The sequence below is a fragment of the Saccostrea echinata genome, unplaced genomic scaffold, assembly GCF_033153115.1.
Source record: "Saccostrea echinata isolate AGI-Se365-2 ecotype Australia unplaced genomic scaffold, CSIRO_AGI_Sech_v1 ptg000012l, whole genome shotgun sequence".
NCBI classification, from domain to species: Eukaryota; Metazoa; Mollusca; class Bivalvia; order Ostreida; family Ostreidae; genus Saccostrea; species Saccostrea echinata.
Genome location: NW_026889761.1, coordinates 10,160,023 through 10,285,167, shown reverse-complemented (window position 1 = coordinate 10,285,167; position 125,145 = coordinate 10,160,023). Strand labels below are relative to the sequence as shown.

Sequence of the window (125,145 nt, the reverse complement as noted above, 5' to 3'; positions counted from 1 at the left end):
ACAATCATACATATACCTTACAATCCTTTATAACTTTTAAACAATTCTTCACATCTTACAATCCTATACTACTTACAACCCTACTTAATTTACAATCCTACATACCGGATAATTAACAATCCTACACAACTTACAACCCTAGAGAACTTAATCCCTAAGCAACTTACAATCCTACAGAGCGACACATCCGTGCGCAACTTATAATCCTACACAACTTACGAGGGTTGACCGGTAAAATCGTGGACATCGCGTTTTTATCGAAAAATAATGCACGCACTGAGCTGAAATTTTCCTCAAGTGTTTATTTATTATATTTAAGTAGATATTTTTTTTTTAATTATAGGCAAACATAAGGATTTTATTACTATGTATACGCGAGTGTACACAGGGTATGGTCCTACGGCGCACGACCAAAAATCAGGGTTTTATCGGGGAATGTGCGAGTATTATTTCGAAATAAAAGTATTAAATAGGTAAGGTTTGGGTAAAAATTGTCATATTTTTAATTCACTATCTATTATGTCATCATTTGGAAAATTTCAAGGAATTTTTTCAACTTTTGGCAGTTTTCCGAGACTTTGTAATTGAAATGGGAAAGTAGTAAATGCAACACACGAAAAATGGTGATATTTGATGACGAAAAGCACCGAAAAGCAGTTCAGTTATTTGTTGATTTAGTAATGACGCCTTAAGAGACTTTAAATGATAACAAAATATAAAAATTTCACTTATACATTAGAATACAGTGGAATGGGCATTTTTAAGCGGAAGCTTTTTGATCGAGTTCCCCGGTAAATCAAAACATACAGAAATTCAATTACTGTAGATTCCTTATTTTACGCGAGTACTTATTATCGCGAAATGACCCAAGGGCGTCAAATTGCGAGAATAATAATTCGCGAATGGGTGATTTATCTAGAGATTTACATACATTAAAGCACCATAAAAATAAAAGCGAGTAATTTTATTTCGCGAGCGGTTCTTCTCGCGTAATTACGCGGTAATTTATACCTCGCGTATATTTAGGAATCTACAGTATATGCAATAACGAAAGACGCTATCATGGCAGACCGTCGAAAAAAAGACTGCCTATTTAGTTCAGTGAAAAGTGAGTGTACCTTCCATAACTTACTACTACAAGTTTTATAAGGTCCCATATGTGTGCGAAATTGGTTCTTGTTTAATGTGTATTGAGGAATAAAGGGAAACCTGAGTGTGTGCGACGAATTCCCGGAATTATTAAGCAAACATGAAACGTGACGTTGCTTTAGACATTTTGACGTTATCATCCGTGCCCGTAAGGACATACAACACATAACATAAAATTCCATATTTTGTTTATTTGAACATATAACTCTTTGAAATTTGTTATGTATATTGATGAAAAGTGTATTAAAAAGTAGGGAAAATTTTAGAAAGCAGTGTAGATTACTTTTTGCTCTAGACTACTTGTCCACAATTTTACCGGACAACCTTCGTACAATTCATTTTCAAGCCTACCCAACTTACAAACCTATGTTACAGTAAAACCCTACACAATTAATCTACAATCCAACACAATTTACAACCTCGAGCAACTTACAACATTACACAACTTACAATCCTATACAACATTATAATACTACACAACTTACAACCATTTCAAATAATCCTACATTATTTATAATCTATACTGAAAGGAAGAAGAAACGCAGGGTAAACTTTTAGGTGAAATAAGGTTATATATTTCAGACGTATTTTCCAGTTATCCTACCTTACATTTAAAATCATCTTTAATAAAAATGTTACCAAAATCTCATTTGATTTTCCCCAATAATTCATGAGTTATTGAAACTCATATGACGGTAGCCGCCAAAAGTGAAAAATGAAAATTCTCATTATCTCACATGTCTCCCTCGCACATCTATCACAGCCTTGATTCTCCTATGAATGGAGTTCATCTGTGTGTTTATCCTTCTAATAGGGATATTTTTCAACCCTTCCGAGAAGGCAGCCCTTAGTTAATTGAGACCAGCTTGGAAAATTTAGTCCCTTTCGTCCACGTAGTCCCACAGACGTTTGATGCGAAAACGATTGACTTGACAGAGACCAGTGAAGTGGATAGATGTGATTGTTTGCGAGAAAATGTTGACAAATCCTGGCAGCATTGGTATGGGGGTTAACATGCCCCCCAAAAATAGGCAAACGAAGCAAGCATGCGCAAGTTAGAGGAACACGTACGTAAAGTTGACGAGCTCACAAACCAAAATCGCCATCGATTTCCTTCAGTTTTGGGGTGAATATAACGATCATGATAGCCTGCTGTATTAAAAGCAGTTTCAGGGTAGTGTGATGGTGATTATACAGGTTGCAGGATGAATAACCCGATCTTGACGTGGTGCTGTTACACGTCAACGTCATCGTCACGGTTGGTTGGAAACCTTTCTACGCCCTCTCTGAGGACGGGTAAGATGTTCTATTGTGGAAAACTTCACAACAAACTGCACATAAACCTGTATGCCTTTGTCTTTACTTAGGCTATGCGATAGCCAGACCCCATGGTACTTCCGTCAACCGTATCTTGATTTCAAGGAATGCAAATCGAATGTTAATATCGAAAAACGATGTGTATAACTTAAGTGCAGCAAATGGTACTACGAGATGTGTTGAAAAACATGTCGTCATCGATATGCACGTGCTTTCGACTTTTTACTATTTTCCTTATTTGACGTCAAACATTTCACGGTTGAGTAGTTCTGAACACTGATTTTAATGCACAGTAACCAAGATATCCCTCTGACCAATTTTCATAATTTTCGGTTATACAGTAAAAAAAAATTCGCATATTATGTTACCCTGCGTTTCTTTTTCCTTTCAGTATATTTACAATCCTACATAACAATAAAACCCTACTGTACTCAACTTACAATCAAACACAATTTACAACCTTGCACAACCTATACGCAATCTACAAACCTGTAAAATTTACAATCCTAAATTCAACAATCCAAATAACTTATAAGCCAGCACACCGTATAATTCTTACACAGTCTACAACCTTACGACCAAACACAACTTACAATTCCTACACAATTTAGAATATTAATCTTGCAAAACTTTTGACCAAAAATGATGCAAATGATTCGATGACTTGATGCGAATTTTGATAAATTATTAATTAATAGCATTTTTCTATTCGATGAGATGCTTTGCTCCAGAATATTCAGTGGTTCACATTCTCCGGAGCGATTGCCTAGTATAATAATGCTTATTTTTAATTAGTCTTGCTATTTGATAATGATACTTTTATTTGATCTTTAGAAGAGACCAATTAGGTCTGCAAAAAGTCATGAATGAATCCATGAATTTGTTTGTTTGTATATTGGAAACATATTGTAAATACTTGGGTTTAGATATGTTCGGACAATATCATTCCACTAAATGTAATCTATTGTAATGTGTTGTTTGATAGGACGGTCGGTCTAAGAGTATAAAAAGTAGGAAAAAGTTATATCTGTTTAAAAATAGAATAATTAGACTAAAAATCTTTGTTCTCGATACAGTAACTTTTCCTTATTTTAACATTTTTTTTCTCATTATACTCCACACTCTCCAGTTAGAATTTAAAATAAAATGTGTAGAGATTGCAATCTCGGAAATACACACTGTGGTTAGGCGTTTAGATACTATTATGTATAGACCAAAAAATATGCATAAAACTAACACCTCTTATGTATAAACTTATCTCATAATCAAGTCTAACACCGACTCCTAAACATTTAAAGGTCCAGGGTGATATTCCCAAAGACAATTTAGCAAATCTCATTAAACCTGGGGTAAACAAAAGATATACCCAAGTCGTTTGCTTAAGGGGCATCAAACTCTTTCGGAAAAATAATATGCCAAATCATGGGCGATTGAAACATATAAATTGTTTCATTATCGTCATCTCGCTACAAGTGACACATCAATGAAAAAAATAGCTAGTAGTTCGGGTCAAAGATTATTTGATAAATTGTCAATGTGTAAAAGAATATTAAATCGCATTAAACAAATCTGCAAGAAAAATTTACACGCATTTTTATAACTTTTTCCTTTTTTCAATTTATTTATTTGTTCATGCTTTTCTGCTGAGTCAGAACAATTCATTACATTCGAGGGTTACGATATTTTATGTCATTATGAAGCCTACATTATAGTGTTTCATTGTATACAAGTATTTCTTTCCATTTTAATTTTTTTCACTGAAAAAATCTTTTAATCTTTCATTCTAGTTAAGAGGAAACAGTAAAGTATGTGCACAGCAGCATGAACGATGCAATATCCGAATTAAGAAAACGCGGAAAGAAGAAAAGTAAAATAGAGCAACTTCTCTTGGTGGACCATAGTAATATCTATTTTGAAAATGAACGACTTGCAGAACGTCTCGCTAAGTTCTTGGATGAACTTCATAAAGACAAGCATAGACAGGAGATGGTACGAAACATTGAGATCCAAGAGCTCAAACGGGAAATTGACAACCTGCAGGCTATGAAAGATGCCTCATCTGCACAGACCAAGAAGTTCCTACAAACTCTAGAGAATTATTATACATCAAGTGCAATACCAAAACCCGAGAAGAAAACCAGACCTCACACGACCGGAAGTTACTTCAAGAAGTCACGCGCCAAATCAGAAGAGCGGGAACCGACAGAGAAACCAAAAAGCAAAACAAGAGCACACAGTGCGAGTAAACACGAGGAATTTGTGAGTGAAAAAGAATTCGAACGAGCAAAGAAGCGCGAAAAACGTGCGCCTGCAGAAGACACAAAAACTGAAGATCAATCCGAAGGTGGAAAAAAGAACCGTGCTTTAAAATACCCCGAAGACTGGTACACAACAGTGCTACCTGCCTCGGACAATTGCTTAAAGAAAATTCGCCAGCAATACAGGAGGGAACAGACTGCTCCAACAATAACATTATCAAAAAGATCAAAAAAATCTGACAAATCTACAGATAGTGCAAAACCTCAAACTAGTACCGCTTCTGGGCAAAGAAGTCTAAATCGAGAAAAGACTGAAGACATGAAACAAAGATCGGGTGTGAATACTGCACAGAATCGGAAGAATTCTTCGGCAACGGAAGGAAGCAAGTCAGATATTGAGGAAGAAATAGAGTCAAAATCCCGAATCAAAATGGTTTGCCAGCAAAAGTCAAAACCGGTGATGATGTCTTTGAGACAAATGAGAGAGTTAACAGGAATGGATGGAAACAATGACAACATGCCAAACAAACGTCAAGAAAGACTAGATAAACAAATACAGGAAACGAAAGTCAAATTTCTAACGTTAACTCAGAGGGTTAAGACATTTGTTAAAGAACTAGATGAAAAAATTGCTCAAGACTTAGAAGACTCTAAACCTAAGGATAATGAATCTCGTGACGATATGTATTCTGGAATATTGCCACCAGACCATGTAGCTGTGCCAACTTAGAAATTCATCGTATGTAGACCATGTAGCTGTGCCATCTTAGAAATTCATCGTATGTAGACCATGTAGCTGTGCCAACTTAGAATTATATCGTATGTAGACCATGTAGCTGTGCCAACTTAGAATTTCATCGCATTTAGAATCTAAAACGTCCTCCAAAAATATTCGTATCTTTAAAACGCCAATTTTATGTGATACTGATAATATTATGTAATCAATCAGTGGAACCTCTGATTGTTACGTAATCGATATATTAAGATTTCCAGTGGAACATTCTGCATTCAGTATGGTGCAAATATGCTAACATTGGTACCGTGATGTTCTTTAGGTCGATAAGCTTTCAGTTCGCATTTACATATGTAGCTCTTATCCGTGATATACGTATACCATCTACATGTGTGGGTTTTTTCCCTTGTGGTTCATGTACGTCGTTGGATGAATGGTGATGGATATGTTACATTCAAATGTAAAATTTATCAATTCAAACTTGTAAGAACGTGTCAAAATCTTTAATTTTTTAAAACATACTTTTGATGTAACATATGTATTTTGTGTTCAATAAATACCATATTGTTAAATCATTTCCGATTTGAAGAGTTGCTAAAAATGTGCACACGTCATACAAATCTGTTGGTCAAGATAATTCGATATTGATAAATCCAAAATTAAGGTGGATTTTGATGTGATGTTTTACAATGATGGATTAATTATTTATAATCATCGGATATTATTTCTAACCCGTATCTCACTCATTTTAAAATAATTTAAAAAGTAACCAAATTTGAAAGAAATAGATTTTATACCCTTTTATACCCCCCGCCCCCTTCCAAAAAAAAAAAATACACTATTGTTGCAGACTAAGAGGTGTATTTTAGTTAGCTGCAAAACTGTAGCGTTATGGTTTTATGTTTTAGTCTTTGACAGTTGATAAAAGACCAAATCATAAAACCATAAGGCTACATTTTTGAAGCTAAATTTTAGTGTGCAGAATGCTGTAAGATGATGACTTGCAATATTTTTGTTAACTTTTTCTCAACCCGTTTGACTTGCTTTAAACAGAATTAATGCTTGAATTAGAAGTATATTTCAACCAACAGAATGCAGACTAGACATTTGTGTCATACCAACAAATCTAGTATTAAAACCAGTAGTAGTAAATACATGAATGAATTCGAACAGAGAGAATAAAAAGAAGACAAGTGGATCCATTCAAATGGTGTTAAAAACTTGGCATCTTTAGCCAGGGGATTTAAATTTTATATGATGAAAACCAATGGTTTTGGAAACAGTATACTTACATGCACAATATATAGAAAGGCTGAGTATCAAAAAGAGAAGAAACAAAATGTGTTTGTGAAATATTGATGCCCCTGTATAGCAAATCATGGTAAGGGTTAAACTTTCTCAAACGCAGGTAAAACTCCAAGTTCAATTTAACAGTTAAAAAATATTGATATATCCGAAGAATGGGCTCATCACAAGAGATACACATGGTGAAATGTGAAAGCCCTTGCAGCAACCATCAGAAATTATGGTCAAGGTAAAGTTTTTCAAAAGTAGGACAAACTCCAAGCTCAGGTTCATGAGGTCAACAATATTGGTACATGTACTTAAGGAAAGATCTTGTCACAAGAATATGAAAGCCCTAGCACCAAGTGTTCAAAAGTTATATCCAGGTTGCAAGGTTAAAAGGTTAAATGTGTTTGTTTGCACCCAAGGGAAAGTCTTGTCATAAGGAATACAGATGTGAAAGTCCTAGGACCTATCATTCAAAAGTTATGGCTAAGGTTAAAGTTTGGTAAAACTTTGCAAAAGTGGGTCAAACTCCAAGGTCAAGGATAAGAGGTCAAATATGTTGGTACCCCAAAAAAGGTCTTTCACAAGGAAAATACATGTGAAATATGAAAGCCCTAAATTTAACAGTTCAAAAGTTATTGGAAGATTCAAGTTTTTGTGGACAGACAGGAAAAACTATATGCCCCGAAATTTTCCATTCCGGGGGCATAAAAAATAATGAGAGAAAGTGGAAATGTATTTATCTAATTTCAAGAGATAACACTTTTTCTTCATCAAGTTTTATTGCTTACCGGTAAGTCTATTTTAAAAAAAATAAAATAAAAAAAATGATTCAATAAACATTAGAATAGATATGAATATTTTCATATTTTCAATAAAAAAAAATCAAATAATGATTAAGTATTCAACTGATTGTCAAATTTTTATTTCATGGTGATGGAAAACAAGCAATTAAAACATTAATGAATATGCAACTTATTTGAAAAAAAAAGCTAAAATTGATTATAATTCGTTTTAATGTTGGTTTAGGGAAGAGTTTAAAATTCAGAGATCATTAAATGAAATTATAGCGTGCTTTATTGCTGAAAAATGAAATTTGATGGACATAAATTGGTGAAGATTATTGAATACTGTACATATCACAAATTCTTCGTCAATTACTATATAAAATATATTAATGATTGACAAATGTTCATGCATATATTATTCTAAAAAGGAAATTCAAAAATGATAAATAAATGTGTTATTGATACATGTATATAATGTTCAAAATTCATAGTTTTGCTAGTAGTCATAGAAATTATTGAGAAATATCAAAAAACCAAGTTAAGTAAATGTGTTAAGTGAAATAATAGATATCTTAAAGTCATATTTAATCCCCAAGAAGAAAAAGTCATGGAATTCTAGTAAGATACAAGGAACCATGTACTTACAAGTTTGATAAACCCAGTGGATTTCTAATTACATGATGTATTATTATAGTGTCCAAAAAAAAGAGTAAAAAAATATTTTTATTTCAAAGAATCTTGCAAGAAATTTATCATTGTCTCATGGGGCAAAAGTATCTTTTAAAAAGTCTGAACATTCATATAAAAATTTAGTGTCTAAATTAACATCATTTGGTCTACAAAATCATTTCTACCATATGATAGCTGAAATGGTGAATGAAATTTGTTATATATGTATAGAAATGTTAAAAATATGTAGTTTAATAACTTTAATAATTAACACTATGAAAAAATCATGAGCAAAGTAAATTATATAAAACAAATCATTCTATTTCAATCCAATATATCAACAGAATGTACATTTTTTTGTCTTTATAAGTATATAATGTACAAAATGAGGCAATGCTTCTATTGAGATGAAAAAAAAATAAATAAAAAAGAATTTCAGTTTTGACATGCAGTGTACCTTCCTGGATTAGGGAGTCCTTATTTTGTAGGAGACGAGGAATGGTTCTGATGGCTGTTGTGTCCCAACAACATGCTTCAGGCTCTGTAAAAAAAAGGCAACTGTAACTTGAACAAAAAAAACCCTGGAGGAAAAAATGCAAATAAAATTACAAATACATAAAAAGCAAAAACAAATTCCTGGTACTACATTTTTACAAAGCAGATCCCTCAAAAGTTTTACACTTCATTACATCTATTTTATTTTTTTTTTACAAGAAAACTAAGTCAATTTTTTAGGATTTTATAATTTTTATTGAATCTAAATATTTTGCAATGCTCACAGGTTTAGGAATATGCTCTGATAAAACCTCGACATCAAACTTGTACAAAAACAGTGCAACAAACATTTGTAGCTCCATCTGGGCATACCACCTACAAAAATATCAAGCTTTATACTGTACGAAGTGAACTGTTGCTTTAATTTAAAATATTGTGTGATATGTCTGACTTAGTTTTGGCACTTTTTATCTATAAATTGTGATATGGACAGACAACAGAAAGACAAACCTCCCAGGACACTGGTAACGCCCACCCCCAAAGGCAATAAAACCGTCCAGGAACAAATTCTTCTCAAGCTCTGAAGTCTGCCAGCGGTCCTTAAATTAATAAATACATGACATTTAATATTTCTAGCACTTACTGATTTTTTTTCTTTTGCTTTAAGCTTATTACCTTAGAGCAATAATGATATCATAAACATAGCTGTAGCAATGTGTGATCTTACTGGATTGATTAATGTACATGTATGTGAATTCAGATATGTCAAATTAATTATATAGCTATAACACTTCATGATCATATTGAATTGAATGTATGGAGGTCTAAAATTGTTTATAAACTGATAAATATAACTACTGCACAGTTTTGAGACAATACAAATGTATGACCTAAGAAGATTGAATGTATATCAAATTGGATGTGATTGATTACAAGTAGCTTTAGCACTTTAAGACATGAGTTTACAGGATTGGATGTATGAGTGTTTGCTCTATAGTAAATCACTTTGGTTTGTAAAGTGGTCTTACTGAAGATAGTATGTTCTTAGAGTGTTTCATTCTCTATATCACTATTGCACTTGAGAAATGATCTCAATGGTTGAATGTATGAGGGTCTTAATGTGACATTCCATTACATGTATAACTATAGAACGATTAAAGTATTCTGTAAGTTGGTTTGAGTGTGACATTCTTTTATAACTATAGAACTTTGTGAAGTATTCTGTAAATTGGTTTGAGTGTGACATTCTATTATAACTATAGAACTTTGTGATGTATTCTGTAAGTTGGTCTGAGTGTGACATTCTATTATAACTGTAGAACTTTGTGAAGTATTCTGTAAGTTGGTTTGAGTGTGATATTCTATTATAACTGTAGAACTTTGTGATGTATTCTGTAAGTTGGTTTGAGTGTGACATTCTATTATAAGTATAAAACTTTGTGAAGTATTCTGTAAGTTGGTTTGAGTGTGACATTCTATTATAACTATAGAACTATTCAGTCATTCTACAAAAACATGACCAATTAAGAATTTTTCATGTCGCTTACAAATTTACCGTTGCAATATCTTAATCATAAATTTAAAGGTCGATTTCAACTCTAAGACTTAACATACACACATGGTTTTGTAAATATTCACCAATATATATGCAGTTAAAGTTTTGATATGAACACAATGTTATGTTGAAAAACGTATTCCACTGCAAATCTTAATGTCGCTTAATTTATTTACAAATTTCAAGATGAAATTTTCTGCCGTAAAATCGTTCCGAAGAGATTGCAATGAATGTTGAAAAATGTCTTTTATCCTATATAAAAAGAAATCAAATCACTTCTCGCAAAGAAATGCATAGATATCCTTTCATGCGAATTCATAAGCATGTCGCTTAAAATCTATTAACTTCCGTAACGATTTTGTTTTAAATTTCACGCATAGAATGCAGATTTCAAAAAGAGCTGAAACTTATCTGAAAGTGACCACGGAACCTTATATTATCGATTCTAGTTGCGAGTCAGCTATTTTAGACGATTACATTTTCGACATAACAAAATAAATTAGACAAAAACAGTTGTCTCTTTTAAAAATTTAACTTCCGTAACGGTAATTCAGGAAAGTTTTTGCATTAAAGGTATAAAAAATTTTATCATTTTGGGAGCGAAATGCTTCATACTTTTGTTTAATACCCTAAAATAAACTTTGATTTTAACTATTGAAGAGAATTTTAACTTTTATTGCTGGGAATTAACTTCCGTAACGATTAACTTCCGTAACGATATTTTTCCCGAAAATTTAATTTAAATTCGGATTCATGCGAGACTTCATGAATCATACTTTAGCGTTCTTTACTGAACACCAGAAACGAAAAATTGGTCAAATTCATCTTTATTTAAAAAATAATAAGGCTTGATCAAGCATTAACTTCCGTAACATTACCTTAAAATAATTGGTATCTTGAAATTGTTGTAAAAAGTTAACGATACCAGATTTGTGGACAATTCTTTGTTTTCAAGTTCACTGATATATCCTTTAGAGAATTATAATGTACATTTTGCTATTTGAAACAATTATTTTTTTCATGTTTTTTACTTTGAATTGGTCCATTTATCGTAGAATGACTGTATTAAAGTATTCTGTAAATTGGTTTGAGTGTGACATTCTATTATAGCTATAGAACTTTGTGAAGTATTCTGTAAGTTGGTCTAAGCGTGATATTCTATTATAACTATAGAACTTTGTGAAGTATTCTGTAAGTTGGTCTAAGTGTGATTTTCTATTATAACTATAGAACTTTGTGAAGTTTTCTGTAAGTTGGTCCAAGTGTGACATTCTATCAAAGCTATGGAACTCTATGAAGTATTCTGTAAATTGGTTTGAGTGTGACATTCTATTATAACTGTAGAAATTTGTGAAGTATTCTGTAAGTTGGTTTGAGTGTGATATTCTATTATAACTGCATGTAGAACTTTGTGAAGTATTCTGTAAGTTGGTTTGAGTGTGACATTCTATTATAACTGTAGAACTTTGTGAAGTATTCTGTAAATTGGTTTGAGTGTGACATTCTATTATAACTGTAGAACTTTGTGAAGTATTCTGTAAGTTGGTCTAAGCGTGATATTCTATTATAACTATAGAACTTTGTGAAGTATTCTGTAAGTTGGTTTGAGTCTGACATTCTATTATAACTGTTTAACTTTGTGAAGTATTCTGTAAATTGGTTTGAGTGTGACATTCTATTATAACTGTAGAAATTTGTGAAGTATTCTGTAAATTGGTTTGAGTGTGACATTCTATTATAACTATAGAACTTTGTGAAGTATTCTGTAAGTTGGTCTAAGCGTGATATTCTATTATAACTATAGAACTTTGTGAAGTATTCTGTAAGTTGGTCTAAGCGTGATATTCTATTATAACTGTAGAACTTTGTGAAGTATTCTGAAGGTTGATCTGAGTGTGACATTCTATTATAGCTATAGATGTTTGTGAAGTATTCTGTAAATTGGTTTGACTGTGACATTCTATCACAGCTGTAGATCTTACTGGATTGTATGTATGTGGATGAGGGAAATACTTTGGATTTCTGTGACTCCAGTACGGAGACACCATCAGCATGTCTCCTTTAGGTATTGTGTAATCCTGCAAAACAGAAATGACGGCACATGTATATATAGTATAGATATTGTACAATATTTGGTCATTTATGATACTGAAATAGATATGTGATTCATCATCTGTAAATAATATAAATAATATTTAAAAAAATTAAGTTTATGAAAAAAGTTTATTTAATAAATTGATAAGAAAAATAAAACAAAATTTTTTATACCATTGATTTCTCATACAGCATCTTTAGTGATAAAAGATGACTGCATCTTAAAATGTAAAGTTAAATATTATAAAAAATGCCCTTACCCTGACAGTAAATGATGTCATCACTCTTCGAGTTATAACTCCTACAGGATGTAAACGTATCGCCTCCAATATACAGTTCCTCAAATACGGCATCTTCTTAAGAAACTCCTCACTAAAGTCCCACTGCTCCTCTGTCAAGATTATTTATTTTAAATATAATACAGTCAAACCTCATTTTCTTGAACTTGAGGGGACCAAGATTTAACTTCGAGATATCTAACGATTTAAGAAAATGAGGGGAAAAAAACATAGAGAAAAGGTGATTGAGACTGTCAACTTATCTTTGGTATTCGAGATATCAGTGTTCAACATAATGAAATTCAACTGTAATAATTGAAAATTTTAGAGATGATTGCATGCAGGAATTTGGAGTGGAGGGATCACATGATGAACTTAAAATACTAAAGGTTATCCTCAACAGAGATCAGAGAAGGGGTGGAGAGAGAGGGAGAGAGAAGTAAGCAGAGCATCCTATGCTGCAAATTATTTGTTGTAAGGTACATGTACTTTTTTATGGGGGATGAATTGGAAAGAATTGCATGTATCAGCACATAACTTTTATGTACCTAAGTTACATGAATGTTTCTTTAAGTTGTTTATTAATTTCTTCATTTTTGCCTATTGGAAATATGCTACATTACATACATGTATAAAGTATTGCAAATAAAAATCTGACTTACAGAACTCTCATATAAAAGGCTGAATTATCGTATAAAAAACATGAATGATAACATCTCAGAAGCAAGTGGTTGATGATTCAGTATGCTCCTCTGGATGGTGAATAACTGATTCAGAATCTTAATGGCTGTTTACTGGCAAATAATTTGTTTATCTAAATTTGATTACACTTGTCTCTGCCAAGAAAACATGTTTTTCTTGTGTTTTAAAGTCTTTGCAACAAAATCAAATAACACAGAATTAGATAAAAATCTTGTTAGCTTCAGAGCCTAGCTTTGCATTACATACGTAGAATCTAACATCTGTTTAATCAATAATGAATTAAAACATTTTTTAAAAATATATTATTGATTTTCATTTTTTGGTGCCAGTAATGAAATTCACATGACCTGGACTTTATTTTTATCAGTTTAATTTAGATACTCTTCTCTTAATTTTTCTTAAGCATCATTTGATGCATGAAATTAAATGCGTCAATTGATAAGAATTTTTTAAAAAAATTCCTAGAAATCTGAGATAACTTGAAAAAGAAAATCTGAAATCATCCAAAACAACCTTCACCTTACTTATTCTTTTTATATAGCAGCATTTCATTCATCACTGTCTAACATGGCTTAAATTCATGCTCAGAAAAAAAACCCTTTTACATATATTTTTGTCCTTTTCCCTCGTCTGAAAATAAACAAAACTGATAGAGATACATAGACTGTATCATTATCTATTTTGATCTTGATTATCTCTAAATCATCCTCAGAAAACATTTTTTTCTGAGCCTGGGAAAGGTTTTCTTATCTTGGCTGTCATTTCAGAAGTTTTGTAAACATTTTTAAAGCTTTTTCATATCATTTAGAATTGTGTTAAAGATCATCTGACTTTAGGTAACCTAGTGCTTACACCTTTACAAGTTATGTGTCTTTACAGATAAGTAGTATGCTAGTGTGGTGGGAAATAATTCCTATTGATAAAGGACTCGTGTGTATATATATCTTGGAAGTGACATTTTAAAATCATTCCACAGTAGATTATACAGAAAAATTATGAACCAACAGTTTAAGCCACACTTTTAAAAAGTTATGTCCCTTGGTTGCCATCTTTGGGGGAAAAAACTCATAGAATTCTCACACTAGCCTTTGTAACTTTCAGGTTTGTAACCTAAAATTGTCCTTTGACGTCAAAATGGGTTGGGTCTTGTATTTTGATTGCCCTTGGATGGGGCTACCCATACATCGAAGGAAAAAAAATTTGAACACAATGAATTTAACGCAGAATGCCCAAAGATTTGGTAGTGTAAAGAAGATCAAGAAACATTGCTTTTTTCCCTATTGACCTTTTAGTTGACCCTGCAAAGGGAAACAACTTTTGCAAATGTGGATTGGACTATACATTAAGTGAACACTCTAGATAGACAAAACTAGACTGATTTAGTTGTTAAAAAATATCTAAATTTATTTAAGGAATAAATTTCATAGCTATACAACTTAAACTGTATAAGCTGGGTGGAGGCAGTTTATGCTTTTTAAATCACAAAGCGAAAACAAAAATTACTTCCAGTTGTACTACATTTAAATGTAAAGTCAAGTGAATTGATGTTTTTGATGTATTAATTAAGTCATATTGTGACCCAGGCAATACAGGTTATATGATATAAACTACTTTTTCTATCCAATCAAATGACATGTTAAAACCAGATTTAAATTATAACACGTTAAAAAACATCTACAATATTTTTGACCTGAATTCAATATCCAGTATCTACAATTTTTTTAATTGTGTTCTTGTCTTCAAAATACAATACAGAAGTCTGTGTAAAACAATTGTACTAGTACCTGGAATATTTCCCAGTGTGTCGTCGATCTGTGACTGAAGTTTCTGTAGAACTGTCTTGTTACTGAGAATCAGGCACAGTGCCCAAAATGTCAGCTTTAAAAAACAAGCTAAAAAATAATCATCTTAATAAAAGAACACTTACCCTCACATGATAAAATTTTTTTTTACAGAAATGAAAATAAAGATTGACTCACAGGGACAGCATTAGCCAGTGAGGCCCAGAGCAGCAGAAGTGCGTAATTTGGAGCATGAGGTCTGTCAGTTATGCTGATCAATGTCTGTAAAACTGTCTGAAAAATAAATCCTACACTCAATATACATATAACTGCAAATTTGGTGCACCAGCATAAGTATTCTATGGTATAACACAAACGTTTTCACCTTTGATAATTAAGACTCGATCTCCGAAGCTTTTTAAAAAAAATGCATTCAAAACACCACCATTTCAAGCTAAGTTTTGATTTAAATTTGTAAACTACAACCTTACATAGCATGGATATGTCAAAGTGATTTGAAAGTCCTCAAAGATTTGAAAGATATCTCAAAGTCCCATTTAGTTTGAGATAATAAGGTTTGACTGTAAGTGTATAAGTACAGCCAGTTTGTGAAGAGAGTTTTATCAGGTAAATGTACAGTGTAATATATATGGAATTTTTTTACCTCACATGATTTTGTTGTTCTTGCATGGAAATTGCAAGGGCACGAGTGATTAACACAATTATTGAGTATGTTTTGTTACATTTATCAATTAAATGAATTCAAAAAGTACTGGGGGAAAGTTTGCATTTTACTTACATGTATATAAAATATTTCATGAGAACTTCAACTTACCCCCACAAGATTGTGAGGGTATTTTCTACTCTACATTGCAATTTAAACAAAATAGGCTAGGTAAAAAACAAAACATTCAGTTAGAGAAGATACTCTTTTAATAGATTCACACAAAATATCTTCAATATTTTATTCTAATTTTAAAATCACTTGCATCAGTCTATTATGCCTACATGACATAAACTCGATTATTTACAGATGCGTAATGGGGAGCAATTCATTTTCAAATTTTTGTTATTGTTTGAACTTGATGCATATCCGACAAGAGGAAAGAATCGGGATATTTTTGCAAATGTGCGGTGCCATCATAACAGCACATTTAGGATAAGTTTAAGACAACAGTCCAAACATCTGAATTAAACATTAACATGAAAGCTTTTTACATGCAACATTATTTAAAAAGCTCTTTTCAGTGTTGTGACATCATATGCTATTATGATGTCACATGCTATTATGATGTCACATCTAAGTAGTCCCAGATGTAGCCTGGTTCCCTGTCCCTGTTATGCTTCGTATACTCTGCGACACTAGGGCCAGGTGGACTACAATGTGAATCTGCCCTGAATCTGAGCCCATTGTGATGTCATATTTAGCTGCGCTTCCGGTGTAGAAGTTCATTGTGACATGTATTTTTCTACGCCATCGATGCAATGTATCATTGTGATGTCAATATTTATTTCTGTGGTTAACGGTAATGGCTCAAAAATCTATGATTTAGCGCAAATTGTTCTGACCAATCAAGGGACAGCATCCATTTTAATCCACCTGGCTCTCCTGCCTCGTCAAGGATGAGCCAGGGAACCAGGCTATCCCAGATGGTGCACTGAGATATTTTATGGGTACTCTGCGTTGCCTTATCCTTGTCGCATTATTTACTAGCAGTTTTGGGGATTCCATTTTATGTAGAGTCCTTTCAGTTTTTATCTTATTTTATTTTTCACAAAAGTAAGAATTATTTTTTGAGAGCCATATGTACCTCAATATCTTTCTAAAATAGTTGAGGATGTTTAAGCTTATTAACTTGGAGAAAGATTTTAAAGAGGATACAGTGTACGTGCAGCAACTGTTCATTTATATAAATATACAGCTGGAGATTTGAAAGACCACCTTCCTAATTTACTACAGAATTACAACAACAAAAAATCACTTAAATGGTCTTTTCCCATCAGTTACTCTCTATTTCAATATTTTAAGGGTTTTTTTTCTATTTCTGTTGTATAAAAACTTTTCATGGTATGTACAATTTAATTTTTTGTAGGGCACCAAATGAAGTTAACCCAGTTAGATAAAGCAAGAGTACAGAGTGAAATCTTTTTTCTGCACGACATAACCACATCCATGTATTTACTTATTTCCTCCACAGACAATATTTATTTAATGCTTAAATACTTGATATTGATAATTCTCTTTTCCAACAACAAAACAGAAATACATGTATTTTACTTTCATTAATCTCAGCTGGAATATAAAACAAATTTCTAGCATCAGCTGATTTTATTATGCATGTACCTGATTGTTGGTTTTTCCCTGACTCTCTAACTTGGTAACTACGGCTCTGAACTTTGACAGAAGATACTGTTTAGCTGTAGACCAATCTATGTCAGCTGATTTTATTATGTATGTACCTGATTGTTGTTTTTTCCCTGACTCTCTAACTTGGTAACTACGGCTCTGAACTTTGACAGAAGATACTGTTTAGCTGTAGACCAGTCTCTGTAACAAATCAAGGAAAAAGCATCATTTTATAGCAGACACTTCTTGATTCAGATAGTCTCAATATACGATGCATAAATGTATGTGTTTCAGAAAATACAAGTTAAGATTTGTTGTAAAGTTCTAATTGTTCAACAAAATTAATCATATACTGTAAACCAACTTTGATTCACCTGTGAGAAATATGTGCGAGTTTCACAACCTTCTTTTACTCATGAAATTTCTCGCCATGAGCCATTATGCTAAATGTTTCCTGAGTAGCAAAAATTAGTAGTCGCAGATGTATTTCACGCTTATGAATCATGGATAAAGATGTTTCGATGAATTGGTTTACAGTAAATTTATGAAATAGTAAATAATTTAATTCTTGTTGTAATGCGCCATTTCATTGGAAAGATAAATAAGTTTATATCATATAACCTCTGTTGTCTATGTCACAATATGACAAAAACATATGTCAATCCACTTGACATCACATTTAAATATAGCATACTTGAAGCATTTTTGAAGCGAAATTGTCTAATTTTTTTCACAAAAGACAGCAAGTTAAATTTTAAGAAATATATTTAATACCTTCCCATGGACAACAGTACTGTTCTTCAACAGGTGTCCAATTACCTTGGACAAGTCCATTTATGACATGATTTTATGAAATGTTATTTGCATGATTGTGACAGGGCAAGTTAGAAAAATCTTTTTACTAACTAGGAACAATTTAATATTGAATTTCATAACCAATTTTTATGCACCAACTACAAATGAATTATCATGTCAAAGCTTAAACTGGCCCCCATTCCCCCCAGTACAAATTTTAATTCTGGATGAATAAAAATGTCTAAGACTTAGAAATCATTATTCTGTCACAAGGGAGGTAAATTTGTTATACATTTGCATTACAAATTGGGTTCAAAATCTATGTTTCATAAAGGTGGAAAGGATTAAAGTCTGTATCCATTAGCACAGAATTTAAATAGTCTCATCTTTAAAGAGGAAATACCAAAGGATAAACATTTGAACCCTAATGTAGTATATGGTAATAATTCTTTCCACTAGCTAGTGGGTGCATTAATTTTCTTTTTTGGGTATATAAAGCAGCCTCAATGAAAGAGAGTTTTTACCTGATAAACACTGGAGGTAACCTTGCTCCATACTCAAACTGTTCATCAAATATAACAAAATGTTTACAGAGCCTTTCAAATTCCTGAAGCAAAAAAATAAATTAATACATTAGCAAGAATTGTACAGATCTGTACTTCAAATGATTATTAATTGACTGTAGTGTGGTGTTTTAGAGTTAATACCTCTGCTTCCTCTGTTGGGAGTGTATTGTCACCAAACAAGTTGTTTATAACACCAGCATACATAGTTTTCCTGACTAAGTTGAACAGATCACTCTCCCCTGAAATTGTTTGGAAAATACTGTAAATGTATTCTGATGCATTACTTAATTTTTTTAAAAAAAATATACACAATCCCATTAAAAACAAAAAATTTCCTGAACAATAACTACCTTCTGGACCAAATACAGTGAGTATCCTCTCCTTAAACTGCTGAAGCAAATGAGGTGTGACTTCACTCAGGCGTGAAGATGCTAGCCGTCCCTTCAACATATCATGAATCTTGGTGTGGTTTTGCATGAAAGATTCCTCACTGACAGAAGCTAGAATTACATATCTTTTGTTCTGAATTTTTTAAAAATAAATTTCATTTATATAATGTGTTGATAGTCTCAGTTACTGTGTTAAATGCATGCTGTAGCTATACTAGCTGAGGTAAACAAATTCTAAGCTGAAGCTTTACATATCTGGTCTGAGATTTCTGATATATTTTCTTGTTGTGAGGTGAAAGGACATACCATATTACAGTAAAAACTTGTCTAATCTGGACACCACTGCTTCCATAGAAATTGGCCAGATTAGACAACATTCTGGACTAGATAACATTCAAACAATTAATTTTAAAATTTAATGAAAGTGACTAAAACTTTACACTGTGACAGGCAAGATTTCGGATTACATAATATCCAGATTTGACAACTTTTACTATATATTATAAATGTAAACAATGTTCTTCTTGTCAGCTCAGAATACTGAAAAAAAAGAAAATGCAATAACAAAAAAAGTGGGAAGTATTAGACCTTTACAGCCTGGAATTCACTACTGATGCACATACCCACATTTTGGACAGAGTCCTGGACCGCTCTCTGGAAGTCAACATTAGAAGACTGAAAGAAATGATAGAAGTCCTCATTCTCTGTCAGAAATGTCAGCCTCTCGCCAGCCACTCCAAGTGTGAATATAGGACCAAGCTGTGGAGATAAAATAACGCTTAGCTTTAATCAAATTGGTTCACAAACCTTTTAAAGAAAATGTGTTATAGGCAAACTAAAGAAAATTGGTTTTCAAGTCATACTTTTGTGAAAAACTTATGAATTAGATTCACGGGACAGGGGTACAAACAAAATCCATGAAACTTGAACCTCCACAAAATATATTGAATTTATAGAATTTTCTCTCTTTAGTATTTTAATGCTTCTCTCATAGGTCTGAATTAACAGCATGGATGACATATAAATGAATTCAGTACAAGTGAGAAAATAATTTCTTTCCTTAAAAATGGATATTTCTCATACAGTAAGACTTTGACCATGTTGACATTTCTGAGTGACAAACGAGTTATCTCCCTTAAAACGCAATATTTCGCAAATAGGTGTTTACACCCCCCAAATTAAGTTAATGCGCCAGTGTCATCGAGTTGGACTGCTTTGGAGATAACTATGAGTTTTTTCAAAGATTTTTTTTAAATTAAATAACATTGTCTGTACTGGAAAGTTTATAGTACAAACCTCCCTCCTCTTTTTCTCTATAAAACCTAGTGGTGCTACCCCGAACTCAAAAGCACATCCTAACCACGGAATCCAACCTTCATATGATGGGGGATATTTGTTATTTTGCAGTCTTTTCCTGTACGAAAAGAAGTAAAAAATCGAGAGAGCGAGAATTAATGCAGTTAAAAGTGCAACAGGTTCAAGGGAAAGTGAAAGCACATCCATGTTCGTTGAACTGTTTGCCCGAGGTGTTCCAAAGGGCACCTGACAATGACCTTCACCTTCTAACAACGTGAAGCTCTTCGACGAGATCCGACAGATCGATTTAGAAAGAAATCAAAATGTCGTACAAAACTTTACCGCTACTGTTTATTAACCTAGGCGGTGAAATGATTTATATTTTGGACCAAAGACTAAGAGCTCAAAATATTCCAAATGAAAAATCAAGGAAAGGTAAGTGCAGTATTATTAATCCATTCTACCAGCCAGGGGGTGCTTACATGCCTGTAGGCTGTACTGCATTAAGATAGTAGGCCTATCTTTTTACGAAAATCGGTTACACTGCATGCAAAAAAAATATTTTATTAACCTTTCACACGGATCAAGATTTTTGAGAAATTGTTTGTTTGTCTCAAAGATAAGTACATGTATACTCATTTTTCTGTATGTCACATTTTAAAATATATGTATAGAACTGCAACCGTGCCTTTTTTCATATTAAAGCCTTATATTATAGAAAAAATCGACCGCATCCAACTTACAACAATTCCTTTGAACGTTATACTCTTTAGAGAAGTGGACAGGCATGGCATACATCCAAAGGCTATGCCTGTCCACTTCTTCCAGGGTTTGACACTAAGGCACGCCCGACCGACCCAGTCTAGTAAATGAGTGGTCCGGTCATGTAAAATGTTCTTGATCTAGACTGACTGGTCATGTGGATGAAATAAAGTTTAACCCTCATTTCAGTCAAGTAAATATTCTAAAACATTTTAATCGGGCTGTAATAGATTAGTCATTGAAACTAGCTTCATTCAGTATCAATTGGAATGAATAGTTATTGAATAATATATTCTTTAATTTATTTATATTTATGGTAATTATTTTATTAAAGTTTGTTGAATGTTCTTTAAGGCATATAATATTCGCATGTCCCGCTTATCCTGGCTCACTGGCCTGCGACTTATAGAACAATCTGTAAAAATATATCTTAACAGGTGGGAGAGAATATATCTTTATTAAAAGTATGGTTTCCAACCTTTTTCCCATAATAATTAGCAAGTTATAAAAAGTAAAATTTTCAAGTTTGGTCAGGGCTAGTGATTTTTATATGGTCAGGGCTAGTAAAAATTATGGGAAGTAGCCCGACTAGTCTAGTACTCATAAAAGTTAATGTCAAACCCTGTCTTCAAAGAGAATATACTAGGTAAATTAAGCCTTGAACAAACTCATATAACAGAAACAATCAAATAGATCTGAAATCTTATCTGTCACAAAAATTTTCTTTGGCCAAGGTGTATTATATATTTGTGCCATCTTAAATCTTGTACCAACCTGTTGGATATAATGGGCAAAGGTGTACACATAGTTTATACTTGTAGTTTATTTACTGTGTCATATTTAGTGCCAAATTTAATTTGTTTGTATAAACATATTTTCTTCATTTTACAGTTCTACATGATATCATATCTACAATGTTCCACAAAAGATTCATGGAGGAGTTATTTAAGCCCCAGCCTCTGTATTCCAAAAAAGCCATGAGGACAGTGTTTGACAGATTAGCTCATGCCTCAATCATGAGGCTGAATGCCCCAAGCATGGACAAAGTAAGATTTGTTTGTATTTGTTGCATCATGGAAAAAAAAACAGTGTTTTCCTTCCAGCTGCTTTAGATCTGATAGAATATATGATAGAACACAAAAGAATCCTGGAAGAATCTGATAGAATGTTTTAAAAAAGTTCTAAGTTACAAGTAGATGTAGAGCTTTCCTTGGCAAGAAAAGTTAAACATATTTATAAAGTCATAATCATGTTCTATTTTGCAGAAACTAACTAAGGAAGCATTTTCAAAAATATATATACTACGAGGGTTGTTCGAAAAGTTCGTGGACTTCTTTCATATCTTTTTTATTTAACGTCATATGTCATCCAAATTTGGTAGAAATATTTTAACAATAAATTTAAATGATTAGTATGAAATTTTTCAAAAATAGCATGATTTATTTAAAACTTATCCAGAATTTAAAACTGCAAAAATCGGATCGCGGCGCAGGTCAAAATTTAGTTATTTACAAACAGTACACTAAATAATGTCTGTAGTCATCTTCTCTGTAAAATGGAGCAAAAACGAAAAAATCCTAGACGGTTAAATTAAGAACTGTTACATCGATTCGTATTCCAAATTATGGCTTAATATTTTGCTTCGGTAAAAAGAAATCAATTTGAGAAGATAGATAGTCCTCATTGAAAACGACAAAAACGATGACGTTGCAGAACGTCACGGAGCAGCAGATAACGATGCAGTTTTGTGTTATACTCGTGGAAAATCCTGAATTAACGCTAAAATGTTGGAGGAATCAGAAAAAATGCCACAAGCGAGTAGTGCATGTGTGCGTAAATGGTAGAGGCGGTATTTGAGTGACAGAGACTCTGTATCGGACCAGGACAATCTGTGAAGAAACGGTTTAACTGTAAAAATCTGAACGAAAACTTTTAAAAGTTGGGACGTCATGGAAAGACGTAGGCGCTTCAGAGTTGTTGATCTTGTGAAAGCACAGTTAAGCGGTAAAAGAAATTAAACATTAACCAAGGAAATTATAAAACGAGAACAATTGTTAGAAAAATAAATGTCAAGTGATTGAAAAAGGTTTTTAATACGTGGGTATTGTACTAAACTGTGTGAATGTATAGGGATAGTATTTTTAAGAAATTCTTGACGCTATGTTTTTGACGTTACATTGATTTTAAGTGTGCTCCGTGGTTACAAAACATGTTGATTTTAAAATGAAGTAAATTAATTTCTATCAAATCGAATGAAATGAAATTTCACAGATCAACAAAACAAATATTTTTACACATAATATTGTGCTTATTTTAAATTTCTTGGAAGTAGTATAACAAAGATTGACATCGTCCACGAACTTTTCGAACAATTTGCAAATTTTTCTTGTTGACATTTACTAGTCCTCAAGCAAGTTTGCACTAGCTGTTAACCTTTTTTCCATCAGAAAAGTTCTTATTAGTGCTTAATCTTTAAGTACATGAGCTAGTACTGCATAAATGTTGACATAAACTACTTAGATCTGCTGAACATTGAATATACCAATTTTGCAAGAAACTTATCAATATTCCTCAGTTAGTTTCAGGAAATGTTCATGATCAAATTGCTGGCCATAAACATTGCAATGTATTCAATATGTCTTAAAAGGAAAAATTTAACCAGGCAATAGAAAATTTGATAATAATGTTGAGGAAGCTAAAGAATCTTAAAGATGTAAAAATGAATGTAGAGACTCCATGAAACTTCTTTTATTTCTAGCTATATGACCTGATGACAATGGCCTTCAAGTACCAAGTGTCACTGTGTCTAAGGCCAAAGGAGATCATACTGATCACATTAAATCACATGGATGCCATCCGTGCCTTTGTTGAAGGTCAGCCAAACATCAAGCAACAAGTGGATCATGTCTACAGACTACTTATAGAGGTAAAGCTTATATACAGTAACACACAGATATAAAGAACCATCATGTCTACAGGCTACTGATAGAGGTAAAGCTTATATACAGTAACACTCAGATATAAAGAACGATCATGTCTACAGACTACTGATAGAGGTAAAGCTTATATACAGTAACACTCAGATATAAAGAACGATCATGTCTACAGATTACTGATAGAGGTAAAGCTTATATACAGTAACACTCAGATATAAAGAACCATCATGTCTACAGGCTACTGATAGAGGTAAAGCTTATATACAGTAACACTCAGATATAAAGAACGATCATGTCTACAGACTACTGATAGAGGTAAAGCTTATATACAGTAACACTCAGATATATAGAACGATCATGTCTACAGGCTACTGATAGAGGTAAAGCTTAGATACAGTAACACTCAGATATAAAGAACAATCATGTCTACAGGCTACTGATAGAGGTAAAGCTTATATACAGTAACACTCAGATATAAAGAACCATCATGTCTACAGGCTACTGATAGAGGTAAAGCTTATATACAGTAACACTCAGATATAAAGAACGATCATGTCTACAGGCTACTGATAGAGGTAAAGCTTATATACAGTAACACTCAGATATAAAGAACGATCATGTCTACAGACTACTGATAGAGGTAAAGCTTATATACAGTAACACTCAGATATAAAGAACGATCATGTCTACAGACTACTGATTGAGGTAAAGCTTATATACAGTAACACTCAGATATAAAGAACGATCATGTCTACAGACTACTGATTGAGGTAAAGCTTATATACAGTAACACTCAGATATATAGAACGATCATGTCTACAGGCTACTGATAGAGGTAAAGCTTATATACAGTAACACTCAGATATAAAGAACGATCATGTCTACAGGCTACTGATAGAGGTAAAGCTTAGATACAGTCAAACTCAGATATAAAGAACGATCATGTCTACAGACTACTGATAGAGGTAAAGCTTAGATACAGTCAAACTCAGATATAAAGAACGATCATGTCTACAGACTACTGATTGAGGTAAAGCTTATATACAGTAACACTCAGATATATAGAACGATCATGTCTACAGGCTACTGATAGAGGTAAAGCTTATATACAGTAACACTCAGATATAAAGAACGATCATGTCTACAGACTACTTATAGAGGTGAAGCTTATATACAGTAACACTCAGATATAAAGAACCATCATGTCTACAGGCTACTGATAGAGGTAAAGCTTATATACAGTAACACTCAGATATAAAGAACGATCATGTCTACAGGCTACTGATAGAGGTAAAGCTTAGATACAGTCACACTCAGATATATAGAACGATCATGTCTACAGACTACTGATAGAGGTAAAGCTTATATACAGTAACACTCAGATATAAAGAACGATCATGTCTACAGACTACTGATAGAGGTAAAGCTTATATACAGTAACACTCAGATATAAAGAACCATCATGTCTACAGGCTACTGATAGAGGTAAAGCTTATATACAGTAACACTCAGATATATAGAACGATCATGTCTACAGGCTACTGATAGAGGTAAAGCTTATATACAGTAACACACAGATATAAAGAACGATCATGTCTACAGACTACTGATAGAGGTGAAGCTTAGATACAGTCAAACTCAGATATAAAGAACGATCATGTCTACAGGCTACTGATAGAGGTAAAGCTTATATACAGTAACACTCAGATATAAAGAACCATCATGTCTACAGGCTACTGATAGAGGTAAAGCTTATATACAGTAACACTCAGATATATAGAACGATCATGTCTACAGGCTACTGATAGAGGTAAAGCTTATATACAGTAACACTCAGATATAAAGAACGATCATGTCTACAGACTACTTATAGAGGTGAAGCTTATATACAGTAACACTCAGATATAAAGAACGATCATGTCTACAGGCTACTCATAGAGGTGAAGCTTATATACAGTAACACTCAGATATAAAGAACCATCATGTCTACAGGCTACTGATAGAGGTGAAGCTTATATACAGTAACACTCAGATATATAGAACCATCATGTCTACAGGCTACTGATAGAGGTAAAGCTTATATACAGTAACACTCAGATATAAAGAACGATCATGTCTACAGGCTACTGATAGAGGTGAAGCTTATATACAGTAACACTCAGATATAAAGAACGATCATGTCTACAGGCTACTGATAGAGGTAAAGCTTATATACAGTAACACACAGATATAAAGAATGATCATGTCTACAGACTACTGATAGAGGTAAAGCTTATAAAATACAGTCAAACTCAGATACAAAGAACTCACTTATAAGGAAACTTTTATAAATCCCACAGAAAACTCTTCACTTTGTTTCTTATATGGATATAAAGCAGCTTAATGGTTATAAGAAAGCAGAATAAGAGTTTCCAGGGACTTCCCTGTAAATGAGTTTTCCTATTACTTTTTATTTGTGATGTACATGTTTTTACTTAGGCCTCTGCAAGCCAAATTTTCAATCTTAACATACATTTCTATTAATAAAGATTTAATATGTATACATGTACAACAACAGTCTGAATGCATGGAAAATTTTGTCTTTCTTATAAATATTAAATAACAATTTCACAACATTAGGTGTCACAAAAATATAGTGGTCTGCAATATTGCAAAGAATGACGACAAAAATGTTGATTGATACAGTCAATTCATAGAGGATAACTATGTCCATGTAGTCAAATGTTTCAGTTAAAAAAGTGTCCTTATATATATTTTGTTTCTTTTTAGACTTTTGGATCTCTTTCTATGGGAGAATTTCAGCTTATAAGACAGACACTACTAAATTTTTTCCAAGATATGCATATAAGGGTAAGTATAGGTTTCATTCTTTGTAAAATGCACCCTCAGATGAATGTATTGTAATATCTGTTTTATGACAAAATTTACTAAAAAGAAATTTTACACTCAGAAAAGATCTGCTGAAAATTTACCAGTATGGACCATTGTGTGCTTTTAATACATGTAATGAATTATCGAGAAATTTAAGTTTACGGGAGAGATGGGACTTAATTGAGTCCTTTAATCTTAGATTAATTGATCAAACCAGTGAGCTGTAATACATACAATGTCCTTTGATGCAATTTCAAATCAATTCATTGATTCATAGATGAGTGGTCTCATTTTGATACTTGGGTCTGTTGAGGTAAAAGTTGGAGAGAAAAAATGTTAATGTTGTTGGTTTTATATGACATTTTGATCTTTTAACCTAAAACACAATCTGCATGAATTCAGTGTCATTTTTAGCTATTTGCAGTTTTAGTAAAACCTTTATAAATGATTTTTTTTTTAGTTCTCCTGCGTTTCAATTTTTTAAAAATTTTATTTTTTTATATTTTTTTTTTTTTTTTTTTTTGAAAATCAAACCTTTGCAATTTATTAATAATGTTTATTTTAGGTATCAATGAATTTGAAAGGAAATGGGTGAACATAGCATGCAGAAAGCCTATAGCTTCAGATATATAAAAATCACGTTCAGTTTGTGAATTTTGCATTTAGAGTTACGTCCTTATTATTGAAGTTTATGAAATTATGATAAACAAAACTTTTCTGAGAAAAGTTTTCTCGGCAATTTATTCTTTTATTAAAAAATAATGTGGTACTCGTGGGGTTTGAACCCTAACAATAAAAATCCTAAGTATCATTTTCTTTCGAGACAAGCATACTATAACCACTAGACTACACAAGACCTGATGAATAGTGGCATTTAAATCATGTTTGTGATATGACCCTTGACTTAATGGACTTCAAGTGTTTCTCGAAAATAATGCAAATGTTATGTCATAAAAGTATATTTTTAAGGTATAGTGGGTCATTGTTCCATGTTTTGGGTAACCAAAAGATGTATATTTTTATGCAAACTTTGAGGATTAACTTTCAAAAAAATGGAGCGAAGACCCACTCATATCGAAAAATAGTGTTTTAGTAAAAGAAAATGACTCTTTTTGCCCTCTGTAGTGTGTGTATAATATTTCATAGGCAAATAATTTCAATCTTTGTGAGATTTTTGCAAATTGTAGAGATTTTTCATAAAGTGTATTTTAATGTTAGATGAAATATCAAGGAAAATTTTGTTATAATTGAGAATTGATGATTTTTCACCTTCATGTTTGTCATACTATAGGCTTTTCACTCGTCATGTTCACCCATCTTCTTAAAATAAAATGGTGTTTTTTTTTTTTAAACTTTTTGTTGTTGATATTTTTAATTATAATTTAAACATTTTTAAAGATTACCATTTATTTTAGGTTTCAATATTCCTCAAGGACAAAGTACAAAATAGCAATGGCCGCTTTGTTTTACCAACAGGTGGAGCTGTGCCTTATGGAGCAGAGATTCCAGGAACTATTAAGTAAGTGAAATCATAAAATAATCATCAAAAGATGCTTTAGAAGTGGGAAGAATGTACAATGAGGCTATTCTAAAAATAAAAGTAAAAATAATGTACAAGAACTGCATGACTGGTTCTAAGGAGCTGTTTGTTTTGTCATCATAGATATATGTACAAAATCAAAAACTATCTGCCCTGAGCACTTAAATTTACATGAAGGCATAACATACCAAAAAATTCTTAATCATTTTAATCTTGTTACACATTCTTACTCTGAAGTCGTAAAGTCTTCACAATAATTTTAGTCTACGCTTATTTTGAAATTTGATGGAATTCATCTGAATATGTTTAATGCATTTTAAATGCCAAGACAAAATATTCAGCAAATATTTGTTGCATTTGATTCCATGACACATTGCTTCCCAAGGGAAATATTGATGGACAGGAAATCTCTTGTCAAACATTCAGATTTGCTGAATATGATTTATGGTTAGTTAAGTCTGCATGCAGACAATTCACCCATTGTAGATTTCTATTAATTTATTCATGCTGCAAATATACCAAATAATATGTAATATTGTTCGTTATAATGGCAATATTTGCCTCTGTGTCATATTCCTTCCTGACTTTCAATCAATATTTGCCTAGCCTCTGAAATTAACCTGTCTATTATTGATATAATTGGTCTCTTGGCTTTGAAGCCTTGAGAGATTTCCTGACAAGTGTTTCATCTTTAGACATGTCATGCTACATTAAGTAAACCATTAATTGGCTTTAAGAGCTCAAAAAAGCCTGATTGATTGAATCTCTGTTGTTATATTACAGTGTTGTGGAGAACACCTTAATTTAGTATCGATCAATACATTGTATTGGGAGAGAACAAAGATATGCAGTGCCTTGGTTTGTTTCCATGTTAATATGCATTTTCCGTCTAAAGAATTTTTGCAATATAAATCAATACAGTTTGCAGGTGGGATAGATAAAAAAGAAGATATTAATAATAAACAGTGATAAATATAGACCCCTGCATAGATTTAAATATAGTCTAAGAGGATAATCTTGTACTTAGATATATGGAATTTATTTCGGAAGTGGGACAGGATTTTTCTTGAGTGTGGAGCAAGGATAAAAATATATTAAAACCCTGTCTGATGTGTGAAATAAATTCCATATCCACTACAATTCATTGACATTCTGTTTATTACATTATATCTTTGGTTTTCCAAATTTGTGCCTCCATGTGGTACTGTGCAGTGTGCATATGACCTCTACATGTTCACGATGTGACAATTTTATTTATGGATAAATGACAGTATTTCTCTGATGAAAATTTAATAAATACCTGTATGTTTTCCTTTTTCTGCACAGGTTATTCAATGCCAGTGGTGCTGAGGTTAAAACCTCTTCATTTCCGCCAGGGGGAAGCTATCAGCCGTCTCAGGGAGATGGGTCCTTGGATATCATGGGGAACAGAATCACTACCCTAGGAACCAATATGTAAGACATGAGAAATTGGGGGGGGGGGGGGGGGGGGTTAGAAAACTCTATTAGGAATGTTACAAATCTACCATTCAAGGCAGTCAGTTGAATGGAATCTGTAATTTATAAGATACAAGCAAAAAAATTAAAAAAATAAATAAATAAATAAAAACATCTACATGCATGGTTAAAATTAGAATCACAGACTGCTTAGTATAAGAATTAGATAAGGCTAAAAAGCCACATGTCAGGCCTCTAAGTGACCTCTAAAATTTAGGCGCCAGCTGGCTCCTAATCAAAAAAATTTAGTTGCCAACAAAATTTTTTAGTCGCCAGGCAAATTTTTCTCAGGCGCCAACTTTAAAAGCTGATAAACAAGGTGACAAAGAAAACACAAGCTATGCTCATTGCTAACTTTTAAACTTCTTTTCACCTCTTTAGAAAAAAAGTGTTAAAAATGTTTATATTTTGGAATTTGATGATCGCCAAGGCAATACAAAATGGTCGCCAATTTGTTGACTTATAGAGAAATTTTAGTCGCCAATCAAAATTTTTAGGCACCATGGCGACTAAATTAGTCGCCAATTAGAGCCCTGCACATGTTTCATGCTTACCGTAATACACATGTACAGGAACACTGATTCCATAGTTGGTTACTATACACATTGCATTTAACATGATTTGATCATCTACTAATTAAAAAAGCAGTCAACTTTTTTTCCCCAGTTTAGGTTTTTTTTTGAGAGACATATTATGGTGAAGTTTTGAAATTGTACATAATTAAAATTTAGTGCAAGCATCCTCTTCAATTGATTAATGCAATCATAAATTAGCGCCACAGAGTTGTATTAGTTTAAATCACATGTTAGCATGTACATAAATTTAGTGGACAAGAAGCAGCATGAAAGGTGCTAAAATATATAATTATTCAGGGTTGTCCCTAAGACCCTGGGGCCAGGGAATTTCCCCCCACTATCCTGGTATTCCTCCTCATCCCTCTGTCAAGGAAGGAACCATAGACCCCTTCCTACTTTTTTAATGTCCCCTGCTATTATAATTCTTATGGACAACCCTGTTATTCCTGCTAAAATAATTATGTCTATACAGAATCATTTATTTCAAATGGTGAGGATTGAAAAAATATATTCATTAAAATGCATATATTGGTACCTGTGCATGTAACATAGGACAATGATATAACCAAGACAGAGTCATTATTTTTTTTTTTTTTTTGTGCAAGTGATAATTTTACACAGTGTTCTTAAAGTTAAAATGTTAAATGACTTTCAAATAAATAAAGACTACAGTTTTTAAAAGTTCACACTAATTTTATAGGTACATACATGCCTATGGCCAACAGTGAGTTTTTGTTTGTGTTTTATTTGGATGAGCTACTGCTAAAGCTTTATATTAATGGTAGAATTTCTAAATTAATTCTCAAATTATATTTTAAAAAATCTGTTTTCTGTGTTGCTTTAGTGGGTAACTGATATGAAAATGACAAATGCACATTTAAATGATTGTATTAAAACCATGCATCTGGGTCATAAGGGATTTACAAATAGGTATTAATTGGTATAAAATCGAATTGTATTTCTGTTGCATATATTGCATCTTTATCTCATATTCAATATATATACTGAAACGCAAAAGAAACGCAACATCCTATTTTAGGGGGAAATATTATATATAGGATATAATTTTGTATCTAAAATGTAAGGACATCTTCAACTATGTAAATATCGATAATTTAACGGTTGAATGCTTTTCATACCATCACCGGAAGTTAAGTTTGAGTCCACTTAACAGAAATCAAAAATTGCAAGTTAACAAAATATTTGGCAATAATATGGGGTTTTAAGAATTTGTATCTTTTCATCATAAGTAATGAAGCAATGTTACGAAAAATAAATTCTCCTTTCTTTTCCATATGCAATGCCAAGGCTTCCTAAAAATGACTTAAGTACGTATTTCCATTGCTCTAGCTGGAAAATCTCAAAATAAAGGTGATGGAGAGTTGCAGATGCAAATATGCAACACCTCACGCCTCAACAGGCTCTTACGTATCATTAGCATGAATGACAGTCCTTGGACCGGAAGTCCAAGGGTTACTACATGGTGCTTGGCTAGAGAAAATTCGACCTCATCATCTGAAAAACAGGCATTTAAAAATGGCAAAGAATATTTCTTTCGCTCAGATCTTGAGATTGATGAACCTACTGCATCGTAGAAATCAAGCTGCAACTGTTGTACGCAGCAGTCTTGCAAGCTGTAATTGGATGACCGGGGTGGGGAGTGTTTTAACATTCATGTGTTACTTTCTAAAGTTAAAAGATTATAATTTAACATTTTTATAAAATCTCTGATGTTTATAAATTGAGTTTTACCTTACTGTATTCATTTTTGAAAATCATTAGATAAAAAATTCAAATATTTGTAGATTACTGCTTGTTGCGTTTCTTTTGGGTTTCAGTATATTTACATTTGTATATACATGTAATATATATTAGCATGTATTAATTTTAGATGTTCATTTTCTATTAAAATCTTATTTTGCCTCTTTTGCTGGACTTCTCAGTGTTTTGACTTACATAGAATATATCTATACAAACTAAAGCTATCTGTCAGTGTAATTTTGAGATGATTTAGCTATCTGAAGCCAGAGGCACAATTGGGCTTTTATAATCAAAGTGTTTTGTGGCATCTGTGTGTCTTTTCAGAAAATAATTTCAAATTACATGTATTACTTCTCCATTCCAGAAACACAAGTGGGATTATTTTTAATTAAACATTGACATTTGACAGGTATTCTGTGTCAAGGCCAGTAGAAATTAGTGGATCCAATCGCACATCTAAATCAACACCTACTGTATCTGATATTGTAAGTATTGTACAATAATGTCCTACCTGATACTAAATATCTCTAAATTATCTAACATTATCAATACAGTTGAACTTCGGTATCTCGAACATGGATATCTCGATTACCATGGATATGTCGAAGTGATATTTAAGTCCCAACTAGTTATTAGAGAGGTTAAGCATTTGACCGTGTGCGTCTACGTGTACGTGTAAACCTAGAAGTGATTTTACAAGTACACGTAACTAACATCGTGTTCTTTTTAACAAACTGTACATGTAGCGGTACGTGTAAAACGTCATTTCAACAAGTCACTTTACAATCCATTTGTATCAAATAATTCTATGACTTTGATTAAAAAAGATTCATAGATGTACGTAATAAACTCTCAACATCACAACAAAGACCGCCTGAAAAATATATATTCTATAATTTGGGTTTAAGAAGCTACACGTTCTTTCATACGTGTACATATGAATCTACACGTTGTGTACAACTTGTAGAATTACGCGCTATGCAAAACTGATGACGTAAATCGCAGTAAATTAGGGGATTTCCCTAGCTACACGTACACGTAGACGTACACGGTCATCTGCTTAACCTCTCTATTCTCTAAGTATTTTACCCTGATATCTCGAATCCTCGGATATCTCGAAGTTTTTTCTTGGTCCTATCGAGTTCGAGATAACGAGGTTTGACTGTATTTTATCAGTAGCTTAAATGTATAAGGAATCGTTCTTTTATATATGGGATGGGGAAGGGAAGCAATAAGTTATAGTTTTTTTTCTTGATTTTGTTGGCCTACTATGAACTATGTTTTGTTTCCTCTTGTTAGGAATCAGCGACCCCAGATCCAATGGCCAAAGCTCAGTTAGATCTTCTCTGTCAGCTAATTGGAAGCTCTGCTGCCAAATCAGAAATCCGACTCAATCTGTTCAAAACAGATGAAGAGGAAGAGTAAGTACTGATGTACTTAGTATATAAGGGAAGTAACTCTACAGTCCACAAAACTCACAAATTATTCAAAGGTGAAAAAAAAATAATAAAGTTAATGCCTGTGTACATGTATATTTATTTGTTTACATGAACCTGCAGTTTTCTTTTTTAATTTGTCTACAGGTATTCTTGAAATGTACATTTATATATTCATTTCAGGCAAGCTTCTGTAGCAAGCATTCAACCAGTTGACCATGCTCAGTCAAAAGTTGTCAACATTGATCTCAAGGTACATGTAAATATACTGTAAATAGTGTTAACTTGTACTGTAACACACTTATATTTGATTTTAAGACTTTAATTTAAATTATCTCTGCATAATCTAAAAATATGGTTAGATTATATGTGTTATAAAGAAAAGGTGCTCAAATATTTTCAGATATTTTGTGTTTAAAGTTCATTGATAGGTACTAAATTCTGTACACTTCTGTACACTTAAGCATGTTAAGTACCCATGTATTTTTGTGTTCGACAATGCATTGTGGACATACATGTAATTGGATCATTTTTGCCACCCAAGGATTAGTCATGACTTGACCTAGGGTCATTGTGGTAAGGGCAAGGTCATTAATGGAAAAAGTATATGATTCATGTAAGGTCTGTAACTTTCTTATGGAAAATAATTGGAAGTTTATACAAGAAATATATACTGCTAATGTTCTGTGGATGTATCATATGGCCTTGACACAAGGTCATTTTGTTCGAGTTCATGGACTTTGACAAAAAAAAAAGTGTAAAATTTGTATCTGATCCATAACTTTGTAAAAGAGAATTCGAAAGGGATGCAACAATTTAAAAGAATTTTCAGTGGAGAGTTTTGTTTTGTGAGCTCACTCACAGTACATTTGGTAAATCCTATTTAGCTAAAAAAAAAAAAAAAAGAAGACATATAACATGCTCACAGGCAGAATGAAACAGCTAAATTTATGTAGTTTATTTCTAATTAAGGAACAGAAAGTACATTAATTATGTCTATGCATCTGTTAGGCTGACCAGGGCCATGTAAGTTATATATTTGTGTTTTTATTTTATTCTCCCTTCACTGAATGAATATACTTAATTGGTCAGCACAGATGGAATTTAATAGGGACATTAAAAGTCAAATCAAATTAAATGTATTATGTGTGTTTTTTTTTCTTCTCCTCTCTGTCTCTAGCCAGTAAGTGCTTCAAGAGAAGATATTTCACAGTGCATGTACCTCACAAAAGCAAACTTAAAATGTGCTTGTTTTTATAGAAGTCACTCTTTTTATGAGTATGACTCATAATGAATGAATACTTTTTCTTCAAAAATCTGTTCACATTTGTCAGAATATTTCAATTGAAATCATGCACAATTCAATTCTTTTTTTTCAGTCAATCTTTTCTCAATGATTATTGATAATACATAGTGTGTTTATACATATAAATACCAGTAAATAATAAATTTATACAGTGGAACTTCGGTATCTCGAACAAGGATATCTTGAATACCATGGATATGTCGAAGTGACTTGGAAGCCTTTACCACTTCTTAAGTATTTTACCTTTGTTATCTCGAAGCCTCGGATATTTTGAAGTTTTTTCTCGGTCCCATCGAGTTCGAGATAACGGGGTTTGACTGTATGTACATGCATGGTACATTTATCTGACTCAATACATATATATTTTATTGGTTATATGGCAAAGAACCTTTAATGGTATGTTTGTCAGTCCTCATCTGACCTCTAAATTTCTGTTTCTGTTCTTCATTGTATTTTATACAAGGATGAAATCTGAATTATTCAAAAATGACAAAAATTTTCCCAACAGAAAAATAAGAATGATGAGCTGAGCAGGATAGCAGGTGAACTGTCAATTCAGGGCAACCAGAATGAGGATGAAGATGACCTTTTGAACCTGATGGACAGTGCATGATGAGTAGAAATAGTGCATTATGGGAAAGTAGCCTGCTGGACCAGACTTCTTTGAAATCTGTGACGGAAGCTGCAATATTTTTGTCTCAGTTACATTTATGTTTGTTGCAATTAAGAGTTATAATTTTTTGAAAGAAATTTCTGCTTTTTGCCCACTTGATGATGATTTTTGATTTGTTTGAAATCACTCACATACCCCACAAGGTTATTTTTTTTTTTATTTTTGGATACAGTTTCTTTGAACATTTCTTTTACTGTTCAAATTGAAAAGCATTTAGAATTATGTTTAATGTTTTAAACTAAACATGACATCACTGTAACATTTGATTTCTCTGCATCATAGTTAATTTCTTACCTAGAGGAATATGGCATATATCAGTCTGTCCTTATCTGACCTTGGTATAAGGTAGATCTGAGAAGACTTCAATTTTAGTGACAGTGTAAGAGAACAAGGTCATACAATAAGATTAAAAGCCAAAATAGGAATAAGCCAACATAATCATATTAATTAATCAGCTCTTAGGGATACTCTGTCTGTCAACATGATTTTGTTCTCTGCAAAACTACCAGTACATGTATTAATTTACATGCAACACACTTAACATTCCTCTGTTATTCTGGATGTTTTATAAGAGATTCATGTTATTAAATCAAAAGATTTTTTACTATTTTGGTAATTATCTATTTATGAAGGTTCATTCATAATTTATGCCAAGCTTAATTAAAAAGATAAGTATACACTTTAAACTAGGTAACAGAAATGTGATTTGTTATTTAATATGGAAGAGTGAAAGTTAAACCAGTTGTTTGTTACTTGACTGTTGGTGAGGAGTGTCTCAAAGTGAATTGGAGGGTTTTAAATGTCTTAGTAACCAGAAAATTACTGCTTGAAAAGTTGGACATTGCTATGTATATAACTGTGATACTAGTATTGTATGGAATCCTTAAGGAGGTGTGCCCTTTGCAAAGAAAGATAACTCTAAAACTGATGTTACTATTCCCTTAAAAAAAATTTCATCTTGACTTCAACAAGGAGTTATCTCAGAATAGTAGATTTGTATGGATTTCATTTTTAAGGTCCACTGTTCTTCTGAAAAGAGAGAAATAACTCTCAGTGGGATAAATGTCCATTACTCCTTTATAAAATTGTCAATTTGAATGACCAATCTCTTTCAAATTTTGCACTACCAGATATGCTGAATATGTTTGCATTTAAATCATAAATAAGCTTTTGAAAAATTGTTAGCATTAAAGCAAAATTTTATGAGTGAACAGTTAACAATTAACATAAACTCAATCCACTGTTATAAATTAAAATTGTAATGATTTACAGAAAAACTCAGTTCAGTGAACTTAAGGTTAGGACAATGTAGCAAAATCTTATATTACAAGTAGATATTACAAAATATTTTACAAATATATTGCACAATTTACTAATTTAGTTTGGAATTAACATCTTTTAGGAAACTTACTAGTGTATTACCAGGTAATCAGGAATGACTTTTTATCACCTCTGTTTTTTTGTTTGTTTGTCTTATTTTTCTTCCTTTCTACAACAGAGTATATGTAAATATACAAGTAAGATTTATTAAACTAGCATGTTGTAGCATAAAGTACAATGAAAAATTTGTGAGTATAATACTTGCAGATTATGTAAAATTTTATGTGAATTATACAAATGATGAAGCCGTCCATTGTTTACATGTTTTTATTTGTGTTGAAATATTTGAAGAGTTATCGTTCCTCTCTGTTATGCTACGAATCTCCATATTAAGGTGATTGTGACAGAGTTGTGTCAAAAGCATTTTGTGCAATTATGAGAGTATTTGATAATGTCACTTTCACATGTTTATTGTCAATAAAGGTGTATTTTATTGTAACAGTGTTGTTGTAAGATAAAATAGCTAGTAACTAGAACATACTAGGTATACACATGTAGTTACAATGTACATGTAGAAAATGAAGCAGATTGATTTTTAACTCATCTCCACAAGTCAAGATAAGCTTATGTTATATACCCCCAGCATTGGCGTTAGTATTAGTGTCGGCATCCCTGTTAAAGTTTTTGGAGCAAGTCCATTCCCAAGTAAATATAATCCCTACATGGACCAAACTTGCATGGATGATACATCTTGACCAGGTTGAAGATTTTGGAGCAGGTCCATTCCCAAGTAACTATATAAGCCCTACCTGAACCAAATTTGCATGGATGATGCATCTAATGGACACTACCACACTTGCTTTGGATGCTGGATCTGACTTTTTCCATATGAGTGACCAGATTAAAGATTTTTGAGCAGGTACCTAACTATAAGCCCTACCTAAACCAAACTTGCATGGATGGTGCATCTAAGGATGGACACTACCACATTTATTTCTGGATCTGACCTATATTTTCTGGATGAGTGACCAGATTTAAGTTTCCAAGTAACTATAATAATTAAGCCCTATATTGACTAAATTTGCATTTTGTGCAATTATGAGAGTATTTGATAATGTCACTTTCACATGTTTATTGTCAATAAAGGTGTATTTTATTGTAACAGTGTTGTTATAAGATAAAATAGTAATAAAACATACTAGGTATATACACATGTAGTTACATGTGGAATATGAAGAGATTGATTTTTAGCTCACCTCAACGAAGTTGAGATGAGCTTATGCTATACCCCCAGCGTTGGCATTAGTATTAGCATTGGCATCGACGTTAGCGTTGGCTTCACGGTTGAAATTTTTGGAGCAAGTCCATTCCCAAGTAACTATAAGCCCTATATGGACCAAACTTGCATGGATGATACATCTAGGGATGGACACTACCACACTTGCTTCGGATGCTGGATCTGACCTAGATTTTCCAGATGAGTGACCAGATTAATGATTTTTGGAGTAGGTCCATTCCCAGGTAACTATAAGCCCTACCTTGACCAAACTTGCATGGATGATGCATCTAAGGATGGACACTACCAGACTTGCTTTGGATGCTGGATCTGACCTATATTTTCCAGATGAGTGGCCAGGTTAAAGTTTTTGGAGCAGGTCCATTCTCAGGTTACTATAAGCCTTACCTCGACCAAACTTGCATGGATGATGCATCTAGGGATGGATGCTTTGGATTCTGTATCTGACCTACATTTTCCAGATGAGTGACCAAGTTTAAGTTTCTTGAACAGATTTCATTTCCAAGTAACTATAAAGCCATATATTGACCAAATTTGCATGGATGTTACATCTAAGGATGCACACTACTGGACTTGCGTAAGGATACACCAAAGGCTTTTTTCAAGATTTTCAACAATTTTAAGATTTTTGGCTAGGAAAAAGAAGTTAATCACTGCTTTATAATGCATGCAGAATTCTGGGTAATTATGAAATGGTTTTCTAATTATTTAACAATAATGAAACATAAACACTACCACATGTAAATGTTCCGTTATTGAAGCTTCTGATTTGATTTGTGACTGCCTGCTCATGAAAGATGCAATAAATCACTGTGGCCACTTGGGAAATTCTTCACTAGCCATCAGTAATTAAACTACAGGGACTCTAGATTTAGAGAAGGAGATCTAACAGATCACTGATGACCATAAAATAGGAGGTGGAGCTTAGCTCTTGCTATTTGCCGGGAAATCTTTCTGATTCAGAATTGAACGTATTTTACTTAATTAAAAGTATCTAAATACAGAAAAGAACCTCCCATTCTTGTGAATATGCATGGGAAATATGGCTAAGTGACAGGTATCCAAAGCTGAATCTCCAAGGTGTCATATATTCCTAGCTTTGGCAGATTTTGTTGTGTAATGGGTTTTTGCCCTCTACTGTAAAGTAAGATCAGACAGTTTGTGGTATTATTTCAAAGGATTCAGCTCCCTTATTTATGGACCAATTTCTCTGAAAATTGGATCCGTTGCTCCTCAAATGTGTGTTCACAAAAATGTATCTCAGATTTTTGATATCTAGCTTAGTTTTGGAATTATTGAGGGAAATGTTAAATTAGGCTAATAAATTGGTAATATTGAAGGGCAAATGGCTGTAACTTTTGAATTAGAAGATTTATCAAAAATCTGAGATATAGTTCTTAAGTTCAATCTTTAATCTACCTTGAGGCAAAATGACCACTTTGAGGGGTTAAATACAAAAAAGTTGATTTATAAAATATTTATGCACTAAAATTTACAAAAATATTCAAATAATTTTTAAATAAGTTATTAATTCAAGTTTAAATTAGGATAATTAAATAGTAAATTTAACAAGCTTTCAAATGATATATACTTTTATCATGTTATCTTTGATAAGGAAAGAATTACATGCAAATCCTGGCATTTGAAAACCTTTGGTGTATCCTTAAGATGCTTGATCAGACCTACATTTTCTGGAGGAGTGACCAGGTTGAAGTTTTTGGAGCAGGTCCATTACCAAGAAACTATAAGGCTTATCTGAACCAAACTTGCATGGATGATGCATTAAGGGACGGACACTCTTAAACTTGCTTCAGATGCTGGATTTGACTTACATTTTCTGTATTTGATGTTATGATTACAAAATGAACAAGCACCTTGCTCATAAATCTAGCATATATATGTAGCAAGTACAAAGACTTGAAGGTCATTGACAAATAGATACTCTATATATTTGGTCCATTATAAGCCTCATTAAATTCTGTCATCAATTTTAAAACACTAGAATTGTAAAGAAGTTTGTCAAGCTCTGGATTTACCTTAAACTAATCAATTTACTTCACTTAAACTGATCAATGTGCTTTACTTAAATTGATCAATTTGCTTTACTTAACTTTTCAATTTACTTTACTTAAACTGATCAATTTGCTTTACTTAAACTGGTCAATTTGCTTTAAAGCGTAAAGATGTTTTGGTAAGACAATGGACCTACTCCTAGAATGGGGGCATTGTTACCAAGAAAATCAAATAATCATGCGTCTTTTAATCCCCTAAACACAGGTGCTTTGATTACAATAATATAAGGCCTCCTTAACTGAAAGTACAGTATCACTATCTATAGTAGTGTAAAATTAATATGCTAATATTTGCAGAGTTTATAACACTATCAACGTTACCAGTAATTTGACATTGATTTTTATTTGACAACTGATTTTTTAATTTTGACTTTTTCTACATGTAATAAGCAACATCAAGTCATCTATCGGAGTAATTTTTATTCCAGTATATTCCTAAATTAAAGTGCTTTAATACTTGACACATGAGATGTTTTACTAATATATACCCATTTACTATTTTTTTAACAAAATAATATCAGGAGGAAGAATCATCCATGAGGAAAATTTTCTTGCTTCCTTTATAGCCCTCCAGGGAGGATTTGACTGCTAGCTTGAAATCAGACAGAGAAAATGTTTCTGAGGATGGTGGCAAAAGCTTGCGTTCTCTGACTAAGTCAAACAGATCATCAAACATCCTCACAAGTTCTGGGTTTTCCTTGTTCTCTTGCACCCATTTAGCATTCCAGTAGCCAGTTAGCCTCACCCTCTTAAAAATAAGGGCTCCTGTAGATACCACCACTGGTTTTTTGGACATTCCTCCATATGTCACCATTACACCTTTGCTGTCCAAATGTTTGAGAAGATTTGTTGCACTATCACCACCTACTGTGTTGAATGCTAATTTTGGGGGACATGGCATTGATTTGATCAAGTCTCTCATTTGATGAGATCGAGAAAACTCCTCTGTAACCACATGGGTGGCTCCTAAACCTTTAAGGTACTCTGCAAGTTGATCAAAGTCTGGTCTGTTTCTTACAACATTGATAGTTTTGTATCCCCACTCCTTTGCTATCTGAATAACTGATTGACCAACAGCACTATTTGCACCGTTCTGAATCACAATGTCACCTTCATGTAAACAGACAAAGTCCTTTAGCATTCGGTAAGCTGTACAAGGATTGACCATAATTGTGGCAGCACTGATTGCAGGTACATCATTTGGAACCTTTCTTAGCATATCTTGAGTGGACACTGCGAAAGTCCTCCAGGTTCCAAAACCAGTACCTGCAGGGATTACCCAGTCTCCAGGACAGAAGCTAGACACACCTTTCCCTACCTCCAAAACCTCACCGACCCCCTCGTTCCCGCAGACAGCTGGAAGTTCTGGTAGCATATGGTAGGTCCCTTCGATCATGTTAATATCAGAAGGATTGATTGGTGCCATTTTCATTTTCACCAGCACTTCATTGTCTTTCAGGGCTGGCAATATCTGACTGTTTTCCAGATATAGCACCGAGTTAGGATCACCTTGTTTAGAGTACATTATTGCCTGCGATGACAGACTCGATGCAGAACGTGTAAACACATGTGCTGTCCGCCGAATCCCTCCATTTTTGAGGGGGTTTAATATAGGCACAAGTATTCTAAGTAACATTTTAATCTTGAAGTTTACGGTTACCGATAATTTTCTTTTTTGGCTACTTTCATTTTACGGACATCGGAACACCTCGGGATTTGCATCTACTAAATAACGCCGGAAAAGCTAGACAACTTCTTCGAATAATGTCTTCAAAATTCAAATAAGATTTGAATTCAGTGTTCCATTTATGTACATGTATATCTCTGTAAACTATATAGTAAAATACAACAAGAATAAAAATAGGGTGATATAATTTTATTATAAAAGCTCCTTTTTTTCAAGGGAAATATTTCCATAGCGCATTCTGTTCAAGAAACGTGAATAAGTATTATAAAACAAAAGTTAAAAATTGATGTCTTTTTATCTTTGAGTTATATTATTATTATCAAATGTTTCGGCATTTCAACACTTTTTAGTCAAACCTTATAACCGGAAACAATATTTACGCGCATGCTTACTTCTCGTAGCAACCTTCTAAACATAAATATGGCGGCAGAATCGTAGAGGGAATGTAAAAGTGCGATTTCCTCTTGTTTTTTAATAATTAAGAAGAATGTCGAAAGCAGGGAAGAGAGTAAAAAGTGGATCGGGACAAGGAGGTGCGAAATGGGAACAACCACTTCTTGCCGCCACTTTTGACGAGGTACGATTGTTTCATAAATAAACATTGCCCTAATGTGCAGTTTGATATATGAATGTAACGAACCTACTTAATTTTGTTTATTTTAACTTCTTGTGCAGGAGAGTTGGAAAGCTAATGTGGCATTTCTTGTTGGAGACAAACCCGATGATTACACATGGATAGACATACTTGGGGCTGCTATTGCTGCAGGGTCTAGAAGACTCTTCAGTGTTATATCCAAGGAGCAATTGGAGGCTGAGGTAACAAATCAAATGGCTGTACCATTAACCCCCCCCCTTTTTTTAGGCTATGACAATATTTTAAATGTGATGTTTTGCTCTGCATTCATTTGAATAAGGTCACCATATTATTGTTCCTAATCAAAATAATTCATAATGTTTCTTCTTCCAATTGGGTTCTTCACCACTGATAGTGTATTTTCATACCACGTCGTGCAAGGACATCTTCAGTGGTTGAAATGAATATTTACAGTGGCTGTTTAAAAGTTTCAAATCCAAGTTCTTTTTGAACTCATAATATTGATTAAAAATAAAATGCATGACTGGTGTCACTGGTTTGAAAATGTGGTAGTGTAAGATACATATCATCCTACTAGCTTGGGCTAGTGGGTTAACCTTTTAGCTCAATTGGCATGCCAGAGGTCCCAGGTTCAAATCAATTCAGAAGCATAAACCTGTTTTTGTTACAAAATTGAAGCTAAAACTAACCACAACTTGTTAGTAAAAATACTTGAATGAATTTGTTTTTGTTAATGTATGCTGGTGTACAGTTCATACATAAAGAAAGCAAAAGGAAGATTGCTTATTACCAAATGTGATAATTGATTATTGTCCATAATTTTTTTTATATAGATTCTTGCATAAAATTTCCAAGAAAATATTTTTAAAATAAAGTTGATGAAAAGTCTCACTTGTAAAGTTTATTTATAGGTCAGAGAATTAGGAAACCCAAAAGGAAAGAAACCAAAAGAAGTTCCCCAGCATTTTGAAGTGTGTGAACCTTGTAAGACACATCTAGATAATGGAGAGGAAATTCCTTTGCCCCTCTTGGCCAGGCTTATAAAGTTCAAACTGCTGTCAATTAAGGCAAATGATCTAAGGCGTAGAGAAACTGAGAAGAAGGTGAGCTTCATAGTGATTCACAAGTCTCAATGTAACCGTAATCTAAATGTGATGGCACAGACCTAATCATGCAGATTAATGAAAAATTCTAATATAATTTATGCACATGTAACAAGGACAACTTCAACTGGGAAAAAGAGAAAAAAAAGTACATATAAATATCTCCATGTTTTGTAGCAATTAGATCTAAGGTGTTATATTAATGATAAAGATTAATTTCCAAAAATAATTTTGTTTTTGTTGCCTCATGCTAGAGGGATAACCCTGACCAGGTAAGCTAATAGAAGGAGGTGGTGAAAATGTTTGATGGTGTAAATATGTACAATAGTTCTGTATCATCAATACATTGTATGTTCATAACATGAAGTTTGGTCGTCCTCCTTGGAAACAAGAAAGCCGTAAATTTGTTGTCATTTGTGCAGTTAGTTTGACTAATAGAATGCAGTGAGCTGTGATGCATTTTGTGTAGTGCATGTCACTTATTTGAGCTGGTAACACTTAAAATGTGAATCAATTGCATGTAATAATCTCTCTAGAAATGTATGTCAAATGTATGTATGTAAATTTTTGAAAATAAATGTTGTCATGTTTAGTTGAACGTTAACACCTTTACTGTAACATGGCTATAATATATATATATTATAAACAGCAAGGTCAAGGTGGTAAGAAAAAAAAGGTGAAGTATAATTTCTGTTCAGAAACCTTTATTATCATGATTATTATGATTTCTTCTCTGCACCAGTAATGATTTTAAGTAGATGATTGGAATTGTGTTCTTTTTTTTTTTTAAAGATTTATTTAGATTAAAAAGTTTAAAACATAAAAAGTAAATTTAGAGGAAATGATTCCAGTAAAGTTTGTTGCACAAATACTTTATTTAACACATTTAAATTATATCTGCCTACAAATGTAGCTGGAGCAATACTTGCACAAATAACTGCATGCTTTATAATGATACAATCACCACAGGTATAGCTAATCACCAATGTAATGTTTTATCTTGTATGACAGGATTTGCATTTTCATATGGTTAGTGGTCATTTTGGCCAAAATGTATGTACTAACTATCCAAAAGTATCCCCCTTTGTACTATAAATACCCTTCCATATCACATGTAGCTTTTCAAACCAAAGTGTACATGTCTATTCTTTAAAAATATAATCAAAGAAAAAAGAATGCATACACATTTTATATATAATTGATATATCATTTATCAGACATCAGGGAACAGAGTAAATTGACAAGATTTTTCTATTAAAGATTGTACAGGGTGAGAAAAAACAAATATCGATCCACTTGTCCTGGAAAAATCAGTGAAGAACGAGTGAATATCATGATCTGCTTGTCCCTGGTGACAAGTAATTTTTTCAGCCATAATTAAAAAGAAAACTTCTGAGATCCAATTATGTTATATTGTGTTTCTGAATCACGAACATTAGAATGTTTGTCATTCCTAGTTGTCATAAGCAGATCGTTTGGTTGAAGGAGATTCCATAAAGAGTAAAAAGAAAACCAAATTTCTAGAATGAATCAGCCCGTCTTTTGATAAATATTATACTTTCAATTCAACTGAAAGTATTTTTCATTTAAATTACTAAATATTTATTGTTTCATACTGTACATTAACAAATTAATTCAAACATGGCTGATTATCCAGTTGAAAAACATAGAGATACTGTAGTTGTTGCAGAATTTTTTTTTTTTTTTTTTTTTTTTGTGCTTCTCTATATCTGGTGATAATTTTGCTAAATCAGACATACATATAGTTAAAAGTTTAAAAGATAAAGAAGTCTGAAACATGCCATGATTATGACATTTTATTCTTTTTTATACTTGGTGAATTTAAGCAAGTCTTATATGGGACAAGCAAAATCATCATGGAAACAAGTGGTTATGATTTCATACTCATCCTAGGGGACTAGTGGTCACTGATATTTTTTTCTCACCTCGTAATATAAATGATAGGATGAATGCTTTCTGAAAGTGATACCTTTGTGCATGATTAAAATTGATCTTGTTATTCTTTTTCATGTGTCTGATTACTTTGAAAATTTTTATCTTTAAATTGTTGTATGGTCTGATTAAAGTTTTCAGGGACACAAATATGCAACAGAACAATTAAAGAAATGAATTAATGTACATTGTAATTTTATTTTCCTGGAATTTTTCTATTTATGCAAGACATGTGTAGTTATATAAGTATAAATATATGCACAGTTTTGATATGGAAGTTTAAGTAATGTATTTCTATATACTATAAAAATTTTCAGTTTGAAATAAAAAAATATTAATTAAAACTCACCCTGAATCTAAAATCTGTGATTCTAACAGGCTAGTGATGGAAAGGACAAGGGAAAAGGAGGTGGAAAAGACAAACCAAAATCTGCTGGGAAGGGCAAAGGGGGAGGGAAGAAAACCCCCGAACCCCCCTCTGCCAAGGAAGGGTCAAAACTAAGGAAACGAGGAGAAGAAGATGATGAGGGAAAATATATAGGTATTGTATTGATGAATGCAAAGAGAAAGTTTCAGGAGTATATCTTTCAAGTTATGAAATTATTAAAAAAAGATAAAGTTCAAGGAGTTGCTCATGCTATTTGCTTAATAAGGGTAAGCTTTCTATGGCATTTGATCCTGTTTATAATAGAAATATTTTACAGTGCATGGTAAATAAAATACAATTTCTTTTAAAGATATTGGTTAAGTGTGAAGTTTCCAAAATTTGATTTATGTAATGAACCTACTCCACATTTCTGTCCTGTTTATAGATGATGAACCAGATGATGGAGCTCAACACTACATCATTGTGTATGGCTACAATAATCCCCATCTGATTGCCTACCTGTCTGAGCTTGGAATCACTGTGGATTCCATAATTAAGATCAGCTCTCAGGATTATTCCAGGTTCCAGAAGCCAGAGATTCCAGATGTGGAGAAAGATGAAAAGACTCTGGGTAAGTATATGGGTATTGTAGTCCATTTCCTTGAAATACATGTACGTGAAACTGAAAATCACTCTGTGAAGGTTTTCTGTATGACAGTACATGTAATTGCTAAAAACATTTCAAGTTGAAGCTAAAAAATTTTATTCAGTCAAGTATAATTCAACATTATATTCTCAAGTTTCTAAAGTAGATGTGTATTTCATATATGTCCATTATATCATGGTCACTGTCTGACAATGTGTTAAGGAAAAACAAAAACAAAACTCAAATGGTGGTTATCAAGAAGTGACATATATTGACACTTTCAAATTAAGTATCTCTGATATGTACACCTTTTTTCTGACCTACACTACAGTGGAGGACTATGCTACATTGAGTATCTGGTTTATGTTATAGCTCTGGATGAAGCAGAAAGAGCCAAGAAGCAGAAACTAAAGAAGGAGTTGAAGCAGTTTTGGAAGGACATCCTTCTGTTGTTACAGAAGCCACCAGATGGCAGCAACCTTCATAATGTTGCCAGAAAAGACTACGAAGTCAAGAACCTCATTGTACCAGAAAATCTGGAGGATCCAGAACAGAAGGTGGGTTTCCTCTTGTCTGTGGTAATTACAATGTTATTTAACAGTACTAGTTTCTCTACAGACAGCCATTTTTGAGGACATTGCCTGTATGATTTATGACTTGGTTTGTGATTTCAGAATAATTTAGGGACAACCCTTTTTGAGGACATTACCTGTGTGATGTATGACTTGGTTTGTGTTTTCAGAATAATTTAGGGACAGCCCTGTTTGAGGACATTGCCTGTATGATTTATGACTTGATTGATGCCAGGCGACAATACCAGACCTATTTAGAGAACCTGAAGCTGATACATGTTCCTGTCCCTGGGGAAACAGCTCAGACCCAAGGTAAATAGGAACATTACAAAATGTGTCAAAATGATTGCTTTATCAAAATGTTTAGAACTTTAGATTGACTGGAAGCCATAACACAAAAGTTAGGAATGTTAAAGTGTTCAAAGCAAATATTGATAGGTTTAGGAGTACTGCTTTATCCAAGAGATAGGAAAAGATTAAGTAGTTTTCATTCTCATATTTACTTAATAAATTCATATTTTGTTATTTGACTAAACTTCACTTGAAATAAAATGTATCTTTAGAATAAATAATTTATCAATTTTCCTAACACAATAGAGGAGAAGCCTGCAGTTTCTGCTGCCCCCACCCCCCAGCAAACCACTGCTCCGGCAAGTCTCCCCTCTATTCACCCGGACCAAATGGAGGTTAAGGCAGAGGTAGATATGAGGTATTATAATGACCTGATGAATTGTATACCCCAGGAAAGTGCCAGCATTCCTCTTATGATGCACTGCATGCTGGAACAGGTTAGTCTACTAATTGTACTCAGATAAAATAGAAAATAATGGAAGTGTAACCATAAAATAAGCTTTTGCATAAAAAAAGGACATATGGACATAAGAAAATTTAATAAATATTTTTATTTAGGTTCAAGAAATACACATACATGTATTGATAAAGAGTAGAACTTAGACAAAGATTAATCAGAGTTTTCTCCCTTAGATGACTAACAGAGTTTTCTCTCATGGGTAATCTTTTAATTAGCATTGACTTTAATTAATTAATGTTTTGACTGTCCTATGTAGGTAGTTGCTACAGATGAAGGATCTGATCCACCCAGTGAACAGCTCCCACCTAAAAGAGCTGATGGACTAAACTCAAACTTGGTGTCTCACATCAGCAGCATGGCCTTCAAACTGGCCTTGTCTGAGGAAGAACACAATGTATGAGGTTCAACATAATCAAGTGTCTCACATTTTATCAGATAAATTTGAATATTTGTAATAACAAAAAGTGTTATATTTTGTTTTCTTTTGTAGATGCTTTCAGACATCTTTGATTTACCAGAGAGACCCCCTGATACTCCAAATCAGCCACTTCTCATGAATATTCATGATGACATTTGTATTCGTACCAACCACTTGAAGACTATTTATGGATTCAATCCACAGGAAGTGGAGAAAGAAATGTTGAAGAAGCTTCCCTTCCAAACTCTGATAAATCTTCCACGTCCAACTAGTGCCGAGGCTAAAGAGCGGGCAGCTCGTCTACAGGAGCTGATACATTTCTGTGCCACTGACGGTCTTTCTCAATCTGGTAAATATTTTACTTAAAACTTCGTGAAATTATATTGTTTTTCATTGGATTATTTGAAAAAATTAATAAAGTCATTCCAATGACCAAAAAGAGATGCATCCTCTAGATTTTAGTTATGGAGACATTATTGAATGGGCAATTCAACTGAATCATTATATTAAATGACAACAACTGGCAAAAATTTTTCAGTTTTTTTTTTTATCTTGCTGCTTGTTTATTAATATGTTTAATGATTAAATTAATTGTTATTTTCTTCCACCACATTATCTGACTACATGATGTGTGTTTCGATTTCAGAGATAGACAGAGCCTTTAAGCAGTTTGTGTTTGAGTGTATGGACATTGCCAGCACTGATCCCAATGGTTTTATCATCACTCGGGATAGTGAGGGATTGCATCACTCAGCAATCCCATGGGATGACCCTTATCCCTTCTTTAAGGGAATGATCCCTAAGCATGAAAAACCTTCCTCAGAGGAGTTAATGCTGACTCCATCAGAGGAGAGATCGGGTAAGGATTAGCCAATCAAATTTGATTTTCAAAGGTGAAGGGTCACAAGAGGAAGATATGTTTCAAATGTGAAGACCCAATAAACTTGTATTAGAAATGGGGAAAGTAGACATGATATAAAATCTATTACTAGTAGATGTTATAATAATGTAAACATGTCTGTTTAGGACTTGGATCATGTTTGGAACCATTTAGTGTATTAATTAATGATGAATAAATATGTTATTATCTAGAAAACAGTTTAGATGGTAGGACTAGATTAATTGATTGGGGATGTATAGAGATATAATCAATACATGAGTGTGCATGTAATATGTTGAAGATAATATAAAGCTGAAATAGGAAATTAGAATTAATCTTTAAAAAAGTATTCACATACTCTTTAAAAAAGTATTTACATGTATATACTGCAAATATGGATATTGGTAACACATTCATGTACTTATTTCAAAACATTGATTGTGTGTTGAATTTCATTATTTCTATAATCAGATCATTGCACATGAGTGACTGCATTCCATGCACAAAAGTCATATGGGTGCACTACAGTTACTGGATTGTTGTTTTGTGTATTAATCTTGTACACTGATGGCCAATAATAATATCTTGATTTAGGGAAATGGGATTAAATTTGCATTTGCAAAATTTGGTGATATACTAAATGCAAGACTATTTATGTATGGGAGAACCTGTTTTATATAAATTGTCATGATATAGAAGAAGGAAGTTGACTTTGGTATTCATTGTGGGATATCAGTATGTGATGATGAAGGATGTATTAGTGGGATTTGATATTACTCTAGGGAAATTGGGGGGGTTAATTTTACTAAGTGAGATTTCATTTAAATCTTCAATTAAAGGCTGTATTTGGTGGGATTAGATGTAACTTTGGGAAATATGCACGCTGCATAAATTAAGAGGGATCATTTAATATAACTCAGGAATTCAGTGGGATTGCATGTATGACTGCAAATTAATTTTATAGACTGTATTTAGTGGGATTTGGTTTTACACTGGGATTTGAAGGCTGTATTTCATGGGATTGGGTGTTGTAACACTGTGATTTGAAGGCTTTGTATCAAGTAGGATTTTCTTTCACTTGATGTAGAATGCAATATGAAGGTTTTAATGAATGGGACTGGATATACATGTATTGTAAATCACTTTTATTTTATGACTCTATTACATGTATATAAAAAAGAAGTGTCATGTTTTTTTTTTAAAATGCAATTAAAAAATACAAGAACTTTATTTTCACATGAAAACATTCTCAATGTTTAAGTGTAAATAAAGTTCTTTTAAACCATTGTGATTTATAGTAACAGTGTAGGTTATAGAGGGTGAATGTACATGTCTGGGATTGGATGTAACATTGTATTTGTTTTTCATGCTGTCAGGTGCCCAAACTGTCACAATAAATGTTGTCAAGTGTAAGTCTTTGTCAAATTAACACATTCTTATTATTCTTATAGCTTCACCCACACTGCTTCTTGGGCACACAAAGCCTACATACTCAGAAACACTCCGAGCAGTAGAAATTATCATAGCTTCTTATTCCTAAAAAAATCTATCTCTAGTAGCAGAAACTGGATAATTGAACAATTCTCTAAGATACTTGGATAACTGAAGAATTATCTGAGATACTTGGATAATTAAACAATTATCTTAGATACCTTGGTGATGAAGACCTGTGTATCATAAACATATCATTTCTGTGCACACTAATGCTTTTATATGAGCAGTATATAATGTATATATGTTCCTAACATTGTAGCACTAACATTTACATGTATATATATCAATTGCTTTTCTTTTTATTTTCAGGTCAGTTTAGTAATTTGTTATGTTTGTTTTTAAATTAATAATCAATATATTTAAAACTAACAACAAGTCACAAAATCTTTTTTATTTTTCAACAATCACTATTAGTTTTTTTGTTCCTAGATCTCAATTTCTTTATGACCACTACACTTGAAGCTTTTTGTAGGGAATAGTATTTTTTTTCTCTTTTGGAAAATATAACATTTTCAAATATCAAATATTTTCAAACATTTTGCAAAATTAAATTTAATAATATAAAGAAATATATTATGCAAATTTAATATACAATGCTTCTTTCACAAAAAAGTTTTTTTTTTTATATTATTCAAATTACTTATAAAGTATCTCAAAGTTTTATCATGAACTTTAATTAAACAACCATGAAAGCAGAAAGGTTATAAAAGTTGTAATATGTAATTTTTGTGTATAGTAAAGTTTATTTTTAACTTACATTAATGAGACATGGCAGTTCTGTAACTTGGTAGTTATATTGCCAGACATACCATTGGAATACAATGTATTACAAGGCATGTGTAGTATAGACAGACATTGTCAGATTTTGTTAGAAGTTAACAATGATACCTCTTCACAGGGAGTGACATGGAACTGATAGACTATGAAGTTTCTGATACCCCTTCGTCAGGCCCCGATACAAGGGAAGTAACTCCCAATGTAACACCAGAGCCACCTTCATCACCTAATTCTGACCAGACTCCCCGAAAGTCTCGGTCTAAGAAGAAATCGTCCAAAAGTAAAAAATGCATAGAGTTCATAGCTTGTTTTATACTATTATATTTATCCTTGTATTTTTTACCCATGCCTTCTATGTCCGTTAAACTTTTCTTCCAAATGAAGAAATTTTTGATATTTGTTAATTAATGCATGATTTGTTCTGTATAAAAACTATTTGTTGCAGTTTTTGTTTGCAGTTGTAGTTCGCTAGATACTGACAGTTTTAAGAAGTATTTTCTCCAAAAACTTGTTCCTTATCAGAACATTTTAAAAAAGCATTAATTTTTCCAATTTTTCCCATGACCATTTTCCATTAGATCATTTGCTGATCTATTCCCCTTTATCTCAATGTTCCCTTTGTGCCAGGCCATTCTAGACTACTAGATAGAGTTTTTTTTCCTAAAATTCTAGGCTTAGTAAACTTTAGAGTTTTTAAATTCAGATTTGTCTATGCATGCCAAAGTAAACAAAATTTGTAGAAAGTATACAGTGTATTCTGAAACCACTATTTCTTTCCGTACAGATTATCTTCTTTGTATATTTCAGTTTGTATATTTCAGTTTTTCAGTTTAATTCCATTTAATAACTAATGGTGAAAGTTAATATGATTTTAATTATCATTGTTTTTTAAGTCATTTTATAACAAACTAATTAAAGTGAAATTAGATTGTGAAGTCATATAAGAACTCGTTAGTATAAAGCAGTATCATGCCATATCTGATAACTATGTACATGTTCAAGCTTTCACTGTAGTGTGGCAGTAAAAATTGCACAGTGTGCCTCACTGCAGTTTGATATAATTTCACATTACCATTTGTGTGCATCACAAATTCATTTCCATGTAGCAATAACACTAATGTTACATAGATATTGATATAATGGTTATACTTGACTGATTGTTATGGTCTTCTGTATGTAGGTGCTGCCTCCCCCACCCCAATCCCTCCTCGTGAACTCAAAGAAATGGAAAAGAGTCCCAGTGGCAGTGATCGATCAAGACCGTCCACAGCGGACAGCAAAAAGGGAATTCTGCGACCCAGGTCAAGGTCTAGTTCTGCAGGAAAACGATCACGCAGCAACTCTGGTAAGCTCTAACTCTTACAAAAACTAAGCTTAAGGGAACAACACATTAATCAAATACCCAGTTAATAGATTTATTATATTTTGCATGTACTTGATTTGGCAAATTAACTGTGTCAATACAAGAGATAAAATTTTCTGAAAACTTTCATTTCTCAAATGCTGAATTTTTTCATTAAAATAAAATATAAACAAATTATTGTAAGTAGATGTCAGATGGAAATCTAGATCAGACAAGAGTTATTTTCTCTGAAAAATTTGATGTAGAGAAATTTCCAGTTTCTCAAAAAGTGTAGTAATTTTTTGTTACATCAACAATTTACGGAGTAATTTTTGTAGTCCACTTTGAGACGGATGAGGCTGGACATCCAATTAGACACGTAGAACTAGAGGACAAGGAGGTGACGGAGGAAGAACCAGTTAAATCAGCGGAGGAGAGCATGCATGAAATCGTGGACGCTCAGAAACGTGTGCTAGATCAGTGGTGCTTTGCTGAACACTATGAGCCTCACATACTTCTACAGGTACAGTAAAACACGCTTATAGTGAAGATGCTTATAATGGATCGAAGCTTATAGTGAAGTTATTTTCATTTTCTGTGAGTTTTAAACATGTTGTGAATCTAACGGATATAATGAATTACGTTTAAAATGAAGCAAAATGGCCCGTCACTGGCACTTCATTATAAGCGTGTTTTACTGTATAAAGATATGTTATGTTGTATCTTTAGAAAAGTCACAGTTAGATTTTATTGAAGAAATGCTTTAGAAAAGTCACAGTGAAATTTTATTGAAGAAATGCTTTTTTGATTATTAGTAATTTATGGTTGATATGCATAAATAACATAAGGGTTTTCTAATAAAACAACATAATTTAAAAGAATAAATGATTTCGACAGGTTCTGAAGGAGGCCAGCTATACACTTCCATTTATTGATCATTACTTCAATAAGAGGGATAATTCAATGATGGTGATTCTACATAACCCCTATAACACAGAATTCCAGAACCATGTAGACTGGCACACAGAACTCCACTGTAATCTGGGATTCAGGTAAAAACGAAAGTTTGTAGAGTAGAAATTTCATGAAATAGTCAGTTCACATGATTATAAAATAATTTTGCATGTGACACAGAGTTAAGGACAAAGATGGTACATAAAGAACACCCTTAAAATAGTGGTTATATGTAAAAGTATGGAAACAGTTGAGTTTTGAAAAGGAAAGAAAGTATGGATAAACTGATATGGATCCAAAAACATTAACTCGAAAAGAAAGTTAAACTGAAGAGTAACTATAAGTAAGACACTAATTTATAGAAAACTAAAAATCAGAGCAATTATAAGTGACGAAGTACATGTAAATATGTTAACCAACATCTAAACATCTGTTGAATGAATGAGACTGTCTTATAGGAATTATTTGGAGTATGTGGCTGAGTCGATTTCTGACTGGGTCCAGGAAGAAGAGGCCAAGTACAGTGCCCATTTACTGAGTAGGGAACTGGACAAAATGAGGCAGGATGAGGATGCAGCAGCTAAGGCTGCTGAAAAGGCTGCAACAAAGGGCAAAAAGTCCCCTAGAAAATCACCAAGTGAGTATTTCATGTATCTGTGTACAACAGAAAGTCCTTGAGAAAATCACTTAGTGTTTAATGCATGTATCTATACAAAAAGCCAAAAGTGGTAAAATTTTCTCGAATTAACATTTCTACAGCATGGAACTCAGTGAACATAGTTCATTATACATGTATGTATACTGATATGGTAGAGAAAATACAATCTTTTTAACATGAAAAACAATGTCATTTTAGATTTCTTAGGTAACAAGCCAGAATTAAAACTTTTGACATTGATAAATTACCTTGCAGCAATAAAAAATTTCCTCTTAAATTTCACTTTTCTTTTACTCCACAATTTTGAATGCTTATTTTTATAAACTCTTTAAAGGTCGATCAAAGAGTCCTAAATCCAGAGGCAGTAGTCAGGAGAGGTCGTCCTCTGCCAACAGTAACATGTTTATCCGGGCAAACTCCTTAAAGGCCTACAAGGAGGAACAGGATCGTCTCAAGGCTGAGGAGGAGGAAAAGGAGAGGGCACAGAGTGCAAAGAGGGCAAGATCAGCTCAGAAAAGGGTAAACAAAAATTCATATTGCCTTTCTACATCAACAATGCTAGGTTTTGAAATGTATGAAAGAATTTTTTTTCTGGTTATATAATCAAATTGCATTATTTGAATTTAAGAGAAGTTTTAAATATCTGAGCAAAATGTCCAAACCCTTATAACTTAGGATTAAATTATCCTAATTTTATTTTGTTTTTGCACAGGCTGAGAAGGAGGCAGAGAAGGAAAAGAAAAGACCTGGGTCCAGAGGAAGTGCAAAGTCTAAATCCTCCAAGGAAAGAGAAGCCGAGCCTCAGGAGGCCCCACCCGAACAGGAATCTCCCCCAGAAAGATACTGGCCGGTATGTTCTACCTCAGCTCTCTTTCTACCATTACCTCCAACCTGCATTGGTCCTCTTCATTAATTGACACACGTCACAAATTTGCATAGTATGAATAAAATTGATGGTAAAGGCATCACAAAATATAAAATTATTTGGGATGCAATTTTTACCTTGTTGTTTATCTGTGTATTGACTTTTCCTTTGCAGTTCACAGGCTATGATGTAGGAAATAAATTGATACATGTTTCTGGGATTACCACATCTATGTTTCCATCTGATGGTGGACAAATTAGAACTGAGAGAACAGAATTTGTTCAAGGTCAGTACAAGCATTACTTTTAAAAAAAAAACTGTATCCATATGCTTCAAAGCTTTGCAGAAAAAAAGTTATTTAATTAATTATGTTGAGGTAATCAATTTCATTTTTTTTTTTCAGGAACAACTAGCATTAAGTCAACAGTTCTGAAAGATGGTCACAACTTTACTGTACACATTTTGGATCCCAAGGAATCAACTGAAGAATCTGATCAGGAAGAAGACTTACTTCCTCCGACAGAGGAGAAGGCTGACTTTGAAAAGTCAGAGAAAGATGGTAATATATCCACAGTGTTCTATACAAAGTTCTTTTTTACATAATTTGTGACACATGTATTTATTTAAAGTAATGCAAGTCTTCGATTTTGGACAAAAATATTTTTTTCAAATTACACTAAATTTTCTTTGCTAAGAAATTGAAATATTTCCTGTAGATGCCAAAACTGTAGAAGGAGAGAGGGGTAGTAGTGCCCAGAAGACAGGAAAAATGGACGGAGAGAAAAGCTCAGTCAGTGCGTTTGGTTCTATCACAGCTCAGCTTATGGATGGCATGACTCTGTCCCTCAGCCAGTACGGGGCGTCAGGGGAGTCCAAAGATGGTAAGCAATGCTTAGAGTCAAATTCAAGTGAAAAAATACATAATTTTATATAATCCAGTAGAAGTTGAAGATATCTGTCATTATAGTAATATATGTTATTATATGTACATTTGTAGTTTATTATAATGAAACAAATTATAATAAGAGTACTTCAGATCCAAATTCAATTTTTGGTAATGAGTTATGATTTCAACAAAAGTGAATAGCATTCAGGCTTTTAATTTGAATTATTCAATTATTGATGTATTCTTAATAATCACTAGGTAAGAAATATGAACCCCTGCCTTACACACCCCCTCCATCTACCCCAGTGCCTGGACCACCCCCATCCCCCACCAAGAGCAAAAAAGGAGACAAAAAGGGAGCCCCAACTCCAGAACCCCCACCACCAACAACAGTAAGTTTCTGCATTTTATCTGAAATAAAATTCAATTCTATTCTATATAAGAATTCATGTGCATTTCTTTCTCACAAAAACAGTAATACTTTTCTGCTCCTTGAGAGGCAGTTATTGATGTGTATTTTTTTCCTTCCATAACACAGCCCCTTGAAGATGAAGAAAAGAAAGATCAGGAAGAGAAGAAAGATGAAGAGAAGCCAATTCAGCAGCCATTCCAGCAGCTGTATGTCTCCTGTCCTGATGGACTTAATGTCAAGTATCTCCTGGAGAGCTCACTAGGTAGGTACTAGAGCTCTACAGTATAGGACTTTATTAAGGGGGAACTTGAAACATTTTTGAGGTAACTTGAGTCACACAGGTAACCTATTGTTATCCATTCTCTTCCATCATTCATCTCGCATCATCTTTAAGATTTTGAACATTAAAGTTCCTCTTTTGCGAGAGCTTTCAATTCTCTGAAATTCATCAAATCCCATAATTACTATGTCAATTAACTTTTAAACAGTCATGAAAATGCATCTTTCCTTATTTTAAGTAAAATCAAAATTGTTGTTGACAGGGATGAAGCCTATAGCAGAGGATGACAGACGCTTGCTTGTCAAACAGAGTTATCCATACAAAACCAAGGGAGAGCAGGAATGTGAGGCGATACGTAAGAAGTATGCCCTTAAGGAAACCTCTAGAATCATGACCTCAGAGGGAACTGTCATCAAAATAATGGAGGATGGAAATATTGAAGTAAGTTACACATTTCCAATTGTGCTGGCAATATAAGAATGGACTTTCAAGTTCTTCAGAGATATTCTGTCCTGTTTCATAAAATATAAAAGAAAACAAAGTCAACAGGCATTTTTATTAATTTTAGATGCCACCAATTTTCATAAGAGCAATGGAATTTCTCAGTATTACTCCTTCAGTATTTGAATGGCTTTTAAATCTGTGTACTGAAAGGTAAAAATAAGAATGAAATACAATTGAACTAAAAATTTTTCTACAGGTCTTGTATGCCGATGGTACTCTTAGTGTACACACAGGACACTGGGAGCTTCCAAAGGGAAGAGGAACCTCTCCCCAAAGGTCTGAGAGTGTCAAAGAGGAGAGGGGGACATGGACAACCACATATCCCACAGGGGAGAAAATCATGTATAAGGGAAATGGAGACATGGAGGAATTGAAGGCTGTTATGATCAGTGTGGCCTCTGACCCAGAGACCAATCAGGTAAGCTGTTATAGAATAGTAATAAAATGACCAATCAAATATAGAATAGTAGTGGAATTACCAATCAGGTCAGCTGCTACAGCATTACTGTGGGAACTATTTAAAGTTTGATGTAAACAGTTACACTCAGAATACAGAATATAGAACAAAGTAGAAGATATACATTCATGTATTATCTTAGATTTTGAAAATTGAAAAATTTCTTGAATCTTTTAGTAGAAGATATACATTTATGTATTATCGTAGATTTTGAAAATTGATGAAAAATTTCTTGAATCTTTTATGCATAGTTTGCCGGTTAAGTAGTCTGAGTCAGCCTACACTAAATAATTTTTTAATATGACACTAACTGAAAAGAGATTTATTTAATAATACTATTAATTAAAAAATCTTTCTTTCACTAATTGAATTAATCCCAAGAATTTGGAACTTTGTTGCCCATTATCCAAGTCTTAAAAGACTTCATATTTTGACAGACAATGGCAACAAGAGATGACCATGTGATCACAGTTAGCTACCCTGATGGGACTACCATTGTGGAGCATGCTGATGGAACTCGTATCACCACGTACTACAGGGAGAACACAATGAACCAGGAGGAGGGCCAGGACATAGGTATAATGTCAATCTTCTGGACTTATCAAGCAAATGTGACTTGATCATCTTTAAAGGAACTATGTTTATGATAAACATTTGGAATTAATACAATAGGGCTAAAGGATATAACTTTATTAGACAATTAAAGCAATACTATATTAAGCATAGCATATTAGTAATGAAAACCATTTCTAATGTAATGTAAATTTTTCATATAATTTTTGTAGAAATGGAAAAAGAGTTTGATACCCAGACAGTGAAGTTTGTGAAGGTGGAATGTCCAGCATATGCGACTGTGGAGTTTAACTGTGCTACCAGTGAAAACCTCACAATTTTTGGGAATGGTTCCACCATCAATGTTTTTCCAGATGGCTATTATATGCTCCACCACTGGGACGGTGGTCGATGTGAGGTGGACACAGAGGGGACAGTCACATATTACCCCCGCCCTGACAAAATCACAGAACAGCTTCTACCAGAGAGGGAGCTACAGTATGTCTTAAGACATAACGCTGATGTTGTGGTGGAAACTGTGGATATGGAAGGAAATGTGTTTAACGTGAAATCTAATGGAGACTTCCAGGTGATCCCAGTGAATGGGGACGAGATGTCCGATGTAAGTAACGAAGATCTCCTCAAACCAGAAAAGAAATTGACCACCTTCAAGGAGCATGCTCCTAGATTCCTTATCATCCACTCCGATGGGAGTGGGACAGAGTTGATGAGGTACCAAGATATAGCTGAGTATTTGACAATGGCAGAACAGAGCCCTGCCACAGCTGTTCTGAAGGATGAGCTTGCTAACTTCCCAGGAGTTACTGGAATCACTATCCTGAAGCCATATATTGGGGGACCATCTGATAGGTGGCTTAAGAAATACGACCAAGAATCCATTATTCCACATGGTATCAGATGTCGAGATCTTACCACACTACCTCCAAAGGAGTTCAAGATGCCTGGTGGTAGATTTGGCACAAACCTAGGTCAAGGTCTTGCTGTGGGTGGGGCTGTCAAACAGCAAGTCAGAATTCCCATCCTGAAGTGTCCCAGTACGCTGGAGCTTCGACAGATGATTCAGTATAAACCTGTGTCTCCTGCACTCAGAGAAAAGTAAGTTAGATGTTTATCTACTGGAGAAAAAAAAGACATCTTCATTATAGATGTTACATGCTTGGTACATGTACAATCTCCTGAGTTACATGTACTTGTAAGAAGAAGTTTTAAGATACATGTAACTTAAAAGTTTTCAGTCTTTTATCTGAAGAGATAAGAAATAAATTCCATTGTATTTTGTAGTGGTAAAACCTGATGGAGGTAAAAATAAATAATACCTATATTTGATACACAAAACTGACTAATTTAACTTTTTCTTTGGTCCAGGTTACAGAATGGTCTTAGGGAGTATGCAGAATATGTCATAGAGAGGAACAAGGTGGCTGATTATATGAAAGTGGTGGATCCAAGAACTGAAGAGGAGAAGATTAATGCTTCAGATCTCCAGGAAATAGGGCTGCAGCAGGCTAAAGACAAGAACTATGCTTCTGGTGAATATCATTGTCTAAAGTTTTTTTTTTACAATAATTGTGTTGTGCATGTACAATACTTCAGTCTACATGGACATTACAAGTGAAAGAATTTATAGAAACTACAAGAAACATTCTTAATGGTTTTAACTTTTAGATATACCGGTATATTTTTTTCAATCTTTTTTATTTATAATTACATGTACATGTATAACAAAAAATAAAAAGGTTCACAATGATGTTAACGAATCTTCAGTAAACAATATATTTATACATCAACTCACCAGTTCATGCACATATGTATCACTAAATGTGATTTTAATATTATTTAGCAAATGTAAAGGAACTGTATGAGAAAGCTACAGCTCCACCTGTGCCAAGTCCCCCTCCCACACCCCAGCCTAAGAGGACCCAGGCTGACTGGGACCGAGACCAAAGGGAGATAGCAGAGGAATTAACAGGAAGAGAGGCCCTGAGAAAGAAAAAGATCCCCAGTTACTTTGACAGTGAGTTTGGAAAAGCTTTCTTATTGACTCAGGCAAAGGATGTGGATGAGATATTACGGGAGCTATCTGAGGACCCCAGGAAGGACGGGACTGAGGCAGTTCGTGGTCAGCTGTCTGGGCAGAGTGGACAACAGATGAGTCCTGTTACTAGTGCTTATCCCACTAGCGCCTATCCGGCCAGATGTATGTATAGTCTCAGAGTGCTCAGCTAATTGTGTAAAATATTTTTCACTCTGTGTATATTAAGCTTGTGGTTAAGGATGTATTTATGCTATGGATGAATTAAAAAAAAATGAATATGTGTGCAAGCATGCTTCAAAATGATTTCAATTGGAATGATTTTCACAAGATATTGAGGCACTTGCATGAGTAACAATGAGTTGTTTACAGTGAATGGTACAAGAAAATGGTTCAAGAAAATGTATTTAGACAATATGCTTTAAAGTACACATGCTTTGCTTTCATTTATGCACAAATATATGGGGCTTTATGGTCATCTTTTTATAGCACTGGCAGCGGTGACTTCAGTCCAGAGTGATAGGTCAAGCACATCCCCAGGGGACACTCTACCCCCCAAAAATGTACCAGACACACCTCTGTCTTATGCAGGTAAACAGCTTGATGATATCACTGCTTTATCTGTGAACATATCACACAATGTGTGCTGGAGTGACAAACAGCTTTTGATTTCATGATATTGATGTAAAATAAGGATATGTATTAATCCAGACATTTTCAGTAGCATTGGATATGATTAAACTTTAGATGTGGCATTTTGAACTGATTTGATTAAATTTTATTATTTTTGCAATACAGATAATGAATTAAGAGGAGGTTTGTATAAGAAAAAGAAACATTTTTATTTACTTTGTTTATTTTCCTTATGTATCTTAAGTTCCCTTCTCTGCCATTTCTGTCATATTTTAGTTCAACTTTTAGTCTAAAATTTTTTTTTTACCCTGTTACCAGTATTTTGAAATATCCATATCCTAAATATCAACTAACAACTTCATATAATTTTTTTCACTTTATACAATCCCCACTTGGCACACAATAACTGCATGTGTACAAGAGACAATCCTTCTAGATTATTATTCTGAGTTATTCCTCATCTTGAGATTACGTATGTTACATCTTATTTTGCATCTATATAGGTTTTCATTTTTTGCTTGTATCATTATTTTAAATGATGCATGCAAAGTTATTCTTGAATCTATTTTTATTTTGGTGCTAAATGACTAATGAGATCTTATTCCAAAGTTTTCAGATTTATTACTTGATTTAATTCAAACCTAGAACAATATAAGTATTTTTAAAACAGACTATATATTCCTACATAAAAAACTCAACAATTCACATAAACATACGCAACAATGTAACATAATTTTTACTATGAATTAATATTTTCTTAAATATCAAATGACATGATTCTGGCCATGAAATAGTCAAATTTTGAAAATCCCTCAATTTCTAAAATGGAAGAAAAGTAGAAAAATTGTTTATTGTTGATGCTAGAATTCAAACAGCACAAGCTTTCCTAGTTTCTGCTTTCACATATTTTATTAAATTATATTTTTACACATTGTATTGAATTATGGAGACTGGGCTGAGCTCTTTTTTTCCAAACAAGAATTAACAAAACATGGAACATTTTCTCTCAAAATCATAATACTCAGAATTTTATTATGTTCTTGTATCTTTGTACACATACATCATAACTGTACATCATAACTGATGCAAATTTTTAAATGATACATTATATAGACTCGACATACCTGGTTGTAAATGGTGAGATAATAGCTACTGTTTAACTTATTTCAATCACATCATAAAGAATAACTTTCTTACTAGATTGAATGTATTGAAGTGTTTTGTTATATTTTGTAGTGTACACCGAGACGGTACCTTCTCGTGGAGGGATACGCCCTGGTAACCCTACCCCAGCACACGCAGAGGGTCAAGGGTCACCAGCTCCTATCCGACCTCAAAATCCTACCCCAGTGCATGCTGGCAAGGAAAAGACAGGAAGACCAAGTAAGAATATAACTAAAAAATGGATATTTGTCTGTACATAATTTGTGAACAAAATGACATCACATAATCACTATAATAATTATACCCCCTGCAAACGAAGTTTAGGGGGGGGTATATTGGAATCAGCTTATCCGTCTGTCTGTCTGTCCGTCTGTCTGTAGACGAGATTTTGTCCGGACCATTTCTTGGAAACTGTTGCAAGGATTTGTCTGAAAATTTGTACACTTATTCTTTGCTATATGAAGGTGTGCACCTGATATTTTCATCATGATTGGATAATTTTTTTGCCTTTTACAGGTGTTTTTTTCAATTTTATTATGTGGTTTTGTCCGGATCTGTTCTCAGAGACTATTGCATAGATTTGTATGAAAATTTGTGCACTTATTATTTACCATATGAAGATGTGCACCTGGTATTTTCAACATTATTTGATAATTTTTCTGCATTTTAAAGGTGTTTTTTTTTTTTTCATTTTTATTGACTTAGTCATTTCGGGTTCATGTCTAAGGTTTGAGACATAGAATCTAGAACATCTGTACAACAAGAGGCCCATGGGCCACAACGCTCACCTGAGTCAATATGGCCCTGCTGTTCTTCGTCAGCAGATTTCTTCTATATTTCTCCTATATATTCATAAAGCTTTAATCGCCTGTTCTAGGCATACCCTACCCCAAGGTGCCATGTTCTGAATGAAATTGAATATAAACCTTCTGAGGATGCTTCTATCTTCATATAACTAATCATGATTTTGCTATTCTTTAAAACAGAATTTTAGATATGTCTAACACCCTACCCTGCTTGGGGGGGGGTTCATGATTGCATGATTTGAACAAACTTGAATGTACACTACCTGAGGATGCTTCCATATCAGTATGACTGATCATGGCTTTGTTATTCTTGAGAATGAAGAAGAGTTTTAAAGATATTTCCTGTATATGATCTTTTGTTAAACTATGATCCCCCATTATGGCCCCACCCTACTGCTGGAGGATGCCTTGAACAAGCTTGAATCTACAATATTTGGGGATGATTCCATATCAATATGACTAATTGTGGCTTTGTTGTTCTTGAGAAGAAGATTTTTAAAGAATTTCCCTATATATTCCTATGTAAAAATTTGATCCCCCCATTGTAGCCCCACCCTACCCCCAGGGGTCATGATTTGAACAAACTTGAATCTACACAACCTGAGAATGATTCCATATCAATATGACTAATTGTGACTCTGTGGTTCTTGAGAAGAAGATTTTTTTTCTATATATTCCTATATAAAACTCTGATCCCTCATTGTGGCCCCAACCTACCCCTGGGGGTCATGATCTGAACAAACTTGAATCTACGCTACCTGAGGATGATTCCATATCAATATGACTAATTGTGGCTTTGTTGTTCTTGAGAAGAAGATTTTTAAAGATTTTCCCTATATATTCCTATGTAAAACTTTGATCCCCCATTGTAGCCCCACCCTACCCCCGGGGGTCATGATTTGAACAAATTTGAATCTACACTACCTGAGGATGATTCCATATCAATATGACTAATTGTGGCTTTGTTGTTCTTGAGAAGAAGATTTTTAAAGATTTTCTCTATATATTCCTATGTAAAACTCTGATCCCCCATTGTGGCCCCAACCTACCCCTGGGGGTCATGATCTGAACAAACTTGAATCTACACTACCTGAGGATGATTCCATATCAATATGACTAATTGTGGCTTTTGTGTTCTTGAGAAGAAGATTTTTAAAGATTTTCCCTATATATTCCTATGTAAAACTTTGATCCCCCATTGTAGCCCCACCCTACCCCCGGGGGTCATGATTTGAACAAATTTGAATCTACACTTCCTGAGGATGATTCCATATCAATATGACTAATTGTGGCTTTGTTGTTCTTGAGAAGAAGATTTTTAAAGATTTTCTCTATATATTCCTATGTAAAACTTTGATCCCCCATTGTGGCCCCAACCTACCCCTGGGGGTCATGATCTGAACAAACTTGAATCTACGCTACCTGAGGATGATTCCATATCAATATGACTAATTGTGGCTTTGTTGTTCTTGAGAAGAAGATTTTTAAAGATTTTCCCTATATATTCCTATGTAAAACTTTGATCCTCCATTGTGGCCCCAACCTACCCCTGGGGGTCATGATCTGAACAAACTTGAATCTACACTACCTGAGGATGATTCCATATCAATATGACTAATTGTGGCTTTGTTGTTCTTGAGAAGAAGATTTTTAAAGATTTTCCCTATATATTCCTATGTAAAACTTTGATCCCCCATTGTAGCCCCACCCTACCCCCGGGGGTCATGATTTGAACAAACTTGAATCTACACTATGTAATGAAGGTTTCACATAAGTATAAACTTTTCTGGCTCAATGGTTCTTGAGAAGAAGATTTTTAAAAGATGACACCAAATTTTCACCAATTCTTAATTATCTCCCCTTGGAAGAGGGCGTGGCCCTTCATTTGAACAAACTTGAACCCCCTTCACCCAAGGATGCTTTGTGGCAAGTTTGGTTGAAATTGGCCCAGTGGTTCTGGAGAAGAAGTCGAAAATGTGAAAAGTTTACAGACGGACGGACAGACAGACAGACAGACAGACGGACTACAGACAAAATGTGATCAGAAAAGCTCACTTGAGCTTTCAGCTCAGGTGAGCTAAAAATGTGAAATACAGCTTAAAACTACTCATTAGAACTAAAAAAAAATCACAAAGTATTAAAACAGTTTTTACATTACACAGCAGATAGTGTAAATTATCCATTTGTCCCTTGGGAGTAATGAGTGGACATGCATCCAGTTAAAGATTAATTAATGAGTTCAGTGTGGGAAGCTGTTAGGGCATCTCTGATCAAGCAGGTCATACCTATATCTCCTGGGAATTGGGCAGAAAGAAATACAGATCTCTGTTGTCTAAGTCTCTTAATTGTAATTTATGTCTGTCAAAATACGTAGTTACTGGAACCAGCCTTTTATTTTTAAAATGAGTTTGATATAAAGGTATTAAGGTCAATTTGATTTTGTATAATTAATTATGATTTTTTTTTTTCAACAATCAATTTGCAGAGTGTCATATCTCACAAAGATGACAGATAGTTGCAAACTATTTTTTTTTCAATGTAATAAAAAACACTGTAATTACTAGTATTGATGTTTTATTAGGCTGCACCTTAGTTTCATTCATTAAAAAAAAATATAATGAGTAATTAAATTTTCACTCTAAATGTTTTAGCAAATTGTGAACACCTCTCACATCTAGAAAACATTAGTGATTTGGTACCTTCTCTGAAAAACCCAGCGAGGGGTTTTTGTCTCTTTTGGACAGTTCTAGTTTTATCAGTCATGAGGAGGACTTTAATAATTAATAATTATGATGATTTTATTTTTTTATAATTGTCATATTAGGAAGATTCATATAATGCTGATAGATGTGAAATTGTCCAATTCCACATTGCGATACATAAAGTTAATCTGAATTCAATTGAATTTTGTTGAATTTTAACTTGTTTCTGCTCAGTTAATCCAACACCCAAACATGCAGGAGGTGGAATGGACTCTCCCTCAGACCTACCATCACAACTTGACTACCCTGCCATAATAATGGAACAACCTCTTGAGGAACTGGAAGAGGGTATGTTTTAAAAATTAAACACAAGAAAATTCTAGGAGATAATATTTGTTTAATATTTACAAATTGTAAGGGTTGCAAAATAAATCATATTTATATTTCAGGAGAGGATGAAGTTGACAATGAACAGCTGACCTTGACCAGAAGTCTGAAGGTCAATGTTTTAGGTCAACCAAGGAAAAACCGTGTGCCCTTGCCAGCTGGAATTAAAGGAGGGCGACCAGGAGCTATTCCAAATATCAAGGTTGGTACCCTTCTCATGTACATTAACTACCTGTTTAGACTGTTATCCAATAGGTTTAAGATAAATGTACCGACAAAATCTAGAGTAAACCTGAAGTGAATATGTAAGGGAAAAAATCTTAAGCAAGATGTGAGGCAAGGGACATCTTTTCACATCAAGATTTTATGTAATTAAACACCCTGAATAAGAAAAAAAAGTGTATTTCATGAAAACTTTTTTATTCTCAGTAAATTGGACAAGGTTAATTTTTTGAGAAAGATACTTCTGCATGTAAAAGTGCATTCAGACTGCTGAATATCAATATCAAAAATATGAAAACCAACAGTTAATGAAAGACACATTTATGTATAGATGTTATACAGGCCATTTAATCTTATACATGGATTTTTAGTGCTACACACAGTATACTCTCGATCTTTGCAGTATATTTCTGTTGAGGAACCAGTAAGGAGGAAAGTCAACACATCTCTGGTAGCTGGGGCCTCCATAAAGGGACAAAACCAGCTTTCCCACATGAGTGGTCTTATCCTATTTCCTGAGGAGGTGGAGTTTGGGGTCCTGAAGGAGGGGTGTACCTACTGCTACACTGTTTACCTGAAGAACACGGGGGTAGACTCCTGTAGATTCAGGATCAAACAGCCTCCCCCAGCTACTGGACTCAGAATTGTCTACAAACCAGGACCAGTATGTTTGTTTTAAATGTTGATACATGTTGTAGATTTTTTAATGAGTTTACTTCACTGATCAGAAAAGTTGATGTTTAACATTTTGACAATAAATTATTTTTTGTTCAAATGCAGCTAAAGATACTTCAACAACCTGTTGGTTTACTGAATTTTAAAGCTTATAGGACTAAAATATTCCTTTCTAGAATAAAACAAGGGCATTTCCATCTGTTTTTCATGTACATTTGAATATTATATATGAAGTAAAACTCTTTTTAATTGATTTCTATACAGATTGCTGCTGGAATGAGTGTGGAGCTGAATGTAGAACTGTATGCTATAGCTGTGGGAGTCGAGGGAGAGATGGGCGTTGGCTCAGTCCGTCACGACTTGGAAATTGTCACACAGACTGATGTCTTATTTCTACCAATCTCAGCAAATATCCTTTTTTGTTACAAACACAAATATATAATGCAACTTTTCATGAAAATCAGAGCTTTTTATTCAATACAGATAAAAAAAAGCTGCAAGAAGAATATAGCTGAAAAATTAATTTTTACATATCATTTTTTGGTATAATTACTTCTACACTCTGAATAGACCAAGGATTTACATAGGAATGTCAGATATATATACACTGAAGTACATGTATGTCAGTTCTTGTTTTGCAGAATTAAAAGTATTAGTCTGCATTAACATTCTACCATGAGCCAAACTGCTACCATATTTTTTATGAGATGTTTTTTCCTTAACCCTCGTTTACCTGTCTTGACTGCCTATGAGTACGACCACAGAAGTCCCAATAGTCCAAAGGGAGGTAAATCAAAGGGAGCTAAACTAATATCCACTAAACCTCCGGCTACCACAGGCATCATCAGACCCAGAAAAACACCACTAGGAGGTAATGGTGTCATTACTCAAAACCATATATAATGTTAGGAGTGAGTGAATTGTAAAAAGTAACAATATATATTTTACACTTTGGATTAATGAAGGATTTAATAGCTTTTTACAGTAAATTGAGACAGTATTAATCCTACTATATGGACCTAAAATGTATAATAGTTCACAAATTTTCTCTGGTATCAGTATAATAATGTGTGAAAAATAAAGTTTAAGGATAAGTATACAAATGTTGATTGTTTGTTACATTTATTGATACCTGTTTTTCTTTCTTTCAGTTGGGAATGCTCCGAATGTCTCTTCCTACATCAGATGATCACTAGATATAGGATAACTACTGTACAGACACTTCCATCCTTATTAATTAATTAAAATGCATTTAAGTTTGATATGAAGATAGTGTGGATTGGATTGAACTAAAAAGAATGTGATTATTTTTTACCACTGACTGTGATATTTGTAATTTATAATATATAAAGAGACATTCATTCATTCATGTATATATATAATTTATGTATACTGTAATTTGAATTATTCTACATGTGGAATAAATAAAAACATTTTCAACTGTGAAATGTGTTAAATGCAAAAAATACAAAGACATTTATCTTAACATATTCCCGAAAAAGAGTGTGGCCTACTGGACACCATTACAGTCGCCTACATGGAAGAGAAAATATTTCAATATCATTAGGCAAATGGTTGCCTACATGGAAAAAAGATTTCAAAATCGGACAAAAAGTTTCTTATGTAAACATGAAATTGTCACCTGTTAACAGTTTTTAAAATACCAACACTTGCTTGAGCCTGCTTTCCCACAAAAACAGAATTAACAAGAGGCCCATGGGCAACCACGCTAACCTTAGTGACTGTGGCCTTTCTTGTTTTTCATCAGCATTCTTTTTCCTATATATTCCTATGTAAAACCGCCCATTGTGGCACCACCCTACCCCCGTGGGTCATGATTTGAACAAACTTGAAAATACACTACACCAAGTGCTTCCAAATAAAAATGAATAATCACGGCTTTGCTGTTCTCTAGAAATAGATTTTTCTTCTATATAACCATGTAAAACTGATCTCCCATTGTAGCCCAGCCTTATCCCAGGGGGTAATGATTTTAACAAATTTGAATCTACACTACCTGAGGATGCTTCCATATAAATATAACTAACCATGGCTTTGTTGTTCTAGAGAAAAAGATTTTTCCTATGTATTCATATGTAAAACTTTGAACGCCCACAGTGGCCACACCCTACCCCTGGGGGTCATCCTGAGGATGCTTCCATATAAATATGACTAACCATGGCTTTGTTGTTCTAGAGAATAAGATTTTTAAAGATTATTGTTAGGTAAAACTTTGTGGCCCAACTCTACCCCCGTGGGTCAAGATCTGAACAAACTTGAATTATACTACCCGTAGATGCTTCCAAATAAATATGACTGATCATTGCTTTGCTGTTCTTGAGAAGAAGATTTTTTTAAAAGATTTTTCCTATTTATAACTATGTTAAACTTTGATCACCTATAGTGGCAACACCCTATCCCCTGGGCTCCTGATTTGAACAAATTTAAATCTACACTGTCAGGAAGCTTTCACATAAGTTTCGTCTTTTCTGTACCAGTGGTTCTTGAGAAGAAGATTTTCATATGACCCCTCCCAATTTTTACTATATCTTAATCATCTCCCCTTGTAAGAAAATGTGGTCCTCCAATTTAACAAACTTGAATCCCACTTACATATGTACCCAAGACTACTCTGTGCCAAATTTGGTTGAAATTGGGCTGGTGGTTATGAAGAAAAAAAAATGAAATTTATGACAACAACGACAGACAAATTTTGATCAGACCCTCTGCTCAGGTGAGTTAAAAAGCTGAGACATAAATTTTGGTGCACATGCACCGCAAACACTTCAATGAAGACAATGTCGACTGTAAAACAATTTCTTTTTATTTGTTCTTTTTCTACAATGACGTTCTGAAGGTGTTCTTCGAATTCACTTTCTTCTCTGGTGACTCAACATTCATCATTACCTTATTGTCTTTAATTTACACAACGTTAAAGAAGTGTTTATTCACAGGAATATTCTAAATTCGATGACTTTAGCATCATCGACAGTCAATTTCTTCATTTTTCTGTTAAAAACATTTTCTTCCGTTATTAATCACTGTTTGGAGAATCATCCATTAAACTATCTTCCTCACTTTCCATGTGATCCTGTGTAATAAATTTTCAGAATTAAACGTTAATCATTGCTTTTGAATAAAAAATACTCCCAAGTTACAAATCAGACCGCAAAATTTTTAATTAACATATCATATACTAGCAAAATGTGTTGGGGTACGAAAAAGAGTTATGCATTAATGTGCACTTACTTTTTGTGTGTATTTTCCTTTTGCCTGCTGTGGGGAATAACAAAATAACAAATAGAGAACGAAGAGATTAATCGTTGACATTAAATACATAACAGAGCCTGTAAACACAAAATTAAACGAGGATGAACAAGTCCCATCGTCATTGTAATACGTGAAAAAGGGACAAGAGTCATGGCAAACGTGGTAGAAAGAGAACATACTCGCTCTATGACAGTCCTCACTTGATATACATATTTTAGATGTTTTATTCGCTACAAAATCCTTTGGACAAATGCTCTTACAATAAATTCGATCGTTTTTATATTCATAAGGATGTGTGAAAGGGCAATGTTCCGCACATATGTTTTCAACAATTACTTTATGACGAGGACACGCTTCCAAACATTTGGTACCATCGAGAAAGAATCTAGGAGAACATTTGTTGGTACACCTCACTCCACGATTTGTATGTTCAGTCAAAGCATGGTTAGGACATGCTCTGATGTTTCGACACTTGTTGTCTACGATAAGATATGGTGTCTCACAGTTTTGCACACATTGAAATGTTCCCTCCAAATAGAACAAGTTACGTGGACATCTGATGTGGCATCGCTTTCCCTCTGGAGCGCTTTCAAAATAATGATGTTCATCAGGACATTTCTCTACACATACACTTTTGTCAATGTATAGCTTGGGAAAAACGCATCTGTTCTGACATGTGTTGTTTTGGGATACTTTAAATCTAGTGCATTTATCAACACAGTTTACAATTATCATTTCTGGACCATAGTAAAAATTATGGTTTCCAATAACTATGGTCTGATTTTCCCTCAAAAAATGCGATGAAGGGCAGATGTCGGTACAATTCCATAGAAATGTCCCAAAAGGGAGCGGACAGTGATCATAGCATTTGTCGTGCCAGCTATGTGTTCCTTTAGGACAGGAGCTCACACATGTGGATTTACCGTTTTCATTGTTATATTTTCAATATATATTAAAGGATTTGAATGTGGACATTCTTCCAAGCAGGTCTTCTCAAATAAAACTTTGTCTTTTGGGCAAGACGTTACACAAAAATTTCCATTCGTGACATAAGATTTGGGACAATCTTCCAAACAAAATCTATTTTCTATTTTAGTTCCTCGCCAGTACGAATTTCTGGTTTCCGTATAATTGATGAGAATGTAAGGATTGTCAAGAGAACACTCAGAAACAAAGGTAGAATTTTGTATAAACTTGGCATCACTTGGGCAGGATTTAACACATATATTGTTGTGGAAAAAATGGTCGGATGGACAATTTTCAACACAATACATGTATTCATATTCAGTATATGGATAGTTCCTTTCTTCTGAATGAATGATATTAACATAAGGAACTTCTGTTGTGCATTCTGTTACACATGTTACATTCAAAATAAATTTTGCAGTAGAGAGACAATTCTCAACGCATCTTTGTTTAAAATAAAATTTCCTACATGATGGAACACAGTCAAAGTCATCTGTGTTTGACAATGATTGCTCAAAGATTGCTTCTTCTGGGCACTGGTCCACACAGGAACCATTATAACGTTTATTTGCTTTATCTGGACAATTGGTTGTACAGAAGTTACCATGTTGGTGATGATGAGACTGGCACTGAGACAAACAGTCAAATGTCTGCATATCCACGAAGAATTGATTTGATGGACACACTTCCACGCACACACCATTCAAGTTGTATTTAACTGGCTCCCTGCACTGAACGACACATGTAAAATTTGTCCTTTTGTAAGTCACATCCGATTTAGTACAAGAAACTACGCACATAAATTCTGCTTTTCCAAAATTCTTTATATTTGGTATAAATTTAAATTCTCTAGGGTAAGTACACGGATAAGTATTTGGACATTCTGTAACACAAGTATTGTTGAATAGATGTTTTCCAGGTGGACAAAACTTAACACAGATATTATTGTCATTAACCATATCAGAGGGACACTCCTCTATACAGGACAAAATTGAGTTATACTTCGTTCTCTTTAGAATCACGTAATTTGAAAACTTCGGACACATGGAGAAACAGGTCCTATTAAACAGAAAAGGAAGGTTCTGTGGGCATGATAAATCACAAAAAGTCCCATTCCTTCGAGTGAAATCTGGACACTCTTTCAGACAGTGAATAAAATGACCTGTGTTCAAGGTGTATGGTTTGTTAGTAGAGCAGACAGAGTTACAGAATTTTTCCCCTTGTAAGCACAAACCTTCACAATTCGGAGTTGTTAAATAAGGTGCATCTAAAGGGCATCGCATCAGACAAACCCCGTTTAAAGCAACGGTGAATTCAGGACAAGATTTAAGGCAATTGGTTTCATAACAGAATGGAAAATGTGATGAACACAAAGATTTCGTGCATGGAATGTCATCCGACATGTTGCAGTATCGCATCATTCCGTTAGATAAGACTTTACTGACATCAGGACACTCGTTTATACAATGGCCTCGGTGAAGCACAGTGTCATGTGGACATGCTTTTTTGCAAATTGATTGGTATCCGTCAGTGTAATCACTTTCATATGGAAGACAGTAACCATTGATGTTCTGAAAAAAAATCTTTGGAGTTTAAAATGCAATAACATTTAAAAACGAAAGGCCCATAGATCACAACGTCACCTGAGTCAATCTGGCCTTTGTTTTCTTTCTCAGAAGATTTTCTTTTCTTCCTGTTTACATGAAAAAGTTTGAACCCATTGTGGAACCTTGCTCCATGGGTCATGTTATTCCAAAGTTGAATCTAAATATCATATAGATGCTTCAATATCAACGTGACTATCATGGTCTTGCTGTTATAAAGATTTTTTTCTCTATATACATGTATTATGGGTGAATTTAAGAAGAAGAAAAAGACAAACACATATTTATCAACCTGAACTAAAAGTACAGACAATGGGAATAAATTTCTATGTGTCAGCATATGTCTTTAGATAGTGTTTGTATACCTGCCAAATATCTCACTGATATCTCAATTGACAAAAAAAAGAAGATAAATTAAAAAAAATATGCCCAAAATGAAACTAAAAATGTTAGAAGTGCAACACTCTTTTGTGACATTTTGAAAATTCATTATTTTTTGAAGATCTGTGAAATAAATAATAATGGTTTATTGTGGAAATAAAGAATTGCTGATAATATTCAAAGTATTGAGCTTTAAATGTAGACCGTAGCAACTTTTATTTGACCGAGTTGTGGTCATGCATGGCTGATGCTGAAAAAAATGTCATACCATGTCAGGAGTGCAAAAGAAAAAAATGTAGCGATGCCAAAAAAAAAAAAAAAAAACAAAAAAAAAAAAAAAAACAAAAAAAAAAACAAACAAACAAACAAACAAACAAAAAATACATCGATTTTAAAAATTTGAAATACGATGAAGTCAAAAGAGAATTTTCAAAGTGTAAAACAATAAGTGATATACAATTTAAAACTTAAAAATGTTAAATAAATCACAAGCAGCATTAATGAGAGTCAAGTATCTGTGCATATCCCATGCACGGATCTAGGGGGTGGGGTGGGGGGTCCGGACCCCCCCCCCCCCTGGAATTTGCAAAGTCATAAAAAAGAATATACTGAAGCAAATAAAAATTACTCTGGACCCTCCTAGAAAACGTGAACCCCCACCACCATCACCATGAAATAATTATTTGTTACGTTTTGGAATGGACTTTACGTTTTTTTCCTTTGCTTGTCAAGAAATTTCTCGGTTTGATACATTTTGGAAAGGTGTTTACTTTTTTTTGCTTGTTTTTCATAGGGGTGGAACCCCCCCCCCCCACTCCCCCCCCCCCCGGAAAAAATTCCTGCTTCCGCGCCTGTACTCAATAATGTCAGGAGTGGAACATTTGATGTTTTGCTCCCCAACATGAAAAAAAATAAACTTTTTCAGTATCATCCCCACAATGTCAAGGTTTTGTGACTTCGGAACTGGAGTTCCAAAATCACAAAACCTTGTCATTGTGAGGATGTATCAGTATATGAATCTCTGATTTCTATTTTGGAAAATAAAGACACAAAGAACATTTTTATCAAAGAGATTTATCAATTACAGGGTCTCTCTGTGTTTCAGATCTATATTTCCATGGTTAGGAGTGCAACACATTTTTTAAAGATTCAAGCTATATGATGAATATATGAGGAAAAGACCTATCCATGCTAAGAAATATTCTTTAATTAATAATAATCTATTTGCATTTTAATTAAGTTAATTTAATTATTGACAGGTATTGACAGAATGTTATAAATTCAGATGTGTTTTTATCCTTTTATTTGATTTTTTTATGAATGTAAAAAATAAACATACTGAAAAATTGTTATAAAATTTAAGTAATTCCACCTAAACTTCACTGAAACAACAGAACAAGTTCTTATTTAATTTTCGCTTCACAATTCTACTTTAAAGACTCCCATGCTCTTGGTCAAGAGTGCAACAAATATGTTAGAATTATTGTTGATCAAATATGAATAAATATAAAGAAAAAAAAATTATGACTAAAATGTTTCCGGTTGACCTCAGTTGCTTACAGTGTTTGTCCTATGAAGGAAAATATACCATGAAATATATTCTACCTTCTAAACATATATTTTAGCCAGTTTTTTTGGCATGAATAGGGAATAATTCAAGATATGAAGCCAGGTTTACATACTTTCATGTGTTTTAATAATGAAGTATTGGACTATAAATATTGCTTAATTTTGATGTTGCCAACACTTGATGTTGCCAACACTTTATGAATTTTTGTGTTCTATGGTTTTAAGTTTTAATTTTACTGCAGTCAGGAGTGCAACAAAACTGTTTTATAATTATCAATGATCTTCCCCTATCTTTACTAAAGAGAAAATTGAAAAAACAAATGTTTGACACTGTTTGATGTTCAAACATTATGTCCATCAACTAGTTACATGCATTTTACAGTCAATTCAGAGAATAGTTTTCATCACTTAACCTATTTTTTAAATACAATGTATATACGAGGGTCGATCAATAAATAGTGCAATAGGTCATCTAAAAGAAAGAAAAGTACGTAATACATATTCTAAACATTTTCAATCCCTCAAAGCATTCCCTGCTACCCTTTACACATGTCTTAAGTCTTTGTACCCATGACCAGAAAACCTCAGCATACTCATCTTTAGGGATGCCCCAAAGATACTGATGAATATCACTCCCCATGACATATCTGATATTGTGCAATATTACTTTGAGTGTTTTCATGCGATTTTGGATAAAAAGATCTCGCAATGGCTGAGATCTAGAGAATATGGGGGATTACAAAGCTCTGTAAACTCTTTTCTTCAGAATTTCATTTATTTCTCTGTGCTTATTTGCAGCAGCGTTGTCAGGAGCAAGAAAATTACCCTGTCCGCGGAATTTGGACTTCCTTTGCATGAAATCTGTTTACCTTTCCTCAGTGCAATTTGAATGTAAAAATTACCATTGATGGTCATTCCTTTGTGTGTATCTACAAGCTTTACTGGACCTCTTGAAAAAATGAAAACTAATAAAACATTCTTGGAGCCCTTGTTCCTCTTTACAATAATTAAAACGATAGCTTTTTCTTTGATTCCATGTTTTACTATTGATCTTCCTTTTTAGCTAAAAAAGTGCACCCATGTTACGTCATCCATCAAGCAAATTTAACAAATCTTCTATCTAGTTAAAATATTTGTTACAAATTTCTCTCAGTCAATTTTTTAGGGAATGAATTTAATAGCTACCCATTTTATACGGTATAAACTGGGTTGGGGCAGTTTACGCTTTATAAACCGCGAAGCTATTAAATTCATTCCTTATAATTTAATTTTCATTCATTAGGAGTGAAACGGTTCACCGCGGTATCGATGCACCGCGATATTTTTTCCCGGTTTGATACACGGTGCAAAATCTCTAATTTTCGGTTCGGTTCATTTTTCGGTCGGGATCGTTATTCAGTCGGGTTTGACATAAGGTATAACACGTTACTCAGAATAAATAAGTATAGAAAACGTAAATTTTTGATGACTGATACCTTGTAAAATTATTTTTGACAGTCAAATAATTTTAATCAATTTCTTCTAGTCAATTTGCAAATAAAATTCGTAAAATATGTGACTAGATTTAGAAAAAGAAAGCATAAAACAAAGTAGAATTTGTTTCCTTCTTTCAAAATGTATCGTATCGAAAATAACCGAACCGAGACAAAATTATACAATACGTATCGAACCGTGAAGGAGGTGTATCGTTTTACCCCTATCATTCATGTGGTATTAGAAAAAAAGATAATTGTCCTTAAAAAATGACTACAATTTGTTCAAAATTTGAATGTAACGTCAGGCGGATCGATACGTTTTTGATGCAAGTCATTATGACATAGGCAACCCATTTTATATGATATAAAGTAAATTTTTTATCCAATCAAATACAGCGTTACAATCAGAATTAAATTATAAGAAAATAAGGCACCTATCTGATAAAAATATTATTATATTATTTCCGCTGTCAGAATTCTATAAAATGTGATGCTGAAATGCTTAGTTTCTTAGCAATGTCTTTCGATGGAATCTGACATGTTCAGATATCTTGTTGCACATAGCATCCATAATTTTTGGTGTCCATACAAATTTCAATCGACCAGTTCGACTGTTATATTTTAACTCTCCTTTTTTTTTTTTTTTTAAATTTTTGGAATTCTGAATCAATCTGAAAACTATACAGAATTAAAGACTATTTTTTTTCCACATATAAAAAATCATATCTTTGATACAAGTTCTTCGGCGATTTATGTGAAGAAGCCCAGTTTTCACATACACTCTCATTTTCATCTTCTTGGCAGAGATCATTTTAAACAGTTTTCAAGTCAGTGTAGTGACCATGCTTACTTTAAAAGTTAATTTCTTGCGAAGACAATAGGAAAAATCATGGGGGTTTCTCTGATGAGGTGAAAAAATATATAATAAACAGATCTACATTTACTGTGATATACTGTTTGTTGCATTATTTATTGAACGACCCTCGTATATTACACATTGCAAATAATCATGTTTTGAAGTCTTGAAAATATGAAAAACTTGCGGTAAATGATAAAAAATATCAAAACGACGAACTGGTTTACAAACTAAGAATGGGCTATTGTGTGTTATAATTTAAAAAAAAAAAAGTTAAATAAAATACATATCAGATGTCAGGAGTGCAACATAATAATGTAAAATAGGGTCAATTCAAAATCTAGTATTTTTTTGTAAGAAAACTTGTATCTCAAAATTCTCTTTTGGCTTAGATTTAAAGAATTGGCCTAAATGGACAAAAAAGGATTTTTGGATAATTTTATGGTTTCATATTAAAACTTTTCAAACCAGAATTGACAAAAATGCCAGATCAATATCCATGCAAGTTTGGTTTAAGTAGGATTTATAGCTACTTGGAAATAGACCTGCTCCAAAAAACCTTTAACCTGATTACTTATCAAGAAAATTTTGTTCAGTTCCCACATCCCAAGCAAGTCTGGAAGTTTTCGTCCTTAGATGCACCATCTATGCAAGTTTAATCATAACAGGCCATAATATTATATAGCTACTCCAAAAAATTACCCTGGTCACTCATCTGGAAAATGTAGGTCAGATTCAGAATCCAAAGCAAGTCTGGAAGTGTCCACCCCTAGATATGTCACCCATGCTAATTTGCTTAAGATATAGCTAAAATTCACTCATGTGGAAAATCTAGGTCAGATCCAGCATCCGAAGAAAGTGTGGTAGTGTCCATCCTTAGATGCATCATCCATGCAAGTTTGGTCCAGGTAGGGCTTATAGTTATTTGGGAATGGGCTTGCTCCTAAAACTCTAACCGGGACGCCGTTGTCGACGCCGGGGGTATAACATAAGCTCATCTCGACTTCGTGGAGGTGAGCTTAAAATTAATGTAAAATAGCAATGAAAAAGCCAATTTTTTCCACATATACCAGAGAAGAAACTCAATCAAGGTTTAGATCTAATCATTCATATCCCTGATACCATTTTCTTAAAAAAGCATAATAACTATAATTTCTTTTGATTATGTATTTTAGAAAGTCTTTTAAGATGTAGTAATATTTCCATTTCTATTTGTTTTCTCTGTGATAACTCTTTGAAAGTTAGTTGAGTTGATTTCTTGATCATTCTACCGGAATGCAAATTTCGTCAAGCGAAAGGTCAGGAGCTAAGAAAGTCTAATATGCATGTAATTCTCGTGCGGCTGTCTTTGTGGTTGATGTCAGTGTGCGGGGACTATTGAAATTGACATGTGAGGCCTAGTGTAATTTAAATCTATTAGTCTACATTTTTAAAATCTAAATTTACAATTTTGTTTCACAATGAAATGGAAATATAAGAAATCACTGTCTAGTTAGTAGAGTATGCCAGGGACATCAACGATAGTTGGAAACGTGAGATAATTTGCATAACGGGCAATGATAGTTGGAAACGTGGGATAATTTGCATAACGGGCTTTATGCAAATTATCCCACGTTTCCAACTATCGTTGATGCCCTGGCATACTCTACTAACTAGACAGTGATTCCTTAAATATTTTCTTTTTTCAAATAAAGTTTTAAAATAAAAAAATCTGAATATTTTTTATCCAATTGTCAATTCTATTTCAACTTCAGGAATTTTAACTAGAATGCATGCACAATATGATGATATAAGTGAACAATATGTTATGGGTAGTTGAGTTTTTTCAAAAAATTAAAAAAAAAATAAATTTGGTGGCAATTATTTTAGTTCACCCTTATGTAAATTTTGATCCCCAATTATAGCCGAACCATAACTCTAACCCTAATCCCAGAGTCCATACTAAGTAATAAAAAAAATGAATTCATACAATTTAGAAATGTTTGCAAATTGATAACCTTATTGTGAATCTGGGATAAATTAAAAGAAAAAAAAAACGTTTCGTGTGTATTCCCATGTAAAACTTTAATCCCCTACTGTGGCCCATTTTACTCTCGGGGGGCGGGGGGGGGGGGGGATTTGAGCAGACAATCAGGAAACTATAGAAACTATATGGGAGTATATAAATCATATTTAAATAGATATATTTCCCGATAATGGCCATGACAGAAAAATACTAAGAGTTACAGCTTGTGCTTTTTATCAGCCATATAATCTCCATTTTAGAGTGCAAATTCTAAATGCATAATTTCACCCCCAAAATGCATAAAGTGCAGGAATTAAGATAAGAGACGTTAATCCCCAGGATTTAAATAATAATATATCAAGTTCCAAAGACTGAAAATAGTGCTTGTAGAGTCCCTTCTAAAATTAAAAGATTGATTGATATCCATTGGAGAATTTTTTACTCATAGAAACGTCACCGTATGCTGGTGAATGAATTCAATTTACACCTATACTCCGGACTGAGGGCCATTGAGCAGTGACGGTTCTTTATCGTGCCAACGCCTACCGTGTCACGGGACCTCGAATTTGCGACTTATTCAAAAGACCAGTGCCTTTCGCTTCTAGTGCCTGGAGCTTGGTGAAGGACAATCACTACCTATGTTTACGTTTTAGGATTGACACAGCGCGGCGAAAGTAAATCGAACCCGGGACTCTCGGTCACGAAGCGAACGCCGCACCGCTAGGCTCCGTGACCGGTTTAAAATTAGGAGAAAGAATAAGGGTTAAGATAACGAACAGTGATCGATCTCATAAAAACTTCAAAAAATACAAATCTGTGAACATGGCATAATCAGGGACCCCTGGAAATTCCAGAGGTGGGATCAGGGGTCGTAACATAAAGAGTACTTCAGTCTAAGACCATGGTTAAGTAGGACTTAAGTACAGTCTTAAACCGTAACTAGAAACGTGCCAAGATTTGACAATCTTAACAGAACTTAGCGGCCGGTAGAGGAGACTTAAGTTTGTCTTAACTTTATTAAACATATATTTAGAAATATTTAAGGTTGACTTTCTATGTTAAAACATTCCTCTATTTATAGTATAATCGATCACGGTAGCTCAGTTGGTAGAGCGCTCGCTCCGTGATCGGAAGTTCGAATCTCGGCCGTGACTGACTGTTCCTTCGCCATGCGCTCGGCACTTTGAAGTGAAAGTTGCGGGTCCTTCGGATGAGACCTTAAAAACCGAAGCCCCGTGTCACGGCAGGCAGGCCCCTCACTGCTCAATGGCCCTGAGTGCCGAGTAAAGGTCAAAATTTGAAACCCTTCACCTGTATATGTTGACGTCTCTATATGAGTGAAAAATTCTCGAATAGGACGTAAATCAACATACAATCAATCAATCAATTTATTCATAGTATGCATTAAAAACTAATTTTCTGTATTTCATATACTGGTATAAGAACTTTAGTTTTTGGTCGGAGGGGGGGGGGGGGGGGGTATTCATCATTGATCCCAATGTCACTAATGTAAATGCAAAATATTATTTTTGGGATACGTTTGAATTATAAGTGGGACATAGGTTATAAACACTAATCATAAGTAAATTGTACACAGTAATCATGGATTTGTTTGTTCATTGTGAAAAAATGAAAGGAAATTATTTTAAAAATTGTCGGTGAATTAAAGGATGATGACTAGAAAACTAATGTTTATCATAAAGATTTTACGTAAATTAGATTGAATGTAGAACGCAACAAGCGAGGATTCAGACAGGGTTCTCTAACGTTAACGTTCGATCGATCGATCGAGAGAGTTGTTGATAAGTTGGAGATATACGAAAATTGTTTTCTTTCAAGTTGATGAAACAAGAATATCAGCAGTCTCGTTTAAAGTCATCATTTCGAAAGTTCTATGGTCGATACAATGACCTTGTAAGCAAATACAATTTATCATTGAGTCAAATGCTGACTGACGGTTTTCATACTAATTGTTAGTCTTTTACTTACACACTGAATTGTCGACGGATTTTTCCGTTATTTCACGATCATGACAAGGAGCACACGGCGGGTGTGACCGGTCGGCAGGGGATGCTCACTCCCCCATGGCACCTGATCCCACCTCTGATGTTTTGGAGGTCCGTGTTTGCTGTGCACCTATTTTGTAATGTTTAATGGACTTTTAAGCTGGAATACTGTTCGTTATCTCCATATATTTCATTTCTGAAAACAATTCTTTTCCATCTTTCATTAAATTGTAAATAAGTATATTATAAAACGTCTGCAGTCTCTATATTCTAGAAAATATTCTAAATGTCCCTATTGTTTTGTACTTTTTTTTTGTTATTTGTTTTAATCTAAAGTACATAGACTTTCGGTTATCGTGCCATGTCTGCGAGAATGACAACTTGAAAGCAAGTGAACATTTGTCAAATGAAAGAATAACAACAAACGGTAAACTGAAAACATCGCAGTCTCGAGTGATGAACAATTTTCATGCATTTACAATGAACCACTAGTGCTACTCTGTGACCGTGCAATATATGTTTTCAAATATTCAGAATAATTTATACAGAATTAACTTAACCTAGCTAAAACTGATAGGTGAAGACATCACTTTAATATATATGTGATTAAAACGTAACTTAATCATTTTTACAAATATTTATTTATAAATAAATTGAATAACTAGGATGATTCATAAAAAATATTTTGAACATAAGTTTGACTTAGCTAAGACCTAGCTTAGAAGCCTTGTTGGAGTAAGCATCCTCTGTTGACCGGTCAAACCCGCCGTGGGCCCAATGTATTGATCAAGTAAACGGAACATTCGGTAGTCAAATTTTGTACAAAAACAAATATCTAATAATTGGAGCCAAAATAGATCCAATGGAAGATCATATTTGCTATTAAGGTCATAAGAACAACGGACATTGATGTGACAAAAAAAAAAAACTATCAAAAGCAAGAGATGTTTCCGCTGAAAACATTCATTTTTGGAAAAAAATCAGGACACTGAATGATGAGAACAACCTCCTAAAAATCTCTAAAAATGCTGAAGAACAATTGAAAAAAGCTCCTGACAACGGAAAAGTGTACTAAAAGGAACTAAGTAACAACTTACGGCAAGCACTTCATATGCCCTTGAGGACCAGTATACCTTCTCAAGGTAAATAAAAGACACACATGAAAAAATTGACAGGATAATTACCATTGTAAAAACTCAAAGATGAAATTTGTATTACAGATGAAATTACAATTTTCAGGCAGTGTACATTAATCTAAGTTGCAGGCAGCTTTGCAAATCAATGCCAGCCATAAAATTCTTACAGTGCATTTATTTGGAACCTCAAATGTGGAAGGAATAAAAGAGGACATATTATCAAGTGCTGTTGAAATACAAAAATTATCAAATATACCATAAAACGTACATTCCAGCATTTATATTCATTTTCATTCCTATACGTTTATTTGATTATAATCCTTTAAACTTGACATAAAAGATCCCATAGAGTCTGACACATAGATTGTTTCACATTAGGCTATAAAACGTTCATGGTATCATAACAACAAAAATTAATGACTTCAACTTTCGACAAATGCCCTTATTTATGTAGCAATATACCACTATCACCTGCATAAATGGAATTATATCTCCCAGTTGATCCTGCAAGCATATATAATTTCTGATCACACACACATACACCTCTCTCTCTCTCTCTCTCTCTCACACACACACACACACACACACACACAAGTTTACCAGCAACAAGAAGATCATGAACAAAACAGAACTAAAAAGCTCCATGTTATATAACTAATGTTGCACGCATCTGCACATGTAGCTATTTTTAGCCTTGGATTTCAGAAACTATTTTGAGCTGGAAATTTTCTTTCTTTATATTTTTAGCTTAGCTGGTGAGAAGATGTAATTGGAGAGTTTTCTCATAAATTAACACAGATAATGGTTTTATATCGGTAAATACCCAGGATGCTTTTTTCTTTTAAATAATAACGTTAATATACACTCGCCACGTCATGTTAGACGTGAATTTAGCTCTGATATACGGTTCAGAGAAAAGTAAATATTAAAAAAAAACAAATAAAAGATATGTGTTTAGATATTTTACAGACTTGTATTTTATTTATTTGTAGTTTGTGAAAAAAAAATTTAAAAAGAATCCGTAAGATAAGACTGATAACATTGCGTCTTCTTTGTAATTACAGAGTTCATTGTTTGATAATTTTTCATCATAAGGATATAATTTTTGTTGTTTCATTCATAACCTAGATAATTATTATTTTAATCATGGAAAGTCATAAGTCGATACCCTACAAGATGGATTTTGTTTAATCTTCATATACTAGTATATTTTTCAGGAAGAGTTAGAAAGGTAAGTCATGAACATACTTTGGCCCTGGGCTTTTTGTGTTTTTTTTAGTCCCCTACCGGTGAACCGGAGGGGACTATAGGTTTCCTCTGAGTCTGTCTGTCCGTCCGTCTAGCTGTCTGTCTGTCTGACAGTCTGTCCCACTTGGTTTTCCGCACTTTTTTTTTAAACGCTGGCAGATATTGAGCTGATTTTTGGTATGTGAGTGTATCTTGATAAGATACAGATCAAGTTTGCATTTCGTCCCGCTTCAATGATTTTTGGCGGAATTACGACCTTTTCAATTTTTCAGGGCTTTCCGCAATTTTTTTTCTAAACGCTTGCAGATATTGAGCTGATTTTTGGTATGTGACTTTACCTTGATGAGTTATAGATCAAGTTTGCATTTCATTCCGCTTCATTGATTTTTGACGGAATTATGGCATTTTCAATTTTTAGCGGGAACCAGATTACACTTGCCGGTAGGGGACAAGTATTGCTAATGCAATACTCTCAGAATGCTTGTTTCTTCAAATTTTATTAATTCGTTAATTAACTTCATTTAAGAAAAAAATTTAAAGTAAATTGGAAAAATCTTATGCGGAAGACCTTTAATTCTTTTTCATTTTTATCAAAGACAGACAAATATGGATTCCATAGAAATGGAAAGTCTGCTACAAGAATGCGATGATTTTTTTTTACCACAGTGACCCAAAAGTGGAGAGCATCAGTGCAAGTTGTGAATCAATTTCAGGCAGAAAGATTTTTAGGGATCTTTCACCAGATAAGGATTTCCATTTATATGTGTGTTACTGTGAGGAAGACTATGATGAAGTTAAGCCGATATGTGTCCGGTTAGAAGAAGCCTTTGGACTTAAATGCATGATTTTTAAGCGCGATTTTCCACAAGCAGGCTTAATAGAGGATATGTGTAAGAATGCTTTGGAAAAATGCGAAAAAGTTCTGATATTTCTGAGTCCAAACTCCAAGAACAGTTTTTGGTGTTGCCTTGAAATACGGCAAGCTTGTATGAACACATTCACTGACTTGGACAACTTTAAAATGATCCTTGTTGAATTGTATCCAGTAGAAAAGCCCGCTTGCTTGGCAGGTATCAAACACATTAACCCAACAGAATCAGAGGACGTTGCAGCCAGTATTCATGAAGCTTTTTACCACCCAGTAGCCCTTTTCACAAAAAATCTTACGACTAAGATTAAAAATTTTCCAATTCTTCTATATGTACCTATATTGAAGTATGTTACAAAAAATCTTATATTTCTATTACATTACAGTATATTGAGAATTATTCTTCTGAAAAAATAATTTTCTTTATTAAACAAAGAAATTACAGAGTTGTAAAATTTTAATCTTACTCGTAAGAATTTTTGTGAAAAAGGCTACTGGTATGTATGTACACATACAGGCGTAATAGGTGATTTCAGTTTAAGGAGAAACGGGAGACTAAATAATCCCTTTTTTAAACAATAACATTAAAAAATCCCATGATTTCCAAAAATAAATCCTGTTTCCAAGTTTATGTTAATTAACTAAGCATTATTTACATTTGCAAATATTTTTCTTAGATGAACCTATTGAAGAGAAAATATGTTCAATTCTGTATGAACTTATTAGGGGGTCAGAGGTCATGGCGTGACCGAATCACACAGCAAGACGATATCTTGTCTACATATTTCTGTCACAGTGACACTGTTTCGGAACTTCTGAGCCGTTAAAGCGATGAAAAAGATAAAATTATTGAAACATATATTTTTTTTGTTCAACAAATGATAATTATATCTTTCTTGGGTGTGAAGAATGTTTATAATTAGCCTAAAATCACGCTTACCTTTTTAACCCGAAATTCCTTTGAAGGTATGTAAACTGAAGACGATATACCACCGCTTTTGACTTCATATATAAAGAACTCTTACAATAATAGTAAGATTATTCTCAGTAGCGATCATTGTTTTTTCATTACGAACAGTTATTTCCTGAACTGGACGGCTTAACATCCATGTAAATATTCAAATGTTGGAGCGAGGCGAACTCTGAAGAACAAACAGCTTCTAGGTCATTGCGCGTCACAACATAGCAATACGGCGGGCCGTTTGTGTAATAAATGCAGTTCTACTCAGAATATTCGTCTCAAATGTAAATAAAAGTAATAAACAACAATCTTAAAAAGTTCACTGGGAAATGAACTTGGTTGGTACGTGATCAAATCTTCTGAGAAGCCCTTCGGGCTTCACAGGATTTGATCACGTGACCAACCAAGTTCATTTCCCAGAGAACTTTTTAACATTGTTGTTTATTTCTTAAATAACCTTCTCCTTCTCTTTTTTTTTTTTTTTTTTTTTTTTTTTTTTTTTTTTTTTTTTTTTTTTTACAGAAATTACAAATGAACTTCGAGAAATTAATAGGAAAGGTAAGCGTATTTTTACGTACATATACATACATACATACATACATACATACATACATACATATACAGTGTTTTTTTATTCAGCACTTTGGGACTGGTGGCTGGGCCCTCAGAATTGGGAATTTCAGCGTCAATTAGGCTAAATTTGGAATCTCCCAGAAAACCCAGTGACTTAAAAAGCGTTGTCAAAAAGCTTTGTTTTTGTCTTTGAATTACTTTAACAAACAATTGATATAACAAATCAAGATTATTATTGGTATGAATTATCTAATCACTCACACCAAGAACAATAGTGGTATAAATTATCTAACTATAAAGAAAATCCAACATGGCTGAACAACAAAACCTGCTTGAACTTCACTGAAAAGCATGCAATAAACAAACTGAATTTGATCACATATTTTGTAAGTTTTTTCTTTGGGAAAACTTCCACTACATTTTGGGAAAATACGGGCATATTTTTAATTGGGACTGGGACCGAATTTCGGCCCCAAATCGGTCCTAAAAAATCACTGATACGGGCATATTTTCAATTGGGACTGGGGCCGAATTTCGGCCCCAAATCGGTCCTAAAAAATCACTGATATATATATATATATATATATATATATATATATATATATATATATATATATATATATATATATATATATATATATATATATAAGCAGTTATGTTAAGGCAGTTCCCAGATCATATTTCGGCGATTTTAGACTTTTTTCGTAAAATGTAACATTGATAAATCGGAAAAGCCATAGATAAACATTTACTATTATTATCCATTGTATAGACGTCATTGAGTCTTAAGCTAAAAGGAGCACTCAACTACGACGTCATCACGTGACGTCTATAAAAATAAAAATTGCCTCAATGAAAAAATGAAAAGTTCAACACTACCCCAGGGATAACTCATTTCTTTTTGTGAAAATAATTATGTAAAAACATAACTGGGTCATGAAAAGTGTTGCTAGAATCTTGCTCTCCCGACACAGAAAAAATTATTCCAAAGTTTCACATGAAACCTTACCAAAATTATTACATTTTGTACAAAGGATCAAGGAATTGTTATCAATTCATGTTAATTACACGATTCCAGCAGCACTTTCCATGTACTATAGAATACAAGCTTTCGATACAAACAAAAATTATGTCTCAAAGTATGCGGTTTAGTGTTAAACTTTTGCAACTTTGTTGTTACAGAACGACAGAGGAAAGGCTGATCGGGATTTCAAAGCACTGCCTGTGTTCATTATAAGAAAACACGATTAGAAAATATCAGCGTACCTGATTCTTAATATTTATTCCTTATGAATCACACATAACCTCACGATATATCTTTAAAACTCCCATTTTATATATTTGTTTACATGAAGTCTCGTCACGTTTAATTTTCACTCGGCAAATATTTGATCAATAGTTATGAAGTCATGGGTATGGTATTTAATCCCCGTGATAAATACTAAGCTATTTATTCCACCCAAAAACGAGAAGATTTTGTTTATATTATGTTTTTGAGCGATTCCATTCATTTCTTGAACCTGAATTTAAACTTTAAATATATACATTTGTGGTATCTCTCTATTATATAAACATGCAGAGAGCAAATATCTTCATAACTGTATGAAGTTTTTCGAAGGTCATAGGTCATTACGTGACCCAATCACACAGCGCAGTAATATCTACATAAAAAGACTTACTCCACTAAGCAATATAGCATGTTTTTCATACATAAAAATGTACAAAATACTCTAGTAAATTATAATAATCATTTTATTTACAATGTAAACGAGTATTTAATACAGTTTTTGATCGGTTTTACATAGAGAATAGAAAACTACATGTTATAAGTTCCATGTCTGAGCTGCATAGTCTCAACGTTTACCCTTATTTTTCTCGCAGACCTCTGAATGCTATAATTTTTTTTCGTTAAACTTTACTCACAATAAATTTGAAAATCTGTTGAAAAATATCAATGTAATGCAATCACGCCACAAACAGCTGACAAACACTGCACTTTGGAAGTTCGGTAGGCACACCTCCATCATCGAGATCGTTGTGACGTTGTCTTAACAATGTACGCTGTCGCCAGTGTCTCCATGTCAACATCATAAATTAATATAAATATGCCTTACTGAAATCGTAGATTTTATGGTTTTGATCAAATTTTGTACTTGATTTCAAGTTATCTGGTCCGGACAAGTGTCTCCATCCATCCCTTTCCTACCGAAATTCCTCCAACTTTCTATTATCAAACATCGGACGTGTTTCTTGTGTTTTTTAACATCGAATATGGGTTCTCATGAATACAAAAATTCCCAGACACCAATATGCTCACTATAATTGATCGCAAGTAGCCTTTCACAGAATATTCCCTTCAAAACAGAATCCTTTGCCAGATGAATTTGAAGCGTAACCGCTTTTCAAGCCGATTTACACCTAGCGTAATTTGTCGAAATCTACGACGTGCGGTTAGTGCAATATTTATATTCGATTACATTCAATTGTCCATCTCAAATGTATATATAAGTAATAAATAACAAGTTTAAAAACTTCAATGGGAATTGAAGTGGGTCGGTACGTGATCAAATCTTCTGAGAAGGCCTTCGGCCTTCACAGGATTTGATCACGTGACCGACCCACTTCAATTCCCATTGAAGTTTTTAAACTTGTTATTTATTTCTTAAATATAGATATTAAGAAATCATTATTTCTATACTTCACGTCATACAGCTTATTATGACGTCATATTGTATAGTCAAGTAGGATATCTCTGGATGTAACCTTAACATACCCGCGATATATATATATATATATATATATATATATATATATATATATATATATATATATATATATATATATATAGATAGATAGATAGATAGATAGATAGATAGATAGATAGATAGATAGAATTGTAAAAAAAAAAAATAACAAAAAAATAACTGTTCTTCCCCATGATCAAAAGAGACAAATGTGAGAGGTAATGATATGGGGTCAAAAATAGTACAGAAGCAGTCATAGTTTGTTAATAGTCTGCATAGTGATAAATTGGGGACAAATTAGATTTTAGAGTATGAGTTGTTACTGAATACTAGACTAATTATTTCGTTGATCCTGATCTTCCTATTTCTCTTGCTTTGAGCAACAAAGCTTCATCTATCAGTTTATGTTATACTCTATGGCCCATACTCAGGTGACCGTTAAGGCCCGTGGGCCTCTTGTTTACTGTTTGTGAAATTGCCTTTTATCAATGACAGTGGTATCAAATCAATTCCAAGTTTTCAAAAAAGCTTCAGAGCATCAATCCATTTTCATTGATTAGTTATCTGTAACTTTAAATATGGGACAATAGGTAAATACTTTTTATGGCAATTCATATATATCAATGATGCATTTTTAAAATCTTACTAATACACTGAATTCATTCCTGTTTAATGACAGCTTTAGCAGAAAGGAAATTGAGAGCAAACGGAACCGTCGTATTTTCAAAAACATTAAAACCTAAACACAGAAAATTAATTCATGGGTGGAGAAGCTTTGCTCCAGTAATGGAATACCATGATTTCTTGCGGTTGCGACGTAATCATCACCTAGGACTAGAGGTACATGTATGTATGTGTACAGTTATGGTCTTGACCTAGGGCTAGAGGTATGTATGTGTACAGTTATGGTCTTGACCTAGGGCTAGAGGTATGTATGTGCATAGTTATGGCCTTGACCTAGGGCTAGAGGTATATATGTGTACAGTTATGGTCTTGATCTAGGGCTATAGGTATGTATGTGTACAGTTATGGTCTTGACCTAGGGCTATAGGTATGTATGTGTACAGTTATGGTCTTGACCTAGGGCTAGAGGTATATATGTGTACAGTTATGGTCTTGACCTAGGGCTATAGGTATGTTTGTGTACAGTTATGGTCTTGACCTAGGACTAGATGTATGTATGTGTATAGTTATGGCCTTGACCTAGGGCTAGAGGTATATATGTGTACAGTTATGGTCTATGGGCGTCTCCATATGAGTGAAAAATTCTCGAGAGGGACGTTAAACAACATACAAACAAAAAGCAACACACTTGATAATGAGTATCACAACGATAATGCCACATGCGTGTAAATTAAACGCATACGGTTCGCCGTAGAATTGTGTTGCTAATGCTGAGGCTAACATCATAAATTGTAAAATGCGTCTAAACCAATCAGAATATGGTATTTAACATGAAAGTATAATAATTATAGAATGTATCGATTGATTCTGCACATATTTTTTTAGCAAAGCGGGAAACATTCATTTACTAAATTATGTGTAAGGTCGTTTAAACTATTTTCTTAGACCTTACCTTGCTAGGGATACTCCTGAACATAATTACTAATCCAACTTAATTAGGAACTCTGTAAAATGTTTAATAGGTAATTTATTGCGGCTTTATTTTTCTTTACAAAAATCTAGCCCATTGGATTTCATGTCTCTCATCCCATTTCAAAACAATGTCAACTTCTGTACATTTTCTCAGTTACAAAATATTTTTTAAAGGCAACATAATGTTGTTTTACTACTCTAAAGAACAACAATGCCTGACTAAAATTTGGTCTTCAATTTAAATTTGTTATGTTAAGAAAAGCATGTTTATAGGGCTACATAAACTTATAAAAAGATACTAAATTAAATAAATTGAAATAAAACGAATTGTCTACAAAATTATTTCAAGACATTTCATAATGCTGCCTTTACGATCCCAAGCCGATCATTCCTTTAAAAGGAATTTTTTTTTACCATTTCAGTTGATGAATCAATTCAATGCAGTGTATGAAGCGTTGAGTTCACACCTGCTCTTACGGTTTTATCCGGTTTTGCAGGGAAGATTCTATCCATGACTTGCCTCTTTAAACGTTAGCCTCCTGGTGCTCTTTCTCATTCTTGGAAGTGTCTTTCTATCGGTGGCCATACATAAAAAGAATAACGTCAGTGACGCAACTTATGCTTCCGGTGTGCTAGTTTCACTTTCACTTCTACCTATCACCAGAATCATATTGTGGATATTTAAAATAAAGCTATGTTTATTCCGTCCTTTTTGTAAATTGCCGTTTCAAAATTAAAATTTTAGGTTTAAAAAAATGCTTGTTGTTTATTTATTTCCTTCCTCTCATTGCATTATAGGTCGTGCGGTCAGTAAAAAGTATCATATGGAAGAAGAACTTATCATTTTACAAAAAATCCTTATGTTTCATAGTCTTGGACGATTATAAAGAAAGCGTATCTTTTACAGTTAACTTTACATTCGTGTGCTGACGCCTTTAAACTTCCCAAGGGACCTAAAATATTTATGAAATAATTCGTTAAATTTAAAATTTTAAACCAAGCGTGTATGAAAATTTCCAATATTGAATTGCAAAATATATCGTTACAGTAGGAGATTTTATATTTTCTCAGAAATTTCATTTTGGCAAATAAATGATTTAATATTGTTCACTAGAAATTTAAATTTTTGGATGTTACTGACAAGCAATAAAGCAATAAAATGTATTCCTGTCTTAAATCTTACAAAAGTATGCAGACACTAAAATCTACGAAAATCACTACACCTTTGCATCACTCACTTGCTCTGATGCGATCTGTGCATTATCTTTCATAATTTGACAGTTCGATGCAGACACATAAGCAATTTCAGTGGGTGGGTGAATGGGGCATAACCAAACATTTTCATTTTTTTTTTGGGGGGGGGGGGGGCACTCCGAAGCAAAAATTTCTTGACAAATCAAACAAATTTCATCAGACGTTATTTTTGAGGCAACACACGCATAAAGAAGCTATGTCTTTCACAGTACATGTGTACTTTATATCGGCAAAATTATGAGGCTAGATAAAACTTCCATCAAAGTTCTGCAAAAAAATAATCTAAGTTTTGCATTGAATACATCAGGTTTCCTATTCTTTATTCCTTATGTAATTTAATATTATCTACCTTAACAAGAATTACAGGTTAATGTTGTTCGTTATGAAACAGAAAATTGTCAGGTAAGATAAATGTGAAACTTACAGTTGTCAGGTAAGATCAATAAATCAAAGATTTTATTTTATTTTATTTGTTTGTTTAACATTCTTTCGAGAATTAACATTAAGACGTCTCCACTTGTCAGTGGAAGGCTGCAGATTTAGCCCTGTACTCGGCACTCTACGGACTTTAGGTAGTGAGGAATCTTTTTTCGTGCAAGTAACTACTGCAACACAAGACCTCGCGTTATACAGTTTCATCCGAAGGACCGGTCTACGCGTCGCACAGTGGATTCAAACCCGCGAAGTAAAAGTAAGCTACTAACTACGCGACTTTAGAGCAAACGCTCTAACCACTGCGCCACGCGGGCGACGAGATTTTAATAAATGGCAGTGAATAATATTTTTTCATCCTAGAAACTGTAACTTTGTGTATAATTGATGACAACGTAATACACAAACGCATGCGCACAAATCTTAGTCCAAATCGGAAGCTATAAGTCTACTAGCATGGAATTTTCATTATGGACAAAGCCTCTTTAATTTCTAAAAAGTATGACACCCTAATTTTTGTGACGTATACTGTTATATTTTCCGATTATAAAATTAACATACTACTTTGAGCTCTTAGAGCTCTATGGGCAGATTGCATAGGCTTTGATTTTATGGGCGAGTTACAACCTATGCCAATAATAAATCATATTGAAAACAGAAACTACGCTCGTGCTTTTATCATAATAGATAATTATTGGAGAAATTTTACCACAAGTTCATTTTGCATTAAGTTAACAATATTATACTTTATATATCTATCTTTTGAATGAGTTCGAGGGCAATATGCTTTTTGTGGGACCCGCGAACGAAACTATAAAATTATCATTTTAGTTTGAGGGTTTGACAAACATTATTTTGCTCTTAAACTCAGCAAAAATGTTCTGTTATACCTTTGAAAATTGTTGCCTAAGACTATACAAGTCTGCCCTGGCTTCAATGATTGCGATAGAGAAAAACTAATTTTGATATAAATTTCATATACCTTTATTATATAGTTATGACTCGGTCAATTTTGTAAGTGTCGAATACCCAACTCATACTATAATACAGTTTGCTGACTTGTGTTGGCTGATTTCCTTATATGTAAGCTTAAGAATAACGGTTGAAAACTGAATGTGCCTTAAAGAACGTCAAAGCGGTCATGCATTTCACAGACAGGTTCAATTCTCACCGATCCACGCTTATAATTTGCATTCGTTAAACATCAGTTTAAATGGGACTATTTAATATGAATCTTCATTAAAACTTTAAAAACTAGTTTACTAAACGAGTAGTGATTTGTAAATTGGTGTTGCCGTAGCAACAGAAAAACAAAATAATCAAAGTACTTTTCTTCCTTTATTTAAAGTATAATTCATTAGCGCTAAAGTCTCTCTAGAGATTTCAGGTTAAAGAACAACTCTGCAGCTTATGTTAAATTTTATTTTAAAAATATTTATGTGAGCTTTTGAAATCAAGAAATCCGGACATAACTGACGAAGAAAACCAGGTATGTTTGTATTTAAATATTTATATGTAGTTAAGCCAAAATAAAGATTTCTATTCCTCTTGAGCCGAAGGTTCGAGGAGCAAATACTTTGGCCATCAGTGCGATGTGCGTAACCTTTTTGAATGTTGGCCATATCGTAAGAACTTATGGCGAATACTTATCAAATCTGTCTTATATATTTTTTGTCAAGGGTTTTTACTCATACTTAAAATATTATAGTTTAAAAAGGTAATATAATTATAACTAGAAAGACGAAAAGTATGCCAAAGTGACATACATTTTAAATGTTAGGCCTATGATCATCAGACACAGTCATTTGATGTACAGGTCCTAGGGATAAAATGGGGCTCTAATAACAGTGCTATGAAATATATCAGATGTCCCTTTAGCCTCTTATATTTAAATGAAATGAATACTAATTGAAGTATACTACAGGAAATACTAATAAGCTACAAATATGTGATGGCCTTGAGTCAAAGTCACGCATTGAAAGATTAACGAAAGGCACTTAGTACTTAGAAGTGTGTTTTAACATAGATTTTGTATTTATTTATTACGTTTCAGGCAGAGGCTGGCAGTAAAATAGAAAATCTTCTACACAAGATGTACTTTCAAAGACAGCTTCATAAACTTGCAGAGTGCTTAGATTTCTGCATCACTAAGCGTCACAATACCGTAGGGTATTCACGGTGCCTTTGTCAGCGTTTGGAAAGTGACATCATACCGCCTTTAATTAGAACTTAACACGGCGGGTGTGACCGGTCGGCAGGGGATGCTCACTCCTCCATGGTACCTGATCCCACCTCTAAATTTTCAGGTTCGTGTTTGCTCTGCTCCAATTTGGTATCTTTTCATTAGACTTTCGAGATTGAATACTGTTCGTTATCTTCATATTTCGTAGAAACTCCAACTTCCATAATTTTCATAAATTGAATTTGGGATTTTTTCCAGATGTAATTAATCCATTGCTTTTTTTTTTTTTTTGATTTATTTAACAGTTAAACTTAATGTCTTTGAAATATTTTGTACATATATCATGCATAACTTTAAATTTTCACTACAACTGTAAATAATTCATTCGACAATCATTATAGTTATAAGTATTGTATATATTCCAGGAAAATGTTTTCCTAAGTTGTTAGAATTTGTAATCAATCCCTTTGTATCAATTATACAATAAAATAGGTTCAAAACAAACAACAGTTAAATGAAGTTCACACTAATGTTTTTTGTCTGAATTTTTTCTTTATTGAATAATAATGTTTTTGGTGATACGGAAAACCTTATTTAAGGTCTTATGTCCTTTTGATAAGAGAGATATCTTCGAAAGAAATTAATTAATTTATTTATTCCTTTACTTGATTAAAGCAATATGAGCTGCAACTTTGATGTCGGAAATTTTTGTTGCAATATTGTAATTAACTATGACAATTAAAAAAGAACGTTTATAAACTTCTTTTGTTTTTATTTGCGATGGAAGAACTAATTTTAAGCTTTGATTAAAGCAAAATTACATTATTGTCGTCCTGTACAATATTGATTTCTTATGTAATACTATACATTCCCTTGTGCAGAAATATTTCTTATGAAACAATTTAATACTTTATCTCAGTCTTATTGATCATAAGAGTTTAATTTACATACAGATGTATCATAACAGCACATTTTAACAGCAAAATAAAACTATCAAAAATGCAGCTCATATTGCTTTAACTGTAATATTCCTACATAACAATCAAACCCATTGGCAAGAAGAATGATCATTTTCAATGTTTACTTTTCTTTTGCTAATGTATTTGGTATTTATTTATGGCTTTCTTTCTTAAACATTTGCACACAGTTATTTTTTAATTTTACATATTAAAATATATTATTTTCTGTTTAAGAACTTAAAAAGTTGTAAACTTTACGGTGTATTTTGTAGATTATTTTTATTAGTTGTATTTATATATTATTTCTTTAGAAAAAATGAAAAAAAAAAAAGAAAAGAAAGATAACTAAATCTTCTTGATGGCCTTTTTTTTTTTTTACAAGAATAGATAAAGTGATATTCTAACTTAAAAAAAGCGCCGTTTTTTTTTTTTTTTTTTTTTTTTTTTTTTTTTTTTATGTAAATTCAATATGTATGATACTAAGTATTGTTTTCAAATACTAGTATATCTCACATTTTTAATTTTATCTTATGATAATAAATTATAATAAGTGCTCTTCCTGTTAACTGTCTCAAATTTTCTTCGTGTTATAATTAGAAATAATTTTCATCTTGAAAAAATTAAGCATCGCTTCATATCTCATACCTTTTCTCGTTTGAATTTAATGGTTTTATTGTTGATAAAAATCAATTAATTTTTTTCAATGATATTTAGAACAGAGGGACATTACGCCTTAGGCATTATATATGATTTAAATAAAGCAGGGACGTGCACATGGTTACGTATATACTGTAGTGATACTTTTCTTTCCTCAGCGTCCCTTATATGTGTAGCTAAAAAACATAATCTCTTAAGCTTGATTATTTAGTTATTTTTCACATACCTAGTATTTAATAAGAAGATTTATTTTGTCGATCAGTTATAATTACTGTCTGAGCAAATTAAATTCATATACATGTATGTAGAGAATACCGCAAAACTTCTGAGTATCAATATTATTTTTCTTTTAGCATCAAGTTTTATTTAAAAACATACAGCATAGAATGATGATACCCTAACATAAACTGTACATGTGTATCATATATATATATATATATATATATATATATATATATATATATATATATATATATATATATATATATATATATATATATATATATATATATACATTGCCTCACAGCATATTACAAGTAGTTCACTGTGATGGTTTGTACGGTATTTATTAGACTAAAAACAAAACAAAAAAAAAGATCATACCAATATCACAAATGACAACGGTAGAACTTAAAGTATTTTTTTTCAGGACAGTGACATTTTAAAGTCGTACATTCGTACACAGGACAATTTAGTCTCTGTGGAAAATTATGACAGTGATATTTCTTTGGTGATATAGGTTTATAAAATGCTTAACTTGTAAATGGGAGATTATTAAATTTAGGCTAACATTTCACTGATAGTTTTCACCCGTTTACCGATTCTAACACGTACATTAGTCCGTTCACCTATAAAATATCTCAACACTCCATTCAAGAGAAGAGAGAGGGATTCCGGTTCACGTTCATACGCGTGCATCACAGAAACCATAGACACCGCGAATAAAACGGTTGAACTGAAAGGAATATCTCTTAGAAAGTTCTTCTGCTTTGCCCATAAATACAGGGCATAAAGTGTGTGCGGAACTAAAAACAGTGATAATTCTTTCCTTCTAGATGCCCTTTCGAATAGAACTCCAAAACCACACACAAATCCAGCTACAGCGGGTACATATGTAGACAGAGGAGGGGGTTTATGTGATAAATTTCTCAGCAAACATATTACGTATTTGGCCAACATAACCATAGTCGCCAGGAAAGCGGTAGAAAACAGAGTATTTTTCAAGATGGACTTAATAACTCTGTATGGTCTGAAAGATGAAAAAAAGGAAATAAAATTGAAGAGTCGCATTTTTATGCCTATAAAATATATAGAAATCGATTTTTTTTAGAAAGTAAAGAGGAAAAAAATCTTGCCTTTCAAGAAGTAGTTTGCGTCTGAATACTATGACTGGTGCCACGTGTATGGGGAAGTATAATTTGGCAAAGGCGGGGAAACTCTTAACCCAGTCCACGACAGCGTGTCGGAAACAGTGATCTTTATGTAACCCAGCTTCCTGGCAAGTCAAGAATCTGTCACCAGGTTCTCTGAACAAAACCCGGAGTTTTTTGTCTGTATAGTCTCGGGACCATTTCAGCACAGAAAAATAATAACCAGTATTCAGAAGCTGTGGATTTAGTGCAGTGCAATAAACTAAGAATGCACAACAACAACAGAAAGACATGGTCTCCGAGTAGGGTATTTCTGGTATCTTCTCCCTGGCTACAAGGGTGGAAATTAAGGCGCCTATCGCTCTGGAGATCGCAAACAGACAGAAGATTAGGCGGCGAGTTGGGTCCTCCACACATAAAGTAAGACCAGCTAATCCACCGGCAGCCATGTTGTTCCAACCATCCTTAAGCATATTATTGTAAACGTCTTATTCGTAAATTAAAAAGCCACACTTCATGATTCAATTAAAAGATTCTTTTTAAAAGAATGTGATTTATTTGAATTCTTCACATTTCCTCCCTACATTTTACATGTATACATGTATCTATATCAGTCTGTAAATGTAAATCATGAAATGAAATTTTGTTTTTACTGAGCTATTATTCAGTGTAAGCCATACCTTCTTTTTCCTATAGTGCTGAAAAATTTCTCTGAGTAGTTCATATATACTAGGATATAGTCCAAGAAAAGAGGCAAAACGAAGGCAGTCTATAGAGAAGATTTCCTTAATGGCGCTCGGTAATCTGAGAAGAAAAAAACACTATGTAATCTTTTTTTCCCCACATATACAAAGTGCACCCTTATAATCAACTTTGTTTGATCTAGTCGCAATAGAATGAATGTTGTTTCATAATAGATAAATCTATCACGGATATCACCTATAAAGACAATCAAGTAAAACACGAAAGAAAAAGCATGATTTAATTGATTTTAAGTTTAACTATCTTATAAAGAAAACTTTGAAGAGATTATTTAAAAAATAAACATGTTTTGTTTGTTTGTTTTTTACTTTTGTTGTTGATGTTTTTATTTTTTTTTTCTCAAAATCATTACGTTTTTAAAAGAATTTGCCATGAAAATAATCAATTTTTCATGTTAAAAAAAGGATATCTTACTTCTCTCGGAAGGGGTTTCTCATCAGGGCCGATATGACCTTCACACCGCTGTACAAGCCCACCCCGCTGAGGAAGCCCTTAGAGAGTCTTCTGAAGAACAACACGACAAATTCCTCGATCCGCCTCTGCTCCTCTTCGCCTTGATTTGTTTCTTCTGTGTCTTGTCTCGACATTTCGCTTCTCTTTTGTCCAGCCCGTTTTTAATTTTTCAAAACCCATCGACCAAATGATAACAAATTGTGGGTAGACTTAAAGATTATGTGTGATATGAAGATAACACCTATCAATAGATAGTGGCCTCACGAAAGGTGGATTCTCATTTATATTTAGATGGCTTGTGTAGGCTTTTCAATTAAAATTTAACGTCTATTTAGGAGCGGTGGTGACAAACAAATTATGTCATTGATAATTGTCTAATTTCAAGTTTTATGGAAAAAAACTTTGATTTAATCAAGTAAAACTAAGATGAAAAGCTGTATGCAAATTACAATTTATTTGTTGAAGGTATTATTTAATTTTTCCAGGGGCCCGTGTTTTATGCCCTGTCCCTGTTCACAGAATTGTATTGTTTATTGATCTTTTGAGATCGATCACTGTTCGTTATCTTCACCTTTTTCATTAAAAAAAAACACTCTGGATATACATGTAACTTTCACAGCATATAAAAGTTTTATGTTAAATTTTTAGTGGGGACAGAACATTGCTAGAATTACATTTACCTTGATTTCCCCCGGAATACTGTGGAGTTGGTGAGCAGGGCCTTTCAAAGTTCAAGAATTTCCGCTTTTATTTAATTTTGAGGTCAATATCTTTATTACATGTACAATCTATGTCCACTGTAGAAAATGGAAGGTGGATCCAAGTTATTAAATATTTACTGGGATATGTAAATAAAATCTTTTCCAAGGATTGAAACAAGCTGGAATATCTTTCGCTTGCTTTTGCTGGTTGCAGAATGAAATGCAGAATAAAATGATTTCATAATGACTTTCTTGTTTTAGTGTTATTTAATCAATCGATCAGACAACATTCATAAACCGTTTTGATTGAAAACAATATTAACATACATATATACAGCTGTAACACACTACAGTTTAAATAAAAACCTTACGAACGTAAATAAATAATAGTGAACTGATACAATTCAATATAAAATTTTACATAAATAAGAGCAGATTTTTCAAAATTCGAAAATATGAAATGGGGAAAAAGTTGAATGGAATGAAAAAATACAATTCTCCAAAACTTTGTAACAAATTGCAAAGGTATGACACAATTGATTTCATACTACAAGAGAGATATTACATATACATGTAATACTTCTAAAATGTTTATTTCAATACATTTTACTATTATTGTGAAATTCTATAAAAGATATATATCTTATGATTATTTCTTTTTTTTTTCTTTAACTACCTTTACTTTCTGGGTATTTAAATGAATAAACTCGGATACTGTTAACCAACTTTTATTCACTCGCGAGAAATATCCGCGAGTTTTGCGACCTACTAACTCACGAATCGCCGCGAACCATTTATTTTGCTTTGTATTTGTATGAAGGTTTCTTCAGTCGCGAAAATTAATTGTCGTGGATTGATTTCAAACTGACGATTCGCGAATAAATATTGACGCGAATAATAGTTGGTTTACAATATATGAATGTGCTACACGGAGGAATATACTGTCTGGATTTTTCACTGTAGTTAGACTTCGATAATTTCTTCTTCATACTGTTCCTTGTCATTGATGGTTGCCTTGATGTCTGTGTCCTCTATTAGATTGTTTGTGTCTGTAGCCGAATGCTACAATATAATCAATATTTATAATGAATGGTTATATTTCGAGAAATTCTTTTTTTAAAAGAAATATGTCTTACCTAAATATTTATGACCTGATTAATGCCATTGGTCCTGCGCGTGGCAGATATCTCTGGCTTAAACGAATAAAATATATAAATAATTAAAGAAATATTTCTGAATTATTAAAATATTTTACCTCACAACATGCCTTTGCTCTAAAACGATACAGGCTTCCTTTGTAACAGCATACAAAGTAGAAAAGGACTGAAAACAACCCAGCGTACGCAAAAAGAGTGACTACGTTCTGATAAGCCTGAGCAATATCCACTGCCTTACATGTGTGGTACATGTCGCCCTCGTTAATTGGAACTGTTCTTTTTGGACACTTTTCGAAGCAAGTCTTGTTAAAAACGTACGACTGCTTATTGAAAATACATTCATTTTTGTCGATACATTCGTTCCTGTAATTTACAAACCCATCTGGACACACTGATATGCAAAAGATACCACCAATACTTTCGTTTTTGAATTTGCTAGGCTTAGTATATGTGCATTCATCTGTACAGTTCTTTTCAATTATGACTTTATTACCAGGACACCGAGATACACAATGTCTTCCATTGCTAAGTAGATTTTGGGGACATTTTTCAGTGCATAAATTTCCTTGGTTTGTAGGTTGAAAGACGAAGGAATTTAAACATTCACTGATTTTTGTGCATATGTTATTTATCACCACATGGGTTTCCTTTGGACAAATATCTATGCATTCCCTTGTCCCTTTCAGTAGCATAGTTTCATTTGGACAGGTGTCCAAATTAACGCATTCCTTGCCAATGACTGACTCCTTATATAACATACTCCTGTTAGAACATTGTGCAGTACAGGTCCTGTTTTCTATATAAGAAACATTCTCCGAACATTTATCGTCACATATTCTACCATTATATAGGTATTTTAAGGGACATTCGGAAAGGCAAGTTCTGTTGTGCCTTAGCAAAAAGGGATAACTACCGAGACATTTAGATGAGCAATTTGACAAATAATGCACTAAATTGCTTGGACAAAGACGAAAACACTTCTTGTCATATTTAAATGTATTTCTTGGGCAATGTTTCACACATACATATCTATTATTTCCGTTTATGCCTAAAGAATTCTTCAAGGGATAGGAATAAGGGCATTTTGATAAACAAGTGCCGTTAAATATGGAGTATTCTTTTGGGCATTCACTGACACATACATTTTTTTCATGTAAGGCATACCGATATTTTCCAGACGGACAATTCGAGAGACACTGCTGATAATAAATAGAATTTCTCAGAGCTGTTGTTGTGTATATAAACGGCCGCGTGTCTTCACACTTCTCAAGGCATTTTTTGTACCGTCCATTATCAAGGTATGTACCGTTGGGACACACAGAAATACAAACATTTCTGTACGATGCCATCTCCTCTGGACATCTATCCGTACAAATGAAAATTTTATTGAATGAAGAAATCCTTACAGCTATAAATGGGTGCGTAGCTGGACATTTTTGTAAACAGCTTCTGTTGAAAAGTAAAGAAAAATCAATTGGGCACGATAAATTACAGGAATTTTGATTTATTGCTGTGAAGTCAGGGCACTCGTGTAAACAGTGTGTAATTTTCGGGGAATGGAAAACAAACGGATGAGATTTTGGACAACTCCTGGAACATGATTTCCCTCCGGTATAACAGACACCACGGCAAGCATACGCCGTCATGGTGCTTCATATGGACACTCCATTAAACACGAATGATTGAAACCGACTGTGTATTCCGGGCAAGAAGGAAGACAATTTCCCTCAAAACAGTAGGGGTAATTTTTATTACACATAAAAGCAGGACATTCTAGGTAATTGATAGCGCTATTATTGCAGTACTTTATAAATCCATTGTCAGTTTTAGATGTAAATGATGGACAATCTTCGTTACACATTCCTTTGAATACATAATGACTCGCTGGACAACTCTTTGTGCATATGGTTTTTGTCTGATACCATGTTTTCGAAGTAATTGAAACTTCTGTTGGTAAACATTTTGGTTGAATTTCCTAGATAATGAAATAGATATAATAACATCAATTTGGTTTTTCGAATAACTCTTGAACCTTACATCGTAAAAGAAAACTATAGCATGTGTAACTAAATTTTCATGTAGACAATTAAGTTGCAAAATAGTGAAATACAAGTTACCAAATAACCTATTCATTTGAAGACTAGATTATCTTGCTATGGAATTTGAGAAATGAAATAAAAAAAAAAAAAATAAAACGAAAAGGTTCTGAATAAAATAAAATAAGACATTTGTATAAATAATTACATTTACACACTAGTAATTGTCAAAGATGTGAAAAGGGATAATGTATTCATTTAGAATCATTAATATTTTATCAGAAATCACATCACTGTAAGACAATTATAATAATAGTACTTATTTAGAGAAGGTAGCCTTATTATTATGAGACACTATTCTTCCTCAGGGCCTTCTTCTTACAACAAATATTACATCAAAGTAGCAAAGATTAACAACTAGCAATTGAATTATAATACATGTACAATGCCACATGATGATGATGATGATGATAATAATAATAAAAATAAAGAAATATATTATGTAACATATAAAGTAACAAAATGTCGCATTTGTAAGATTTGACACCATATACATGTTCAAAAGACATAAACCAGAGTACCGTTCACGGTAGCTCAGTCGGTAGAGCGCTCGCTCCGTGATCGGGAGGTTGTGAGTTTGAATCTCGGCCGCTACTGACAAAGTCGATAAAAAATGGGTAGTAACAGTTCCTTCGCCATGCGCTCGGCACTTTGAAGTGAGAGTTGCGGGTCTTTCGGATGACACCTTAAAAAACCGAGGCCCCGTGTCACGACAGGCGTTGGCACGATAAAGATCCCTCACTGCTCAATGGCCCTGAGTGCCGAGTAAAGGTCAAAATTTGAAGCCCTTCACCGGTATATGGTGACGTCTCTATATGACTGAAAAATTCTCGAATGGGACGTAAAACAACATACAATCAATCAATCCATCATAAATCAGAGTAATGAAATTATATTGATGAAGATATATTTTTCAACATTTCGTTTGAAGATTGATAGAGTTGGTGCACATCTTATATCTAACGACAAACTGTTCCAAATATGAACACCAGAATATTGGAGAGAATTTTTAAACAAATTTGTTCGGTGTTTTGGCAGGCGAAGGTCAAATTTAAATTCTGAACGTTAAGTGTAAGCATTAGAAGTTTGAAAAATAAATAAATCTTGCAGGTCAGCAGGGCTCTGATTGTTGAATATTTTGTACAACAAGATACATTTGTGAAAAGTTACTAAATCAAAAACAGATAGCCAGCCTAATTTTTCAAAAAATGCCTTAGATGGAGACCAGGGGCAGCATCAAGAATAATTCTAGCTTTTGGAGCTTATGGATTCTCTCCAAGTAACTAGCTGGTGCATTACCCCCAGATAGTCAGACAATAATTAACAGAAGGCAGGATAAAGGCATTGTAAAACAGTTTTCTAGTTTTCAGAGGAAGAAATCTCTTGATTTTTCGCAAGGTAAATAATTTATGTGATAAAGATTTACAGACCGAGTCTACATGGTTAGTTATGAAAATTTAGCGTTTGATCTATATGTACTCCATCAGCATACATTTTGTTAAACATGCAGAATTGCATCATCAGCAGACATATCAATGTTTGTATGACATACATGTTAGGGAAGTTCATTAATATACAACAAAAAGGGGCCTAATATTGATTACTGTGGCACACATGCTGTACAAGGATTTAACAACAATTTTATAGATATAGCGATGACCTTAAATTGAGAGCACACACATACGTAGAGAGAGGGAGAGAGAGATACATTGATCAACAAGATGTGTTTGTGAAACACTGATGCCCCCGTATGGCAGCTTATGGCGAAGGTTAAAGTTTCTCAAATGCAAGTCAAAATCTAGACCAAAAGAAAAAAAAATGTTGGTACCCAAAGACAGGTCTTGTCTCAAGGAATATACCTGTGAAATTTGAAAGCCCTAGCTGCAATTGTTCAAAAGTTATGGCGAAAGTTAAGGTTTTTTAAAAGTAAGTAAAACGTCAAGGTCAAGGTCAAAGTTATTGGTATCCAAAGGAGGGTCTTGTCACAAGGATTACATATGTGAAGTATGAAAGCCCTAGCACCAACCATTCAAAAGTTATGGCGAAGGTTAAAGTTTTTCAAAAGTAGGTCAAACTTCTAGGTCAAGGTCAAAGGGTCAAAGAGGAAGGTCTTGTCACAAGAAATACACATGTGAAGTTTGAAACCCCAAGCACCAACTGTTCAAAAGTTAAGGCCAAGGTTAAAGTTTTTCAAAAGTAGGTCAAACTCCAAGGTCAAGGTCAAAAGGTCAAAGTTGTTGGCATCCAAAGGAAGGCCTTGTCACAAAAAATACACATGTGAAGTTTGAAATCCCAAGCACCAACTGTTCAAAAGTTATGGCCAAGGTTAAAGTCTCATAAAATTTTGCAAAAGTGGATCAAACTCCAAGGTCAAGGTCAAGGTCAAAAGGTCAAATTTGATGGTAGCCAAAGAAAGGTCTTATCACAAGGAATACACAAGTGAAATATGAAAGTCATAGCTTCAACCAATCCAAAGTTATGGGCAAGGTTAAATTGACAACAAACAGACAGATAAACAGACAAACAGATAAACAGACAAACAGTCAGACAGGACAAAAACAATATACCCCCGGGATCTTTCGATCCGGGGGCATAAAAACTACTAGAATTACAGTCAGTTTTAAGTGCGCCATATAAAATGAATAATATTAGTGCCACATTAACACGGAAGTACCATAGCTGGGATCAGGTGACAAGGAGGAGAAGGCATCCCCTGTCGAGCCCCCCCCCCCCCCCCCCGAGCCTTCTGTACTGATCGGATAGCAGTCAAAATTAGCAGAAAAACAAAGACTTAACACATTTGTATGAAACATATCAATCAAAATACCACCCAGTAGAAGTATAAAGTACAAAAATGGAGCACTTAGTTATACGTACATGTAATTTAGATTAATACATTAATTGATATCACACTTTAACCACAAACTTTTACACGAAATAATTATTTGAGTTATTGCCCAGCAATTGGTTATCCTCCATATCTCTATGTTTAATGGTTAACTAGCGAGTTAGAGAATTTCCGAGCAGAGTTTGACTGTAATAATGATTATTAGTCCACTACCGGTGAAACCGAATGGGACTATAGGTTTCCTCTGCGTCTCTCCGTCCGTCTGTCTGTCCGTCTATCCCTCTGTCTGTCTGTCCCACTTGGTTTTCCGCACTTTTTTCCTAAACACTTTCAGATCTTATCAAGAGCAACAAAAGCCATGAAGAATCATATTTATATGGAAGCGTCCTCAAGTAATGTAGATTCAAATTAGTTCAAATCATGACCCCCAGGAGTAGAGAAGGACCATAACAGGGGATCAAAGTTATTCAAAGGAATATAAAGCATATATCAATAACAATTTTCTTCTCAAGAATATTAAAGCCATAATACGTCATATTTATTCGGAAGCATCCTTAAGTAGTGTGGATTCAAGTGTGTTCTAATCATGTCCCCGGGGGTAGGGCAAGACCGCAATAGAAGATCGAGCGTATAGGAAAATTTCTTGAAAAATGTATTAAAGCCATAATTAGTCGAAGAAATATGGAAGCATCCTCAGGTAGTGTAAATTCAAATTCGTCCCCCCCCCCCCAATTTTATATTTTTACTTTTCATGCTGAAATCATTTCTGCTTTTTCCTAAGCCAAATTGCTCAGGTGAGCGATGTGGCCCATGGGCCTATTCTTCTACTTTTTTTTTTTTTTTTTTTTTTTTTTTTTGCTTTTCTAAATAAATATGATACCCAGATATTTAATTTCACTAACGATTTCAATAATCTTTTCGTCGTACAAGAATTCATAGTTTTCTGTTTTCCCTTATTTATTATCAAGATTTTTGTTTTCTTAATGTTAATATTTGATTTCAAATTTTTACAATATTTTCAGAGCAATCAATGTTGAACAGATTCAGCTATCAATACAGTGTCATCGGTATATAAGTGCAAATAATTAAAAATATACATTAAAATGTTGTTCAAACATTTCGAATATAGTAGGTACATCAATTAACATTGCTTTGAAGAAAGTGATTCAATTGCAACTGTAATCCTAAAATATCAATAACTAGTTTTCAAAGTAATTGACCATATGTCTGGTTCCTAGTGATCACCTCATCAGAATGAAAAAAAGCACAGCATATAAAGAAAAATCACCATACAATATAAATATAAAATTGTCATAAATAAAAAGAAACCCCACAAACACCTGATCATACTAAAAAAACCACAGTCACGCTGACACATTATGCAAAAGCACCTCATTATAATGAAGAATATATAATGGTTTTTGTTTGTTTGTTGTTAAACGTCCCATATTGAGAAGCCACTTGCTGGCGGAGGGCTGCAAATTTAGACCTATACTCGGCACTTACGGCCTTGAGCAAAGAGGGATTTCTTTCGTGCCAGCACCTACTTCGACACGGGACCTCGGTTTATACGGTCTCATTCGAATGACCGGTCTCCACGTCGCACAGTGGATTCGAAAGGATCAACTCCTTACTCCGCGACTGTCGAGCAAACGCTCTAACCACTGCGTCACGCGGGCATATAATGTAAAAGCATCATATCTTACCATATAAAACACCAGAGTTACTTATGGAACGCCAAATTAACATACATGTATATTCAAATATTTGAACCTATCTTCAAATCAATTGAAGATAGGTACAATTGAATTAAAGATAGGTGTAAATAATTATACCTATCTCTAAATCATTAAACCTACTAGGTTCTAATAAATTACACCTATCTTTAATGGAATTACACCTATCTTTAACTCAATTAAAGATAGGTTCAATTGAATTATACCTATCTTTAATTCATTTGAAGATAGGTACAATTGATTTAAAGATAGGTACAATTGATTTGAAGATTTGTACAATTGAATCATATCCACAAAGGATTTGAAGATAGGTACAATTCAATTATACCTAGGTTCAATTCATTTTGTGTTATAGAAAATAAAGAAAACTCCCTCTAACAGTGACTTGGAACATGGAGGGAACCGAACAAAGCATATTTATGGTGAGTAGTTGTTATTGTAGTATCTTTATAATTAAAGATAGGTTTAATTCAATTGCAATTATCTTTAAATCAATTTAACCTATCTTTAATTCGTGGCATTTGTACCTATCTTCAAATCAATTGTACCTATCTTCAATTCGTTTGTACCTATTTTCAAATGAATTAAAGATATGTATAATTGAATTAAACCTATCTTTAATTCATTTACAGATAGGTACAATTGATTTGAAGATAGGTACAATTGATTTGAAGATTGGTACAATTAGTTGAAGATAGGTTCAAATATTTGAATATATGTTAAATTGGCTTTCCATAGTTACTATCCTCAGGACTTTAATTTTGGTATTTGAATTTTAAAAATATATTTCAGTATATATTACTGTCTATAACAGTATAACACTATGTTCTTTGATTCAGACATTGCCCATATTAAGCTAGGAATTCCAAAGAGTGCGTGTAGGTATGTTCTTTGTTGTTGTTTTTTTTAAATATTTTCTTTTTAAACAAAAGTTATTCATTTTTTATTTAAATCCACATTTTTTCATAATTTAATAATTAGTTATAAATAAATTGGGGAAACCATATGTTAAAAATAGACACTGCAGTTGAAATACATTTTCCAGAAAAATGTTTTATACAACGTTACTTACCTGAAAATAGAAATCTACAAAGAAGATAACCTACCTGCAGTGTCAAAATACAGCAAAATAAAATTTGTAGAAAGTGTGAATAATGCCTCATCACAGAACTGCTTACTAGAATAGAATCATCGTTTGCACGACTTTCATAATATGGTGACAAGTTAAGGCAATGGTCGCATAAAAAGTAGATATGTATGTCTTTTTAGGTCTAAGAAAAATATTCCAAATATTTCAAAACTGCCAGGAAACCTTCATATATGTAAAAGTTCATTTTTACAATATCTAGAAAACATTAAGAAAGCATTCCATGTCAATTTTGCAAACTGCTTTGCATTGACATTTATTAATGAGAGGAAGGTGCTTCCATAATTGGAAAAATGAGACTAACAGTCATTAAAAAGTTTCCGTTTGAACATAAACATTAAGATTACGACACCTTCCTGTGAATCAGATGAGTGAATATATAGATGTCGAAAGAAATGATTCCTTTATTACCCATCGACGACGAAATAATCGTTATTGAGGAAAATCATTTACAGTCACCAAATTCATGTTCGCAATTAAACGAATTGTACAAGGAAGAGGGGCAAGCGAGCGATGATACTTTAACAAAGCATGCCGAAGAAACTGAGGAAAAAACTGTACTCGGACAAGATGAAATTCTTCAATCAGTCTCAGACTGTGTAATACCCCTCCCTCCCGGAAAGAAGTACCATTTATTTGTATCTTACAGTTCAGAAGACAGGGAACATGCCAACATGATACGCGAACAGATGGAAAACAGATTTCATCTTAAGTGTATGGATTTCGAAAGAGATTTTATTCCTGGAAAAAATATAGATGAAAATATCAGCGACGAAATGGCTCATAGTGTTAAAGTTCTTTTGATTTTGAGTCCATATTACGTTCAAAGTCATTGGTGTGTGACCGAAGCACGTGAAGCATGCACACTTTCATTCACAGATGTTGATAACTTAAATGTGATTCCACTCGTTTTAAAGCCTTTGCATAAAGAATTACCATCTTTCTTAAAGTCATTTGTGTACATCGATGCACAAAAAGAATTAGATGTTCCGGCGAAAATTTACGAAGCTTTTAATCATCCCGGTGAGTTTATATCCTAGCAAATCTCCACTGTTCTTTCACATGTTAATGTAACTTCTAGAAACTTTGTTAGTAGTTATCAAATTTCATGTTATTTTGGCAGGATCTCTGGATCCATTACATCAAGACAGATCAGGTGAGATTAGTAGTGTGAGATTAAGAGAAAATACATAATTATGCAATAGCGTGTGATTTTCTACAGAAGCAAAATAGTTCTTTTCTTTTTATTCATATTTTTTGTAGCCACAACACAGAATGGTGTTGTTCTATGCCGGAAAATTGCCAGTAAAGCAAAATATGCCCAATATGGTCTCTCATTTAGGTTTCCACCATTAGAGACATTCGAAGAGGAAAAGATCCGTTCCTTTAGCGTTGATCCAACTCAGGTTGATACTTTTATAGATAATTCAGTATTACAAATATAACCAATATAAAACATTTAAACGGATTGTAAAGGTTTGATAAAACTTTATAATCTTTTTTTAGCTTGAAAACCACTACGGTGCTCTTATAAATGACCTAAACAAAAGATATCTTTTTGGGAATTATCCAGTCCTGACGACCCTTAAATGGCGGTGTTGTGCATTATTTATCCTACTGTTTGTTGTCTTTTTCATCTTTGGAGCATTGTACGCACTAAGCGGCATTCCTGGAAGCAAATTGTATGACAGAGACCTTAGAATTGGTGTTTTTATCTCTGGATTGACTCTATTGTGCTCTATCTGTCCTTGTGGGTTATGCATTATATATGCATGCCGGAGAATAGTAAGTTTCAACTCTATCTGTGTTTTACATTACATGTACATGTATGAATTATAAAAGAACTTGAAGGAAAATAGAACAATATACATTAACATGAATAATAAAATTATTTTTATGCCCCGCCATGAATATGGCCGGGGCATATAGTGTTTGTCGTGTCCGTCTTCCGTCCTTCTGTCCTTTCGTCGCCGTTTGCGTTTAGCTCCGTTCCAAGCTTAGTTTCAAAGAAACTATTCAAGATAGTGTAATCAAACTTCGTATGCTGATACATACTGAAGCAAGCTATTCAACTGCATTAACATTTTTTGACCTTGACCTTTCCTTTGACCTCACTTTTCTTAAATTTGTTTTAGCTCAGTTTTAAAGAAACCGTTCAGGATAGTGTAATCAAACTCCATATGCTGATACATACTGAAGTAAGCTATTCAACTGCATGAACATTTTTTGAACATTTTTTGACCTTGACCTTTTCTTTGACCTTGACTTCACTTTTTAGTGTTTAGCTGTTTTAAAGAAACCATTCAAGATAATTTTATCAAACTTCATATGCTCATACATACTGATGGGATCTATTCAACTGCATCAACATTTTTTGACTTTTCTTTTGACCTTGATTTCACTTTTCTTAAATAAGTGTTTAGCTCAGTTTTAAATAAACCATTTATTTTTTTTTTAAATCAAACTTCATGTACTGATACATATAAGTGAAAGCTATTCAACTGCATCAAAAACTTTTGACCTTGAACTTTCCTATGACCTTGACCTCACTTTTCCTGAATTTGCATTTTGCTTAGTTTTAAAGAAACCATTTAAGATATTTTTATGTAAGCTTATGTACTTAACATAATTTGGCGAGAATTTGTTATCTATATTGGTGAGAATTTATCATCTATATCCATTTTTTTTTTAGATTTCAATTTCAATTTTAAAGATACTATTCAAGATATTCTCATCAAACTTCATACACTAATACAAATTTTTATGTTGCATTACTAATATACCCTAGGCATTCCCGTCCTATGAACATATTTCTAGTTTTACATAATTTAAAAATTTTTATTAATCATTTTAGCTTTCTTCAAGTATCCATTCAACAGTATGTCGATACAACTTGAAATTCCACAGAAGCAGTAAATGCCTCGTGTATTTTGACAACAATAAGACACTTCTTTCAAAACCTACAGTATCCTTAAATTAATAAAAAAAAAACATAGCATATGTTACTTCTAAGAAAAATAAATAGTAAGTATAAAAAGTATTGAATGAAATATGGAGGTAAGGAACAGTAAACATACTCAAAAGTCTATTGAACAATACAAATCAGGAGCAGAGCAAACATGGGCCTCTAAAAACATCAGAGGTGGGATCAGTGCCATGGAGGAGAAAAAAAATCCCCTGTCGACCTGTCACACCCACCGTGTGCTACTTATCAATAAAAACGGGACAACTCAGTATGTAAATAATTGTCTTACAATTAGTATGAAAACGTCAGTCAGCATTCGACTAAATGACAGGTTGTATTTGCTGACAAGGTCCTTGTATCGACCATAGAACTTGCGAATGATGACTATAAACGAGACTATTGTTTCATGAACTTTTAAGTCAATAGCTTGTCTCGCTTTAGAAATCGTCTGTACGTAGAACATACTATAATGTATCTAATCAACTGGGAAACATTAACTCTATATGCAGATTTTACGGGTATATTCCTAATAAGTTATTACAGGAAGTTGACAATAGAAAAATTAAAGTCATCACGTTTATAGTAAAGTCTTGTTATTTATAAAATAAGCATAAAATTTGTCTTAATTTATTACAAATCTGTACAGTCCTTTGCACTTTTAACCTGCAGTTTCCAGTTTTGATTATAATTTTAAAAAATGGTATGATTTTGATATTAGCTAAATGAGATAAAGTCAAAAAGCACGGATGTTCATGATATCAGTTTAAACTTTTTATATTGATGTTAATAGAATCATTCATTACTACGAGTGTGGGATAGTGAAATTCCACCGAGGGGACAAGATTCATAGTCTAGGACGAAGCTTTGCCGAGTCCTAGACAGTGAATCTTGGCCCCGAGGTGGAATTTCACTATCCCACATAAGTATGTAATGAATGATTATTTTTCTCGCATTATTTTATCCAAAATAACGGCATGTCATCTCCATTGAAAAATTTATATTTTTAATTTAGCATCCAATTAAAAATCTGAATACACCATCAAAGAAAGCGTACCTGAAAATGGTTTACACATTATGTGTAAACTCAGAAAATAAATTTAAGTACACTTAAATCATTCTGAATTATATAAACTGAACTTTTAAAAACACCGACAGCGTAACATTTTTAGAAGAATCCTTTCGCGACCTACAAATAGTGTCATTTAGAAAGTGAAAATATGACAATCTTTTGAATAAAAATAAGTTTGATTAAATAAATTAAACAACAACATTTTAAGAATATGTGATTATTTTTAGACATTTTTTACAAGTATTTTATAAGAAGGAATGTTTACGTTAGTGTAGTAATACACAGTGTAAGACAGAAAAATCTCACACTGCTGTCTCACAGTGGACAGATCTATCTAACACCGGTGATTATGCGAAAATAATTTTTATGTACATGCATCTGAAGTTTTACAACTAGTGATTTGTGTAACAAAAACTTTTCTTCTTTTAAATGGCTTATTCTTTACCATGTTTAAACGTTCATTTTGCATTTTTCTTTACATAAAAATCAGCTTTACATATTCAAATACGATGTCACTGAATGCGAGGTAAGAAATTTAATATCATTTTGTGCAAAGATATACAAAATTTGATACAACACTTTCATTTGACGGATTTAAAATGAGACAGTCATATTTTTCAGAAATATTTATCAACATTGTTGAAAGAAATAAGACCAACCATGGATCCGGATATAAATGAGTTAATATAGGCATTGTTTCAATACCTTCATTAAGATTTGACACATTGTGATATTTGAATCTCTACACGTTTTCAGTCAGCTCTTTCTCTTTTGCTTGTACATGTTTATATACTTTTCCTTGCTGAAGCAATGTGGACACCCTATAATTGGAATTCTGTAAATTCCATCTTTTTATCTTGAATAGAATCATATCGATATCCAACTAAAACCAAATGCAAGATAAGATACTAGAGAAACTAGTAAATTTTTAAAGTCGCAATATTAATGTACAATTGGTTTTTGAAGGAAACAGCAAAAACGTTAATAATGAAGAAATTGAAGGAACTTCAAAAGACAAATGGCTTGATAAACTGGACAAGTTTACCTGAGAGTGTAACTAATCGTCACCGAACGAGAAACTACAGAGCCTGTCTATGTGAAATGATGGAGGATTATGTAAACATGACATATCGAGACATCTATATACATGTTTAATTTGTGAATTGTAAATAAAATGCCTCAATATGGAATGGCTTCTGCTTCATGTATGATAATGATTATGGTATAGGATCTCTCTCTCTCTCTCTCAATGAAGTATAAATCAATGAAGTATAAATATTCTTTATATATATATATATATATATATATATATATATATATATATATATATATATATATATATATATATATATATATATATATATATATATATATATATATATATATATATATATATATATTAGGGTGTCAATTTTGTCAATAATTCATATTCGAATATTCAATGAAAGTATTCGAATATATTCGAATATTCGATAAAATAAATAAAATCTGTTTTACTTTAAATATGCATCATCCTACCTTCGTAGGTATACTTATATAGGCAGTAAAATTGTATGAAGACTTTTGTAGGTGTACAATAAGAAATTCCATTTGATATTTGTCAATGTTTGAAATAAATAATTGATTTAAATGTAGAAAAGTATAATTTTAACAAATGAATCGTGTATTTATAGTAGCTCCAACTGAGGAACCAGTCGTCTTACAAAAGGCAAGATAGCCGTAACGGTATACTGTTCAGATTTCAATACGTGTAATTACAGATTAATTCTCTCGGACATTCATTCAATGATCAATTAATTTTATTTTGATAAGTATACTCTTCACGCCTTTTAGATATTCTTAGAATTCATTTGTTGTCCTCGATTCTAGATCCGATCGTATCTATAACTAATAAAAGCTATGAAAGTACGTTTTGTATTTTACATAAAGCATTATTGTACAATTCATTACAACACCTTACTCAAAACAAAATACATGTAATTTAGAAGATTTATAAGATAAGAAAGTAGTGAAAGAAATCAGGCGATCGAAATTGATCGATAGTAAATTAAACAGGGATAATTCCAGCACTGTTCTAATCAAAATTTATCAAACACAGTACTTCTTTTTATTAAATCTGAAAAACACCGAATATTCGAATCTTAAATTCATATTCGAATATCAACTCATCGAATGAATATTCGAATGTTCGAATATTCGTTGCCATCCCTAATATATATATATATATATATATATATATATATATATATATATATATATATATATATATATATATATATATATATATATATATATATATATATATATATATATATATAATTCAATTATAAAACGCCGCCTGTTGTAGTTTCAACATCGTGGCGGTTTTGCATTTTGCATGGAAACTGCATTTCGCATCGAACTAGAGTTATCGTTTATCGTAGTGAAATATCAAGTATTTAATCAATTTTTTTTAATATTTTGAAAACGAGTTGAAAATTCCAAAATAGATACAAGTAAACGCATGTAAAACTGATGGCCACTTGCACACAGATTAGGTTACCTGGGTTTAATGACTAATCTAAGGATCAGGTAAACACTTGACTTAACTCCAGCTTAAGTTGTACTCAGGTGAGCTGTTGTTGGGTTGCTGACCTGTCATTCAGGTATTTCAAACATGAGGGTAGGTTAAACCAGGATTCATTCTGAATATGGGATCAAAGAAGGCACCAAATTCTACAGAATTGGAAAAGGCTGTACTTCTTGAATTAGTGAGTGAAAAAAATCTTTCATTGAAATTAAAAAAAATGATGGGATAATGATCTGTAAGAAAAACAAAAGGAATGGGAAAATATTGAAAATGCATTCAATGCAAGGCATGGGGTAAATACCAGAAGTATAACGCAAGTAAAATCTTTGTGGAGAAATTTGAAAGCGCGTGCAAAGGCTGATTTTGCGAAAGATCGAAGAGACAGAAAAAAGACTGGTTTAGGAGTAATGGAGAAAAATATAGATAAATTTTCAAGCGCAATCAGTGAAATGATTCCTCAACAAACAGCCCGAATAACGCATTTGATGATGATTCAAGTTTTCACGGGGAGGAAGCAAAAAAGGAACAGGGGGAGGATGTTGTTGATGATAGTCAGGTCATTTTCAGAATGTATGAAAAGAAACTCAAAAATATTCATAATTTTTCTGTACTTTGCGTGTACATAATTTCAAATTTGTACACTTTTCACATTTATAATACAAATTCACACTGATTTACCTTTCTGATTTTATATTTTTAGTATAAAAACTCTTTTTTAAAGATTTTTATAGTTGCATTTTATTTGATTTTAGAAACAAGTACATGTACCTCAAAATACTGATGATTCAAACTTAGACAATTAATCGTCACAATCACCTGTTTATAAAAGTCAACCTCCAGCACCGCCCCTCATACTGCTGAAACAAAGGGTAGAAAGCAAACAGTAGGATATCAAGTCAAAGTTAAATCAAGACTTCTTGAAATGGCTGAAGAGGAACATAAACAAAAAAATGAAAAACCTGAAACTAAAGGAAAGCATTCTTATATTGAAAGAACAGAAACTGAAATGATGCAACGCTGATCGAATAATAATGCAATTGCCTCAGAGAGCAATGATGTAAACAATAATATTGCTGGTGTTTGGCAACCATTTGTATTAAAAAAAATAATTTAAGCTTTGTTCAATATATTTCTCAATATTGTCTAATTATTTTTCTAAGATATGTCTGTGAAATTGAGATAATTTACTGTGGAATCATTTTAATTCGTGGGGGTGAATGTTCATGGGTAGGCAAAAGTTTGTTGGTTGTTGTGGACTTTCTTTCATAGGCAACTTGTATATTCAGAAGGTTCAATGAATAAATATGCTGACAAAGTAATTAATTGTTTGTGGGGATGTAAATTCTTTGATAAGGGTGACCAACGAAATCCACGAGCATTGGTCCCCCACGAAGATTGATGATTCCACAGTATATAAATTAATGTACCTACATTATTACTGAAAATGTATGAGAGCTTGTCATCCCTGATTTTGGTTTGGCAAAATTGGGACTGGAACATCATCTGCAACGTCATCATTACTTGCGTCAGTAGCAGGAACAGCAGCTTTTCTTGCAATGTTATAGAACACAGAACATACTGTAATAACCAGTAAATTTGTGGATAACTTAAGTCGGAGCTGCTGTCGTAGACATGGAAATCATCTTTTGCATATTCCAAATACATTTTCTATTTTCACTCTATTAAAAAGTGCAAAATTGAAACGCCTCTTCTCTCTGTTTGCACACGTGAGTAATGGAGTAATCAAGTAGGGTCTGAGTGGGTATCCGTTATCCCCTATCAGAATTCCCTGAATTTCTTTTCGTTCCAGCCATGCACAAATTTAATGTTGCTATTTTGAAATATTCTACTATTGTGGGTACTCAAAGGCTATCTAGCAACCATATTGGTAAGCATCAACTCATGGTCACTTATGGCTGGAACATTAATTGAAAATAACCTTTTCTGTTCCGAAATAATTCGGCACTTTCACCTCCTGGTGATTGAATTGGAATGTGAGTACAGTCTATAGCCCCTATGATACCAAGAGTTCCACTCTGCTGCATAAAATTTCTCTGTGTTTCTAAAAGCTTATTCCTGGTTAAAAATGAAACATAATTTTATATATGGATGCAAGTGCTCTTGATACTCTCGTAACGATTCGTGAAACAGTGCTCTTGTGTACACCATACAAATCTCCTGAAACTCTCAAAAAACTCGCCATTTCATAAAATATTAATGCAAGCAATAATTGATTAAGAGGAGAAATAGCACACAGTTTCTTTTGTTTTGGTTCCAGTTTTTCTCTAATTTCTTGTAATATGGACATTACACATTCTTTACTCAATCTAAATCTGTCAATGAATTCTTCTTCAGAATAAAATAAAAATGGGTTCTGTCTATCTCTTATTACCTTTTCTCTTCTTATGAGCCGCTTTTCCACATAATTCAACATATCAATTCTATCAAAATATTTATCCATTCTATTTCAGACCTTAGTGTAAACCTCCCTACTGCTAGGTTCAGAACTAGGGTAACATACAGTGACTCAACAAATTTGTGATAAACTTAAGCCTGGATTACAGTGATCCAGGTTTAACCCTGTCGTATGCAAGTGGCCATGAACATCCGATATTAAACAAAAATCAAGTATCGACTAACGGAAGTAGGTGATAAGTTATTTCTCATATATATTTATACACAAAAATTCTGTGACTCGTTGTTAAAACGTTCATAATTATCTATCGCTATTTCACAAACAAACCTTGCAACGCTAGTCAAGCAATATCGTCCTTGTGGAACTTTACAACTGCTTTCGTGGCGAATTCGAACCCATTATTGCGAGAAAAGCGATGAATCGAATGACGGTAATTCGAGAATTGACTGTATGTTGGCATTTTTATTTTGATAATATGTGTTGCTGTATCTTAACATTCAATGATCTAATTTAAGTTTTGTGTGAAAACATTGAATAAATTATGAGTTCTTAATTTGAAAAAAAATTATACAACAAAAATAATCCCTCCAGTCTCTTATCCTATTTAGCATAAATCAATTGAAAAGTTTGCGCAGAGGCATTTTTGGATTGGTGACGTATGTTTAAGGATTTTTTCACGTCTTATTTTTTAATTTAACAAAGTTTGCATGTTCTTTAAATCACCAATTTAAATTTCTCTGCCAGAAAAATTATATTTTTCAATAGAAGTTTGAAATTTTCTTTACACATATTTGGTTCTCAACTTTTACGCGTCATTGCTCTGACGTCATATATGTCAACCCATGTCAATCAAAGTTTTGTATTTGCAAATTAACTTAATTATTCTGTCTGTCTTATTAGTCTGTCTGTCCATCACGTGTTGTTCGTATATTTTTCACGTTTTCGATTACTTCTCCAGAACCACAGGGCCATGAAACTTCAATTGAATTGCTAAAAAGCAACCTTGAAAGAAGGAGATTTAATGTTTTACGGGAAATGCCACGCCCTCTATCAAGGGGAGATAATGAGGAATTCGTTAAAAAATGTGGTATCGTTAAAAACCGTCTTTTCAATAACCACTGGGCCAGAAAAGATGAAACTTAAATATCTTATAAAGTCTTCTCGGGAACAAAAAAAGCCATGGTTAGTCATATGAATAAGAAAGCATACTCAGGTAATGTGCATTCAAGTTTGTAAAACATGATAGTAAATATCTTTAAAAAAGCAAAGCCATGATTATTCATATTCATATAGTGCATTCCTGAGGTATTGCACGTAGATTCAAATAGGGTAGGAAGGGGCCACAACAGGCTATCTAAGCTATATATAGGAATATTTATGAAGTATATTAAAAAAATCTTCTCAAGAACATTAAAGTCATGATCATTCCTAATAGGGTATTCAATGTATAATGAAGAGATTTTGAACAATTTTGAATCATATTAAACTAGTTAAAAATGCATTGCTAGATAACAATGAAGGTGAAATGAACCAAATTCACATGACAGATAACATGTAAGAAGCCAGTTATTTTGCACCTTAAAAGTTTTTGAAGAGTTATCTGCCCTCGATGAAAAGAAGAAAAGTTTAATTTTTTCAAAATATTTATGGTGAATGGATTCTGTAGAGGATTATGCCAGGCGATGGGCCAGACATGAAAAAGAAGACCTTGACACTTTGTCAGAATGGATTAAATGTATCAGATGTATGTTAAAATCGCGCATTAAAAGATTGAGGGGCAATATGAAAACCATCTATCCTTCTGTTTGTTTGTTTGTATGTTGTTTAACGTCCCTCTCAAGAATTTTTCACTCATATGGAGACGCCACCACTTGCCGGTGGAGAGCAGCAAATTTTGTCCTATGCTCGGCACTTACGGCCATTGAGCAGTGAGGGGTCTTTTTCGTGCCAACACCTACTGCGACACGGGACCTCGGTTTATACGGTCTCATCCGAAGGACCGGTCTCCACGTCCCACAGTGGGATTCGAACCCACGACTTAAGGATCAACTCCTTACCTCGCGACTCTAGAGCAGACGCTCCAACCACTGCGCCACGCGGGCGACTCTATCCTTCTGTATTCAATAATCCAGAAGTGAAAAAAAATTAGATAGATTACATGATCAGTACGTACTGATCCCTGCTGACAAAGCAGGTAACAACATTGTCTTTGTTTGTAAGGCTCATTATATTAAATGTATTTTAGAGGAACTTGGATTTAACTCCACAAGTGGTAATCCAACTGATACTCATAGTTCTCTTTTTAAGGAAGAAACTCTTCAAAACCATATGTTAGTTTTGAATAGTTTTAATATTCCAAACAACCAAAATGAATTTGAATTACCATATCTATATTAGATTCCGAAACTTCATAAAAATCCTTACAAACAAAGATACATAGCGGGTTCCAGTAAATGTTCAACCAAGCCTCTTTCTTTACTTCTCACTAAGATCTTAACAGTAGTGAAGGGGAAAGTTCAAGAGTACTGTGCAACAATATATTCGAAAAGTGGTGTAAATCAGATGTGGATACTCAAAAATTCCAAGGAACTTTTGGAAAATTTGAACTCACAAGAATTTACCAAAATCAACAGCTTAAAAACTTACGACTTTTCAACTTTATACACAACCATTCCCCACGATAAATTAAAATCCAGGCTTTTGATATCATTGACAGCTGCTTTTTCAATAAAATAGGAACTCGTAAATTTACTTACCTTGTCATTGGTCATTTGCAAAATTATTTTGTTAAAAACATTCTGATTGTACACACAAGTTCTCCGAAGTTCACAATAAAAAGATGCTTGAGTTTCTGATTGACAATATCTATGTGGTTTTTGGAGACCAGGTCTTCCAACAATCTATTGGAATTCCCATGGGTACCAATTGCGCTCCGTTATTAGCAGACCTTTTTTGTATTCATATGAAGCAGAATTTGTCCAAAATCTTATACGTGATAAGAAGAAAACACTTGCTGTGGCCTTCAACTTAGATATATCGACGACGTATTGTTAATTAACAATGGTTATTTCCATTCTGATGTCGATACGATATAGCTTGAGATAAAAGATACCACAGAGTCTGACACATCTGTTTCATATTTGGATATCTTACTTGAAAAAGACGTTAATGGTAATCTAACAACTAAGCTTTATGATAAACGTGATGACTTTAACTTTTCAGTCGTCAACTTCCCTTACTTTTGCAGCAATATACCTTCATCACCTGCATACCGGGTTTATACTCTCAGTTGATTCGACACGCAAGAGCATGCTCTACGTATGTACATTTTCTAAAACGAGGTAAATTATTGACAAACAAGTTGATGAAACAAACATATCAGCAGTCTCGTTTAAAGTCATCATTTCGTAAGTTCCATGGTCGATACAATGACCTTGTCAGCAAATAAAATTTATCATTGAGTCAAATGCTGACTGACGTTTTTCATACTAATTGTTAAGCCATTATTTACACACTGAATTGTCGACGGATTTTTTCCGTTATTTTCCGATCATGACAAGGAGCACACGGCGGGTGTGACCGGTCGGCAGGGGATGCTCACTTCTCCATGGCTCCTGATCCCACCTTTGATGGTTTGGAGGTCCGTGTTTGCTCTGCACCTATTTTTTAATGTTTAATGGACTTTTGAGCTTGAAAACTGTTCGTTATCTCCATATATTTCATTCATTTTATTTCATATTATAACAAAGAGTGAGTTTAGTCATATATTCACCAAGAGATTTGTATGAAATTCAAATTACTTTTTACACTATCTGAATAACACATGCGCTGCCCATAGACTTCAATGTTAACTTCAGGAAACAATTAATTGTAGAATAATCGAAATTTGGTAAAATCCTTTGGTGGAGTATTTTTGTTTAATAATACCTTCAAAATGCTACCATGATTTGAAAATCGCGGGCCATTCATTTATTAAGTACAAACAATGGTCGTTATACATTGAATACCTTAATATTGAATCAACTTCAAGTATTGTAGATTCACGTTTGTTCAAATCATGGCCCGTGGGTGTATGATTGTACAGAAAAGAGGGAACAAAGTAAAACATAGGAATGTATAGAAGTCTTTAATTTTTTTTCTTCAGGAACAGGAAACCATGATTAGTCTTATTAACATATAGATGAAAGCAATAACAGATAGCGAATGATATGTGATCAAAGTTTTACATAAGAATATATACGAAATTCAGGACATGGCCACAGGCCACTTTCCTCTGGTACAAATACCAGTAATTTCTAGGTGGCCATTTTAAAAGACATTGCTGATAATAAATCGTGTTTTTCAGTGTTTCTGTTATGTATATGATCATGAAGTGGTGAATGTTTCATATGTATCAAGAAATTCTTTCTAATTCTATTATTAAGGTATGTGTCGTTAGGGCTCATGGAAACATAGACATTCCTGTACTATGCAATATCTCCTAGACACCTATCTGAACACATGAAAATTTAATTGAAGAAAATAAAAATAACGAACAGTCATCGATCTCATAAAACTTCAAGCAATACAAATCTGTGAACAGGGCATAAACACGGAAATTACAGTGGTAGGATCAGGTGCCTGGGAGTAGTAAGCTCCCCTGTTTACCGGGCCCATGTATAGATCAAGTAGTCGGAATATGGGAAATGGGAAAACCCTTATAGTTATAAATGAGTGTGTGACTGAACATTTTTGTAAACAGCTTCTGTTGAAAAATACTGGAAAATCAATGGGATAGGATAAATTACAGGTTTTTTTAATGGCTGTGACTCTTTTGAATAGTGTGCTTTTTTTGAAAAATGGAAAACAAACGTTTGAGGTTAAGAACAGCTTCTTGAACATGTTTTTATTGTCCAGTATAGCAGACACCATGGCAAGGATACGCGGTCAAATATTTTGCTTCAATAGGACACTTCATCAAGCACGAATGATTAAAACCGACTTTATATTCTGGACAAGAAGGAATGCAATTTCCAATAGGGGTGTTTTTGATAACATATGAATGTAGGGCATTCAAGGTCATCCATAGCAATATTATTGCAGTACTTCACAAATCTATTATTAGTTTTAGACGTAAATAATGGATAGTCTTCGTAAAACATTCCTTGTAATACGTATTGACTCGCTGGACTTTTTCTGCAGAAAGTATTTTGTTGTTCCATAAAAGAAAAAAAAGGTAAAGAAAACTTAACACTCCATAGTGCTTCATTGTATTTCAATAATAATAGAGGTTTAGTTCTTAAATCTTTGTCGAATGCAAAAAAAGAGTTCAGTAACTTAATTTGATACTTATTTTATAATGTAAAGTCAATTACATAATGGGATTGGACATTAAGAGTTGCCTGTATACATGTAAGTCCTATGCAAGAGGGTCAAGGTTACAAATGTTTAGAAAAAACAATTATGTGTAATGGTTTACAATTATGTAGTACATAGTCAATTATATTACTTTCTTATGTGACTAGAAAAGAAAGAAATAAAAAAAGTTAAATCATGCATAAGAGTATGAATTAGTATTACTCATATTATACAAAGCGTATGGGAAAAAAGAAAAGAAAAAATTAACGCAGCAATCATAACACTGCATTGCAAGGTCGATTTTTATTTTTATTTGTAAGTTATGTACTTAAGTACGGCCAATCTGTATGGAGAGTTCTCTAGGCCATATAAACGTATTTGTTACGATATCACATGGCCTCGTTGATCACGTGACGGTCATTTCTACTTTTTTGAAGTGTTTCACATAAATCGCTTCGGCGCAGCTGATTAACACAATTATTATTAACTTTTTGTCACATAAATAAACTCGTCGCATCCTTGTGAACCCGAAATGTGGTTGGGAAAAGTTATACTATTGGAATTTTACGAGAACACTGACTTTTACAGTTGACGGCTTACTGTGACATTTTAACCTGCGTTATGTACGGAGGTACGGAATTGATAATAGATGAGAAAACATAATAATGGCTTAAGTTATGGTATTAGGGGCACTTACATAATTTACAAACACCAGAGATTATTGGAGGTAGAATAAAATTACTTAAAATGCCTTATTGATGAGGGATAGTATCTCCTTTTGTTTTCATTTTCTACAGGAACTAAATAATGAAGAAAAAACATTCCGGAAGGAAAACTCGGCAGGAGTTGGTTAAGTTGGGAAGGGAAGGGGTTGTTTGTATGTCAGTTGCTTTTGCCTTCCTGGACATATGGGCTTTGAAATGACCGATTATTATCGATTGAGTAAATGTTAAGCTAAATATTTATATCGCAAAAGAGCTTCCGTATATTTTCCTAGTGTAAAAGTAAGTTGTCGATTGTAAAAGTCAGCGCTTCTCGCAAAAGTCCATTACTCTGGTACAAAATATTTCACAATAAATTCAACTTACCGACAAATTTGAGGGTATTTTCCATTCAATAATGTCATCTGTATTAAAACAAAGTCATCACACATTTTTCTCAAGCAAGATTCAGTTAGAGGGGAAACTCCTCCTACAGATTTCCACAAACGATCTCAAATAAATCCTCATTAATCACCTGCGCCAGGCTCATTTATACACATAAATTCTACTTCTATCCACGGGTATAAAAATGGGTAAATGTCAAACGTATATTTTCGTATATATATTCTGAACACGCTGACTATTAAACATTAGTAATAAAGCAAAGTTACCTAAAATATTCGGATATATAAGATTTTTTAAAAAAAAGATTAAAACACGTTTGTTTTACACGACCTTTCTGACACATTATATGCAGATTGAAATAAGGTGTAAAATTTATGACACTTTCTCCATCATAACAACTCAAGTTTGCAGTGACTTGACGTCATTTTCAATTATGACGTCATATATTTGTAGTTCAGAGAAGTGAAGACACAGAGTACACTGTGATATTCTCTGGGAACCCTTAACGTACCTGCAGAAAAGAGTGAAACAAACAACAGAATTCAAAGATAAAAAACCGTTAAAGAAAAAAGCATGTACATCAAAAATTTCAATATATTAAGGACAGAGGATACAAACCAAAAAAATGGAAGCTTGGAGTAATAAATATTTTTGGACCTATTTTAATTAAAAGTTCTGCAAATAATAAAAAAAACTTTAAAATTTCTATGATGTTCAAAATTCTACTTTACTGCACCCCTTCTTATCAATGTATAATATATTGACGGTGCGACCGTTAGGGCGAGCGCAGATACCTTTCAGTTTTCATTACTTAGATCGGGCTCGTCAAACCGCACGTGACATTTGCTACTTTGCTACGTCTAGACTCTGACGTCATATGACGTCGTATGTATGTTGCATTAGCCTACCAAAACGAAGTGTGAACAGTGATAATTTAAATCAAGAGAGTATATTCTACTATTTGTCTTCTATATATATATCCATTAAATCAAAGTGAATTTATATTTTGTTGAATTTTATTGCTACCGCGAGAACGTAGTTTGCGACGACATGCAATTCGCTAAGCATTATGGGACCACAGGTAACTGCGGAAAAAAATTCATTTGGATCAATGTGCAAAGTCCGAATTTTCTCTTCGCCCAGGCGTTGCTTTAAGAGCTCGCAGTGACGAGCAGCGCTTTGCGCCGCTCGCTGCGCTCGCTATTACAACTTTTTGTCACTTAAAATCACTTAATTGTGAATCTTTGAATAAAGAGTTAAATTCTATA

The 125,145-nt window shown here is 33.3% G+C and overlaps 9 protein-coding genes across 14 annotated transcripts in view; 5 read left to right on the top strand and 4 right to left on the bottom strand.

Annotated features, from left to right (window-relative positions):
- Nucleotides 1-4,256: 4,256 nt before the first annotated feature.
- LOC133185927 (uncharacterized) lies at nt 4,257-5,542 on the top strand. The gene has a single exon (XM_061321218.1). The coding sequence runs from the start codon at nt 4,288-4,290 to the stop codon at nt 5,452-5,454; it is 1,167 nt and encodes a 388-aa protein (XP_061177202.1). The 5' UTR covers nt 4,257-4,287; the 3' UTR covers nt 5,455-5,542.
- A 2,978-nt stretch (nt 5,543-8,520) lies between these two features.
- On the bottom strand, nt 8,521-20,790 carry LOC133185328 (24-hydroxycholesterol 7-alpha-hydroxylase-like). The gene is made up of 13 exons (XM_061320467.1): nt 20,503-20,790; nt 19,830-19,965; nt 19,168-19,317; nt 18,959-19,056; nt 18,776-18,858; nt 17,570-17,657; nt 15,308-15,403; nt 15,113-15,206; nt 12,609-12,739; nt 12,237-12,332; nt 9,210-9,298; nt 8,984-9,074; nt 8,521-8,745 (listed from the first exon to the last, which is right to left on the bottom strand). Exons 1-13 carry the CDS (start codon nt 20,707-20,709, stop codon nt 8,671-8,673), a joined length of 1,434 nt encoding a protein of 477 aa, XP_061176451.1. The 5' UTR covers nt 20,710-20,790; the 3' UTR covers nt 8,521-8,670.
- On the top strand, nt 20,738-37,678 carry LOC133185329 (protein OSCP1-like). 2 transcript variants are annotated; one of them, XM_061320468.1, is made up of 11 exons: nt 20,739-20,937; nt 22,156-22,310; nt 24,023-24,190; nt 26,970-27,050; nt 28,487-28,590; nt 29,938-30,066; nt 31,384-31,407; nt 32,854-32,929; nt 33,744-33,865; nt 34,064-34,133; nt 35,695-37,678. In XM_061320468.1, the coding sequence occupies exons 1-11, from the start codon at nt 20,826-20,828 to the stop codon at nt 35,797-35,799; spliced, it is 1,146 nt and encodes a 381-aa protein (XP_061176452.1). In that variant the 5' UTR covers nt 20,739-20,825; the 3' UTR covers nt 35,800-37,678. The 2 variants fall into 2 exon arrangements, with proteins under 2 accessions (XP_061176453.1, XP_061176452.1); XM_061320469.1 differs by lacking the exon at nt 31,384-31,407 and having other exon boundaries at nt 20,738-20,937.
- A 3,299-nt stretch (nt 37,679-40,977) lies between these two features.
- On the bottom strand, nt 40,978-42,211 carry LOC133185926 (enoyl-[acyl-carrier-protein] reductase, mitochondrial-like). The gene has a single exon (XM_061321217.1). The coding sequence runs from the start codon at nt 42,182-42,184 to the stop codon at nt 41,066-41,068; it is 1,119 nt and encodes a 372-aa protein (XP_061177201.1). The 5' UTR covers nt 42,185-42,211; the 3' UTR covers nt 40,978-41,065.
- Nucleotides 42,212-42,642: 431 nt separating this feature from the next.
- LOC133185327 (sperm-associated antigen 17-like) lies at nt 42,643-68,840 on the top strand. 4 transcript variants are annotated; one of them, XM_061320463.1, is made up of 39 exons: nt 42,643-42,812; nt 42,911-43,051; nt 43,742-43,933; nt 46,265-46,427; nt 46,699-46,884; nt 47,272-47,456; nt 47,642-47,783; nt 48,069-48,259; nt 48,539-48,676; nt 48,773-49,049; nt 49,347-49,559; nt 50,957-50,989; nt 51,973-52,131; nt 53,032-53,196; nt 53,532-53,716; nt 54,091-54,245; nt 54,606-54,784; nt 55,140-55,324; nt 55,518-55,655; nt 55,845-55,956; nt 56,074-56,229; nt 56,387-56,551; nt 56,815-56,948; nt 57,095-57,230; nt 57,511-57,689; nt 57,949-58,170; nt 58,647-58,785; nt 58,995-59,877; nt 60,148-60,311; nt 60,623-60,979; nt 61,304-61,405; nt 61,613-61,630; nt 62,684-62,830; nt 66,354-66,467; nt 66,569-66,708; nt 67,132-67,392; nt 67,668-67,812; nt 68,137-68,274; nt 68,555-68,840. In XM_061320463.1, exons 1-39 carry the CDS (start codon nt 42,723-42,725, stop codon nt 68,590-68,592), a joined length of 6,867 nt encoding a protein of 2,288 aa, XP_061176447.1. In that variant the 5' UTR covers nt 42,643-42,722; the 3' UTR covers nt 68,593-68,840. The 4 variants fall into 4 exon arrangements, with proteins under 4 accessions (XP_061176447.1, XP_061176448.1, XP_061176449.1 ...); XM_061320464.1 differs by lacking the exon at nt 50,957-50,989 and having other exon boundaries at nt 68,555-68,839; XM_061320465.1 differs by lacking the exon at nt 51,973-52,131 and having other exon boundaries at nt 68,555-68,839.
- Nucleotides 68,841-84,523: 15,683 nt separating this feature from the next.
- On the top strand, nt 84,524-91,347 carry LOC133185925 (uncharacterized). The gene is made up of 4 exons (XM_061321216.1): nt 84,524-85,061; nt 86,271-86,306; nt 89,745-89,905; nt 91,084-91,347. The coding sequence occupies exons 1-4, from the start codon at nt 84,566-84,568 to the stop codon at nt 91,174-91,176; spliced, it is 786 nt and encodes a 261-aa protein (XP_061177200.1). The 5' UTR covers nt 84,524-84,565; the 3' UTR covers nt 91,177-91,347.
- Nucleotides 91,348-96,925: 5,578 nt separating this feature from the next.
- On the bottom strand, nt 96,926-98,916 carry LOC133185924 (uncharacterized). Its single transcript, XM_061321214.1, has 4 exons — nt 98,692-98,916; nt 98,196-98,319; nt 97,501-97,979; nt 96,926-97,394 (listed from the first exon to the last, which is right to left on the bottom strand). The coding sequence occupies exons 1-4, from the start codon at nt 98,862-98,864 to the stop codon at nt 96,926-96,928; spliced, it is 1,245 nt and encodes a 414-aa protein (XP_061177198.1). The 5' UTR covers nt 98,865-98,916.
- Nucleotides 98,917-100,123: 1,207 nt separating this feature from the next.
- The window catches only part of LOC133185325 (balbiani ring protein 3-like), a 28,843-nt gene continuing 3,821 nt past the window's right edge, over nt 100,124-125,145 (bottom strand). Inside the window, exons 1-3 of one of the 2 annotated variants that reach the window (XM_061320460.1) lie at nt 108,375-108,454; nt 100,687-102,563; nt 100,124-100,493 (exon numbers count right to left, since the gene is read on the bottom strand). In XM_061320460.1, coding sequence (XP_061176444.1) covers nt 100,395-100,493; nt 100,687-102,234 — 1,647 coding nt within the window. In that variant the 5' untranslated portion in view covers nt 102,235-102,563; nt 108,375-108,454 and the 3' untranslated portion in view covers nt 100,124-100,394. Of the gene's footprint in view, nt 100,494-100,686; nt 102,564-108,374; nt 108,455-125,145 lie in introns of those variants that run through there. The other variant, XM_061320461.1, reaches the window with a different exon arrangement.
- LOC133184981 (uncharacterized) overlaps nt 108,799-125,145 on the top strand; it is a 23,836-nt gene continuing 7,489 nt past the window's right edge. The window contains exons 1-6 of the mRNA XM_061320044.1: nt 108,799-109,438; nt 109,539-109,571; nt 109,679-109,821; nt 109,922-110,200; nt 111,270-111,380; nt 112,940-112,975. Of these exons, the coding sequence (XP_061176028.1) occupies nt 108,799-109,438; nt 109,539-109,571; nt 109,679-109,821; nt 109,922-110,200; nt 111,270-111,380; nt 112,940-112,975 (1,242 nt within the window). The remainder of the gene's footprint in view (nt 109,439-109,538; nt 109,572-109,678; nt 109,822-109,921; nt 110,201-111,269; nt 111,381-112,939; nt 112,976-125,145) is intronic.

Coding starts and splice junctions, on each gene's coding strand:
- LOC133185927 (XM_061321218.1), top strand. CDS start 4,288: ATGAACGATGCAATATCCGAATTAAGAAAACGCGGAAAGAAGAAAAGT.
- LOC133185328 (XM_061320467.1), bottom strand. CDS start 20,709: ATGGATGTGCTTTCACTTTCCCTTGAACCTGTTGCACTTTTAACTGCA. Junction 19,318..19,829: donor GGACTCTGTCCAAAATGTGG/GTATGTGCATCA, acceptor ATGTAATTCTAG/CTTCTGTCAGTGAGGAATCT. Junction 9,299..12,236: donor ATCCACATACATACAATCCA/GTAAGATCTACA, acceptor TATTAATTTAAG/GACCGCTGGCAGACTTCAGA.
- LOC133185329 (XM_061320468.1), top strand. CDS start 20,826: ATGTCGTACAAAACTTTACCGCTACTGTTTATTAACCTAGGCGGTGAA. Junction 27,051..28,486: donor TCCAAGATATGCATATAAGG/GTAAGTATAGGT, acceptor CATTTATTTTAG/GTTTCAATATTCCTCAAGGA. Junction 32,930..33,743: donor CACCTACTGTATCTGATATT/GTAAGTATTGTA, acceptor TCCTCTTGTTAG/GAATCAGCGACCCCAGATCC.
- LOC133185926 (XM_061321217.1), bottom strand. CDS start 42,184: ATGTTACTTAGAATACTTGTGCCTATATTAAACCCCCTCAAAAATGGA.
- LOC133185327 (XM_061320463.1), top strand. CDS start 42,723: ATGTCGAAAGCAGGGAAGAGAGTAAAAAGTGGATCGGGACAAGGAGGT. Junction 43,934..46,264: donor GTAGAGAAACTGAGAAGAAG/GTGAGCTTCATA, acceptor TGATTCTAACAG/GCTAGTGATGGAAAGGACAA. Junction 48,260..48,538: donor TGCACTGCATGCTGGAACAG/GTTAGTCTACTA, acceptor TGTCCTATGTAG/GTAGTTGCTACAGATGAAGG.
- LOC133185925 (XM_061321216.1), top strand. CDS start 84,566: ATGATTTTTTTTTACCACAGTGACCCAAAAGTGGAGAGCATCAGTGCA. Junction 85,062..86,270: donor TGAAGCTTTTTACCACCCAG/TAGCCCTTTTCA, acceptor TTTTTTTTACAG/AAATTACAAATGAACTTCGA. Junction 89,906..91,083: donor ATCATCACCTAGGACTAGAG/GTACATGTATGT, acceptor TTACCATTTCAG/TTGATGAATCAATTCAATGC.
- LOC133185924 (XM_061321214.1), bottom strand. CDS start 98,864: ATGTCGAGACAAGACACAGAAGAAACAAATCAAGGCGAAGAGGAGCAG. Junction 98,320..98,691: donor AGAAACCCCTTCCGAGAGAA/GTAAGATATCCT, acceptor TTTTCTTCTCAG/ATTACCGAGCGCCATTAAGG. Junction 97,980..98,195: donor AGCACTATAGGAAAAAGAAG/GTATGGCTTACA, acceptor AATATGCTTAAG/GATGGTTGGAACAACATGGC.